The following is a 121,896-nucleotide window of genomic DNA, read 5'->3' as shown; positions in this document are numbered from 1 at the left end:
GATGCGCTTGACAATACTCAGATGGAGAATAATAGGTGCATGCATGAATTGGCTAACAAGGCTAACTGCGTAGGCTATATCAGGTCGCGTAATGGTAAGGTAAATGAGCTTACCTACAAGATGCTGGTAGTGATTAATGGATTGAAGGGGCTCACTGTTTTTGGCAAGCTGCAATTTACTGCCCAATGGAGTAGGGGCAGGCTTGACATCCATCGTCTCAGCATCTTTGAGTAAATCAAGAACATACTTGCGTTGATTAAGAAATAATCATTTATGAGAAGCTGCCATTTCTATTCTAAGAAAATACTTTAATCTGCCAAGATCTATAATTGGAAAGTGATGTTGTAAGGTGGCTTTGAGACGTGATATAGCCTCACTGTTATTTCCTGAAATAATAAGATCATCAACGTAGATAAGAACCACTAATGTTTCCTTAGGTCCAAGATGAACAAATAAAGATGAATCCGCATTACTTCTTTTGAAATCAAGCTCTTCAAGAACAACACTTAATTGAGCATGCCAAGCACGTGAAGACTGCTTCAAACCATAAAGTGATTTGTGAAGTCGGCACGCTAAGGTAGGATTTGAAGCTTGAGGATGACCAGGAGGCAATTTCATATAGACTTCTTCCTCAAGGTTCCCATGCAAGAAGGCATTTTTTACGTCCATCTAACACATTAACCATCCTTTGTTTACGACAACTGATAATAAAACACGAACAATGTTCATCTTTGCACCAGGAGTAAAGGTTTCCTTGTAATCCACTCCAAAGGTTTGAGTAAATCCCTGAGCTACAAGACGTGCCTTATGTCTGTCAATGGTGCCATCAGATTTAAACTTTGTTTTATACACCCACCGGCTGCCAACAACATGTTTTCCTTTGGGAAGTTTGACAATACTCCAGGTTTGATTCTGAGCAAGAGCTATGAGTTCATCATTCATGGCACGTTTCCATTCATCTTGAGTATTAGTTTCCTGAAAATTTTGTGGCTCTCGAACATTAGATATATCAGAAAGATATGTTGTATGATCAGGGGAGAGTTGTTCGTATGTAAGGGAATTTGAAATAGGATATCTTGCTGTAAATGTGACAAAATCTTGCATTTTAATTGAAGGAGCATGATTACAAACTGGATTTTTGCGAGTCTGTGGCAAAGGAATAACATGAGTCTCCAATTCAGATTGCTTATTTAGGGAATCACCCTCAGGATTAGCCATAATAGGATTAGCAACCCTTGTGCTAGAAGGAGGTCCTGCAGTAGACACAGGGATACTGCTACCAGGATTTGCATTGGGTTCAGAGTGTTCATGATCTTTTTCAGATTCTGAAATAATTTGACCGAAGCTCTCTGTACCTGAGGGCTCATCAGTGGTTGATGATGGGGTGTTGCTAGTCGTGGGAGGTAAGACTGAGGGAGATACCGTGTCTGCAGGAGCTGGATAGGGAAGAGAAAAAATATCTTTTAAAGATGTCTGCTGATTTATCTCACAATAGTATGGAATAATTTCTTCAAATTGAACATCTCTTGATATGAATAGTTTCTGGGAATGGGGGTGATAGCATTTATATCCCTTCTTGGTTAAAGAATATCCCAAGAAAATACACTTAGCAGCCCTTGCGTCAAGTTTATCACGATTTGAAGCCTGAATATGCACAAAACATATGCAACCGAACACCCTTAAATGTGATACATCAGGTGATTGTTTCTGCAAAACTTCAAGTGGTGATTTAAAAAACAACACTCGGCTAGGTAGCCGATTAATAATATATGCAGCAGATAATACTCCTTGAGACCAAAAAGTTTTGGGAAAATGCATTTGTATCATCAAGGCTCGAGTTTTTTCTAGCAGATCTCTATTTTTGCTTTCAGCTACCCCATTCTGTTGGGGTGTACCAACACAGCTAGACTGATGTAAAATGCCATGAGAAGCTAGATACTGTATCATTTTTTGAGACATGTATTCGGTGTCATTATCAGATCTAAGAATTTTAAGTTTCGTAGAAAATTGATTTATGACTAGCGTATGAAAATCCTTAAAAACATCAACAACCTCACTTTTGAATTTTAAAAGATATATCCATGTTACACGAGAAAAATCATTAACGAAAGTAACAAAATACTTGTAGCCATCAAAGGATTCAATAGTTGGTCCCCAAACATCAGAGTGTACAAGTTCAAACATCTCATTGGCTCTGGACATATAGAGTGAAAAGGGCAGTCTGGTGGATTTTGATAGATGACATGTATCACAAGTGATGTTTCTGGCATCTAGACTGGGCATTAATTTTGTAAGAACATTCTCGGAAGGATGGGCTAAACATTGATGCCATAAAACTTGATCCTGACTAAGGGAAGAAAGAGCAGAAATTTGAGGACGCTTAGAATCATTTGAAAAATAATAAAGCCCTTGAAAAAAGAAACCTTCACCAATCATCCTCTCGGTGGCGCGGTCCTGAAAAAGAATTCGGTGAGAATCAATATAACACGACAATTTAGTGTTTTGGTGACCTTGCCAATGGAAAGCAATTGGAATGGAAAAGATGGAACATATAAAACCAAAGACTTAATATTTTCAGAGAGCAACTTAATTTTCCCTTTACCTTCGACAGGGACATGTTTTCCATTTGCAACAGAAATATGGGTTGGAGTAGTGATTTTTTCGAAATGATGTAAGCTAGTCATTTTATTTGTTATATGATCAAAGGCACCCGAATCAATGACCCAAAAATTATGCACAGTACTAGCAACTAAAGTAGTTTTAAAAGCAGTCAAAATACCTTCTAAATTCTATTGGGATAGATGATCAGAGTTTGCCAGGAAACCAGCAAACTTACCAAGAATAGATGTAGAATCAGAATTGCTTGAGGCTGTCAAGCTAGCATCACCCTTTTCCTTAAGATAATTGGCAAAATCATTAAGAAGAGCAGACGGGTTGGTAGAAAAGTTCACTACATTACTTGGAGAAGAATCATCAGTAGAGCGAGCAGCAATGTGAGCTTTATATCCATAACCCTTTTGAAGTCCCTTTTCATTTTCAAAGTTAGGCTTTAATTCTGGATGAAGGATCCAACACCGCCCGATTGTGTGTCCAAGATTATGACAATGAGTGCACTTCAAATCTGGTCGTTTTCCTTTGTAAGATTTATTACTTTTCATCTGTCTGGTAACAGCGTATACACGAGTTTCTGGCAAGGTGATTCTTGGCTCTGGATTCATGATTTTTCTGCGAGCTTCCTCTCACTGTATTATAGCACATACATTCGCAAGGGATGGAAGATCAGAGTTCATTAGAATTCGACTTTGAAAGTCTTCATAATCTGGACCAGGACTAGATAGTAATTGGAATATCTTGTCTTCCTCATCTCGTTTTTTCAATACTGTAACATCAACAATATGAGGTCGATATAATGCAAGTTCACTCCACATACCTTTTAGAATTCCAAGTAGTTGCACATAAGTCTTGCCATCTTGCTGCAGATTAGCAAGATCTCTTTTGATTTGAAAAACACGAGCTGCTTTGTTTTGATTTCCATACATCTCCTTCACAGCCTCCCAGAGGTCCATTGAAGATTCTGAATAACTAAATATTTCAGCAATATTGTTCTCCATAGAATTAAGTAACCAAGACATGACAAGTTGATCCTTGCATTGCCATGCTTCATAATTCTGCGAGAAAGGGTCAGGGGCCTTGATATGGCCATTAACATAGCCAAGTTTGGACCTTCCACCAAGAGCAATTGTTACAGCTCTTGACCAAGGAAGATAGTTGAGTTCATTCAACAAAACTGAACATAGACGTTGGTTTGGATTACTTTGTTCTCCTTCTGATGTGTTAGAAAATTTGTTGATGTCATCAGCACCAACATATTTAGAAGAGTCTTCCATAGAAAACTTTAAGTAAAATGCAGGTCAATCGAAAGCTGCTCTGATACCATGTAGAAAAAGAAGGAACAAAGAATATGATAACAGAGTTGCTGCTTTGGAATTGCAGTGTAATCTTTATTATGTAATGTGCCATATATATATACAACGCAGCAGAGGCGTAAGTAGAAGTGGAATAGAAGTCCATGATTACAAAGGAAACTAACAATCTAATTGTCAATCTTTATCTTATAAGGACTGTATATCTTTTTCCTAAAAGCATTGGTATAATTAATCCTTTACGTATCAGATAACTGTTGCTAAAGAATCGGCTAATATTCAGCCTTCTTCCAATAAGAATATCAAAATATTCAAACTTTGTAATCAGGAAGTATAAGATATCAATTCTTCAAACCTTGTAATCAGGAAGTATAAGATATCAATTCTGCAATCAAAATATTGTGGATTCAATCAAGATATCTTTAATAATTTTAATTTAAGAGAATCATCAAATTGAGATCTCAGATCAACTGAGCTGAAAATATAAGTCATTCAGAAAATAAAATGATGCCAAAAAAAAATTGTATAAAAGAATAGCTGTGAGAATATAATTCTTCTAGAAGACAAATATTTTGATTCTGATAAAAAAGGATCATCAGATTGAGATCTCAGGTTGGTCGAGCTGAAGACAAATATTTTGGTTATAATTAAAGAGTACTATTAGATTGAGTTATCATGTTAGCTGAGTTAATAATAAATAATTTTAAATTCTGATAAAAAAAATCATTATATTAAAATTTTAGATTAACCAAAACTAAAAATAAGCATTCTGCCATATATATTTTATATCATGACGAATGCAAGGCATCCAAATAGCATCTTCCCATCACCAGATAAGCAGTTGGGAAGGAATCTGATGGGGCTTGAATACAAAAGAATGCAACTCAACTGAGCCCTAATTTTAAAATGAATTAGCCAGCCAATCACACGATATTGAAATTAAGTCGGCCAATACAAATTAATTAGTGACTTTATTCTTTAATTATTATTTTTCCTTGATAATAAATAGGGGACTTTTCTCTAAACAGCTAATTACCTCATCATACGTAAGCCAGAGATATTAGTTAAGCAAAATTAATTATGGGTTTTTTTTTTTTAATGCACACCGTTGAATTATGGTTGCAAGTAGAAAAATTTACTGTTATATTAAAAAATTTAACTTGTGGCGTAGCCAATATGTTTTCTTGTTCTTGTTCTTATTCTATTTTCTATTATATTAAAAAAGAGTTACTCTCTGGTCTATGGAGTAGGCAAAATTCTTGTATATTACTCTATAATCTACGTATTTCTTTATCAAATCATATTAAAAGATCTAAAGTCAAATATATGCAATTAAATTATAATAATATTGTGACAGCCCTGCTAAGCATTTTTAAAGCCCATCGAAATTATTAGGAGCGGTGGTTAAAACACTGTTATATCGTTACAAGGATAAAAACAAAAATTCGATTTCTAGAAACCATATTTTACAATAATTATTTTAAAAAATAATAATAGAACTGATCATACAAAAGATATTAAACTCCCATTTGAATGATATGGAAGTTTCATAATTAAGCTTTTAATGCTGTTAAAAAATAATATTATTTGCTCTCTGAAATATCTTTATTCATATTTATTTATTATAAAGTGTTTTGTCAAGCTTTTTTCATTTAACAAGCTATAATTCTTGTTTAAGTTTCTGGTACGAAGATAATTAATGATATATTTATCTTTTGAAATATTGGATTAATAATAACTCAATCATAATATATAGTTTTAAATAAAAAAGTAATAGATAATATCTCTTCCAAGAATATATCATCACACAGGAGCCAAAGATAGGCCACCCACCTTTAATTCAATTATGTATTTGCCATTGAACAATGTTAAAATATTCAAATTTCATGATCGGAAAGTATTAAATATCAATTTTGTAATTAAAATATTTTAAATTTAATAAATGTATTTTTGAAAAGTTTTAATTAAAGAGAATCATTAAATTAAAATTTCAGGTTAGCCGAACTAAAAATAAAAAATTAAATTCTAATTAAAATAATTAAAAAAATGTAAAATTAAGATTTTAGATTTAGGTTAATAAATGCAAGTCATCCAAATAGCATCTTCCCATCACCAGAAAAGCAGCAGGGAGGGAATCTGATGGGGCTTGAATAAAAAAAGAATGCAACTCAACCTGAGCCCTAATTTTAAAATGAATTAGCCAGCCAATCACACGATGTTGAAATTAAGTCGGCCAATACAAATTAATTAGTGACTTTATTCTTTAATTATTTTTTTTCCTTGATAATAAATAGGGACTTTTCTTTTAAGAGCTAATTACCTCATCATACGTAAGCCAAAGATTTTAGTTATCATAACTTCAACCGTCATCCTGAGTGCATAACCTGAAATTCAGGAAATCACATCCTGAATTTTTATTTTATTTTTTTATAATATTTTTTTTATTTTTATCCAGAAATCTTCGTATTTTTTTAAAAAATAAGACTATTTCTATTCGAAATTCGTAACTGTCTTTCTCAATAAGTACACTTTCTAGAGATCAAATTTGTGTTCTTATCTTTGCAGGATATAACAATGTCTTAACCGTTAGATCAATACTTCATTGATATTTATTTAATTTTATTTTTTTGTGATATCTGAGTTCGCCGAGAGTCAATATTTTAGTTTTTTTTATTATATTAATAAAGAATTACTCTCTAGTCTTGCTCTATGTAGTAAGTATAGTTTTATCGATCTATTTTAAATCTTGTATATTAATTCTATGTTGATCTTCATATTTCTTTATTGAATCAAATTAAAAGATCTAAAGTCAAATATATGCAATTAAATTATAATAATATTGTGACAGCCCTTCTAGACATTTTAAAAGCGCATCGAAATTTGTTTCTAGGAAAAATTAACTAACCACCCTAGCTACACAAGTTACTAGAATTAAAGTACTCCCTAGCTACACAAGTTACGAGAATTGAAGTACGGCTGCCCGATTTGACATGATTTTCTTTGCTAGCACACTAGAGAAACGTGCTCCGCAAAATTAAAAATAATCAGGAATTATTTAGAAATATATATACTAGTATATTTATTTAAAAAAAAATTAAAGTTAGAAAAAGAAAACTTGAACTTTATATTCAAATACAATATTTATCTATCCAGAATTATAAAATACTGCTTTTCAGTTTTTCAAATTTGTATAAGTTTCAAAAATATATATTTTATAGATTTTTCAGTTTTATTTTTTACAATTTTTTTTTATTTTTTCAAATGAACAAAAATATGAACAACATAATTTTTTTTCTTTTCTAGGGTCAAATTAAAAGTATTATTTTAAAATAATTAAAATTTCAGTTATTTTACTATTAAAATTATAAATATCGACAAGGGAGGTACTGGAAAAAACATTTCCTTGCAGGGGCTGGGGTCCTTGCCAGCCCCCTACCTCCGCCACTAATATAAGAATGTTTTAGCAATATGAAAAATTAAAATTATTATTTTTATTTAGTGTTATAAATTTAGTTTTTATTAAAAATCTAGTATAAGGATTTTGTTTTTAGCTAAAAATATAACCTTTTCATGATAATTTTTAATTTGAATGGGATAAAATCAATATTTTATTATTAAATTGTCATAATTATTACAAAATATTAATAGGAATATGATAAATTATAAATTATAGTTGTAATATTAATGTATTTTTGTTATTGGTAAAAAAATTGTCTATATTCTCAACAAATGAAATCGTTTTTCAATTTCCAATAAAAAAGAAAAATTAAAAAAAATCTAAAATGAAAAAGAAAGACAATTTATGCTAGTGACCGCTTAAGAAATATTTGGAGGAGGGTTGTTGAGGTCTCTACATATTTGATCTACACGTGAACGCTTGCTCCTCAAGGTTCTGAGCAGACGTAACGTTCAAATGGCAGCTCCTGTCACACGTAACGACCATAAAACAGATTCCCTGAGGATGGAGTTGGAAGAGTCGACAGAGAAAAGCATCATGACATCATTTCATAACCATGCACCAAGCTTCATTGGTAGTGCTGCAACTAATTGTGATGCAACATCCTTATCCAGCTTGGAAGAAAACGAAGATGAAATTGAGCTACAGTGGGCAGCCATTGAAAGACTACCCACTTTTAGACGGCTTAGGCTGTCATTGTTTGACAAAAAGGAAGATGGCGAAGGAGAGGAAGGCAAGAGGGTGGTTGATGTTACCAAGCTTGAAGCTCTTGAACGCCATGTTTTCGTCGACAAACTTATAAAGAAGATCGAGGAAGATAATTGCAGGCTGTTAAGCAAGTTTAAAGAAAGAATGGACAAGTAAGAACCTTGCCTGCCCTGCTATTCTATTCTTGATTTCTTATACGTATGAACATCGATTATGTGCATTAGCGTATGAAACAAAGAAACGGAATCATTTCATTAGAAAGCATACTATTCCTTCTCTTTCTCCTTTTCTTTTTATCTTTACATGCAACTCGCAATGAACTATCTGTTTTTTTTCTTATGTTTCCTTTCGAGGTTTAAATTGGATTTCATGAATGAAAATTAAGCATTAAATAGCGTCTAGAAAAGACAATCTCTTGGTTCCCTGAAGCATGTAAGCTGGATAATGAGCTAATTTGTCAGTCTGTTGCTGAACGAAGCTGAAAGTTGGGTCCTGAAAGGGTAATATGATCATATCTCTCATATCTACAATAGTAAAAAAACAATCATTTCAATCCATGGCGTAAGTTTTTTAGGGAGATTACTTAAGAACAAAATGAGAGGGTACTCTATTCTGAAAAAATCATCTCAACCCAATAACTTAAGTTTTAATTTAGGTGAGATCCCATGATATGATTTATATTATTCTCTAACACATTCCCTCAAGTGAAAACTCTTTGAACTTGAAACTTACACATGCCCATGTTACCTTATGCTTTATTTTTATCAAATAAATAGAAGTGGTGAGATTTGAATTCGTGACCACTTGGTCATCAAGGCTCTGATACCATGTCAAAAAACCATCTCAACCTAATAGCACCCACTTTACGTTGTGTTTAATTTTTATCAAATAAATGAGGATGTTGAAATTTGAACTCATGATCGCTTGGTTATCAAGGCTCTAATACTATATCAAATAACCGTCTCAATCAAATAGTTTAAATTTTTAAATGATATTTAAGGATATAATTTATATTATTTTCTAATAATTATGCTTATGCTGTCATTTCGTATTCTGATTGTGACTTGCAGTGTCCCTTAATTCCAGCATAAGTCTAAATAAAATTATTTTTAGCTTCCACAAATTGCATGCACTGATGTGTTACAAGTCACTGTGGATGTGTCTTGGAGTTACATGATTGGTTAAAAAGACTTAAACTCGTCAAGTGTCCTTTTCGTGGGACAAAACCATGAGGCCATGTGTTTGTGTGTGTACATTATATAAGAGGTGAGCTCGTCACACCTGACGTTGTAAGTTCATAAACTCTCCACAGATCACCGAAGACAACATAAGGGTTCTTTTCTATCACCCAGGTTTCATAAACCTCTCAAGATTCCTTAATCCAACCTTTGAAATCTCACTATCCACTCTTTAACCCCAGTAAGACACCCAGCAATTTCTGATAGCATGTAACTTACCATCGATCGATCTTCTATAGCCCCACATCTTTATATAAAGTTCCTCTTTCGCATACGACATGAAGAAAGGAGATATATTGAGAAAATAAAATTTAAAATAGTGAATAAATATGCTCAAAGGAAAAATAGGAATTTGTGTCAAATAATCAATTCAACCCAAAAACTTAAACTATTAGGTAAGGTCTTAAGATATAATTTATATTATTCTCTAACATACTCTCTCAAGTAAAAGCTCTTTGGACTTGAAACTGCACAGGCTCACATTACATTGTGCTTGATTTTTATCAAATAAATAAAGATGGTGAGATTCGAACTCGTGACTGCTTGGTCATCAAGGTTCTGATACCGTATCAAATAACCAATTCAACCCAAAAATTTAAGCTGTTAAGTGAGGTTCTAAGATATAGTTTATATTATTCTCAACCATATTGTTCCTGCGCGCAGGAGGCGGAAACATAAGTGATAGCATTCACTGAATAGCACTGCAGTGCTTCTTCAAGATTTACAACCTTATAGCTTGAGAGAGCTACTGATTATTTATTTGGAAACGATACATCCATGGATGTTTATGTGCATGTATCTTTGTCAGTACTGATGGATGTTTATTTACTCTTGATCAGGGTGGGTCTGGAATTGCCAACTGTGGAAGTGAGATATCGGAATTTGTCTGTGGAGGTGGAATATGAAGTGGTTCATGGAAAGCCCCTTCCTACTCTTTGGAACACCCTCAAGACTGCATTTGGGGCAAGTATCTTTCCTTGTTTTTCTCTGTTTAGCATCAGCTAATCTTTCAGCATTAGAAAGTCACTGCTCAAACACTTCGTTTTTAAGGAGAAATATAACTTGACTGCGTTTACCATAAGAAGACAGGAGCGGCAAGAGTGCTGTGAATGAAAAATTAAAATTGGAACTTCGAGTCCACCATGCACTGTACATTAATTTATTGGGTTGACTTGTTTTTATTATTTTTCTCTCACTTGCATGTTCTGATAATGAAAGAAATATTTTCTATCGACAGGGTATTGCAAATATTACGGGATGCAAGTCGGTACGAAACAAGATTAAAATTCTCAAAAACGTCAACGGCATCATCAAGCCCTCAAGGTTCACACATAATAATGCATCTGTTCATGACGTTTCCCAACGGTTTTAATCAGTACTAATTTCTGCAACGAGGAGCAACCAACTTATGATTAATATTTATGGGAGTTCATACATAAACTCACTTTCCATGCAGGATGACTCTCTTGCTTGGTCCTCCAGGTTGTGGGAAGACCACTTTATTACAGGCACTTACAGCGAAGCTTGACCAGTCCTTGAAGGTCTCTTACTTGTGCATAAAAATCCATGCCATAAAACATCAATATGAACCATCTCTGTAAAACTGTCACCTACTATGAGAATGAACTGGGAAATTATGAACGAAAATAATGATGAAATCAAAAATTGTTAAACATATGATATAGAACAATAACTGATTTTCATGTATAGGTCGAGGGGGAAATTTCATATAATGGTTACAAACTCAATGAGTTTGTTCCTCAGAAGACATCAGTTTACATAAGCCAATATGACCAGCACATTTCTGAAATGACTGTGAGGGAAACCCTCGACTTTTCTGCTCGTTGTCAAGGCATTGGGGGCAGAGAAGGTAGGTTTGCTCCACATCTTGTAATGGTAAACATTTCTTAGAGACTTAAACTGATACAGCAGCTGTTTACTGCTGAAGATATCATGAAAGAAATCAGTAGAAGGGAGAAGGAAGCTGGTATTGTCCCAGAACCGGATGTAGATACCTACATGAAGGTAAAGCTAACATAAGAAACAAACTAACTCTTTATCATGATCTCATATTTGAGGAAGCTTGGTTCCTACTTTCTGGTAGCAATATCAGCTGACAATCTCTACGAACAGGCAACTTCAGTTGAAGGATTGAAAAGGACTCTCCAGACGGACTATATCTTGAAGGTGATTCTCTATATAACAAAGGAAGTATCAATGCGAAAGCTCCTATCCTCTCCATTGACTACAGATTCTATTCTTTGTGGCATTACAGATCCTTGGACTGGACATATGTGCTGATACAATGGTGGGAGATGCAATGAGGAGAGGAATTTCAGGTGGTCAAAAGAAAAGGCTAACAACAGGTTGTGTGAATTGCAAAGTTTAAATAATTAATACTTGTTGAGAAACCTTTCAGCTAATTGTGTTTAAGAACATTGACGATCCTATATTTATAGAAATAGCAAAAAGAAAAAAAAAGAAAAAAAGCCTCTGCTGGAGATTTGTAGAGCACTAGAGCTAGGTGTTACAGGAAATCCATTTCTTCGGATATTAAAATCTCTGTTACTCTCTTCTGCCAGGGGAAATGATAATTGGTCCAACAAAAGCGCTCTTTATGGACGAAATATCCAATGGCTTAGACAGCTCAACCACCTTCCAGATTGTTAGCTGCATGCAACAATTGGCACACATAACAAAATCAACCATGTTGGTTTCACTTCTTCAGCCAGCTCCTGAGATCTTTGATCTCTTCGACGACATTATTTTGATGGCAGAGGGAAAGATAGTATACCATGGGCCTCGAGACAACGTTCTGGAGTTCTTTGAACATTGTGGTTTTAGGTGCCCACCACGAAAGGGCATTGCTGACTTCCTCCAAGAAGTACGTAACCTTGCTTAATTCATTTCACATTACAAGAACATTTGCCCCAAAATACTTTTTCAGCGGGACATTTTTTTACTTATCCGCAGGTAGTTTCTGAAAGGGATCAAGGACAGTACTGGTATCATAAACAGCAACCTCATAGTTATGTTTCTATCGATATGCTTGTAAAGAATTTCCAGGAATTTCATGTGGGACAGAAGCTAGAAGGGGAGCTCTCCAGGCCTTTACAGAAATCTGAAAGTCATAAAAATGCTCTGTCATTCAGCATCTACTCCTTAAGAAAATGGGAACTATTCAAAGTTTGTATGGATAGAGAATGGCTGCTTATGAAGCGAAACTTGTCTCTTCATGTATTCAAATCAGTACAGGTAAAGACTAATTGTGACTGGATTATCAACATATTTTTACCTGACACTCTTAACTAATCAGCAAGTTGTTATTGGGTTTTCTTCATGCAGCTCGTGGTCACTGCATTAATTACAATGACAGTGTTCATACGTAGTCGAATGGATATTGACATGGTCGACGGCAACCTATACATGGGTTCCTTGTTTTATGCTCTAATTAGATTAATGTGCAATGGGATTACCGAATTGTCATTGACTATACAAAGAATAGCAGTTTTCTACAAGCAAAGGGATTTCTACTTTTATCCTGCGTGGGCTTATTCTGTTCCAGCTGCCATTTTAAAGATTCCGTTTTCATTGCTAGATGCATTTCTTTGGACAGCTCTTACCTATTACGTTATTGGTTTCAGTCCTGAACCAGAAAGGTGTTTTGTTGCGGACATATGTCATTTCTATTATGAAAACTATATTCTTTTCTAACTCTTGTTGTTTTCAATGACTGTCAGGTTTTTCTACCACTTCTTTCTTCTGTTCCTTGTTCATCAAGTGTCTGTATCAATGTTCCGTCTGATTGCTTCCATAGTTCGGAATCCATCTATTGCATCAACATTCGCTCTTTTCATTATATTAATCACATTTCTATTTGGTGGATTTGTAATTCGACAACGTAAGCCCTTTGGTGACTTTTAGCACAAGGTTTGCATAAATTAGCTGCCATTTAAATCAAACGCTTTCTTTGCTGCAGCTTCGTTACCTTCTTGGTTGAGGTGGGGCTTTTGGCTCTCTCCACTGGCATATGCGGAAATCGGTGCATCTTTAAACGAATTCCTTGCTCCGAGGTGGCAAAAGGTGAAACCCGACTTCTACTTTGGTTAAATTCTCAATAAATACTTGTTGCTGTGGTTGTTCACTGCTAATTGTCTCTTGCAGGTTTCATCTTCCAATATTACATTAGGTCAGAAAATTCTCGAAAGCCGGGGACTATACTTCAATGAATACTTCTATTGGATACCTTTAGGAGCATTAATTGGATTCTGGATAATTTTCAACATTGGATTCACCTGCGCCCTCAGTTATTCAAAAGGTAAGTTTCATATTATCATGCGGATGGATAACAAATTGACTCCTCATGCTCATCTATATAAACTTGAAATTTGCAGCCCCTCGGAGATCTCGGACCATAATTTCTCAAGAAAGGCTCTCCAATATTCTAAAGAGAAAACAAGATTTGAGCGACTTTCCTCGCGCTGAAACACCAAAACCTGCCGCAGAAATGGAGAAAATCAGTAATAATTATTTGTTGTTGCCATTTATTTGATATTCCTTGAAAATGATGGATATTAATCAACAAACAAAACAGATGAACTCTTTTTTTTTCTATTTTACTGCAACATCCATAGTGATTTCATCTGTTTTGCAGAAATGATTTTGCCTTTCGAGCCCATAACAATATCCTTTCAGAATGTGCAATATTTTGTCGACACTCCTAAGGTAAGTACAACTCATCAACACAGGACTTCCTTGGCTGGTAGTTATAGTTGATGCCTATTGATTTCCATGCATGTGTCACTCAGATATTAAGAAAGCAAGGTCTTCCACAAAAAAGGCTGCAGCTTCTTCATGATATCACTGGTGCCTTCAGACCTGGGATTCTTACGGCATTGATGGGTGTTAGTGGAGCTGGGAAAACAACACTAATGGATGTTCTTTCTGGAAGAAAAACTGGTGGCATTATTGAAGGCGAGATAAGAATTGGAGGGTACCCTAAAGCCCAAAAGACGTATGCTAGAATATCTGGTTATTGTGAACAAACAGATATTCATTCTCCACAGATTACAGTAGAAGAGTCAGTAATGTACTCAGCTTGGTTGCGGTTGCCAGCTCAGATTGACAATAGGACAAGATCTGTAAGATGCCTAATTTGAACTACTAGTGTTGTTCGATTGTTAAATAATGACATTTTCTGTAGCTGAACACAAGATTCCAGCCTGAGAAAACCAGCTAAAGTCTTAAGCTCAAATTGAAAAATATATAGAATAAACAGTGACAAGATCAGTGTTCTCATTAACGGAAAATAATTGATCTTTAGATATGAAGTGTTTTGTTGTGAGAGCATCTCTAGGGCGTATTCAGGGGTTCTTCTCACGTTAGCATTTGGTAGTAGCATATACACATAAATACGCATTATCATCATTTCTTTCTGCAGGAATTTGTAGCAGAAGTTATTGAGATGATTGAGCTTGGTGAAATCAGAGATGAATTAGTTGGCATCCCTGGTGTTAGTGGTATATCGACCGAGCAGCGAAAACGGCTAACTATTGCCGTAGAACTTGTTTCCAATCCATCTGTAATATTCATGGATGAGCCCACCTCTGGTCTGGATGCCAGAGCAGCTGCAATCGTCATGCGAGTTGCAAAGAACATTGTTAATACAAACAGGACAGTTGTGTGCACAATTCACCAGCCAAGTATTGATGTTTTTGAGGCATTTGATGAGGTAATTGGCTATGTACACATGAAAATATGCAGTATGCAATATCAAAAACGAAATCTTAGCAATCTGAAAACTTTAGTGAGCTGCCTGATTTCTTGCAGGGTGAGAAAAGCCATTGATTATGGGTCACATGTAAACGATTAAGCATAAAATGTGTGATCAATCAAAAGTAAAATTTATTAGCACTCTAAGTGGTTAATTAGGAACTGTCAGTGCAAGACTAATTAAATTTCTTGATATTACTTATGGTCCTTCTATTTATCAAAAATAATAATTCTTGCAGCTCATTTTGATGAAACGAGGAGGACAAATAATATATTCTGGAGAGCTGGGTCAGAATTCAAGTAAGCTTATTGAGTATTTTGAGGTAAGCATCCATGAACATGCAATGATTGACTTCCAGGTTCATTGTCTGTTATGTGTTTCCCCTGGCATTCTAGTTCTTTCAATTCTTCGTTAAAGATCAAATTAACAGAAATAGAGTTGAAGAACTGATATTCATGTCTATATAAGTGTAGTTCTGTAGGTAAATATGTTTCTATGTATGAGCAATATCTGTCAGAATTTTGGAGACCAACCTACTTTGCCTATCTTATTCGTTTATTATTTACTCATTTACGTACATATTTGCATGAAGGGCATTCATGGAGTTCCCAAAATCAAAGAAAATCACAACCCTGCAACATGGATGTTAGAGGTTACCGGTTCTTCTATGGAAGCTCGACTTGGTTTAGATTTTGCAAATCTCTACAGGGACTCCCATCTCTTCCAGTAAGCTTAACTATATATATATGAACGGGTGGAGCACTTTCTAGATTGCAAGTGTTGCGTGTTTGACAAAAGTTTCGTTGTCATTTGAAACAGAAACAAAAGAATTATCGGGAAGTCATATGTTTTTGCTTGATGTAGGAAAAATGAAGAGCTAGTTGCTAGACTGGGCCTTCCAGAACAGGGTTCGAAGGAATTGCATTTCTCCACCCGATTTCCACAAAATGCATGGGAACAATTTAAGGCGTGCCTTTGGAAACAAGAATTGTCCTACTGGAGAAGTCCAAAATATAACTTGGTTCGGTTGATATTTATCATCGTGTCTTCTTTGATATTCGGAGCACTTCTTTGGCAAAAAGGACAGAAAATGTAAGCTCTCTACAGTCGAATTTATCAGCAATGTTAATGCTTGAATATCCCATAGAAAATGCTAACTAGTGATTACGCTCCTTGTTCCGAAGAAATGGTGAACAGGACTTCTTCAACATACTGGGATCTATTTTCATCTTTATTCAGTTCGCCGGAATAGCCAACTGCTCATCTGTTATGCCATTTGTAGCTACTGAACGCACCATTGTATACCGGGAAAGGTTTGCTGGAATGTACTCTTCGTGGGCGTACTCGTCTGCACAGGTCCGAAGATAGTACCAGAAAGATTTAGCATTAATGTCCATGAAATCAGTCAATATAAGATTTTAGAACTTGCAGACTTTAACATAAACTTGTTGTTACGAAAGTGCAGGTGATTGTAGAAATTCCATATATATTGCTCCAAGCTGTGCTGTTTCTGATGATTACATATCCAGCAATAAATTTCTACTGGTCAGCTTACAAAGTATTTTGGTACTTCTACTCAATGTTCTGCACATTGCTCTATTTCAATTACCTGGGATTGCTGCTTGTCTCATTGACCCCAAATTTCCAAATGGCTGCAATATGGGCTAGTTTCTTCTATACCCTCACGAATTTGTTCTCGGGCTACCTTGTACCGGAACCGGTAAGCCAGCTACATATTTGCTCATGACCCGCATTAACTAGTGTTGCGTCTTGGATAAGTTCAACTAGCACCATCTTCAAGCTGCACAATAACCATTCTGAGTATATATACTAATTCTAATGCTTCACTTTCTTTGTCAAGACAGTTGTTGTCTTAATGTGTAAACCAAGAACTCCCCAGCCTTCTGTTTTTTTTTTTTTTTTTTTCCTTCACAACACTAGCGAAACAAAGTTTTGGTAACTATAAATTTGTATTTGTTGCAGCAGATGTTTCTTTTTTTATCCTGAAAGTAATGTTCAATATTTCTCACCCAAATACATGTATCTTGCAGAAAATGCCTAGATGGTGGGCTTGGGGCTATTGGATTTGTCCAATTTCATGGTCCTTGAAAGGCCTTCTGGCATCACAGTACGGTGATATAGAAGCGGAAATCACAGCATATGGAGAGCGAAAATCAATCAGTTCCTTCTTACGAAGTTATTTTGGGTATAAACAAGATGATTTAGGTGTAGTGGCAATTGTTCTTCTTGCTTTTCCAGTTTTCTTTGCACTCGCTTTCGCAATTACCATAGCAAAACTGAACTTCCAAAAAAGGTAAAGATGGCTGTACATGAACTTATTCCTCGTGTATTCTTCGGATGAGATACAATAATTTGGGTTGAGTATACGTGATTCTACCAAGGTTCATCGAGTAAGAGTGATGTCTTTTAGATTCATTTTGAAACTAACCATGATAAATGGGCCAAAATTCAATAATATGTTAACCATCCCTATAAATTCAAAACTCATTTCAGAAACAATTAATTTTAAACATATTCTAATTGTAGAAATTGATGTAGACTCAATGCGCTTTTAAAATAATTTTAATAACAAGACAATAAATTTAATCATGACATTGTCAAATTTAAGTTTAAATTTATTTTACGTGTCTCTTAATTTATGGACTGACGTAAGCTTAATAATTCAAAATTATGTTTACTAGTTTTCGTCATGATTTTGCTAAATTATCAATGTTTTGGCTAAGACTTGTTTTTCTAAAAGATAGATGGACAAGTCTCCTATTTATTTTTAGGGTTCATATCAAAAAAAAAATTATAAAGATAAACTAAATAATAATTAGAATAATTCATGACAATTAAAAGTGATAGATTTAAGAGAGAAATACATAGTAAAGGTGATTTTTTATATGAAAAGAAGTAGCAAGGGTAATGTTGATCTTCTCTTGGATATAACTAATCTTTTACCCAAATCTATGAAATCAATACTAGTTTTTAGAATTCCTAGTGCTTTTTATTTACCAGTGACGACTTCATGTCTTAAATATATTCTATTTAATTTTGAAGAGTCCCACCATTGTCATTGTGTGACAGCATAGCGAATCAACTAAGAACCTTACGGTTGAGTCTGATTGTTTGTATTTATTCTTTTATAATTTATTTATTTTTTGTTGCTATATTTTGTCTGTGTAGTTTTACTTGTAATTATTTCTTTTTGACTCCTAATTATTTTTGGAATAGTTATTTGTATTGTTTATTTATGTTTATGCTATTAAATTGTCGTATTTATTTTCACCTGATGAATTGTATGTGTGGGTGGGTGGGTGGGTGGGTGGGTGCGCGTGTTATTTGATTTAAATTCTTCACACACTTAAGTGAAAACCAATAAAAAAAAACTATGGATTCAAGCTCGTCCCATTTAGGATTAGAAAAGGAGATTCGTGTGGCGAGTTTAATTTATGTCTAGTGATACTCACTTGGAATTTTTCTTAGCTTGGGACTCACCCTATAAATAGGGTATCATGGAATTATTCTCATACTCGGATTGTATAAGGTTAAGAGGTCAAGTTATCTCGCTGGTAATTGCTTGCTAATAGGATTTGAGTCCAAGCTACCGTACCATATGAAGCTTGAAGAAAGAATGTCTTATGTCATCCGGTTGCTGGATTGTTAGGAGATGTTTTCCTCACAAGATCATATTGAATTCCAAAAACAATATGGAGACATTGCTCAATTGTTTAAGATTTGGGTGTAACACTCGTGTTTCCAAGTTTTGATAGGGTTTTGGATACCGGAATACAGGTATTTCACCTTTAACATTGTAAACATGACTCCCACCCTTGAAGAATATGATTCTCTCTTAGACTATCTAAAATCAAACCCAGTGTGCTTCAATGGGCCAAAAAACCAAGCTTCATAATTATGCTTCGTTGACTAAAATTGATCGAAGAATGGTAGATGAAAAGATAACCAAGTGGGGTTTCAGTGAAGGCTGGTTGTGGAACACATTGTAACCTATATTCAAGAAGAGATTGCATGATTAAAAGAATGAGATTTGTTTGAGAATTTTAGCTTTGGGAATCTATAGTCTAATTCTTTTCCTATTGGTAAAAAGTATGATCAACCTTGAAGTTGTTGATGTGTTTAAGAGTATAGTTACTTTTAAAGTTAATCCAACAACATCAGTTTTATATAAGACCTTTCAGCCAACCAGAAGCATAATTTGATCATGGTGTAGAAAACAAAAGGATGGTTATTTCATCCCAGTTACAGTAGCAACAAAAAGCCTTCCAGGAATTACAAGCCAAGTTCAACCATTTACATAAGCAGAAGAAATGACAAAAATGTAGAATGATAAAGAAATGGTAGAAAGCTCAGGATGAAATAGGGGAGCTGAAACAAACAAATGAAATGCTCTAAAAGCAATGCCAACAATAGGTCAAGCTAATCACACATCTTGATTGCTTGGCTAATGGGTTCTCCTCTGTTAAACAAGCTTTGATTGAAGAAAAATATGTTGTAATAAAGGAACCATAACATTGGGGCTTATAAACTATGCACTACCACATACAAGCTGAAGATGCCAAATTTCTTGCAATGAAAATGAGAGGAATAGTGGAATATTTGGTTGAAGACTTACAGTGCCAAAAGACACACTTGTGAAATTCTTCACGCAACTCCTTGACTATATTAATAAAGTACCAAAATATCATGGACTGAGAACATGAAAGACTTAAATGGTTTAATTTTTCAAAGAATCATATATTGAATAAATTAAAATTTTATTGAGTAATAAAAGGCATTATCTTGATTAATGGTTGTTTAGTGTTTAATGTTTCTTTATGCAAATCCCTATCAATGGTTAATTTTTAAAGAATCATGTATTTCAAGAACACTAGTTTTTTAACATAAAAGGTTTTTGAAAGTCCACTGAGAAGCCTAGAATGCCATGGCTAAGCAAGCTTCATGTTATCATTAGGGTGAGTTGTAAAGCAAAAGATAATTTGCAAGAATGACGTTTTATATTTCAAAACCAGGTAAAGATGCATGCATAAAATTTAAAAGCGTTATACAAATTTTTACACAGGAATTGCATAAGAAAGAATCTCCAGTGAAGTCTAGCAAGACTTCAATAAACATGAACCCAGTAGGGTTCTGAGCCTAACAAGGTTCAATTTGATTTTTAAAGCCCAGCAAAGTTTCTGCAAAGAAGGAATACGACAAAGTTCTAAAGCCTAGCAAGGCTCAAGATAATCCTAAACCCAACAAGGTTTAGCAAGAAAAAGTCTTCGATAAAAAAGACCCAGCAAGATTATGAGCCCAACAAGGCTCCTAACGATTAAAAACCCAACAAGGTTTTGACAAAGAAAAAATCGAGTAAAATGAACCCAACAAGGTTTGGAGCCCTAAAAGGCTCTAATGATTACAAACCTAGCAAGGTTTTGATAAAAAAAAAAAAAAAAAAAGGTCTGGCAATACTCTAGCAAAAAAGACCCAGCAAAGCTCCGGTGATTAAAAATCCAACAAAGTTTTGACAAAGAAATGGTCTAACAAGACTTCAGCAAAAAGGACCCAGCAAGGTTTTGAGCCTAACAAAGCTCTTAACGAGATATTGCACCTTTGAGCACTCACTTGCCAGATAATGTGATTTCTAGCCTTATTTTTTTTTTTTTCTAAATGAGCTTTCTAGCCCTCACGTACTAGATAGTGCACTTTCTAACCCTATCTATTTTCTTCTGAGTGCCCTTTCTAGCCTTCACATACCAAATAGTGCCCTCACATATCAGATAGTGCACTTTTTAGCCTTATCTGTTTTTCTTTTTAGTGCACTTTCTAGCCCTCACCTACCAGATAGTGCACTTCCTAGCCTTATCTCTTTTCTTCTGGGTGCGCTTTCTAGTCCTTACCTACCAGATAGTGAATTTTCTAACCCCATCTATTTTCTTTTGAGTGCGTTTTTTAACCCTCATGTTTTAGATAATACGATTTCTAGCCTTATCTTTTTTCTTTTTGGTGTACTTTTTAACTCTTACTTTTTAGATAATGCATTTTTAAGTTCTATCCCTTTTCTTTGATGTGCATTTTCCAACCCTCACTTACCAAATAATGTGCTTTCTACCCCTATCATTTTTCTTGTTGAGTGTGTTTTCTAGCTCTATGTCTTTTACACAATGCTTTTTACACTATTTTCTTTTATGTGCGCTTTCAAGCCCTCAGTTATGACACTTTCAAAAGGATTGATCATTTCTTGATCTAGTAAATCCATAATTTCTCATATTTTCTTCTTTATAAGCTTACTATCTAAAGTCTCTTACGAGACTTTCTGTCGTAAACATTGTAAAGAGGAGGACAATTGTCATAACCCAATTTTAGGTTTCCCTCAATATTGTCTTTTCCTTAAAAAAAACAACAAAAAAATAAGTAAAAAGACTGGTAGCTTGGCTAGAACATGCTGAGAAGGGTTTTAAACATATAGGGGAACCAAATTAAGACTTTAGATGAAATTGAGAATCTAATTGTACCTAAGATTAAAAGACAATGCAGATTCAAAATTAAATTAAAGGATTATCATATGAATTTGCATAAAAATTAAGTCTGAGGACTTAATTAGACTTTTAATATGTCAATTTGATTTAATCATTGGCCCACTTAAAGGTTTAATTAAGTTTAAAAATTAATTTTGGTCAAATTAAAATAATTAATTAAGTGCAAGGACTTAATTAGACTTTTAATGGGTCAAATTAATTTTATTAAAAACTTAATTGATGAAAAATCAAGTTTGGAAACCTAGTTTAGACTTCATTGAAAAAATTAGAATTTTAGAGAATCAAATTTAGTTAGATATTGCTTCGGAAAGTAAATAACACTACTAAAAAAGAGGGTCATTAGCATCGGATGTTAGCATCAGAATAATTTAGATGTAACTTTAGCAACAGATTAGTAACGGATTATATATATATTAATTTTTTAATATTAGCAATAGATTCAGCAACGCAAAATCAGATACTAAAAAATAAATTATTATATTAAGAATCAGCAACGGATTTGTCGTTGTTAATATGGTTGCTGATAAAAAAAAGATTAAATTTTGACTTTTATAAAAAAAACAATAAATAATGATTACATGTTAATAATTTATTGGTCCATCTATACCGTGAAAACAAAAGAGAACCTCACACATGTCAAATTTATTCATTCTCCGGAAGAACCCATATGTCCTTTTCTGTACCTTCTCCATAAACCTAATTAACCCATATCTCCCTTTCTATTCCTTCTCCAGAAACCAAACCCATCTGTCCCTTTCAATTCCTTCTCCAGAAACCTATCTCTGTCACGCGTCATTTTTTAAAAACATAATTTGTCATTTTCTTAACTTCTTCTCCAGTTAATCTACGCTTCCAAGAATTCCATCTTGTAGGGAACAAACATGGTGTGAAAAATTAAGATAGCAGGTATAATCAAAAACCTATATTTTAGAGATTATGTTTGTAATTCAGAGAGAATATATATTGTTTTATTAACTAATTTTATAAAATAATTTTGTAGATCTATTGCAAATTATTTGTCAAATATGGTCGTCATCACATGCTAATGTTTCTAATTTTTAATGTAGTGTTCTTGATCTTTATGGTTCTGTGATGATTTCATTGTTGCTTGGTTAAATAATGAGACTTTTTCCAGGGTTTTGGTTTTTTTTTGTTTTGTTGGGTGTATGTGTGATGTTTTTCGGAGGAGAAATATGGGTAATGTGTCGTAGGCCTGTAAATAAAAAGTAAAATCAGATACTAAAAAATAAATTAATATATTAAGAATCAGCAACGGATTTGCCGTTGCTAATATGGTTGCTGATAAAAAAAAGATTAAATTTTGACTTTTATAAAAAAAAAAACAATAAATAATGATTACATGTTGATAATTTATTGGTCCATCTATACCTTGAAAACAAAAGAGAACCTCACGCAGGCCAAATTCCTTCATTCTCCGGAAGAACCCATATGTCCCTTTATATACCTTCTCTAGAAACCTAATTAACCCATATTTCTCTTTCTATTCCTTCTCTAGAAACCAAACCCATCTGTCCCTTTCAATTCCTTCTCTAGAAACCTATCTCTGTCACGCGTCATTTTCCAAAAACATAATTTGTCATTTTCTTAACTTCTTCTCCAGTTAATCTACGCTTCCAAGAATTCCATCTTGTAGGAAACAAACATGGTGTGAAAAATTAAGATAACAGGTATAATCAAAAACTTATATTTGAGAGATTATGTTTGTAATTTACAGAGAATATATATTGTTTTATTAACTAATTTTATAGAATAATTTTGTAGATCTATTGCAAATTATTTGTTAAATATGTCTGTCATCACATGCTAATGTTTCTAATTCTTAATGTAGTGTTCTTGATCTTCATAGTTCTGTGATGATTCAACTGTTGCTTGGTTAAGTAATGAGACATTTTCATTAAAAAATGTAAGAGATTGTTTGATGAATGAGATATGATCCAGGATGATTGGATCAAGATGGAAATTGTAATGACATATAATAGAAGTGTTGTCGATAACTTGGTACCAACAAAAATAGGGGAAACTCTGCCGAAATTTTCAAAAAAAAAATCATAATCTTAGATATATTATTAAATACTTGACATTAGTAATGAAATGTTTGAGATTTCATGACATTATATTTGAGGATGTTACATTCTTTTTTTCTATGCACACCATATCTTAGATGCAAGGAGTATTAATGTAGTAAAAATAGTTTTTTATGGAAGTGAAGACCAAAATGAAGAACAAACCTCTTAGATACAATTAATGTAAAGAATAGTTTTTGAGGGAAGTGAAGATTGAAAAGAAGGAATTAAAGAAATTTCCAGCGAAGGCATTAAGTTTGTTTGACCCTTTCATTGATTGAAAATATAAATTAATATATAATTGTTTTTGCATCTCTAACGACATCAATTAGGTTAGAACATGTAAATTAATTCTATTTTAGGAAAATATTAAGAAATGGTAAGGTATATACCAAAACAATATTATAATAATTAGAATATAAGACATTAAATTCCATTTTATGATGTAGTTAAGAAGTTTTTTTTTTTTTTTTTGTTCATCTTTTTTACTACTGATTGTGTGATTGTAATTATATAGGCTAGTTAATAACTATGTTGAGCTTTGTTTTTGTTTTTTTATAGAAAAAATATATATATTCTGAGGATGATGAACCAATTGTTCATAAGATTTGGGAAGATAAGACAAGAATTGCTTTGAACCAGCAGTTGACACGAGCTCGTATGAGAGCTATGTCAGACAGAAATACCACAAATATTATGGATTGCATTAATAAAGGTCCAGTTTGGATAAACAATGACGATTGAAATCAAATGATTAAAGAAATTTAGTCCACCCCTGAATTTCAAAAGAGATCAAAATCTGCAAGAAATAATCGGCTAACTGAAACATATGGTAAATTAAGCACTCATTCTGGAGGTACAGTGTTATTTGCATCATATCGAGCTAGCATGGTGAGGATTGTTTATATTATCTAATATTTTTTGTTTGTTGATAGCAAGAAAAAGCAGGTGGAAAAGAACCTCTATGGGATGATGTGTTTTCGGTGTTGCATCAGAGTGCCAAGAAGCCTGAAACCTTCATAGATAACAAGTCTAAAAAAGTTGTTGTAAGTATTATTTTTTTATGTAATTTAATTATTATTTAAAATTAAAATGAGTTTATTATTATATTAATTTTATTGTAGGAGACTTACAAAAAAGAGATGATTTCAAGATATGAAACTGATCGGGAAAATCATCCTTCATTTGATGGAGCAGCTTGGTGTGTGGCTATAGAAGGAGTTACAAAAGGTAGAATATATGGTGCACCTGGTATGCCGAAATTCATGGTTAGTATGAGTGCTTCATCACAATCTTATACGATAGAGTCAACACCTTCTAGTTCATCAATTCAAGCATTGAAAGAGCAAATAAAGGAAAGAGATGATCATATTTTATCATTACAACAGGAGATGACTTCAATCAAAAAATTTCTTAGTAATATGGGATATCAAGCTTGGGCATCAAATATGGACCAAGATATGTTGACACCTATAGCTTCATCTATGCCGTCACATGTGGCTTCACAGATGACGACACCTATGTATCCCCTGTCTAATCCAGTATATCGACCTAGGCCTCGACTACCATATACCGGCCCCATCTTATGATGGTCAGCATTGTTTTGGTTCGTTTCCACCACCACCCCCCACCACCACCTTTATGATAAAAACATATTTATTAAATTGTGACTTATTTATTTTGATGTAAGTTTGACGAGATTTAGAAATTTATTGTGAAATTTATTTTTATTTGACTTATTATTTTTTATAAAATAATTTCTAGTATTAATTTATGTTCTTATATATTTATCTATAATTTTTGAAATAGCCATAAATAATTAAAAAAAAAATCAACATATGGGAAATATACTTTAAAAAAATCATGTTTTAAAAAATAGTCATTGGATAAATTAGCAACGGATTAGCAACAAAGTTTCTATTGCTAATCAGCAACGCGATATCCGTTGCTGATCAGCAATGGTGATTAGCAATAGAATATTCATTGCTGATTTACACATTCAGCAACCAAATTTCAGCAATGGATAATTTGTTACTAAACAAATCAGCAATTGATAATCCGTTACTAAAAAATTAGCATCTATTATTTATATCTGAAATTATCTTTTGCTAATTTCGTTGTTGAGTTTTATCAACAACAAATTTTAATATTATCTGCAACGGATTAGTTAGTTGCTAATAGGCTCCTTTTTTTTTTAGTAATGTAAGAATACATGTATGTTCAATAACGCATCAAATTATTAAAGAAATGCTCAAAAATAATAATAATGCTTAATTTGTATACATGCATCAGATTGCATATATATATATATATATATATATATATATATATATATATATATATATATATAAGGAAATAATGCTTGATTTGAATAAATGCATCGGATTTTATCAACTTCCCTGCTAGCCATAACACTAATTATTCCCGATCTTAATTTAAAATCTCCTCCTTTCCTTAAATATCTGTGATATCTGCATGATTTTGTTCGGTACTAGCATATATTTGTACGTCCCAACCTACCTTGAATCCGTCGCACAATCATCTTCATCTATATAAGCTGTCTATTCCTCATGGAAGCCCCTCTCTCTTTTGCATTATCAACTGCACTACTGTGTGTTGCTAGCTTTGCCTGCGTCTATGCCAACAACGCTGGCTTCACTTTGGAACCTATCCACCGTGATTCATCAGAGTCCCCCTTTCACAACCCTCAAGAGACTCATCTCCAGCGTGTCAACAATCCTTTGCGTCGATCCATCAATCGGGTCCACCACTTTGACCCAACTGCTGCTGCTTCAGTCTCACCTAAAGCTGCTGAATCTGAGATTACATCCGCTAGTGGTGAATACCTCTTGAGTTTATCCTTCGGGACACCACCTCTTAAGGTTATGGGTATAGCAGATACAGGCAGTGATCTAATATGGACACAGTGCAAGCCATGCAAGCATTGTTACAAGCAAGTTGCTCCTCTTTTTGATCCAAAGTCTTCCAAAACATATAGACAGTACTTCTCTTGTGACGCAACGGAATGCACCTCGCAACAGCAAACTTCTTGCCCTGGTGGCGAAATTTGCAATTACGAATATGCTTATATGGTGATAGATCGTACACCCTTGGAATTCTTTCTGCTGATACAATCACTTTGGATTCCACATCAGGCCGTCCAGTGCGTTTCCCTTCATTGGTTGTGGACACAAAAATAATGGACCCTTCAATGGCCAAGCTTCGGGTATCGTTGGCTTTGGAGGCGGTTCACTGTCTCTTATTTCTCAAATGGATTCTTCAGTCGGTAGAAAATTCTCCTACTGTCTGACGCCTTTTTTCTCCCAAGCTGGAAGATCGAGCAAACTAAACTTTGGCAGCCACGCTGTTGTTTCAGGTCATGGAGTTAAATCTACCCCATTATTATCTGAGGATACCTTCTACTATCTAACTCTTGAAGCCGTGGGTATTGGAAAAGAGAGAATACAATTCGGTGATTCTTCTTCAGGAACTGGTAGTGGAACTGGAAACATCATCACTGATTCAGGTACAACTTTGACAATAGTACCAGAAGATGTCTTGAATGATATGTCAAAAGCAGCAGACAATCAAGTTGAGGGACAGCGTGCTGAAGACCCAAGTGGATTCCTGAGCCTTTGCTACAGTCATCTCAAGGTTCCTGTAATCACTGCACATTTCACTGGTGCAGATGTGAATCGTTCAAATTTCAGATGATCTTGTGTGCTTGGCCTTTGCCTCTACTAAATCAGATGTATCAATCTACGGAAACCTTGCGCAAATGAACTTCTTGGTAGAATATGACCTTCAAGGGAAGTCTCTGAATTTCAAGCCAACAGATTGCACCAAATTATAATTCGATAGCCACAGAATTTAACTCTAGTTGCCTTGCGCATGTAAGTCGAAAACATCTCTACTTTCGTATACTGTTGGCTTCCGTCCTGAAAAACTTTATTAATAACAAGTTCAGGTTTCACTTCTTTTCCCCTTGTTTCTTTCACGTAGCATCAAGAGATCCTTTCAAGTAGTTTTCCTGTAGACTGAAGACGTCGGTAGATGCAAGAACAGGTTTTCAGATTTGACGGTTCAGATTTGATTTTGGGACACGCTGAAATTAGAGATACATATATTATATAAAATAATAACCGTCAAAATATCATCTGAACTCTTTAATAATTTAAGTTATTAAATAATATTTTAAAATATAATTTATATTATTCTCTTATACCCACAATCACGCTGGTTATAACGCTGGTTATAAATGTTACCGCTGAAAGATGCAGTGGATGTCGAATAATTATGTCAATTAACATTACTGAATCCGAAGCGTGTCCCAGTAGATTGATTGATTGTTATGCGGGAAACCTCAACTTTACAGTCTATAAATAAATGCATACAAAATAATAAACACGTCCTATCACATGTCAATATTGCAATGGGCAACGATGGATCACCTCAGCTTGTTCCGTAGTCCAACATTTCCCACCTGAAGGGTCGGAACACGTACAGAACCTCAGGACAACTCTTGAACAGAAGAGCCACACAGACACAAACTGCAGCAATTGCCACCATTGAGAGCATTGCAGGCCTGTACAGCTGAGACCTGCTGGCTATTCCATAAACCACCTTCTGACTGCAAAGCTTGCAGTTGCCCTGAGTGGGTCTTAATGCCGTTTGTCCGATCTCAAAGCTACTGGACAATCCTTCATTTTGTTTCTCATTAATGTTACTGTTTGAGAGATTGCTAGGGATGTCAAGCACAACATGGCCCCCAACAGCTTGTCTCTTGTTAATTTTCCTTTGTACAAGATGGATGTATGTGTAGTGGCCACGCAAGCGAGCATAATCTTCAGGTGTGAAGCCTGTGCTGTCAACAGCATTCTTCCATGCTTCAATGCCCACCTGAAATGTATCACACAACAAATCTTTACACAAAATGAAGGCAAATAATAAATCCCTGCCAGAACGTAACAATGATTGAAAAGCAGTCTTGGATTCAATTTTCCAAGATGTTATTATTGACTGCTGATTTAAAAAAAAAAAAATTGCTTCCTGTCCAGACATTAAATAAAAGAATAGAAACAACAAATTAACGCATTATGGGAAATGGAAAACCATCCACTAGCTACAAAAAATGAAAAATGAAAAGTAATATAAAGCTTGAGATGTGGAATGATAACGAAAAGAGGCAGCTAAATTAAAGGCCTGCTTTACACTGCTATTAGTAGCTATGAGATCAGAGATGATCATGTAGCCGCAGCGCAACAAAAGCAACCCCCTCAGTAAATTTCTGTTCTTTTTAGAATCAAGGTTTTTCAACTTACGTTTCAACTATTTTTTGAGAGAAAGCATAGTTGTGACTAAGAGCAGTAAATTTACCACACTGGTTCACACAAAAAGGTAGTATAAAACAATCAAATGAAGCAAGATTTAACTTCAATACATTGGCTATTATCACTCTACAACACATCATCACTAAATTGAATTAAAAAGGAAACTCTGGGAACTAAATAAAATGTGGGAGAAAATATAGCTAAACTAACACCTCCTGATTATCTTCTCCATCTAACGAGATCCTACACATCACATTAGGTTTGCAAAATCATGCAATCAAAAAAATTTTGATCATATTCCAATTCCTAGAACTGATTATTGTTGTCACGACATAAGTATGAACAGTGATCCAGATTGAAGAGACACAGAGAGTGAAACTGGTGGTGGTGAATATTTATTCCATCAAGTATAAATGCAATATTAAGAAAATTCTCTCCTCAGAGTATCCAGAAATTAATTTAATTAGAAAAGGGGTTACCATTCCAGGATCTTCAGTTAATGTGTCAAGTACATCTTCAGAACCATCTTTACCCGCTGCAATGTGAAGAGGTGTCAAACCAGCTGGGCCTGTGACATCTGGCCTAAACAAAATGCTCTCATGGCTTCCACCAACTAGTGCCGTGTCTTTGGACCCAAATTTCTCAGGAACATATCTTAATAGGAGCTCCACAAGAGACCTAGAATTCCTCCTCACAGCTCTGTGAAGAAGGCCCATTTCTGATAATGCTACATTCAAAGATGAGTGCTCTTCAGTGCCAACAATTCCGTTGTGCAGAATGTTCAAGAGTTTCCCCACAACAGCACACCATTCATGGTCCATGGAGAATTCCATGAGCCACTTGAATCTTCTTAGTGGGAAGAGATTCATACTAGGATCCGAGCAGCCCAATCTAGACTTCAACTGGCTTCTGTGAAGAAGCCAGCTCATTTCATGAACAAAGTTCATCGCTTGATTTTTGGCTTCCATTTTTTCAGTTTCCTCAAAATCTGCATCTGTTTCAGTCTCCAACACACCCTCAAGCATGCGGATCTCAGAACATACATCTTCCTCTGCAACTAAGAAAGGAAAGAAACTGCTGCTAAAACCGTGATCTTCAATCTGGATAGAGAAAAGATTGAACTCAGCATACAGAAGCATACTCAAAAAAGTATCAGTATTCTATGAAAGCACATTAGCAACTGCATACAAACGCTTGAAAAACTAAAGAATTGTGTTGACTCAACATAAGGGTTAATTTAAGAACAGTTTCAAGAAAGAATTTTCCTTGAGATAGGAATGAAGTTCGCTCCAAACAAGCCCAGATATATCTAATTCACAATCTCTTTGAGATAGTAATGAAGTTGGCCCTAAATCAATCCAGATGTATCTTATTCACAAAGAAAGATGCAAAGCACTTTAATAACCTATCTGTTCACATATTAAGGTCACACTTTAATAAACACACTCATAGTTAATGAGAAAAAAAATTCACAGATTCAAATTAAACTAGCATGTATCCAACAAATCCTCAACGAATTATAGATTCAAAACTAGAATTTATCAAAGATAAGGATAAGAAAAGAACAGGATTGAGATGAGACACAGAAGGCAACAACACCTCAATGAATCCTCTTCCAGTCACCATGGGGATAGAGCAAGAAAAGTTGACACATTGGACCTCATCATGACCTTTGAAGCTATCAACACCATCCATCACCTCCTGTCTATTTTCTTGAACCATATAATTCCCTTCTACTGCACAGAGTAATCTGAAAAACAGAAGTGGAGAGCACAAAGTGTAGCTTATTAGCACATAATACCAGCACAATGAAAGAGAGACTACAAAAAATACATTAAATCAAGACTTTAACAATTCTATATCAGGTGAAAACCAACAATCATTACCTTGTGGCAGGCCGAGACAAGTTGACCCCCTTAATTAAAAATTCAGCTCTCTCAGATGCAGTTATAGCAATTGGCTTGACACTTAAAATTTTGCTATAATTGTTGCTTGTGAGAGGCAAAGATGTATCAACAACCACCTGACCTGCAACACAAAATTCACAATATTTCATTCATAAGTCTTGTTACTACTAGACAAAATTCAAAATACTTCATTCATACAAGTCTTTTTACTGCTAATCTATTCTTCCAAGTTTCTGAATTACTTAGACAATCAAGGGCAACAGACCATTATAAACAAATGCTATTTGATGTTGCACCCTAATATAGATCCATCCAGTTCTCCAGAAAGTGTCTTCTGATACAGCTAGAAGCCTGCTCAAACTGGAGCCAAGGCCGCAGCAAAGCTATACAAAGGAAAATTCAACTATAAGGCCACAAAAGTTGTCTGGAGAAGTTTAGATCAATAACAATGGTCAGGGTTTATGAAGCTTACTTCTTCCCATGCAGCCTCGGCCTGATGAAGATAAATGGTCAGAATGATACAACCAGGCCTGATGTAGCTTTCAATATCAGTGGGACTATGAGATAACCAATCCAGAATCTGAAAACCAAAACATTTCACATACTCATAATTTGTAAGTAAAAAAACATCAAACAGCAGCACAAAACAAAAATTAAATTGAGTACCTGGGCTCGCAGGACAAGAGGAAAATCATTTGGTTCTTTCCCAAATAATTTAAAAACAATTCGATCTGTGCGGCTCTGAAATGGTAGAAAAGGATAAGGTAACTGATGAATATTATACAGATACAACTCGTAAGTCAAAAGACAGAACAGATGATCCATCCACAGATTGAAAAGTAAATCAAGGGGAAAATATAAGAAATCAACATTTCACCTAGTCTCGGATGAAAGGTGATATTTTCCTCTAAAAAAGAAATGCCTTGTTATTTTGGGACAATCGTGCTACTCAGAACAATATGAACACATGAATAAATATAAGCATCCAAAGGGACTCTAGGAATCAACCAAGAAATTCTTCTTGGTACTATACAAATTGAGTTTAGATGGGAAATGATAAACAACATGCAAGTACAGTATACCTGAGCTTCTCCACTGGAACTAGAAGGTGACTGTGCGGAAGCTGAATCTGAATTTCTGCTGGTCTGAGGAGGACTTGACTGATGGGAGTCTTGTTGTACCCATGAAGGGCAATCAAGGGAGCTAGTCCTTGCATTCACAGGAGCAGGTGATCTCTCTATATCTTCAGTGCCATCATCTGAGTCAACACAAATGTCATTCAAATCAAAATTGTTCATCTTGACCTGCCCCGCTGTACTCTCTCGAACTTCTGAATACACTGCAAAGTTGTTTGGAATGCTAGGTTTCAAGGAAGATGTGGTCTGTATATTTGCACCATATGCATCATGCACAGGCATAACTTGCTGAGGCATTCCAGACACAGGTACTGTCAGATGCTGTTTTAAATTTGAAGGGCCTTCACCATTTGAAAGTAAAGTTGAGACTACCTCTGAATTTCCAAATGATGTGCTCAAATCTCGAGGTTCCTGCAATGGTCCAAACATGTTTCTTCCTCCATGTTCAACACTATGGCTTGCAAGGCTCCTTAAAAGATGAGTTAACAGATCCTGATCAGTTGTTTCGTCTGATCTATTGGCTGCAATTCAAAAATGACAGAATCATTATCTAACAAATACAGGTCACTCATACAACAAGAAGATATAAGGTGCCCAAGTTTTCCAGGAAGAAAATGAAGCCCACAGCACAAAACAGAAAATCAAGGTAATATCAATGGGCAAACAGGAAATCCTCAATGAATTAATTCTGAAAAGTTCAAATAGGAAAACCATGGAGTTCCTTACAATGCATGTTTGACAGTATCCTCAAGAGACTTATCAACAGATAGCCACTGTTCTGATCATCATTCATCGAACTTCCATTACCAACAGTATCAGGATTAGTCTTCCTTCTCCTTTTATTGTGGCCAGCCAGACGTCTACGACAACTTCTCTTCCCTTCATCAAACTCTTGAAGGACATGAAACCTGCAAAAAAAGTTGACAAGGCATCAGTTAAGTACTTTTGGCAGAATATAAGGAGCTGCAAACCAAGAAATTTTTCCCGAAATATATGAGTAATAATCGAATTTTTTTGAAAACTGGAGTTGGTAAAAGAAAATTGGGACTTTCTGTTCAAATGCATTAATCTCCATCCAAAAAATTGGAAAACTAGTTTTCCAATTTTCCAAATTTATATTGAGTTTGGAAACACATTTTAGAAGCTCTCCATAGTTTTTTCTTACTAGTTTTTTTTTCATTGTTTTTCAAAAGAAGAAGATACATGAACAATACAATATTTTTATTTTATATACAAGCACTTTTTAAAAATATAAAAGATTAAAATTATTTTTTTACATTACATATTAGATATTGTCAAATTTTTATTATAAATCTAATATAACGATTTTTTTTTAGTTAACAATATAACTTTAAATTGATAATTTTTAATTTGAATGAAATAAAATAAAATTCTACAATTCAATTATCAAGAACACAAAATATTAAGATGTTTATTATAAATTATGGTTTTGATTTTTTATGAGAAATAGATGTAATGGCAATGTATTTCTTATTTTTCCAGTGAAAAAATTCGTCTTCGTTCTCAATAAATGAGCTTATACACACATACCTACTGCACTGCTGACAGAAACGCTGCATAACGTTTCCAACGAGAGCTTTGCTAGCCTTGGAATGCATCTCACAAACCTTATGCCGCCTGTGATAGTCCTTGGCATTACTCAGATCAACACCGCAATCCTCCACCTGACAAACCGCCCGGCTCAAGCCACCCCCAACCAATTTAGTCTTCTTCCCGCTGCTTCCTTCCCAATTCCCCACATCCCTTTGACCACCAAGCTTTAAACTAAGACCACCAGTTTCCTGATCATTCAAATTGTCGTCGTCAATGACAACCACCCTTCTCCTTTTCTCCAATTCCCTTTTTCCTTTCTCAACTCCCAGATTCACTTCATCGGAGCATGAAGATGAACTGTTGGACGAATTCCCAGTGGCCGGAACTCCTGTCCCAACCCCAAGAGGGAAAAATGGCCTACTGACGCTGGTTGATGGTACCGGATTCAAAGGACTAGCAATAAAAAGATCACCATCCCATTTCCAATCATTCAAATCCCATTCTAAACCTCTCTTCCCTACTGCCCGCATATCAGTTGGGCCCATAGCATAGAAATGATGAGGTTCCCCTCCAAATCTAGCCTCCATACCAAATACCCAAAAGGATCCAAGAATTTCACTAATTGAACCAGCACTGATAACCAAAAAGAAAAAACAGCAAAACCCCAGATGAACTAAACCAGAAAAGATGAAAGCTTTAAATGAAAACTACTCCTAATCAGCTTCACTTCTTCCCCAAAAGTACAAAAAAACCACACCCACACACCCATGATTCCAATTAACCGCAACCCACATACCAGATAACCCTTTAATCAGCTACCTCTCCCTCCAAGAATCCTTTTAACAAAAAACCATCAACCCCACTTCAAGCTCTATGATTTCCTCAATTGAATCAATCATATACAGGAAAGTAAGAAAAAAATAAAAATAAAAACTTTACTTGCCCGGAAGAAACTTAACAATCCTGTCCGAAGAGAAGGAAAACAGATCGCACTTATTGCCGGAAAGTGAAGACAAGTGAGCGAGAAGTTAGGGTGGTGATGATGATGATCCAGAAGAGGAGTGGAAATGGTAAGGTGTGGTTTGGTACATAGGAAGATAAAAGTAAACAACTATCTTTGCTACTTTTACTTACCAATACCTGAATGAAGAAAAAATGTGATATAGAGGGAGGAAGAGAGAGAAAGATGACATCTACGACGACGACGACAACAACAACAGTACCATCCCACAACAACAAATGGTGGGTCCCCCTCTCACACTCACCATAACCAAAATTCACAAAAAGAAAAGGATGCCTTTCTCCTTCTCTTTTTACTTTTTCTTCTTCATTTTCATTTCACCTCATGCTGCCATCGTTTTTGTTGTACGTACTGTTACTGACGCCCAGTTTGTATAATTTCATAACATTCTGAATTTTTTAAGAAAAAAATTATTTTGACAGCTTTAAAATTAAAAGAAAAACTCTCCTACCAAACAAAAATGTGCAAGAGTCATGACTAACAGTTAAAAGCCAGAGCAGTGTCAGTGAGTGACCAATGCATTGATGTTTTACGAGGTGACAGTGCTTTGTCGTGAGGTAATTTCCAGCTTAGGACACGTCAATGTCGTTGAATGAGAAAGGATTCACTGCACTTTAGATGTAGGATAATACAGTAAGATCGACTGTTTGTGTCAGTCAGTCAGTCAGTCACTGCTTTGTTATGCTCAGATGATAGAAGATAAGATAACCCTCCGTTTCGTGTCTTGTTTTGAAGTACCGTCCGTGAGCGCTCAAAGTCTCGCGATTATAACGAGTATTTGTGAGGGATGTTGCTATTGCTTTTTCTGGATTCGAAAAGTATTTTTTATTTAAAAATAGTATTAAATTAATATTATTTTAGTATTTTTTTATAATTTTGAATTACTAATATTAAAAATAAAAATATTTTTAAAAAGCATTTTGTATCGTAATATCAAACACATAAAAACAATAATAATTTAATTTTTTAATTTTATCTCAAATATTAGACAACTTACCTATTATTAGTTCATATCACTATGTGCATGATATTTGTAAAATTAGAAAAAATTTTATTTTCTTTCATGTTAAATTGTTACTTTACACAACTATTTGGAGGGTGAACTTTCATTTTTTTCCTTTTTTACCCTGTGCATATAAAATAGGTTTTAAATAAAAAAAAAAGGTTAATTTGTTCTCATTTGCTTGACATGTAGCCCAAATGGCTACAATTGTTATTGTCATTTGGGTCATGCTTAAACCGCAACATCCATGCCATTTGACTCCATTCTAAATAGTGACACCAATACATGAAAAATTACAAGCTTGGCCTAAATGTATCCATTTTTTTTTCTTTTTTTTTAGTAAGCTCTAATGTGCTTTTTTAAGTTTCGAGAAGTTAGAATATGGCACCGCCCGTCCATACACATATTATTTTCTATAATTAACTAATATATTTTCTAGCAGATTTTTTGCAATTATAGACTTTTATACATGCACCATACTTTTTAGTCAATGGTCGACAATGAAAACACAAATTATTTTCTACGCAACTCAAGTGCCTCTTTCTCAACCAATGGCAATTTCTTGTCAATATGTCATTGACTTCCACCAATCATCTCACTAATAACAATGTCAAACACTACAATGGACGATGTTCACCAACATTTCTAGAAATTAATTGCAACACCACTCCCCAAGTTCGAGATACGAAGTCGACATAATTAAAATCTATAAATATCTTGAGTTACCAGATAACACAAAAGATAAGCCTCCTAGGTCATAAGACTTACTCTCACTTTTCTCTTACATTAAGAGACCATGTCTTACCTTCAACATTTTATCCTACATCACGAGACTTTGTTTTATGTTGCAATACACAATTTTCTTTTACATTATTTTTCTCTTGTCATTACTGACTTAAGTATTAGAAAGTCCTTCGTTCCACGATGGACTTATTTTTTATGTATACTAAAGTTCAACCTGGAAGCGCAACTCATAATTCTTGGCCCAGCTTCTCAAATTGTGAAAGATAACTTCATTAATGGCATCGTTTGTGGGGAATTGAACAAAAAACTAGTTCATTAAATTGTTTCATAGCTTGGAGTTTCATTTCACTAAAAACACTTTTCATAGCTGATGAAACTCCAAGCTAAAAGAGAATAACTTATCTCCAAATTACAAGGACTTCAACTCCCCCAAGTCTCCAACAATTCTCTCGTTAAGTGCATATGATTAATGATGTTATCGCAGTGATGCAACTACATCTTCATACTCTTCCTCCTACACAAAAACAAGCACCACTAAATGTGCAACAATGACTTCAATTCCTTGAAGAGACATGGTAGAATGACATACAAGCGAGTAACACCCACACTCCTCCATTTAGAAGAAACTACACGTATAGTTCTCACATTATACTCTCTAGAAAATTTAGTCACTATTAATCTCCATTCGAGTCCTTCTCGCGCACCAAAAAAAACCTAGCTATGAGACGAGCTTCAAGAGTTCATGAGCAAGAACACAACCTTCACCAAATAAGAAAATCCCTACTTTGTCAGAAAATATTACACACTCAACTCTTCAAAGACCTTGTCTCTTCAAAGGTCAGCTTAAAAAATTATGAAGGACTCACAAACCTCCATGAGCACATACAAAATATAAAAAGCATTCTAAAGCTTATCACACAAGACAATGATGTCGTGTGCAAAGTTCTTCTAGCAACGCTTTATGGATCTACACGAGCATGGTACCATAGTCTAGAGTTTGTCTTTATTCTTCACTTTCGTGATTTCAACTCCAAACTCATCTCTTACTTCAACATAAGTATTCTAGCAAAAAAAAAAAAACATCATAAATCTCTTCCTTGTCACAAAAAAGGAAGATGGGAGCACCAAAGTTTATCTCTAAAGGGTCAACGTGGAAATGCTCAACGTGGAACGAATCCTTGAGCCTATTACTATATAAGCCTTGATTAATGATGTTTATAATTGTTCTTCATAGGAAATATTATATATTATACATGACTAAAATCTTTTTAGTGTCAAACATACAATATGAAATATCAACAAGGTGGAAGAAGTCAGCGTGACAAGATAAGGCCACCCATGTTTTCACTCACTAGCAAGTCTTCGCAACAGTATTAGTCCCCTACAAGAACATCCAACAAGAGCATTAAAAGGCATATCCATGATCGATTCACATTCTCAGAGCTCATGACTACACCTCTAACCACCACATGAACTAAGGTGTTAGTCACTATCAGATAACAAAATATGTGCAATATTCACCTCCTATGCAAAAAAGCACGAATACAAGAAACTCTAACAAATTTTACCTTTTTCATTATGATCACGGGCATGACAGCAAGGAATGTCATGCCTTGAAAATGGAGATAAAAAGATTGATTACAAAAAGTCACCTCCAACAGTTCATGAAAAAAAAACAGAGACAACCAAAGTAAGAAAGAAAAGAAGTATGCACACTTGGTGAACTACCTAAAATTAGATTATCCTCGGGTTATCCCATATAGTGTGTCTCTATCTTTTGGATTTTTAATAAAAAGTAGTATTTTTTGTTCATATCTTCATATCTCCAAACTTTCTCTATATGAAAAATCTTCATATCTTCATTGAATCTCCCATATATATCTCTGACATCTCTAAAAGGATGAGGGATCATTCTCAAGTCTTTGTGATCGTTTGTCTCTAGATCCCTATAATCATTTGTCTCTCGATCCCCATGATCATTTATCATGACTGCTTCTTTTCTGGTCCCCGTGACCGCTCTTCAAGTCCTTGTAATAAGTTATCGCTAAAAAGATCAGGGAACATTCTCCAAAAACATTGATAAAATTACGAGAAGGGTAGGTTCACAACATAAAGAAAATGGCAAACATTCAAAGCTATAAAGGTAATATTTTTTTACAAGCATGGTCATACAAGTAAACATTGACACTCTAAGTACCCCCCCCCCCCATTTTTGCTATTAAAGTCTTCCAAATATATTTTTAAAAAAAAACTTAAAGGAGCAACTGATGGTGCATGTAAAATACGTTTCAAACCCAAAAGAATATTATGTTAATTTGTTGCATTTGGGCTATTTGCCCAAATAAAAACAATTGTTGTTATTGTTTGGGTCACGTAGCCCAAACGACAATAATTGTTATTAATATTTAGGTTGTGCCCAAATGACAACACCCACCCTACTTGGGTCTCACCCAAACAGCTACACTAGTATACCAACAATTCCTGGCCTAGCCTAAATACACCTGTATTTTTTTCTTTAACTTTTTTGAGTTTCGAGGAGTTAGAATGCCCATGCACGTAATATTTTTTTTATTATTAACTGAAATATCTTTTGACATATTCTTTGTAAGTACAAGCTTTTATGCAGTACCATATTTTTTAGTCAATGGTCGATAGTGCAAACATGAACTATTTTTTATGTAACTCAAACACCTTTTTTCTCTACCAATGATAATTTCTCGCCAAATTATCATTGACTTTAATCAATCATCTTACTAATAACAATGACAAACACAATAACCAATTTTATTCACCAACATTTCCACTAATTAATTGCAACACTACTCTCCATGTTTCAGGTAAAAAAAATCGATGTGAACAAGGTCCATAAATACCTTAGGTCACTAGATAAATAAGAGATAAACCTCTTGAACCATATAACTCACTCCCACTTTTCTCATTCATTACAAGATTACGTCTTACCTTCGATATTTTTCCTACATCATAGGACTTTGTCTTATATTGTAAGACATAATTTTTTGTACATTATTTTTCTCCTGTCATTACTGACTTAAGCATCAAAAAGACCTTTATTCCACAAGAAACTTATTTTTTCAAGAATATTCAAGTCCAAACCTGAAGCCTAGCTCATAAGTCTTGGCCTAGCTTTACAGATCATGAAAAGACTAATTTATGTGTGAAGTTTTTCCTGACTTCATCACCAACTCTTTTTTAAACTATCTTATTCTCTATCCTCATCTTATTTCTTATTTTTATTTCTAAAAAAATAATCATAAAGTGTTGAATCAACACATCCATTATCTAAAAAAAAACCCATAAAAACTCGAATCAACCTGAAACAAAAAAGCTTTCCGAGCTTAGAATTTTTATAGGCAATTTAAGGGTGAAGAAACATATAGGTGAAATTTCCCTTGTAAAATGAAACTTTTTTGACACCAAGATTGACCGTTTTGGTGTATGAAATTGATATAAACAATGATTTTCTTTCTCAATCATTAAAATCTAGTGACCTTTTCTATATTCTTTCAAGTCAGGAACTAAAAAATAAAAAAAAATAAAGTTTTAAATCAAATTTTATTTTTTGCATCTTCATAATTAGATCTTTAAAGGGAAAAAAAAAAGAAAAAAAAACAAAAAGAATGGAAAAAAACTTATGAGCATAGTGAATTTACAGTGATCATACATATATAATGCGTCGAAGAATAATATTTCCTAGAGTTTCTGTTAATTTTAATATATGAAATAAACTCAAATACATGATATATATGCTCTCTTTTCTTGTTGAGGCTAAATAACCGATAAAAAAAGAGAATTACAAGTGGACTCATGAACATGAAATGAAATTACAAGCATCCTAGTGTGAAAAAACAACTCATTGAGTATTCTTTTTAGAAGTATGAATTGACCTTTTGGAAGGAGCTGCAAACGGAGATGATTTCACGAGACGATGTTCCTCATTTCCATCCCATGATAGATGAGGCTATTTGTCTCCTTGGCATTGTTTTTTTTATTATAATATAATTGAAATCATTGAAGCATGATTAAGGGGTATTTGTCTGCGAGTTTCAACGTGTTTTTAATTAAAAAAATATTATTTTAATATAAAAAATATTTTAAAAAATAATCAGTCCTTTAAAAAAAGTATTGCATTGCAAACCTTAATATTCTCTTTTTATCTTTATTTTTATTCCATATCAGTTTATTCTTGAATGTAAACGCACCGCATGGACAAACAAACAAAATTCTTTTCACTTTTGTTGATTTTGACTCATTTCTTGGTCACCCAGGAGTCCACATGAGCTAGCATTTTGGGCATTGGATCACATCCTAACTTGCCCTGCCCTGCTTTCTATTGCCACGTGTCAGCTTAGGATAACCTGGGGAAATTATTGCAATGGCCTGTTTAGAGTATCGTGACTAGTTTTTTTAAAGTGTTTTTTATTCATAAATATATTAAAAAATGTTTTTTTATTTTTTAAAAATTATTTTTGATATCAGCACATCAAAATAATTTAAAAACATTAAAAAAATATTAATTTGAAGCAAAAAAAAAATAAAAAAATTTTAAATTTTTTTAAAAGCGTTTTTTAAATACAAAAATAAACATGACTATCTAACTTGTTAATCCGAACCTGTCTGGTAACGCGGTTAGCCATGTTTTTTTTTAATTTAAATTTTTTATATATTTTTATATATTGATGTTAGGAATTAATTTCTTTTTAAAAAATAATTATTTATACGCTACCAAACATGCTAGGGGCGCTCCGTGGTCCACAACATTTTCTTTTGTTGCCGACATTGACGGTCAGGAAGACGTAGGGCGAACGAAGCATTAGATTAAAATTGAAAAAACCTCAGTAAATATTTTATGGGTGTTGACGACGAGCCTGTCTGACAAATACTTGTATTAAATGAAAATCATTTTCTATATTTATAATAGCAGTAAAGTTTTAATTAATTTATAACAGAACAAACTAAGGCGGTATTTGTTTTCTGAAAACTGATTTTTAGGAAGTTATTTTTCAAATTTTCATGTGTTTGTTTGTTATTAGAAAAGTTGGTCAACGGAAAACATTTTCCAGTCAACGAAAAACACTTTCCGGTCAAATAAAAATTTAGCTTGATTTCCAGAAAAGTGTTTTTCTTTTATTTTGGGCGGAAAACACTTTTCAGAAGTTGTGAAAAATTTAGAAATATCATATTATTTGCTGATTATATCAAATTTGATCCTCAAACTTTTGATTACTATATATATTTTGTTTTGAATATTTATTTTTCAATTTCATCCCTTAGAATTTAATTTTTATATTAATTTTTGTTCTTATTTTTATAATTGTTATTTGCTTTTCCCTTATCATTTTTTAATTGAAATTTTTTATCTATCAAATTTGGTCCTTATTCTTTTGATTGTTACTTATTTTATTTGAAATCATTTATGAAATGTTAATTATTATTATTATAATTTCTTTATCTTTTAATTTTTTTATTTTTTAGATTTAATCTCTATTATTTTGATTATTATTTATTTATTTGAGATAATTTATGAAATTATATTTTTATTCAATTTCATTATCATTCAACTTTTTAATTTGTAAGATTTGTTACTTATTAATAAAAAAAATAAAAAATTAATAAGTTATTTTCCAGCTCATTTTCTATGACATGACCAAACACTGAAAAGTGTTTTCCAACTTATTTTATATTACATTACCCAACATTAAAAAATAATTTATTTTTTCAAAAAAAAAAATTCTGAAATTTACTTAGTAAAAGGAAATTAGTTTTTGAGCAAATAAACAGGGCTAAATGGAGCTCTGAGCAATTGAACATGGTTTGACTTTTGTGAACAGAGAGCACCTAATATCTGTCATGTCCTACGATTTGCCATAGTTTTGTATTCATTCGATCGTTTTAAATTGATTCCTGCCTCCGGCAAACTCTGTATAGTTTGTTTCGTGTTGGCTTCCATAATTTATCTCTCTTTTCATTTCACGTGAGCTCTTCGTTGAGTGATCCTCACTGCAATAGGAATTTGAACAAGTGCACGTTTCGATAAAATTCAACACTATTATTATACAAAAACCGCCGCATCCACACCCTCCTGGTAGGGTGGATGATAGTGGCGGAAGATTGCTTTGATGTCGGTGTTGTTTTTTTCCTCTTTTTATTTTTAAATAATACATGTTACTTTTTATTTTTATATATATATTTCAATTTAAGTTCATATTTTTTTAGTTCTTATGAAAGTTTTTTTTATTTTTAATTTAGTTCTTCAATTATAATTTTTATATATTATTTTTTTAATTTGATCCTTAGTATTTTAATTTCTGATTTTTTTTACCATTTTGTTAAAGTTTTATTGGTTTTCAATTTTATTATTTAATTAAAGGTTATGGTGTATTGTTTTTTTTTTTTATCTTCAATCTTTTGATTTTTTCCCTTATGTTAAAGTTATTTTTCTTTTCGGTTTATCTCTCCAATCAAATTTTTTTTGTTGGCCTCTAATTTATTTTTTATTTTGATTTCGCCTTTATTCTTTTAATTATAATTTTTTGTTTTAGATTCTTTTATGTAATTTATTTTTTTCTTGATTTTATTCTTCAGTGTTTGATATGTTGGGGGTTAAGCTTCATGATTTTTTCATTTATAGTACTTCCAATTTAACGACCGAAGTCACGAGTAAGCCAAGTCATTTGTTTTTCTTATTTCTTTTAAATGTGTTTGCGGCACCTGTATTATTGTTTTATTCTAATTTTAATTTATAATTTTTTAATGTCTTTCTTAAAGTCATTTTTAAATTTATGTTTCAATTAATATCCCTCCTCTATGATTGTTTTTATTTTGATTGTGTATCCTTTTTTTTAATAGAAGTTTTTTAAAATTATTTTGTATGTGTTTAGTTTTTGAAGATATTTTTCTAATTCATAGATAATTTTTTAATGTTATATATAGACTAAATTTATTTTTAACAATAAAAAACATATATTTGTAGATAATATTTCTAATATATACAGCTTTGTATAATAGTTTTTTTCCTTTTAATTTATTCAATTGGTTTCATACGTGTATCTATTTCTATTATCATTTTATTTAACAAAAAAATTGATTTTAACAAACAAATTTATTAAACACAATGGGGTAAACATCTCGCATTGCGAATTAAATATCTTGATTTACATATAGCTCTCGATCTTTTCAGTTTCCCTTTTAATTATCGTCAATATTTTTTTATTATTATTTATTTACGAATATGATTACGATTTATTTAATTAGATACTTGTAATTTTTTTATATAAAAACCCATGTCGAAAAAAAAAACTAATCTAATTTTTTTAATTTAAAAAATAGCTAGTAGCATTGTAATTTTGCATCCACTTTCTTCTGCCTTAAAATCTGAATGATCTTGGATTTTCTATGCTTGGGCTATGGGGTGGTGGTGGGCACATGAGCCACGAATCCACCTACGCGGTGTAGATATCTTTCACCAATTCTGCACAACCTGTCTATTGTTCTCATGCATGGCGTCTTTAACCACTCACATGTCATGAACCCACACACCCAACCGACGCATATTCTCTCTACCACTACTCTATAATTTGGTTTCCCCTCTTTCCCGTCTTCGGTTTTCGTTTGTTTTCTCAGAAAAATAATAAAAACCCAGCACCCATGACATGTGAAAGAAGTAGCATGTGTCAACATCGTCTAGTTAAGAGGTATTGTTGTTGTTCGCAGCAGGAGCGAAAGTAAGAGTATGTTTGTTTTTACACTTTTGAAATTTTTTTGATTTTTTTTATATTTATATTTGGATCTTTTTGATGTGCTGATGTCAAAAATAAATTTTAAAAAATAAAATAAAAAACTATTTAGATGCATTCTCAAACAAAAAAATATTTTTAAAAATAACTACTGTTACAATTCCAAACTTTAACAGGATAGGAAATTTGAATCACTACTAGATTGGCAAAGATGTTCATATAATGGTAACCTAGGCCAACCTGAATAACCTTGATTAACACGCGACCTGAGATTTAAGATCAAGATAACTTCACAAGGAAAAAAAAAAGTGAAAAAAATCAAGTCCTAAAAACCTAATATCAAGGATGAAACTGGAAAAAAAAATTAATTTTAAAAAAAGTAACGTCGAAAAAAAAGAGTAAACACGAGTTAACTTGACGAACTTGCAACTCATGATATGAGATCGGGATAAAAAAATTAGATTTAAAATTACAAAGCTCAAGAGTTAATAATTTAATGTCAAATGATGGAATTAAAAAAAAATTAATTTCATAAAAAAAACATTGATAAAAAAGCCCGAGTAAATCCGGGTTAACTCAACTAATCCACCATCCATGATATGAGATCGGGATAAACTCATAAAAAATCAAGTGGAACAAATAACAAAGTTCAAGGGCTAATAATAGTGTAATATTGAATGATCAAAATTTTTTAAAAATATAATTTTTAATAAAGGATCTAAAAAAGAAAACTTTAACTGGGCTAATATTCTAAGCTAGTGACTCGAGTCATGATACCGAGATTACCCTATAGAAAGGAAAACACAAAAAAACCGCGAACTAAAATCTCCAATCATAAAAAAATTATAAAACAAAATAAATAGCAATTAAAACAATGATGACCGAATCTTATATAAAAACTAAATGAAAAAAAATAATTAGGGACAAAATAAAAAAATAAATCAAGAAAATGATAAGAAAATACAAATAAAAAGAATGACCAAAATTGTATAAAAGAATTAAATGAAATAAAATGTCAAGGGTTAAAATTAAAAAAATAATAAGAAAATAGCAATAAAAAATATAAGGACTAAAATTGGATTAAAAAAATAAATGAAATAAAATGTTGAGGGAAAAAATAAAAATAAAATCAAGGAAAGAATAAGAAAATAAGAATTAAAAGAACAAGAACCAAAATTGGATAAACAATTAAATAAAATAAAATGATAAGGGACAAAATTAAAACAAAATCAATAAAAGGATAAACAACACAAAAAAACAAGTAATCAAAAGAATGAATATTGAATTGGATGAGAGTAAATAAATGAAATAAAATGTCTAGGGATAAAATTGAAAAAAAACTTCAAAATGCATTAAAAGCAAAAGAAATAGTAATCAAAAAAATAAAGTCTAAAATTGATAGAAATAGAAACTTGATAGAAATAGAAACTGGAGGACACAATCACTTTTTGGAAAGGCTAGTGTGAATTTCTAAGCTAGAAGAGAGAAAAGTGAGAGAAAATTAAAAAAAAGTTCATCTGAACTAAATCGCACATTCTTCGTTTACACGACCCCACTTATGCCAAATGTTGTTGCTAATGTCTGATTTTGGTAACCGGACAATCCAGTACACGCTGCTTGAAAGGCGCGAGGATATTCACCTGTGTTACATGCGTGAGCATCTTTTTTTTAATAATATTTAATTATTTCAAATTACCAAACAACCCCTTGGTTAATAAAAAAATAACAAATAATAAAATAATAAACAAAAAATACCTCTAAAACCATGTATATAATTTCTTGATTTTAAAGGTAATCCAGTAAGTTCATTGTTAAAAAATTAAAAATACGTAAAAGCCTCCTCATGCAAACTTAATGGTTTTTCTCTCTTAAGGGTATTATTGTATTTTTATTATACAAATAATAGTAAAAAAACAAAAACAAAAACAAAAAGCCCATGACCAAATTATCCATTTTTATTTTTATTTTTAATGCTAACAAAGTTATTTAACTATGAAAAAATATGTGTGAATTAATTTATATTCAATCAATTTTGTAATGCAAATAAATCTTATGGAAAAGATAATGTCAAAGAACCATCTCAACCCAGAAGCTTAAACTATTAGGTGAGGTTCCAGGATATGATTCCAGGATATGATTTATATTATTCTCTAACATATCTCCTCAAGTGAAAATCCTTTAGGCTTGAAACTTATATAGACCCACTTTACCTTGTATTTAATTTTTATCAAATAAATGGGGATTGTGAGATTCGAACTCGTAATCGCTTGGTTATCAAGGCTCTGATACTATGTTAAAAAACTATCTCAATCTAATAGTTTAAAACTGTTAGGTGAAGTTTCATAATATAATTTTAGAATATGATATATATTATTCTTTGAAAATAATTTTACAGCTAATTGCAAGCTTTGTAATTTTAATGAAATTGACAAAAACACTAATGACTTTTTTTCAAGCTGTCCAATGCGATTCCAATAAACGTATTGTCCACAATGACGATAAAAGCAGCTACTTTTCTCGGTCCCTAACATTTTATTCGTAAGAAAATAGAAGAAAAAAACAATTGATGATCAGACTTCCAGGTCTGTCGCCGGAGAATTATTAGCTAGGAAAAAAGTTCCCTGTCGTCTTCGTAAATTATTCTACCTTCCAAATGATATGCAATTCCATACATATATTTTTATATATTTTTTTTATTTAGATAGAATATACAAATTAGCTTGCGTACACCTCGACTAATCCCTACGGGTCCTAAAGTTAACGACCGGATAAGTCTCTAATGACTATCAATATTAGCAACCACATGGCATCTTATCCGGAAACTTGATAACAAAATCTTCATGATTGGATGATAATTTTTATGTACAAAATATTTTTAAACAGTTTTATTAGATTTAAAAATATTTGTTTTTTTTTATAAATGGCATGCTTAAAAATCATGGTTTTTTTTTTAATTTTTACCATCAAACTTGATTCAATCCAAGGAAGTCTTTCGGCCATGTTACATTTTCTTCCTTCTCCTGCTATTATTGAGTACATAATAAAATATCTATTTAAGAATAAAATATAGAATAATATAAAGTTTCTACAAAGTTAACTTTTAGACGATTCTCTTTTTATCTACATTGACTTGACTTCCTTGAATAATACATGGAATAACACTCGGAATTTTTATTTTTATTTTTATTTTTTGCCAGCAAAAGATTCTCTAGGAGCTGACGAGAGCAAGCAAGAGTGGCCCAATTGTCTCCTCATGGGCTGGTAGCCCTGGTGCGGAGCCCATTTGTGAGGTGATTCTTTTCACAAAAAGCCTGCGCTTTATAATTTTACATTGGCCTCAAAAGGATTAATTAGCTAAATCAATCTAATTAATTATAAAGAATTTTCTCATTGTTGACAAATTTATGGTTTGAGATTTATTTTTTTTGGGAGAAGGATTTGTTTTTTATTTTGTTAGTTTTAAAGGGAGAAAAATAGAATTTATATTTACTCCTTACAGATTTTGAGTCTTCTTATAAAAAATTCTGGGATTTTTGGAATAGAGACAAGATTTGCAGCCGGATAATGGGATTTCCTGCTTGGATCTCTTTTATGCTTTGCAGTATAGTTTTAAAACTCGGTCCGGCAGGTCGATCCAGGATCCGGCCGATTCGGAGCTGGAACTGAGCTAGTTGAAGAAAAAACAGGGAAAGGAAAAACCCAGTATGACCCGACTGACCTGGCGACCCGGCAAGACTCGGTCAAAAACCAGGTTGCAACCCGTTGACTTTTTTTTTTTTACTAAAACGATGTCGTTTTGATTTTTTAAAAAAATAAAGAATTGATTCAGGCGACCCAGTGATCCGGTCAAAACCCAGAACCCGGATCTTAGACCGGGCCGGGTCTAAAAACTATGATTTGGTGGGGTTAATTCCATTTGGAGGGATTATTTTGGTGATTTGTCTTCTTTTCTGTGGAATATCTCTCGAGTAATGGCATGTGCAACATGTTCTGTGGTCCCATACATGGTAGGTTGATAATGATCCAGCATGTTCTTGTAACCTTTTATGATTGTCAATGATTTATTTTAAATATCTTATAATTTAAAACAAATCTTGTGATGATCAGAAAATCGGTGATTTAAATTGGTGAACAAAAAGATTCACTCTAGGATGTTATTTTGCAGGTTGGCATTGAAACTGTTATAATCTTTCTTTCTTTTTCCAGTTTTATGGGTTGATTTGGATCAAATTTACTAATTTTTTATTTAACTATTATAGTGGATTGATTTCCAAATCGGATTTAGTAATTACAAACAAAATTACAACACATATTCTTAATTATACTAACTTTTCCAGATAAACAAATTCCACTTGTTTTTTCTTTTTAAGACGTTTATTTGATTTAACAAAAACTAAAGGAAGAGATGGATTCGTTGTCCACCACTTTATAAATGCACTTTTTACTCTAATAGTGCTTTTTTTAAAAGTTTTTTATTTTTAATTATTTTTTAAATTTTATCCTTAAATATTTGGATTTATTGGATATTGAATTTCATAATTTATTTTGATTTACTTTCTATAGAATTATCTCACTCTTATAACATGGGCCACAGGTTTGACGAAAACTCGCATTGGCTCATTTTTGTGTTCTTTTTAATTGATTTTATTTTTTAATTTCATATTTCAATATTGAATTCATTAAGAAATGAGTTTCATAATTTTTTTTATTTGTTTTTTATAGGATCATCTCAGTCTCATGACTCAGGTAAGCTGGTTTAGTATATTGACTCAGGGTATTTTTTTAGGTTATTGTTTTTTAAATTGATTTTTTTTTCTTCAATTCCATACTTCAACATTTGATTAATTGAGATTTGGGCTTCATAATCTATTTCAAGAGTTTATTACAGTTTCTTTGATCCAGGTCGTGAATTTGACAGGTTAACCCAAATTGATCTGGGTAATGGATTTGACAACTTAACATGGGTTGAACCGCGTTAATCTAATATGTTTTCGTCTTCGTATTAAAATAAAAGATGTTGTCTTGAATTTGTTTTTAGTCAAACTATATTTTTAAGAGTCATTTTAATTGTTTTTAGACCGGTCAAATTGATCAAGTTATATCATATCAACCCTTATAAAATTAATTCTTTTTATTAGAAAATATGTTATTAATGTTTGAATATTGTTTATACATTTAAAAAAGTTTGATCTAATCCACCACGCAACACAATAATCTAGATTTGGAGATTAAAATATCTAAAGCAGCTATAATCTCGAATTTTGGAAAGAATTTTGATATAGATATAAAATTATGAGGAAAACCACATATTTGGTAAGCATATTTTATATAAATATAACTGGAGTTGTTAAAATAGATTGGACAAATAAATCAACTACCCATGATACATCGTCATAAATAATTACAAAAACTAAATGGTGTGACAAAAATATTATACATTAGTCTTGATTTACCGTGAATTATAATAGTGAATTGATAAAAATACTCTTAAAAAACTACATAGAAATTATCTTTTAAAGGTATAATAGTCTTTTTACTTAACTCACTTGTCATTATAGATTTGTTTTGGGGCATCTTGGTTTTTTACTTTTTTAGTACAACATAATTATTTGATTGCCCTTAAAACCAGAAAAACATTAAGCTATGGTCTAGAGTCTCATTTCATATTTCAGAATCTAAGCTTCAATTTAAGTTTTCAATAGCTTGGTTTCAGGGGCTAATTGGTAATTGCAAAGTGGTTTTTCATGATAATGCTTTGTTTCTAGAGGAAATGTTGTATTTTTAGTAGAAAAAAAAGTTGTTGATGCGTTCAACGCCTTCGAGCAACGCATGTGACTAACTACAGTGACAAAAAAATACTTATGTCATGTCATCTACTTTGATTGGACCCTCTATTTCTTTCTATGTAGTGCGTGTACTTATTTGAGGTCCAGTGAGTCATCGACAACTTTTTTTCCCTTTTTTTTTCTCTTTTCCCCGAAAAAAAACTACTCTCGACTCTCAAATTTCCATATTAGCCCTTCAAGTTTATTTGTTTTCGCTTTCATTCCTCTTTTTCAGATTCTTATTTTTTTTATTTTAATTAATTCTTAAAATTGGATTTTATTTTCAATCTCACCCTCCTTTAAATTTTGACCATGTCAGATTAAGTCCTCATTCTTTTAATTATTTTTCTTTCAAATTATTTTGATTTTTTTTCAATTTCATCCTTCTTCGTTTTTTTCTTCTTTCAAATTTGATTCTAGTTCTTTTTTGTTTTGGTAAGTTTTTTACTATGGGATTTATTTTTTAATTTTATCATTCAACATTAAATTTGTTGAGAATTAAACTTTTTAATTGAATTAGTGTCTATGATTTCACGAGTTGTTGATTAGAAAAATTTACACAGGTTTTAAAGTTTCATATATAGACTGCTTTGTTCAAAAAAAAAAAAAAGCAGCCACCCACCTTCGATTATTGTGGATTATTGCTACTGTTTCTTTGCAACTTATTTAGAAGGTTAAATTATTTTAATACCCTTAAAGAAAAAACAACACTTAACCTTGGCATAGGTTTTTTTCTTAAAAAAATAAACAATTCAATTAATCTATTGCCCTTAAAAGTATATATTTTAACGTTCGGCTTCAGGATCTTATTTGTAGTCTCATATTAGTTTTTTTGGTCTAATCATTTGGTCTCGGAGGCAATTTGAATGTTTATTTAATATTATTATTAATTAAAAAAAATATTTTTTTCAGTTTTATCTTTTAATATTAGATTGGTTATAAAACTTAGATTGGTTATAAAATTGACATCATTAATGAATTTTTCTTTATTTTATCTAGATTTATCATTGTTTTAAACAAAATAAATTATTAATTATAAACCCCAATGAACATGCTTAAATTAGAAATAAAAATAATTAATTATAATTCAAACGCCTAAATTGAATAGGAAAACATCTAGCATACGTTTTGAAAGAACTTAATTGCATCTTTGAAAATTTCTATGAATATAAATAAATCAATTCATGACATCAATTTATAAAAATTATAACAATAAAATCCAAATAGAAGTCCACAATTTGAATGGGTCTTCTAATTCAAAGGAATGGAAGAGGAATCCCATGGCAATAACTAAACTTAAATCTTCATTTGTTATAAAAATGGTGATGTTATTTGCTAGTCTATATAATATTTTTCAGAGGTGTGTTTCGTATGCAAACTCTAAGATTCTCTTTAAACACCGAATATCATGAATTTAATATTTATATTCGATTGAACATAAAAAAATAAAAAACTTTCGTATTGTTTTTCTTTCGTATAGATGGTTGATGAGAAATTTAATCAAACTTATTATTTAATTTTGTTGACCTTGCCGTTTTACCTTTAAAATATAAATGATTCAATTAAATAATAATATATCTGTTTTAAATAAGTATATCCACAGGCACATGCATATTACATTAATAACACTACCAAATAAAAATTGAATTTATGGGTTAGTAATGGACATAAATACCAAATATGAGAAATTTTCCGGGAAAAAAAAACAGAGAAGAAAACGTCCAAACAGGTTGAACGAATGAATCCACCTAAGACGACCAGTCAGCTTTGACCCAACTGCCAATCAGTAATAAGAAACTATGTAGACAGAATCCAATCAGTTTCAGACACGTAATATCATTCCTGGTACTTAAGACTTCGCGACCTGAGAGAAATCGGAAGCTTTAGACGGTAAAGTCAATTCTGTCAAGCTTAGCGCGTATCTGCCAATCTCATAAAAAAAAAAAAAATTGTATTTAAATTTGCAATTTTCCTGCGTTAACTTCAAAACTCAGTCTAAACAAGTCGTAAAAGAAACCCCTCCTTCTCTCCTTCTGTCAATCTATCCCTCCCTATCCTGCGCACACTTGGCCGCCTTCCACGTCTCAGATCCTCCTGCTCTCTCCCACACACTGACTGGTCAAGCATAGTGATTGTCAGCTCTTTGTACGGATCCATCTCTTCTGCCTCTCTCTTTTTTTTTTCATTTCTTTTCGTCGTGCTTAATTGCTAAAGGTTGCAGCTTGCGTTTAATTTACAGGTCTTTTTTTTTTGTTTGTAAATTTTAGTAATTTTAATGAGATATACCGAGTCGTTGTCTTAAATATTCTTCTAATTTTGTCTTAATTATTATTATTGCCTTTTTGTTGGTACTATTTAGTAAATATCAGTATTATGCATTTCTGGAGTGAGAGTCAGTTACCTCTGCTTTATATGTCAGTTTCTGTGACGATAATTTTTTCTGGGATTCTTTTATAAGAAAGTTGGAGGAACTGGGAATTGTGGGATTCTACTGATTTCATGGCCTTGCTTTTAAATCCAAATTGATTTCTTTCATGGGGAATACTTGGCCAATTTCTGTGGAGTGTGGAAGACAATCCTTTGCTTGTGTTTATTCGTGCCTTTGGTATCTAAACTGGGTGTTATTTGAATAAATCCATTTCTGATGGCATGTTGAAAAAACGTGTGGGATTTTCTTGTTTTGGGCATGTTATTTTGTGCTGATAACCATGTGCATGTTAACTCTTCTGATCTCTTTAGTGTTTTTTTTTTATGTTTTTTAATGGCCGTGTTAAATATTTTGCGTTGCAGAGTGGGATTTATAAAGATTTTGAATCATGAGTTGCTTCGGCTGTTGTGAAGAAGATGACATCCATAAAGCTGCTGACTATGGAGGCCAGTATACAGTTAAAAGCTCAGCTGGTAATATCTCTTGGCTAGAAGCGTTGTAGCAAGAGTGATATATTTATGTTTTCCAGTAAATGTGTACCTATATTCTTATGGTGCACTCTATCTCTTTTTTTCTAAAATGTTTTAGTGAAAAGTTCACTCCCTTCTATTTTTCTTTTTTTCTGAATTCAGGTTTAGTTATTCATTCTATTTGCTGATTTGCATTTGACCAAACAGGCAATTTAGGAAATTATCATGCATCAGAAACAGCTCCCAAGGGCGCTCAGGCTTTTAAAATCCAGCCTATTGAAGTCCCTGAAATATCGGGGGATGAACTTAAGGAAGTTACAGATAACTTTGGGACAAGTTCATTGATAGGGGAAGGATCATATGGAAGAGTATATTATGGTGCTCTTAAAAGTGGGCAGGATGCGTCAATAAAAAAATTAGATGCCAGCAAACAACCTGATGATGAATTCTTATCCCAGGTTTCTTTGAAATCCTATATTGTTGCGTATTCCATTTCATTTGTAATTTTTTGCGTGGCATATCAAATGTTTGGATGGCTTCAACAGGTCTCCATGGTATCAAGGTTGAAGCATGAAAATTTTGTACAGTTGCTTGGGTATTGTGTAGATGGGGGTTCCCGTGTACTCATCTATGAATTTGCTTCTAATGGATCGCTTCATGATATTCTTCATGGTAAGCCTTGTTGTGTCAATTGTCCTGTTATGAAATCTTAATAAATTCATTCCATTTTTCTAGGTACTTTATCTTGTTTCTGATACTGACTAGTTTTATATGCTTGGAGCTAGAGTCTTTTATTCCTTTCAAACACCATAATTGATCACAGTTCTTATCCTTTTCCGAGTGCTGTCCTATGTAGTCAGAGAAAAGAGCTTCCACCATTAAAATTATACGATGTGGCATCTTTATTTGATTTCGATGAACATTTTATTCATGAGAACTTGTTTTCTCAGCATTCATTTGATTTTACATGCCTAACAAACCTTGTGGTGGTAGGCACATATTACATAGCAAATGTTCCTGGTTTCAAACCCATCAATAAAAACCTTGCTATTCAAAAAAGGATACAGTGGAAATTCATCAGCATTTGCTTGTATGAAATTTTAATAGATGTCAAAACACCAGCACTAAAAGATTTTTAATGAAATTAGGTAACATTGAGAGTTTACAATGTTTCTATAAAGTTGCAAATACTCTCGTGTTCTTTGGATCTTACAATGAAATGTTGGTTCTTATTATCTGCATGATTGATGCCCTAGTTGTCAATGTCTTGTTAATTTAGGGAGGAAAGGTGTTAAAGGAGCACAGCCTGGTCCTGTCCTTACATGGCCTCAGCGTGTAAAAATTGCTGTTGGTGCTGCAAAAGGGCTTGAATACTTGCATGAAAAGGCTGATCCTCACATCGTTCATCGTGACATTAAGTCCAGCAATGTTCTTATTTTTGATGATGATGTTGCAAAAATTGCCGACTTCGATTTGTCAAATCAAGCTCCTGATATGGCAGCACGTCTTCATTCCACTCGAGTTTTGGGAACATTTGGTTATCATGCTCCTGAGTAAGCTATTGGTCGATTGTTTATACACTTCTTTCACATCTACGTTTCACTGTGTCAAAATCTGTTTTTGGTTTTCTAATATGTGGTTATGAGGAAGCTAAAGGACAGAGCTGCTTATTGGATCCACTATCTGAGATTTTTACTTGATAATTTAGTTTCCCTTTCAGAACTTAAAATCCACCAATGCTTTATTGCTTGCTAGAAAATGTTCAGAGAAGAAAAGGAAACTTGTATGTTTCTGATAATTATTCTTAGTTGAAAGCTTGTAAATTGTAGTTATAATTTGATTTTCTTGTGTTCCTCCCTGCTATCAACCTATGCTTAAGTTTAATTGCTAAGACACCCTGCTTTCAAAACTTGTTGTGATAGTGTGTGCCTTGATTGCTGTGCGTTGACCATCTTTGTGATTGGCAGATATGCAATGACTGGACAATTGAATGCAAAGAGTGACGTGTACAGTTTTGGTGTTGTCCTGCTTGAGCTTCTGACTGGGAGGAAACCTGTTGATCACACTTTACCACGTGGACAGCAGAGTCTAGTGACATGGGTACTAATCACTATTTGTTGTCTCATGCCTAGCACTTGTTCTCTCTTTCTAAGCTTTCGAAACCTGTGTGTTCCTTTTTCTTTCTGTCCTTGCTGACTATTGAGTGTTTGTATGTGTCAGGCTACACCAAAACTTAGCGAGGACAAGGTTAAGCAGTGTGTTGATGCAAGATTACAAGGAGAGTACCCACCCAAGGCAGTTGCAAAGGTATTTGCACCGCACTACTAAAATTTATCTGTAAAAGGAAACTTGTATTATTGAAAAATTGACTCGTCAATTTGTTCGGATGTCTCCAAAACTGCCATGAGTGATCCATTGCATCCAATTTGAATGAGGCTTTGCATTGCTAGATGATTTATGTGGCCTTCATGAGGTGGAAATCTTAACAAACAGCATGTATAAGATACTGGATTGCAAATGTCTAAAGCCTCGCCGTTGAACTCATCTTGTCTTCATTACAGATGGCTGCCGTTGCTGCCTTGTGTGTGCAATATGAGGCTGATTTCCGGCCAAACATGAGCATCGTGGTCAAAGCCCTCCAGCCCCTGTTAAATGCCCGGCCGGGACCTGCTGGAGAAGCACCAAGCATATAATTCTTTCTCCCGGCTCAGTGTATGTTTGTGCAGGTGAAAGTGGGCATCCCTTAGCAAGAATAATATATCAAGGTTTTGTTACCGACGTATGTAGCAAAACATTTGGGCATCGTTCCCTGAGCTCCCATTATTTGATGCGCATTTGATTTTTTCATAATGTGTGAAGCGGTCCATGTTGTCATATGATTTTTTTGTATGCCATCTCTCCCAGATGTGAATAAAAGATGATATATTCTGTGAATGAGATTTATTCATTAATTACGTGGAACATCTCCTTTTCTTTCCCACTTTTTTTCCTCCTGAACGATAGAGAAATTGCTTCCCATTTTGTGATGGGTCTGTCCCGTTGGTAGAACCGTAGAAAGGAGTAGGATAGGCCGAAATACACGGAGTTGATTATTATTGACTAAAAACCTAAAACGTATGGGGGATTTACTGACATGGTATTGTTGATGGACTGTTAACAGTGACATTTTTTTTTTAATTTGGACCTTATTAGATCAAATTAAAAACTAATTTATTGAGAGAGGGTGAGATTCAAAGATGAGGACTAAATTGAAAAACATGTAAGGAATTTAAAAAATTTGGACAAAATATTTATTATAGCTATTCCTATACTTTATAAATTATATTTATCGAGTCCTTTTACTTTTCAAAATTAAAAGAAAAAATTAATTGTGATCCCAAACTTTATTTTTCTTACTTTTTGGCCCCTGGTATGAGAGAGGTGAGAGTCGTTGGAATCTGATGCTAAAAAGAGAATTTTTGTTTGAATCGATTTCAACCACCAAAATAATTAAAATTTGGATCAAATTGTTTGTTTTAATGAGGGAAACTCACATTAGAATTTTTTATTTTTACTTTGAAATTGCGAAGAAAAACATATATAATCTAAGTAAGATTTTTAGTTTATGAATGATTTCAGGGTTTGGGATGATTTTTGGGTTTTTTAAGGTCAAGAATGAGTTTATCAAGTTGCCTAGACGTTTTGGGTATAAATGGGTTGAAAATTGAGTTTTTGGTTTGAAAAAACTATCAGCTCTGTTTTTCCAGCCCCCATAGCGTCTAGAAACTGGGGCAATACAGACGATATGTCGTCTCTGAATTTTTTTTTTCAAAAAAACCATAAAAACAAAACCAAAACATAGTCATGCGAGCCCTAATGAAATGGGTCAAGTGAGCTGGTGTGGCTTGTCAAGCTCAGTAGTGCCTAGCCTTCTCTTTTCTTTTTTTGTAAATCATTATTTTCTATTTTTTAAAATTAATGCTTTTTATAAGTATTTTTTCAGAATTATTTTTTATTTATATTTATCTTAATACCCCTTCTCTTTTTTATTTTATTTACAAAGCCTCTTTTAAATGATGATTATTTTTTGGTTATTTTGCATGCATTTAATTTTTGAAGGGGTTTTTCTAATTTATCTATAATTTCTTTTATCTTTTGTATAGATTAACTTTATTTTTAAAATAACAAATATTTATTTTCAGATGATATTTCTAATTTGTGCAGCCTTGCATAATATTTTTTTTCTTTTCTTTTATTCAATCAATTTAATGTGTATTATTTTAATAAATAAATTTAGCAAACATAACCAGGTAAATGTTTTGTCCTACGAGATTAAATATTTTAATATGCACATGTCTTTAGATTTTTCCGGTTTTATTTTTAATTATAGTTTATTTTTTACTTATTTATTAACACACATACTTCTCGATTTATTTGATTACATATATGCGCAAACGTTTTGATTTTTGCATAGAATTGTTTTAACTATGAAAATGAGTTGAAAAACCCTGTGTATACAATTTTTTAGAAAAAAAATATTTAACTCGCGGTGAAGCGCGGGTCAAATATCTAGTGAATATATATACAACGTAGAGACAAAATGGATATTATAGAATATAAGAAAATGATTAGGTAAAACATTGTAATGCCAACATTATTTTATAATTTGATCCAATTTTTTTTAAATTACACCTTTCCATACCTAAATTATAGCAAATTTAAAAAGTTTTGTTAACTATAAAAAGATTACAAAGGGGCAAAGTGTAAACAAGGAAATCATTCATGGAAAATATAAAATGACAAAAAGTGCTTTTTAATCCTCATACTTTCTTTCTTTGTTTATAGTTCCTATAGTTTTTAGAATTTTTATTTTGATATAAAAGTTAATTAAACTATTAATCTATTTTATGAATAAATAGATATTATTAAAGATTCAAATTTCATTTTCATCTTATGTGAATTTAGAAATTTAAAAAAGATTTAGAAAGAAATATATAAAAATCTATTAGATTTAAAATTTATTCTTTGGTAAATTATTTGTAAAATGCTTTTCTATTTTTAGAATGCCAAATATATGTTTTATATTTTTTATATAAAAATATTTAATTTTCTTAAGGTCTTCTTGATTAGTTTTTTATAAGGTCCCACAAAGAATGTATGTATATTAGACTTTTTAGGCAAGTATAAATCTTAAAAACCAATTATAATTGCTCAATAAAAATATATTTCAATGCTATTTCTTTTTTTTTTCTTAGTTTAGCTAATCTATCATGAAAAGCAAAACGAGGTAAAGTAATCTTGGATTGATTTGTTTTTTAACATTTCAATCCTTAAAATAAGAGAAGAGAGAAAAAGTTATTAAATTCTAGTTGAAAAAAAAAATTGTCACTTGATATCAATTTTGACCATAAAAAATTAATTTTGGTGTTGATGAATTTTATTTGATGAGAGGAGTTCAATGGTGATGAGTTTTTTATGTAAACATCCATGAGTAGGTAGATCTGGGCTTTGAAAGTTTTTTCAATTCGAATTGATTTTTTTGTTTTATAACCCATTTTGGGTTAATTGATGCCACAAATATATTTATTTAGATTTCTAGGGTGTTTTATTAGTTTTTTTTAGTAAAAAAACTGTTTGAAAAATAATTTTTTGGGTAAAAAAAATTAAACCCCAAAGTCGCCTTTGTAGCAGTCAAAACCTAGGTAGCTAGATGAGGTGATGTCTAGGGTTTTTTTTTAAAAAAAAAGAGTAAAGAGAGCAGATTTATCCCTATTAAAAAAATAAAAATAAAATAAAAGGTCAAGGCAAGTAGGTCTGGGCTAGAAATCTCACACGGCTACGCCTTTTTTTACAAGTTTGGGTGTGCTTACCCACAAGGTCGGGTTGGCGTGCCTAACTTATTTTTTAGTTTTTACTGTATTTTTTTTATTAAATTAGTCTTTTAATATGGTCTGCAAGTATCTTAAATTTTGTTTTTGTTTTAAAAAATTAATTTCTTATTTCTTATTTGAGGGACATTAAAAATATATATATAAGAGAAAATATAAATGTACAAAGACGTTGAAGTTTAAAAAAAGAATTTAAAACTTTTATTTCATAAGATATTTGAATTGTTTATCAATATTTATTTTTTACTTTCATTAAAAAAACCTAATTATTTGTGCAAAGATTATTAATTAAAGATACATTCAAATAGTTAAAATATAATTAATTTTTAAAAAATAATATTAAATATAATAATAAATATATTCACCATATGATATGCATGAGCAAAAGAATGATTAAAGCATTATTTAATTAATTTTTAATAATTAATGAAATAGTTTCAAGGATTACAAGAATGAAATTACAAAAAGCTTTTTAAGTCTATTTTAATTGAAAAAACAAAATTTTGCATAATTACTATTTGTATAATATATTTTGATATTTAATAAATAATTAATTTTATGCCCACTTAACTTAGTGTGACTCTTTGTTTTTTTTCCTCAATGTATGTTTTTAATATTTTTTTTAATATTGGAGTTTTAATGAATTTTTTTATTTTTTTAAATCTATTTAATTTTAAATTGGTATTTATATTTTATTTATTATAAAACAAAATAAAAAAAATAGAACATGAAATCTATATCAAAATCATAATTCAATTTTTTTTTATATTAATTTATAACAATTTAATATGTTATAATTTTAATATTAATTTAAAAAAAAAACCATCTTACAATATTTTTACCTTTAAATTTTTTTGATCCAATTAGCAGCAAAAACTAAAAACAACTTTTTAAAAATTTCAATCTCCATTATCACTTAACAATCCAAAATTCAGTCCCAACCAAGACTAAGGGCTTCAGGAAATACACCTGTAAAAATGGAATATGACATGAAATTATTCGCCTCAAAACAACATGTACTGCACAGTGCCTTGCAAGAGGAAAAACATCGGGCTGCCTACATCGACTAGTTACAATATTATTATTAGCTTTGCAAGCTTCGAATTATTATTAGCAGCTTTGGAAGCTTCGAATTATTAAACTACTATTGGAAGGGTGCGCCATGCCGATGCAACAGTGCAAAGCATAGGCGACGCACGAGGACCTCAGTAGCAAGCTACTTGAATAGGCCTTCCCCATTGAAAAATAAATTTAATATCATGTAGACCGTTGGCCCACGTATCAGATATTAAACTGATAAGAACAGATACTACACTTGATCTTAGCCAAAAGGCCGAGAAAGGTATGATTTGTATAGTTTCACGCTTCTCTTTTTATAGACTACGTTGACACGCGTATTTTCAGTTCTTTTCGATGTGGGATATAAAAACCCTGGAAACGCAGCACAAGCACTAGACAGCAGCAGCAACCTGCCAGCCTCTCATCAAGATGCGAGAGAGAGCTCGCACCGGCTTCTCAGATGAAAAGCAAGGTGGTGTGTACTTTGCCTTAGCTCAGATCCTGTGGCTCAGTGAATTTCAAGCTGCTCCTCCTGCTTAGCTCTTTCTGTAAGCTGTGGATTTTGTCCTTCGTATCCTTCTTCCACTGACCAAAAGTAAGAGAAGAAGCAAAAGCTACTAAAGGAGAAAGCGCAGATATTCACTAAACTTTTCATAAGAAAACAACGCATGATGAAGAATAATGCACCTTCCCATTGTTTCCTGGAATTAAAGATTAATGAGGGTGATGTGATAAGGGTTAATTATTTACAAGAACAGGCCAGCCACCACATGGATTAATCAAGTCTTTGCCTCGTCATAGACTTTCTGTTATAGCGAGTTTATGTTACCCACCTTGCTTTTACTTTTCAAGTATTTGATGCGATACTCATCGTTGCCCACCAGCCATACGGATAATTTTCTGAGTGTCAAAAAAATAGTATATAGGTATTTCCACCCTTTTTTTTTTTTGGACACAAAAAGATTTTCAATCATAAATTATGTTTAATTGAATAAATTGATATTTAATTAAAAAATAACTAAGATAAAAATATTTAATCTTGCAACATGTAATTAATTGTGTTTAATAACTTTATTTTTTAGAATAAAATTTTTATTTAATCAAATAATTATTTGTGCCAATAAAAAATTAAATTAAATCGTTAATAAAAACAAATTGAATAAAATTATAAAACTTAATTATCAAACAATCTAAATGTTGAATGGTGAAACTAGAAAAAAAAAATATAAGTCAACCCAGGTTAACCCGCTACCCCACAACCATGAGCATAAGATTGGAATAACTCCATAAAAAAAAAGTAAAAAAAAACCACGAATATCAATTCCAAAAAAAATATTGAAGGATGAAATTAAAAAAAAATAAAAAAAACTTAAAAAATACTCAAGTCAACCCGTGTTATCCTTCAAAACTCGTGACCATGGTCATGAAGCCAAGATTGACCGCATAGAAGACAAACCCCTCAAAAAAAGCAAAAATCTCAAAAAAAAAATTAAAATTGAGTGATAAAACTAAAAATAATAATAATAAAAAAAATAATGAAAGAAAGATCTAGGTAACTTGAGTTAACCCGCCAACCTCATATCTATGAATATATAATTGAAATAACCCCATAGAAAAAAAATTTTAAAAAAAACATGAATATCAATTAAAAAAATCGAATGTTGAAGGATGAATAAATTAAATTTATAAAAAGATTTAATAAAAATCCAAAAATTAACCCTTAAAACTTGTAATCATTGTCATGAGTCTAGAATTGATCCTATAAAAAGAAAAAAAAAATCTCAATTAAAAATAAGAAGAAAAAGCTAAGGGATGAAATTAGAAAGCAAAAGGCAAAAGTTTAGACAAACCGAGCCACAGAATTATCCGTGTGGCGGGGGGGAATATACAAATAATTTTGAATCAAATAAAAAGTATTAGTGTATGTACAATAATAATAATAATAATTAGAGAAGGTGGTGTTTTTCGTTCAACTAAAAAAAAAAATCAAGATTGTCAAATAACTTTTAACATTAAAATCATATTTCTTAAAAAAGAATCATTTTTGTTTTGTTCTGGCGTTGAAATCATATTTCTCCAAAATCAAAACTTTGGATTTATTAACAACATTTTAACCTAGGGCCTGTCGGTAAACAGGTGGTTCATATGTTCTTTGCGGATTTTTTATCCGAAACTTTAATTGCGATGCCCTGATGTCCAGACAGGTCTTTATAGAAAAATTGGAAACCAAGTCGCAATCCTCCATCAACACTCCAGTGAGGGTCCTAACAAGGCATCCAAATGACAGGCTTCAGATATCATATCAATACATTCTATTAGCTGCACTTTAACTCAAAAGTTCAAGCCATGGAAATTATCTCACTACTGCAGTTCTCTCATTTCCTAGTAACTGCCCACAAAGGCTATAAAATTATGGAGACGGCGAAACCTCAGATGTAGTAATAATGATTATGATAATTAATTTATATCTGCAGTCAACATGATGATGATAATGATGATGATGAGCATGAACACACCCATGAGCAGCATGCCATACAGCCAAACCACATTGATGCGATGCATCATAATCACAACCACATCCTGATGCTGAGGTTAAATAATAACCTCTACATAAATCCAAATGGATTCTGCTGCGGATATCACATCACGGAAGAAAAGGGTTGTGAGAAGGATGCGCCTCTTTCTGCTTTTTGTAAGCCCTGAGAAGCAAAACAATCAAAGATAGATGTGACCACATACTCTAAACAAAAGCTTCTGGCTAAAATTTGACAATCCTTTGGGTTGACACTGCTAATCACCTGGTGGCATTTAACCCCCCCAGTCCAACAGTTCCCAGAATAATAAAAAGGAAAGGGATCTGAATCAGAGCACGATTGCTTCTTCCACCATGCGCTCTTGGCACTCCAGTCCTCACAACTCGAGCATATGTGGCTAAACAAGACAGCTCATGTTTGATCGAGTGATGACAGCCAGTAAAAGAAAAGAGAAAACAAAATTGCAATTAAAAAAGCAATGTTACCTGAAGCTGAATCTTCTCCTTTTGCACCTGCGGTTGCCATACATGAAACTTTTAATAACTCATTCTCATTGGTAGTAAATAGCAGTTCAGCTAAGTAACGGCTTCATAATCTTCTGAACAGGGTGATTAACACATAAATCGTGGTTTGCAAACTCATCCAAATGACATATTCCAATTAGACACTGCAACTGAATGATCTCATGCAAAAAACTCAAGATTGCATTCATTTAATATTTAAAGCAAATGGAATTGCATCTACAATGTTTGGGTAATTGTTTATCTAATTTTTTAAGGGAATTTTGACCTCCAACAATCAATATGAATCCATACTTTTAAAGACAAGAGGCATTCATTCATATAAATAAACAGATAACTTCATGAACATGGATATTAATAAATACTAACTCATCTAAACTTCAGTCTCAGAATAGTGTGCTAAACATGTAAGACTATATGAGATGTAAGATTATCTGTTACAAAAGCAGCAAACATATATGCATATCAAATTAGAATGGGCAAAAGGACATCATTAACAAGTAGACCTGTAGTGCCAACACCATCAAAATACCAAATCAAGAACATACTTACAAAACACAGAGTCCAGAAATAATAAATCAAATGAACCAATTTGATTGAAGAACAAAGACAGAAAATAAAGGTTAGATAGGCTACTTAGTGGGGATCAACTATTATGATTAAGAAATAAAAAAAAAAATAGAAATCAGAATAAGGAAAGACAACCTGGAAATGTGACAGAATCAATTAGGACTGTACGAAGACCTTAACAATCACATACTGCATAACAAAATACAAGATGATAATCGGTCTATGATATTACCGATTCACTTTGCTATCAAAATATTAAACGTGTATCTCACTGCTTACTCCAGGTTTGATGAGCCACATACATATTAACTAATCTGTCAAATCATCATCAAGAAAATCAAGACCATCATCATCAGTGGTAACTCCTCCGGCAGCAGGAATAACATCCAAAGGCTCAAGTACCCCTGCCAATGTCACCATATCTGCAGGTCTCTTTTCTTGATGGTCATTCTCATCCATTTCATCTCCATCAAATTGTTCCATCTCATTATAAAGGATCTCCTAAAACAGGACCAGAGGTTTCACCAAGTTCTCAATCACTCCCTGAAGAATTGAGGCATTGTGCAGGATAAAAGAATATTTTTGAGAAAAAGTACATATAATTGGAGGTACCTCATCTTCTTGCATGGTTTGTTTCTCTGACTCTACAAGCCAGTCATCCAGTATGTTTTCAGTAATTAAGTTGTCAAATGAGACCACATCACCAGGCTTTCTTCCTAGTTGGCGTTCTCTTAGACGCAAATTATAGTGGACAAAGGTAAGCTCGTTCCATCTCTTCCGGGATGCAGTACTATGCCTTTTACTATGAACTTGATCATATATACTCCAAGTGTGTTCACATATGAGAGATGAGCATGTCTGGCTTAGTATACGAATGGCAATTCGTTGAAGCTCTAAGCAACTTATCCCATGTTGTTGCCACCATGCAGCTAATAAGATATTGATAAGTGTACACATTTAGATCACCTCTTGATTTTGCATAATAATATAAGCAATCAGACTCCATAATTTGATTTATGCTTAATCAAAGATGCATGACATCTTGGACAAATTACCTGGATCAAGCTCCATTCTAGTACTAATAGCCAAATCAGTTCCAAAATCAGCTTTCGCTGACACAAAATCAGGGATCTGCTGGGGTCGCACATTTAAAGATCAACAAAATTAAGAATACATAACAAAACATCAAATCATGAGCATGAAAATAGTTCTTTTGGCTGCATTTTGTGGCATCATTTAGTGCAGCACAAATTAATGGTAGCCTAACCTTCAGACAACTAACTACACAAAAATATCTCTAATGTTAGTCCTGTCCTTAAAAATGATACAACAGCAACCAAAACAAAACACAACAAAAAGCACATTACCTGCATGGATGCAGAAATTCTTTTGCCATTGTCAACTTCCAGTCGAACAATACATTCATTTAGACCACGAACAACCTCAGGATTCTATGACAAAGATACATTCATTTAGACCACGAATAACCTCAGGATTCTATGACAAAGAAATGACATAAGGACAGAATGGCAGGACATTAAGCTTAAAACCAAAAGAGGTGTAGTTGACATAGCTCATACCAATAGGAAATCAGGTCGATAGCGGTAAGATGGATTTAGAAAGTAAGCAGCCACGTAAAGTGGGTGGTGAAACAGAGAGCTCCATTGGTTTTCTATCACAGTCCAGAAAGGTCCATATTTCCGTGCATCATCCCCATGAATAATTTTAATTGCATGTTTAGCTCTGCACATGTCATTATATATATATGCTATTGATCGGGTTTCATCACCATCTATCTTCTGAAGAACAAGCGCAACCGGTTCTAAGGATTTTTTCACGTGCTGCACCTTCTTCCAGAATGTGGCATTTAAGACAATTTTTTCAACTTCTCTACCATCATCTGATTTGGGAAATCGGGAAGATATCCATTTGTTTGATTGGAACATTCTCTTAAGACCAACCCTTTGGTCCAACAAACTTTGTAAAGTGAAGAATGCAGTGCCAAACTTAGTAACAGCTGGCCTGAGAAGTTCTTGTCCCTTTGTGAATTCTTTTTTCATATAATTCAACAACCAAGTATTGTTGTAAATAAACCTTGTAACTTTTTTAGCCTTATCTACGCACTCTCCTACCCATTTTATATTCAAAAAGTCCTCTACCATTTGATCAATGCAATGGATAGCACATGGTGTCCAAAATAAATTTCTCCTTTTCTCTTCAAGCATCTTCCCAGCAGTCTTAAAACTGGCAGTGTTTTTAGTGATTACCTGTGTCGGAAACCAGAAGAAAACAGCTTATTAGGCACCCGTTTACGAGTGCATTTGAGTAACGTGAGAAATGTCAGAAATAAATATTTAACTACCTGAACAACATTTTCCTCACCAATCTCTTCCACCACCTTGTCCAACAACTTGAAAAGGCTTGCGGCATCTTCGATCATATCAGTGGCATCAATAGAAGAAACAAAGTATGCACCTCGGGGACAACAGGCCAAAAGGTTAATTGATGTCCTACCCTGGAGATCGTTCCAACTATCAGCAACAATAGAACAGCCAGTAATTGTCCAAGATGCCTTAAACTCTTCAAGATATTCTTTTATTGTAATGATCTCATCCTGAAGAAACCGACCAGATAGTAGTTGGCTTGAAGGTCCCTGCAGACCAGGCCCATATTGGCCAACCAACTCCAGCATTTTGAGGAAATATGGGGAATTTGCTGCATTTGAAGGGATTCCTGCATGATAAAAGAATTTGCAGATGGAAGAGATCACTTCCTTTAGAGCTTTCTTCTCAAAACCCATCCTTGCTTTTGTTTGCCTGTAGTGCGATGATGTTTGGTTTTTAAGAGACTTCAAAAACACTGAATCCAATCTTGATCTTTTCATTGGTGGTTCAGCACCGTTGCTGCTACTACCAGGGGACCTCCCCTTGATATTATTTCTGATGTCATTGTCTGAAATTTTATCATCAATGGCCAGCAAATCCTTACTTGAATATTGCAACAACCCTCCCTCTTGCTCCTCCTCTTCATCCTCGTTATCTGAGTTGGTATAGAAAGTGGATATCTCTTTAGATTCAGGTTTCCGATTCCTTCTTCCAGTACGGTGCCATTTCATGTTCTCCTTGATTCTAAGGTACACCTCCTCAGGTGCCTTGTCACAATAGGCAACTTCCCCAGGGATCCTAGCCAGATGTTGTTTAAAGCGATTGATGCCTCCACTAATAATTCTCTCACAATAATTGCACTTCACTCTTTTCTTCTTTTCATCTTGAGCAATACAATGTTCCCAGCCCGGGTCCACATATCCTAAGGATCGAAGAGAAGCAAACCTTATAACCAAGTTCTTGTCACCCACCACCTTTTTGCCTTTTTGTTTGTAACTGCAGGAAGCTTCCTCCATGTCATTATACTCACTAGAGTGGAAAGCTAAAGATGCCTGTTCAAATTCAGCTTGCCTTCGCTTTCGACCTGAACGGCATCCTTCCAGGTTTTTTCTCATATTGAAGCATACTTCCTCAGGAACCTTACCACAATGAGTAACTTCACCAGACATTCTAGCTAAATGTTGTTTCAATCTGAATATTCCACCACTAACTATTTTCCCGCAGTAGTTGCATTTGACCTTCTTTTTTCTTTCATCTTGAGCAATGCCATGTTCCCATCCAGGATCAATATATCCTGAGGATCGAAGTGGGGCCATTTCTTCAAACATTCGTGTATTAGCACAGCAGCAGCAGCTTATATCCTTGGCTGTTACATTCAAAGAAGCATTAAAATAAGCAAACAGCTATAAGAAATGAAAACATGCAGGGATTTAAATTTTAGAGCAACCAAAAGACTACTATCTAAGGGGGTAATAAAAGCACCAGACAAAGGAGCCTTCCTAAATCAGAAACAATATTATTGCAACAAAAGCGATGTACATTATGATAAAATCATCTCTTGAGATTGGTCATGGTTTTGGTGCTTGTAGTTTACTGGCAGATGTCCTTAATATAACAGGACTTTGAGCAAAATCGAAAAGAACGAAGAAAAAAAGATCCAGCTAAGATATAAATATATAAAATGATTAAGGTTGAACAAATTATGATCCAAAAGACAAGCAATGATACTGGGTTAACTAAATGGATGATGAATGTGGCGGTGGAGCACAAATTAAGGACTTCAATTTGACATGAATTTCAGTCTAAAAAAAACTAAAACAAAATCCTTGATACCAACAACGAAAATTTCACATGCCCCGCCAGATTTCCATATATTCCAAATGAAGGACAAAGTCATCCCACTGACAAAGAAAATAGGACACCCACAACAACACAACACCAGCAACATCCACAACAAAATAAAGAAAAAGAAAATAACATGGGCAATTCTGAGTTTCATCAATACCATGCAGCAAGAAAATAGGAAACAAATTCAGTAATAGAATCAATTTACCATGTTATCACCCTGGAAATCCTTTCTCAAGTGCAAGGCTCCTGTTGCATGTACCTCTAAACCTAGTCGACTTGTGTTTCTTCCTCAAAGTCAAAACCGTAAAATGGGTCTTCCAAATAAACCTGTGTTAGTTACAAAAGCTACAGTAACAAGTGAGTTGAGAACCCAAAGAGCAAGCAATTAACATGCAAAGGAGGGAACAGCAAAAAAATACACCCACGAAGAAAAAAAAAGCAAATAGCAGATTTACTACAACAAAGTCATCTCAGCAGACAGACAGGAGATGCAACAGTATGAAATTGACACACAATGTTTCTAGAAGTTTCTATTCAAAGTCAATCAATAACTCAAATACATGTATGCAAAACCATGAGAATATTAATGCAGAATCACAGCTTCGGCCACTTCCAATAAGTTTTCTAATCCATTTTTCAGAGCTTGCAAACCACGATTTAAGTTTTTCAATATATCTCGTGATACAAAAAGAAGTGAAGAATTACCGGTCTGCAAATAAGTGTAAGCTTCTGAAATCTGCAGCAAACGCAAAAACAGCAGTTAGAACCATGAAAACAATTATAAAAAAAAAATTACCTGGCACAATACACAACCTAAAGACTCGCAACATTTAGTTTGACATTATTTAAAAAAAGAGGGAAAAAAATTACAAATCGAATTACTACAGCAAAATGCACATTGATGCTATAATGACCGTTCATCCGCCTAGGCCCTAATCATAATACAGATGCAAGCAAGCATTATAGCCACACAAGGTGTGTCAGTTTTACCGAAGTAACCAACCATAAGTTGAGAAGATCACAAAACTCTTGAAACACTGAAAAAGAAAAGGAGATAACAAAAAAAAAGGTTCGTGAATGCTTAATCACCAACTTAAACTTGGACTCGGCACCGGGCTTTTCATGAAGAGGAAAGAGGTCAGGATGAGATTCCCATACTTTCTTTCTGTATGCAGCTTTAACCTAATACATAAGATGGAGACGCAAATAAATAAATAATTCATTTGACAACAAGAAGCAAGGAAACAAAGAGAAGAGCTTAGCTTAGCTTGAGAATCAATGATCGATTACTAAAGAAAGTGATGTATTCAAACCCTAGAATTAGAAATTAATTTTATTTATTTACTGGAGCTCATAAAATATAGATTCGAAAGAGAAACGACTAACGGATCAGGCCCTGTGTTAAGATCAAGATTGCAGAAGAAATTGAAGAAGGGGAGAGAGAGAGAGAGAGAGAGAGAGTTGACCTGAGAGAGAGTGGGGCGGGAATTGGGAGGGAAGCCTAGCAAGACCTTGGCCTCATCACCCTGCATTTCTTTCTGTAATAATCTCCTTTTTGAGGGGTTGTTGTTGTTGGTCTTTGCTGCTTCTTTTCCTCTCTTCGAACCGAATAATAAGAAGGAAAAAAAAAAAAAACGTATTGGACTACAGTACGTTGTTGAGTTTTCTTTGGATAAACCACTGTAATTCTAATGAAGTTTCACTTTCACTTTTAGGATTTGTTTGTTTACTGAAAAGTTTTTTTTTTTTTTAATAATTGTTTTAGAAAATGAATTCCTGAAAATTTACTGTTTATATTGAAATATGGGTTGGAGATGTTTTTAAAAATATTTTTTATTTTTTAAAATTTATTTTCATATCAGTATTTTAAAATTATCTAGATATATAAAAAAATAAAAATTTTAAAAATAAAAATTTAACCACAAAATAAACATACTTTTATCCTTCAAATAATTTCAATATTACCCCTCCTTGCAGTAACATCAAATGGATTGATGTTGAGTCCATTTGATATTATGTAGTAGTAATATTTATTTTTTAAAATATTTTTTATTTGAAATATATTGAAATAATTTTTTTATTTTTTAAATTTATTTTTAACATTAATTTAAAACTAAAAAAATGAATTTTTTTTAAAATACAAAATCAAAAAAATAAAAATTTAATAACATTACAAGAAGAAGCACCCACTTTTAGAGGTTGATTCGATATTTTCATTAACGAACTGCCCTCCATTCTACTCTTGTTTTTATTGGAAGTTAACTATATGTAATCGTTTGGAATTTATTTTTTTTAATCTTCGTGAGTGGATAATGTAAATTAACTGACGGTTATTTTCATGTTATAATTATTTAAAATTGAATACCTGCCATCTGTTATAATAAGGTTTTTTTTTTGTTAGCTTAATTAAATTACTATTACAAGATTTCTTTTCATAGATTAATTTTATATATATATATATGAACTTATATATTGCAGTTCGTGTTAGGCTGAATTTTGACGCATTTAAGTTTTTATTAATTTTAAGAAAGCTAAAATTTTTATTTGTGTTCATAATGATAGGTGAGCGTGATATATTTTAAATAAGATGCAGTTTAAACTCGACTTGAGTTTGACTTGGTTATTTGATAAATAACCCGAGCATTCTAAGTTTAGTTATTTTATTAAATTTAATTAACATTATGAAAATTAGAAAATAAATAAAATATATTGAATGTGACTGTGACTTTTTTTTTTTGTTGGATTATTACTTATGAGAATAAAAGCCAAAGTCCAATCAAACAGTAAAAAAAACGAATTACATTGAGTTGATGGAGTTGAATAAAGGTCTAGCTAAGCCTAGTTTCTTATATTAGTGTAATTATACTGAAAGCTAAAAGAACTTAGGAATTTATAGTGTATATACTCATTTTTTAATATGGATTTATATAGTAAAATTACTATTTTTTTTCTTATAGATCAAACTCATTTGGCTTGGTATAAGGGGTAGAAAGGTTTTTTTTATAGGATCCATTAATTATTACAAGAATAGACAAGGTTAAATAATCTTTTTATATTTTTATTGCAGTGTAATTACCATTAAAAGCAATAAATATTAAAATTAGGTAAGGGTTTTTTTTTTATCTTTGACTTAATTTTAAAAAAGTTAAGTCACTTCATTGCTATTAGAATTTAAAAAAAAAATGCATTTGATTTAGGGTTTCTTTTAACTTTTATATTTGGTTATTTAATAGTTATTGAGTGTCATTAGAGGCAGTATGGTAATTTAATAAATAAATTATTTAAAAAAAAACAAAAGTAGATACGCGTGAGTGGTACTTGTTGGAATTGGACGGCGCGTGCAGCTCAGTGCAATGGGCAGAAACTTGCTTCCAAGGCAGCCAACGAAGTGTCTCGGCATCCCCTCCATGTACAAGCAGCGTGTGTGGCATAATTTTTACCGATTTAGCACGTTTGACCTTTTCTTATTTTTCCTTTTCTTTCTCTCCTACTTGATTTTCTTGTTGGCCTTCCAAAAATCAAATCAGCCTCTAAGGTTTATTATCCTTAACATTTGGTCTATATTCTCTAAATTACGATTTTTTTATTTAGAATAATTTATGAAATTAAAGATTTTTTTAATTTCATCGCCTATAGATTTTTTTTATCTATCATACTTGGTTCTCATTTTTTTTTTACAATTTGTTTTACTTGAGTGGTTTTTTAAATTGGTTTTTTTTTTTACAATTTCATTATTCTTGAGTTTTTTTCCTATCAAATCTAATCCTTTTTTTTTTTGCTATTTTTTACCTTGAATTTTTTTTAAATTGATTTTTTTATTGTTTCATCCTATATCATTTAATTGGCTAGGTTTTTAGCTTTTTAGTTGAGTCCAGATCTAGAATATAACAGATTGTGGCTTTAAGAGATTACTCGGGTTTACGAATTTCACTCGAGCTTCTGTGGTTTTTTTCTCTTTTTTTAAGTTTTTTTTCATCCTTTAGCATTTTGTTATTTTGTTATTCACTTTCTATGACATTTTTTAGTTGTTTTCAAATAAAATTAATTGCCTAGGTTTTTTTTTGTCTTTGTTAAATTTAGCTTTTTAAAAAAGAAAATTTGTTTTTTTATTAAATTAAATTAGTTGATTTAATCCTCCTTAACATTTAATTGGTCGGCTGTTTAGCTTATTGGTTAAGCTTGGGGTCTAGAATTTAACAAAGTGTGGACTTGAGAGATTAACCCGGGTTTATAAGATTCACCCGGACTTACTTGGTTTTTTTATCTTCGCTTTTTTTTTTGTTTTATCCTATAATATTTTGTTTTTTTTCTCTCGCTTTCTACAATATTTTTCAATCGTTTTAAAAATAACATGGCCTGCCTTGATTTTTTTTTTGTCTTTGTTAAGTTTATCTTTTTAAAAAAAGAAATTTTGTTTTTAAATAAAATTAAATTAATTGATTTCATCCTCCAACATTTCATTAGTCTAGGTTGAGTCTGAATCGAGAATTTAACGGATTGCAGATTTGAGAGTTTAATACGGGCTTACAAGGTTCATTCAAGCTTATTTGGTTTTTTTTAAGCTTATTTTTTTTTCTGATTCCATCGTCAAACATTCTTTTTATTCAATTTATGTGGGATTTTTTTGTCTTTGTTAAATTTAGCTTTTTTTAAAGGAATTTTGTTTTTTAATCAAATTAAATTTATTGATTCCATCCTCTAGCATTTAATTGGGTGGGTGTTGAGCCTAGGTCTATAATTTGACGGGTTACGAGTTTGAGAGATTAACTCAGGTTTACAAGCTTAACTCGGGTTTGTTTGGCTTTTTTCTCCTCCTTTTAAGCTCTTTTTTTTTATGTTATTTCATCCACCAACATGTTTTTTTTTTTTGCTTTATATGAGATTTTTTTGTTGTTTTGAAAGTAACAAGGGTTAACTCGAATTTTTTTCAGCCTTTATTGAATCTAGCTTTTTTAAAATGAATATTATTTTTAAATTAAATTAAACTAATTATGTGAGTGTAAGCATGGGATTCTCGTTTAATGGTGTTTTGTTTTGCTTATTTTCCGGGTCATTGCTCTGATTGCACAGACAACCTCTTTCAACTACCAAATTCTTAGATTTTTCTTACTCCTTTTAAAATGTTGATTTCACATTAACATCCTTTTTTACATTGGTAAAAAGCTAACCTGACCCATAACATAGCATAACATATATCATCTATCTAGTTATAAATAAACTAAAAGAGAATGGTAATTTATTATTATTTTTTTCTACTATTTTTAATAATTAATATATATATATATATATATATTAATTATTAAAAATAGTAGAGGAGTGAGTTTTTCACTGTAGTACTAGAAATAGATTATTGTAGATCACTATAGTGAAGTTATTATTTTGCTCTTCAGTTGAAAAAAATGAAAGCCTTAGTGTTGGGGGCAATTTAATCTTTTTCAATGGCACATTAGTCATTAAAAGATTGTTAAAGGGTAATTGTATTTTTAATTTTTTTACCTGCTTGTTTCAACTAAATTTGTTTATTAAAATCAATAAAAGATATTATATATATATATATAAAACTGAGTGAATAAAATAAAAGGAAATATTATGCAAGACCATACATATTAGAAATATTATTTCAAAATAACAATTTTTTTATAAAATAAAGCTTATCTGTGTAAAATAATAAAAAAAACTCTTCAAAAATTGAATAAAAAAACAATTTTTTTTTAAAAAAACCTTTATCCAAAAAAAGCTTGCAAAACTCGTGGCTTAGGTCATAAGACCGAAATAAACCGATAAAAAATAAATTAAAGATAACCACAAAACTATTTTTTAAAAAATAATAATGTGAAATGATAAAACTGTAAAAGAAAATGAGGGGAAAAAGGATCCTTAACCATATTACTTGTATACCAAGACGCATGAGATTTTCACTGTACATTTGTCACAATGCGAATTTTTTTTTCCAGTTTGGTCCTCAAACTTTGTTTTTAGATGATCAAGTCCTATTTAAAGAGCAATTGATTACAAATTCTTATGAAAGGGTGGGATTAGAAGAGGGGGGATCAAAATGAAAAATGCGGCAAACATAAGTGACATACCATAAGTTTTGAAAACATTCACTTTGGTCCTCCAACTTAAACAATCACGCAAATTATATAATTGTGGTCCCTCAAAATTGTTCCAATTCCATTTTGGTATAGATGTTTATTTTTGTTATTTTTTTGTTCTTGATTGAGAGAGGGGAGAGAGGGGTTGCTAGATTTCGGTGATAGAGAGAAAAACTTGTCGTTGGCACCGATTTAGATCACCAAAATAAGGGATTTTTGTGTCAAATTGTTCCATTTGATGCAGGGAGTTCATAGTGTTTTTGTACCTTAAAAGTTCGTGAAAAAACAGATATGAGCCCGAATTGATTTTTGGTTTCTAGTTGAGTCCGGTTTTTGGAGGCGGTTTTTTGAGGGCATGACTGGGTTTGTCATGGCTTATGGGATGTTTTATAGGTGTTTTTTGTCAAAAATAGGTTGCAAAACAGGTTTTTGGGTCAAAAGAGCATAAGCCCTAATTTTTTAACAACCACAGTGGCTGAAATATAGGCAAAACAAGCGACACGTCGGTTGTTGGTTGCTTGGGTCTGGCATGGCTACCCCAAGGCGCTTGGGTTCGACATGGTTGCCATACCCAAAGCGCTTGAAGTTGGCATGGTTATCATGAAAATATAACTTTGAAGAATGCAATTGAAAAGAAATAAAGTGACGTGACCAGTTAAAAAAATAAAAACAAAAAAATAGACAAAACCTTCTTTCTTTTATTTTGTTCAGAGGGCATCTTTTAAATAATATTGATTTTTTGTCATGTGTTTAATTTTCGGAGAGGTTTTTTTGGTTCATCTATAGTTTTGTTTTTATCTTTTATATAGATAAACTATGTTTTTAAAAATAAAAAAATATTTATTCTTGGATGATGTTTTTAATATGTCCTTACATGTTATTCCTTTATTCTTTTTCTTTTATTTAATCAATTTAATATCCTATTTTCAACATTAAATATCTTGACATACATCTGTCTCTCGGTTTTTCAATTTTTGTTTTTAGATGTCATTAATGATTATTTATTTATTTATTTATTTGCGCACATAATTCTTAGTTCATTTGATTATATGTGTGCATAAACTTTTTGATTTGTTACATTTTTTGAACTACAAAAATGCTTTGAAAAAACCTGCATATATATTGTTTTATGAAAAATAAAAATATTTGACCCGCAGTGGAGTGCGAGTCACGTAGCTATTTAACTATTAAAACTCGTGACCCATGTTATTAGATCGGAAACATGATAAATGAAAAAACCATGAAGCCTAATTCCGAATAAATCAAACGCCAAAGGATAAAACCGAGAAAAAAATCACATAAAAAACTGTAATTAAAAGAATGAGGGTAAAAATTGAAATAAAAATTAAATTAGAGGGCATAAAAAAATTTTAATTTGGAGGGTTAAATTGAAAAGAAAAAAACTTTAACAAAAAGAAAAAGAAATAAAAAGAACGAGGGCTAAATTGGAAAAAAATAAAACAACATAAACTTTGATTGAAGGATGAAATTAAAAACCAATAAAAATTTAACAAAAAAACCAAGGAAAAAAAATCAAAAATCAAAAGAATAAGGAGCGAATTGAAAAAAAAAATATACGACAAATTATAATTTAAGGACTAAATTGAAAACATAATTTTTTTTAAAAGGGTTAAGGACCAAAGTAAGCAATAAAAAACACAAGGACTGAACTTGAAAAAAAAAAAAAGAGAATGGACGTGCACTTTTTTCTGGAAGATAGAGAAAAAAAGATAGAAAAAAAACAACCACCGGCAACAAACCATTCATCATCCGCTGCCACTCTCCACACCAGGAGGAAGAGGACGCAATGACACTTTCACGAACAAGGCGGAAGGCTAGGTTTGACCATTAGGTGGCATCGCATATGCCAACAACTTTTCAATAAAAAAACTAAAAAGTCAACATAAAAAATACCAAAACACTCTTCATAACATTGAAAATTAAAAATGAACCAGTGTGAAAGGAAAAAAATCACCCCTAAATGCAGACCTTATGTTTTGTCATTTCCAAGGGTAAAGAATATTTTTACTATAGCCTAAGAAGAGAAAAAACAAGAAAACCTTTGATCAACAACTCTAGTTTTTTTTTACCTTGAGGGCAAATAAATATTTTTTATTGTTTTAAAGTTTGTGAAAAGAGAAAAAAAAATATTGGTCAACAATTTTAAAATTTACTGACTAAGGCCGGTAGAAACATAATTTTATTGTGCAAAAAATTTGAAAAAAACTTGGATATTCCTGAACAATCTTTTAATGACCAACGAGTCACTAAAAAGACCAAATTACCCTCATAATCAAGGCCACAATTTTCCACTCAAAGACAAAATAGTAATTTCACTGTAGTAATTCACAGTAAACCGTATCTAGTACTATAGTGAAAAGCCCACACGCTATATATTTTGTTCAATATAAGAATATTTTTGTCATTAAATGAAATATAACAGTTATTATGTAAATAATAATATGTTTTTTGTTGACTTTTTTTAGCTAGGGTATTAAATGTTGGCACACGTATAAAATTTAAGATGTAAATTATAAGTTTTCAAAATTTGATAAGCAAGTGCAACTTCGATAAAATTATATGATGCTAGGGGTAATTTTTCCTTTAATATTTTGTTTTCAATTTTATTTTTCAGCACCAAATTAATTAAGATTTGCTTAGGTTATCATAGTTTTATGATTCAGATAGTATATTTAACAGTTTAACCTAGATCGATTCAATAAATTGTTGTCGTAATATAAAAAATCAGCATATAATATGTTACCATATTAACATTTTCTTTAAAAATATCTTCAAATTATATTATTTTTAAGTTAATGATTAATTTTTTAATTAAAAAAAAATATTAACATTTTTTAAATATTTTTTTAATATTAAAAAAAGTAATCCGAATCATAATTATTAAGAACATGTTTGTTTTTACTTTTAAAAAATATTTTTAAAGAAATTTAAATTTAAATTTTATTTTAAATTAATATTATTTTATGTTTTTAAATTTTTTTAAAGTATTGATATTAAAAATAAGTTTTAAAAATTTAAAAATTATTATTTTAATATATTTTTATAAAAAAAATATATATTTTAGAAAAACAAGATGTTGAACGGGTTGGTTGTGGTCTTGCTCGCAAAAAGAATGGAGGGTGCAATTCTCCCGAAGGAAACGGTGAAAAATAAAAGCCGTGAAAAGTAAAAATCAAGGGTAGTGTGGTGTTTCTGCACAGCAGCGAGCGGCGAGGGTGCAGTGGATCATCGTCGAGCGGCGAGGGTTCAGTGGATCATCGTTTCCTTTCCTTTGCGACTTATGAAGAAGGCATAGGAGGCGAGACAGACTGCATCACTCACTCACCCCATTTCACCTCCTCTTGCCATAGAAAGAAAGACCCATCAATCACAACTAGTACAAAATGAGAAGAATACACGGAGGAGGAGGAGGTTTAAGTGGTGTCCGAATCTGCAGCAGCTCATTCAATCTGGGCGGCGGAACCGACCATCCTTTCTTCTCCAATCTGAAGTTGCCCAACCTTCTCTCCCCTTTTCTCGCCCTTACTCTACTGGTCCGTCTCTTCTCTTCTCTCTTTTTTTTTTATTTCATTTTTTACGATTGTTTTTTTTTTTTGGTTCAATGGCAGCAAAAATCGCACCAAAGTTATCTTCGAACCTAATTAGAATAATGGAACAAAGACTATCACGAAGGAGTGCTTGTCTTGTGAATTTCATTAACCAGATAATTTAATTTATGTTTTTTTTTGTACAGAAGAAAATCGTGTTTTGTTATTCTCGAATGATGTCTCCTCTCCGATCTCTTTGTATTTTGATTGAAGACAGCCAGAAGCCTCACCGACTGAATTTTCGAGGGCGAATAAAGAGCTCCGGAAACTCAGGGGCTCCATGGACCTTATAACATACCCCAGGACCAAACAGAAGGTACTGTTTTTGTTAGGACCACATTTAAGAGGAAATGTCGGCTTTCGGCTTTCATCAGTAACTAGAGGAAGCAAACATGCCATACTCTAATAATATTGTCTTGTGTTTCAAGGAACACCATTTTAATTTTCGCCGAGGGTGGCGGTTGAAGTTTCAGCCATTAGAGTGCCAAGTTCCAAAATGGCATGCTTTTGCAATGTTTCTCAATTAAGTAAACTCTTTAACCAAACTACTCAATAAAAGATGCCAGTCATTGCATATGCCTTTATATCTCGACTAAACTTCAGGGGAAGGAAAAAAACAAAGGGTATGCTAATTAGTAGCAATTAATTTAACAACAGCAAATACTTGCTTCGAACGCGATTTACTGGTTACTTTGAGGGAAGGGGCAGTGTATGGGGTTTGCTTTTTTCACTTTCTAGGAGATTGATGGTCTGAGATCGATGATGGCTGAATGCCCAGAAGATAAAGACGTGCTTGATATGGCAAACGAGGAATTGATTCGAGCCATGGAAGAAGAGAAAAGACTGCAGAATTTGTTGCTGAAGTCATTACTTCCCAAGGATGATGCTGATGAGAGGGACTACATTTTGGAGGTGGGAGCAGGTAATAATACGTCTATACATTGCATCAGAAATGAAATTTCATTTTGCACCTATGGTTTTGTTTTCAGAACGCAGAACCATGAAGCTTTTTTAATGGATTCCGCCCTCTATAATGTTTATATTCTCTTCAATTTGACCAAAAAAAGTTTTGATTAGGAACTGGAGGGGAAGAGGCTTCTTTATTTGCGATGGATATATTCAAGATGTAATTTGTTGAAACATGTTATTATTACACTATTTACAATTCTGCCCCCAAGTCTGCTTTTGAGAATAGAGACCTTTTTAAACTACAACAGGCGTGAGAGATTCTCGCAGAAGAATGATTGGAAATTTGAAGCGGTTGATATAATGGAGTCTGATTTGAAAGGATACAAGGCATGCTTCCATCTTTTGTTGAATGATTTTAATTAATCTTCCGTCTGCTCCATCTTAAACCAGTGTTCTCTAATTCTTTGTCTATGGAGGAGTTTGGTCTCAGCTTTGCATTCTAAGTCCAGACATTGTATGGGGAGTTCATCTTGTGATTGTGTGACAGATACCAAACTTCCAGTTCTCTTTGACAGGAAGCTAGTGCGGCAATCTCAGGAGCTGATGTTTTTGGGAAACTCAAATTTGAGAGTGGAATTCACAGAGTTCAGGTCTCATCACTATCATGTCCAATAAAAACCATTCACGACTTTTAACAGAAATGACTGACGATTTGCTTTTGGCAGCGTGTTCCAGTGACAGAGAAATCGGGGTGTGTTCACATGAGTGCTGTGTCTTTTGCTATCCTTCCTCAAGCTGATGAGATGCTAAACTCTGTAAATGATATCCAGAAATATGTTATCAGGAAGATTCTGAAAATTCATCACTTGAGGGTTTTGTGTTAGTCTCTAAGCATTTATAATGAAGAGCATGGTGCATCATCACGCTGTCCTCTATAACTGGCAATTATGCTCTTTGGTCATTATAGTATTTGGAAGTATCAATACATCTCATTTCTGTTCTCGGATGACCCCTTTTGATGTTTCAGTTCCAATATGATTGGATTTTGGGACTTGTTTTGATTTGCTGTATTCGGGGCTTCTGCTGCTAGACGTTCAATTAAGGAATGAAGAATTGAGAATTGGCGCTTACAGGTCTGGTGGTTCTGGTGGCCAGCATGCAAATACCACCAACAGTGCTGTTAGAATAACTCATCTTCTGACCAGGAAAACTGTTTCCGTACAAGATGAACGATCCCAGCATCTGGTAAAGGACTCTCGTCAATTACACTTTCGGCTTCTGAGTGTTTGGGATCTTTGGTCGCTACTGGCCTCTCTTTTCATTTATTTGAGATAATCTTTTCTTACGATTGCAGACATATTTCCCTAGTTTAAAAGTAGATTCTTATTGAAACTAATGGTAATTGATTAAATAGCAGAGTAGAAGATCTCGTGATTGAACCGCAAATAACATTCGAATGGATTAAAAACATTAATAGCCATGTAGCATTTTCAAACACACTCTAATGTCAATTTCTGCCTTTGAAATTTTGTTATCCAGGTCCCATTGGAGGGATGAATTCTGGGTTGTATGTATTTCAAATCACACACTAAATTGCTAATAGTAGCAGTGCCTTTAATTATGATTTGTTTATTTCTGCTTCTTTTCCATGTTATGTAGTCGAGCCACGAGCATATGAATTCCATCTCCTCAATGGTTTGCTTATGCAATTTTTCTCTTTATGATTCTTGGTAGAATAAATCAAAAGCCCTTTAAGGTGCTATGTGCAAAGCTGTATGAAATGGAACGGTCAAGTATTCAAATGAGTCGATCAAGACTTCGTTCAGAGCGAGCGAGCATTATTTGTCTGTCCTTTTTCCCAAAATGATTTGGAGCTCTTATGTGTTCTTGAACAGATTGGCAGCAGAGACAGATCTGAAGGCATCTGAATATAGTTTTCAGATCTGACTCGGTCTAAGGCTCGGGTTCTAGGTTTTGACCAGGTCATCGGCTTTTGACTGGGTTGGCCGGGTTAATTTTTTTTTTAAAAAAATCAAACGATGTCGTTTTAATAAAAAACAAAAGTCAACGGGTTACAACTAGGTTTTTGACCGGGTCTTGTCGGGTCGCCAGGTTAACCAGGTTATATAAGGTTTTTTCTTACTTTATTTTTTTTCAATCCGGCTTGATTCCAGTCCCGGATCAGCTGGATTTTGGATCGATCCACTAAACCGGATTGAATTTCAAAACTATGAATGATATCATCAACTTTCCTCAACGGGTGTCACTGATCATCGTTTAGGCATAACTCATCATGCAATTAATGATGTTGATGCAGGGCGAGAGTCTGGATGTCTTCATCGATGCTTTTCTTCTACAGCAGGAAATGGATCTCTTCATAGGCCGTTATATATAGCTAGAAACTCGTAATATCTTTCAGAGTAGACATCGCCCATTGCACAACCACGTCATGTACCATGATTTATTTTTTTAATAAAAAAAACAGGTCATTACAGTTTCTGTCTGAATTACGGACAGTAAATCCTGCCGCCATGCTTGTGGACTTTGTCCTACCTAGTCCATAACTAATTTCTGCATCATTATCTCCTTCTAGGTTTTTCGATTTCTGAAGAGTTCTTGTGGGGTTTCATTGTCAGCATTGAAATGGATGAAAGATTGTCTGTAACGTGATGGGAGCGCAGTTGTTGACAGAAATTAAATTTTTTCTTCCTTGCAACCCTTGAAATCAACGAGTCCAATCAATGCCGCTAATCATGTGAGCAGAATTCATGATCTCCAGACGATAATCTTTACCCCACCAGCCTACTTGTTTTAAGGAGAGAGACAACGCTAATGGTCATCCTCTCCTCTCATCCAGGAGAAGGAATGTAAGAAGAGCGCAACCCCACAAGCAAGTGGATGATAAAATCGATGAATCTTATCCACCCATCGACTCCAAGACATTAGCGGGTTAAAAATCATGATTAGTTATGGTTTTGCCTCGAAGGAAGAAAACCGAAGGCTAAGACCTTTGAGAGAGCTAAACCCATGGGGATGAAATTGCCAAACAAGTGGGGGCACGGGGGACACATTTTCTCGAACCTTTTTTGGTCGATTTCAACACTTCTCGCAAAGTTAGCCAATCCAGACCTAGATAAGTAGGAAAATCAATAAAGGGATTCTTAGTCATAGTTGTGATATTTCAATTGTCTTATCCATATAATTCTTTTGATTAAGAAACACAACTATGTGCCTCCTACAGGAAAGATGATAGGATATTATATCACTAGATATATGACCGTGCTAGATAATTTTTTTAAAAAAATAATGTTAAACTAACATGAGAGTATTTTAAAAAAAAAAACAAAAAAAGCAATATTAAATGATAAAAATAAAAAAAATAAACAAAAAAAAAATCTCGACCCTTGTTAACCTATTAAACTCGTGCTCGAGTAATTTGACCAAAAACAACTAAATTGAAAAAATTTGGAAGTTCAATCCTCAACAAACCATATGTTGAAGAATGGAGTTAAAAAAATAAAAATAAAACCTAACATACAAAAGGATAAAAAATAGCAAATAGCAATTTAAGCAAAAAAAAAACCCGAGTCTGCTTGGGTCAAACTGCCAAAACCACAGGTCATGTTATAAGATCAGGATAACTCAGCAGAAAGAAAAATCAAGAAAATCATGAAATCCAATTTAGAAAAAAAACCAATGTCAAAATATGAGATGAGCAAAAAAAAGTCCAAAAAAAAAAACTCGATCCCAACACTTGTTAGCTTATGAAACCTGTGCAAAAGCCATTTGATTAGAAGCACCAAATAAAGAAAAATCATGAAGGCCAGTTCTTAAAAAATCAAATATTAAAGAATGAAATAAAAAAAAATCAATAATACAACAAGATTCCAAAGAAAAAAATAACTAAAAGGAAAAAAAGGGGGGCCTTTCTAGATTAACCCACTAAATCCATATGTCATGTAATCAGATCAGGACAATCTTATAAAAAGGTAAACAAAGAAAACCATAAAGACTATTTTTTTCTAAAAAAATCTAAGGCTGAGCATTTTCGGTTCGGTCTGGTTTTGGACCAAAATAGATAACCAAACTGAATTTTTTTAAGTTTCTGAACCGAACCGAACCGAAAACCAGTTCAAACCGATTAATTTTGGTTTGGTTTGGTTTTTTTCCCTTCCAAACCAGTTCAAACCGAATTATGATGCTCGAGCTAATTTCAGATTCAATCCACTCCTTCTCCAGGGAATGTTACAAGGCCTACTAGTTGCAAACAAATAGAAAGCAATTCCCAACATCATGCATGCACCCAAATCTCATCCTATTAAGGTCACCAAAGATCTGATCAAGTGCATGATTACTGGATTCAACCAGAAGCATTTCCAAAAGCAATTACCAAAGATCATCGCAGGGAAAGAATTAAACAAAAGCGTAAGTAGATCTTGGCCAACAGATGAACCTACTAAAATTATCAAGCACCACAAAGCCACAACATTTGGGCCAAGAACATGCAAATCTGAGAGATGAGAGACAGAGATAAAAAGTATAGAAGAGAAGAAGACAGATTTGAGAGATGAGAGACAGAGAATAGGAAGAGGGGGCGGCTGATAATGCATTTAGGTTTAGGTATACTAAAACCTCTTCAAACTTGGGAGCCGAAGAAGCATGGAGCAGGAGCTTAACAACTAACAAGTTATAATCGAGGAGCTGAGCATGAAGAAAAATCAAAGAGAAGAGATGCAGGGAGAGAAAAGGAAAAGGGAGATGCAGAAAGGAGGGGGGAGATGCAGAGAGCAAAGAGAGGGGGGTGGCGGCTGAAAGTTACTTTAGGTTTAGGGTTAGAAAACATTCTATTTATACTTGTTTTTTTGTTTTAAGTGTTGACCTGGTTGAATCGGTTTGGTTTGGTTCAATTGGTTTCAGACTTTGGAAACCAAAACCGAACTAAACCAGAACTTTTTTGTGATTTTTTAATCGGTTAATTCGGTTTTTTTTGGTTCGGTATTTTCAGTTATTTTTTTCTGGTTTTTTCAATTTAATCAGTTTATCAGTTTTTTTACTCACCCTTAAAAAAATCAATGTTCAATAATGAGATCGAAAAATAAAATAAGTCCATAAAAAGAGACAGGAACCTATGTTAGCTCATAAAACTTGTGATATGAGCCATTTAATTAGAAGCATCAAACCTAGAAAACCAAGAACCCCAAACCTTAAAAAACCAAATCTCAAAGGATAAAATTAAAAAAAAAAACATTCAATCACAAAAAAATTCAAAATATAAAATAGCATTCAAAAGAATGAGGATCAAATTTGAAAAAAATTAAAAATAAATGAGAGGGTGGATAATTTTGAATTGTAGGGCTAAATTGAAAAGAAAAATTAATTTTACAAAAGAATTAAAAAAGAAACCACCAAAAAATAAGGACCAAATTTAAAAAAAAAACAACAAACTAAATATTTTGATTAAAGGATGGAATTGGAAACAATTGAAAGTTTATAAAAGAGATAAGAAAAAAATTAAAAAAACAAAACCAGGACCAAATCTGAAAAAATTAAAAATGAAAAATCTAGAAGGATAAAATTAAAAAATAAAAAAAAAACTTATAAAAGTGCTAAGGAAAAAAATAAAAAATCAAAAGAATGAGGATTGATATTAAATATCCCCAACTAAGAGGACTATCCTGTAATTTTAATTGCCAAATGTGAATTTCAAGGAAGGAGAGGGAAAAAAAAAGCAAAAAAAAAAAACATCTCTGACAACAATTCATCGAGAAAAACTAAACACGAGTCACTATTAGAGGAAGAGGATGTTGCAAGAAATCTAATGACATGATGAAAGATAATTTTTCACCGCCGTAGGAAGCCGCCCACACCATCTAAGCATGACAGGACCTTCTGCATCACTGGCATGTGCCAAATAGATTTTAAAATTTAATAATTCTTAACTAATGCAAAATACCAATTTACCTCTTTACTAATTTGCTTATAATGCAAAAACCAACATGAAAATCCAAAAATGCCCCCAAAACAATCATATTTTTTTAATTCCAAGGATAAGTTAGTAATTAAACTGTACAAAAAAAATTAAAATCTCAAAAAAACCCCTAACAACCAATTATTTGATTTTTATCTTTAAGGGCGGTGAAGGTATTTTACTATTCTAAAAAACATGAGAAGACCTTTGTACCTCCAATTACAACATTAATGACAAATGGATCATATGAGAAAGTCCATTTTACCTCTAAGCTTAGCCTTTTAGGTTGATTTGATGAAGGGTAAAATTGTCAAATCATTGTTACAATCAATAGTGTTTTGTGTCTATAGCTACAATATTTCTTCCATACCTTATATGTTTTTGTTAAATACTATAAACTAAAAGAGATGGTGATTTTACTGTTCAACATCTTACAAATCACTATTCATTTCAATAATGTGTTTTTTGTTTTGGGTTTTTTTTAATCTATATTTCTTTCTTTAATTTTATACTTCAACATTTAGTTTATTGGAGATTAAGATTCAAGATTTATAGTGGTTTTCTTTATACGTGGTTAGCTTAGTCTCATAACCCGTGTCATGAGTTTGCCGGGTTAACTCAGTTGATTCAAGTTTTTGTTTTAATCTTTTTTTAATTGATTTTTTTTTAATTTTATCCTTCAACATTGAGTGGATTGAGAATTAGACTTCATAATTTATTTTGGTTTGCTTTTTATGAAGTTATCTTAGTCTCATGGCTCGAGTAGTATATTTTTTTTAATCTTTTTTTTAATTGATATTTTTTTCAATTTCATTTTTCAGCATCGAACTGATTATGAATTAGGCTTCATGATTTATTTTGGTTTACTTTTTATGAGGTTATTTCGATCTTATGACTTGTATCACATGTTTTGTGGGTTAACCCGTGTAAACTGAGATCGTTTTATTGTGTCTTGTTTTTATATTGAATTTTTTTTTCAATTTTAACCTTTAGCAGTGAGTTTATTGAAAATTGAGTTTCATAATTTATTTTGATTTACTTTCTATAGGTTATGACAGTCTCATGACCTTGGTCACAAGTTTGACAGGTTAACCGGGGTTGACTTAGATTATTTTTTTGTTTACTTTCTATGAGGTTATCCTGATCTCATGATTTGGATCACGGGTTTGACATGTTAACTCATGCCAATTTTTTTATTGTTATTTTTAAATTTATTTTTTCAATTTCATCCTTCAATATCTGGTTGATTTAGAACTAGGCTTCATATTTTATTTTATTTTTGCTTTTTATAAAGGGTCATTTGCTTGACTTGGGTCACGGGTTTGACGAGTTAACCCGGGTTGACTTGGGTCATTGTTTTATTTCATCCTTCAACATTGGGATTGCTTATCCTGATTCATGAGTTAAATCAGGTTATTTTATTCTTTTTTATTTTAATTTTTTTCTCAATTCCATCTTTCAACATTTGATTAATTTGGAATTAAGCTTCGTATTTTTTTTTGCTTCTTATGAAATCATTCTGGTCTCATTACCTGGATCACAAGTTTGACTGGTTAACCCGTATTGATTCGAGTTTTTTATTTTGTTTTTTTAATTGATATTGTTTTTTAAACAATTTGTCCTTCAATATTTGATTGATTGAGAATTGAGTTTCATAATTTATTTTCATTTGCTTTCTATAGAGTTTATCCCAATCATATGGCCCGGTTTGTAGATTTGACAGGTTAACTAAAGTTGTTTGTTTTTTTGGTCTCTTTTTTTAATTGAATTTATTTTTTCAATTTCAACCTTCAACATTGGCTTAATTGGGAATTGAGTTTCATATTTTGTTTTGATTTGTTAACTATAAGGTTATCTCAGTCTCATAATATGGGTAGTGTATTTGATAGGTTAAGCCGGGTCGATCTAGTATTTTTTCATCTCAATATGTTTTTAAAAACATGTTGTCTTAAATTATTTTTAATTAAATTATATTTTTAATAATTTTTCAAATTATTTTTAGATTAATCAAATTAACCAAATTATTTCAAATCAACTACCATACAATTTATATTTAATTCTACCAGAGAATATGTTAGTAGCATATAGATATCTTTTTATATTAAAAAAAAAAATTGAGCGCAGAGTAATACAATAGAAACTTAGAAGCAAAGACCACGGATATGGTGCAATCCCTTGGGTCCAAAACTGTTAGGACTGAAGGAGACAAGTGAACATACCTATCATAAAAAGGCTTCCTAATTCTAGGAACCTTAATGAGAGAGAGAGAGAGAGATAGAGAGAGAGAGAGAAGGAGTAGAAGACGTCTGGATTGGTTTTCTACTCACCGCCGGTTCCATTCAAAGAATAAATAAAGATATCATTTCCTTTTTACTCGTTGATTCAATTCTTTAACAACCAGCTACCATTTCTTTCTTCCCACATAAAAAAGTCCATGAAAATGACCAATTGTGAATGCTTGGAGATGTAGAAAAAACCCCAGCTAATATGCAATCCAAGCCACAAAAGTCTCTTTCTTTACTTGCAAGGTAGAGATTTGGATCATGTGAACATGTTCTGATTGGCTTAAGATGAAATCTGCCTGTCCATTTCCACTATTGGTTTAGTGAATTTGATATCAAATTGATTAACAGAGAGAGAGAGAGAGAGAGAGTTTCTTGTGATGCCTGTAGTTCCGGATCTAACAACAATCGGATTCCAATGCTAAAAATAAAAGTAATTAATCAGATTCTATTTCTGAGAATGGTTGATGATGTGTCACGCTTTGTCCCTTCTGATTATTGGTTTCCTGATTTGGACCGGAAGGATTGATATTATTTTCTTGGAATCCATGTTGAGTTTATCGCTCTTTGTTTTAAATATTGCTGACGCATGGACCTTGACTTCGCAGGGCCATTTGTCTCTGACACAAATACAGATCCCTTCCTAAAAGAAAACAAAGGGAGAAGCTGTTGCGGTTCATAACAAGCAATAACTGACACAACCCTAAGAACTGAGGGGGAGTTGGAATCTGAAACAGAATCAAACAAACTACCAGACATGATTCTGTCAAGCTTCTTTCGATGAATACTATAATGTGAATGACCAACTGGGTCTTCCTTGTTTTCTGGAAAAATCTAAGCAGGTGTCAGAAGTGATCAGAACTGAAAGGGTGATTGTTTTGTTTTTGTTCGGCCACTTGTGTTCGAGTGACATGGATGATTTACCAAAAGTTTTGTATGGGTGGAGCTGGGAAGAAAACAAGCTGTTTGAGATGGCTTTGGCTGTGGTTGATGAAGAAGACCCAGATAGATGGAAGGTGGTTGCAGCCATGGTTGGAGGGAGGAAGAGTGAAGAGGATGTGCAAAAACATTATGTGATCCTTTTAGAGGATTTGCAGGGTATAGAGTCTGGTAAATTGGATCACACACTTGTTGGAGAAGCCCAGCCTTGTGTTCAAGTTGACTGCTCTCAATCTGTATGTTGGACAGATGAAGATCACAAGTATGTATTAAGCTTTAATTGATGAATTGGATTTGCTTTAGCTTGCTTTTAAAAATTTTCTTTTCCTGTTCTGGTTCTTCCTCCTCCTTCTTTTTGTCCGTGTTGAAGTGTTTTCATTAACATATTCTGGCTCTCATCTGATGATGCTCCATGCCTGCTGTAGATAATCAGAACAGCTTCATTTAATTCTTCTAAAAATATGTATCTTCATATCCATTCCAGGTTCTCAGGTCACTAAAACGCATTCAATTCACAGGACGAGTAATCCTCTGGCTGACATTTGATAAAAAAAAAAACCTTCTCGCTTTTAAAAGGCACCTATTTATTATCTTGAAAATTCCTTTTCATTTCCGTTCAGAATTTCAGACACTCATTTTAATCGTTTGGTCAACCATGTGAATCCAATATTGCCAGTCTGATCAATCAAGGGCCAGATAACATAGAAAATCTTTTGGTCTTTCCACTTTTTTCTACTAGGATTTTTCTGGTCTGCCTGTCATCCTTGTTTTGGTTTCTTTGACAAAATCTTTCTCAGGTCATTGAGAAAACAGTGTCCCAATAGGGCCAGCCAATTCCTCCCGAAAAATGCATCAGGTTTATACCTTTCCGCTGTCTAATTATGCAGTGATTTCTGGCTGATGCATTTTTATTTCCAGTCTAACGAAAACGATCAATACAGCATATCTTGGTCGCGAGTAGCAATCCACTATTCCTCAGTCAACATACACTCAACATACGGCAAGCCTTGAGTAAACTAGGTGTAAAATCACTTGTAATAAAAAAAAATTAAACGTGGAGAGCACAAAGTAAATTAACGTCTTTGTCTCAATAGATTTACCATTTTAGCTTGAATAGGCTGCATGTAATGTACCAGTGATTGGAGCCAGCCTGGTATCATGATTTATTTTATTTCAGACAGGTTAAAAATTCTCCTTGCCAGTAGCTTTTTGAGTTCCAACCAGAAAGAGATTTTTACTCCTTTGGCAGTTAGATTTCAGTTTGCTCAAATGTCTTTTTTCTTTTGTTGTTCCTGAACTTTGCTATATCTTCGTATCCAGGTTGCTGATACGACTGGACATAGATTGATTGGTAGGGTTGGCAAACAATTCATCAGAGCAGAACTATTCCTGTTGAGCTACTGCTCAGGAAGATTGCAAGTCAGGAACATAATTGATGGTGGTAGGAGTATCAATTCTTAAGCTTTGTTCATAGTTTGTAAGGTACAATAAATATCTGTCCTTTGTGGATCAGAAGTTGCCAATGAAATGTGGATCAGAAGTGTTAATCTTCCAATCTTTGCCTTCCATTTTCTTTCCTTTTCCTTTTTTGAATTCCAAGTCTTAGCCCGACAGTCAACCATCCCACTTGTTCTTTTGCTGTTTATTACCAATGGTTTAAGTGCTTAGGATTTCACAACTGACCAGAACCATCTTGGACTTGTCTCATGTTGACCACCTGAGGCTCCTTTACCAGCACAATGTGATCAAGATGTCTGACTAAAGAAATGTTCTTAGGATTCCATACACCACACCGATTTTTGTTTATCACCAAGTCTAGTTTATGAAGAAAGCGAAGGGCTTGTGAAATAAATATTCAGAAAAGTACAATGTGCTCTGCACATTAAACAGCCATGTGCAAGGGGAACGAACTAGGTTCAAAAAAGCGAACGGTTGACATCCCTGCATTTGTCGCAGCACAATGTTATGTTGAAGCAAAAGTACACTGTGAGAGCATGAAAATTGTTCTGTAACAATGCCATTGAGGCCCCCGATAGTCATGGTAAAACTTGAAATTACAATCCTTTTGAGGAAATAAAAAGTAAAATATTGATGCTTTGTCAAGTTGATGTTCTTCAAGGAGGGGAGCCGATATATCAGACGATACCAACATCACGATCATCATATTATCAGGAGGTTACAAGGAATTCTCGCCTGTACTGAGAAGTTGATTCTAAGCTTTTTAGTGTCCAAACAAAGATCTCCATTGCTATTGATCAATGCCTTGGTTTTTCCTGGCAGCTCATATGGCAACGTTTTGATCTATAATGTTACAAGGGCCGGCAGAAAATGGGAATAAACAATTCAACCCATTTTTTTTTTTTTATCTCGAGCTTCATGCTTAGAGGAGCTGTCCTCAAAGGACGTTTGTCCCTGGAAAATTGTTCTGACTGCAGCAAGTGACCATATTCATATCCTCATGGGCGAATTTACCATCGGCCAAAGATAACAACAAGCTTTACATTACCTCAGTGATTCAAATACATAAAAGGAACCACATGATACTCTATTCTTATGATATATAAACTCGTCAAAATGTAGCAGTTTCATCTGCTTGGAAACTAAAAATTTGATATCACCATTGATTTGTTGTTTGGACGTAAACAAAGAAGGAATAGTTGTACAAATCTGTCCCTAGCAATGAAGTCTCTGATCGATGGTGCTGAACTCACTACGGTGGAAGCGAAAAACGCTTCCTACATACATTTGTTATTTCGATCATATGGATTATTTTCTCTGCAGAAAGATTAGGGCTAAAAAGAGAAACAAATAAATAGCATTTAATACAATGATGTCATAAATCACTAATGGTCAGTGCTAGGACGATTTTTTTTCTTCTTGTTGAATAAAGTGCAGCTGCTGCTACTATATATCGCTTATCACAGTTCTAAATTAAGTGACAAAAAAAAAAGTTAATGGAAACAAAAGAAGGGAGGAGAAAAGGAAGAGCCACAAGCCAGGGAAGAGGCAGTGCATGGGTAGAGCCAAAACAAGTACTTCTGTTAGTAGCTCCATCCATGCTCTGCCTGTTCCCCGTCTTCATCTGTCTCTGCTCCCTCTCCCCACGATCCCTGTTTACGTACCTTCACCTTTCATTGTGCTTCCATACCATGCCAGCTACTGCCACCAAAATTAACCTCTCAAAGCCTCAGCCTTCTCCTTGAAAAAAAAGCTTACAACAAAGTTTTGGAACACGCTTCCCCTTGGGTGATTTGGGATCATGCTGTCCACGGGGCTTTTATAAGTCAACAAGGCAAAGCATTATAGTACAGACATGTACTACCAGTTCTACTTGGACTAGCTAACCCTGTACTGCCTCCTTTCAGTACTAATCAGATTAGGATTTCCAGGGCATTTTTTAAAGTGTAATGCGTACTGCACTCTTTTTTGTACTTGTGAAACTCAAGTCATTAACAAAAGTAATTAAACCATTCTTCTTTTCTTTTTTTTTATACTGATTGTCATATGCAATTATTTAAAAAAAAAATTTAACTCTTTACAATCTTCTTTATACAAATTCCGCAATCATATTCATAAACAATTATTTTATAGGGGACTTGATTGGAAATATTAATAGAGTTACTTCTAACAACCGAAATCTCCAAGATCCTTCACTGGTGAACAGATATTTGATTTTATAAAACTGAAATTAGGTCCGCGAAGATAACCATGTAATGTGCAGGTTGCAGACTTGTCGTCCTGCCAATGGAGTAAAATGTAGATTCTGATTTGCTCCCACGGAAACCAGAAGGCAGAAAAAACATGGATTTACCATCGAAATCAAGAGAGCAGAACAAATGCCACACTAAAATTAAAGCATTGCATAATCCGATACAAACCCTTAAAAGTCACACTTGCATCAGAGTTCAACCTCCTTTCCCGTCTAACCTATCCCTAAAACTAAACAGGCAGCCTGATATCGATCTATCTGACATGTGCTTAATGAATTTAAGGTACAGCTCTAGAAATATGCATCTAATAGGCCACAGTGCATGATACTTTATTGTGGCCTTCTCCTTTGCACCTGCTGCAATGCAGTGGCCTTTTAACCACTCCTCTTGACCGAATTCTTCTCTTTTTGGGAGAGCCAGAGATTCGACGAAGAGGGGAAGGAAGTACCTGAACCTCTGACAATTCTTGAGGTGCAGGCTTATCCACTGTTGGAACAGGCTTTATTGATTCAGAATATGTTAAGCGATAAGCTTCAGTTGTATAAAATTTGGAGCAGTAATCATATACATCCCTACCAATGTGTTGAAGCACTGCCACAGCATGCGAACACGGGAAACCATTAAGTTGCCATTCCCTGCAACTGCAGTCCCAGGCATCTATGTTAACAACATTAACTGCACCCAAAAAATCTTGCACCTCAAAAGTGTTACTGGGTGAAAACATAACTTGAAGCGACTGTGCCTTGAGAATCTCTTTCTGCAATTTATCCTCCACAGATGGAGTTAATCTTGTAATCCACTGATCTGAATCCACCTTTCGAGTGTAAATTAGCTCCATCAATTTATGGCGAATCGTATCAATAATCTTCGTTACTGGTAATGCCGTGAGCTCAGTTAACCAACTATAAAATGACTCAGCAATGCCTGATGTTATATGGTTGTACCTTGCACCTTCGAAAAAGGAGTTTGCCCAGTGCACGGGCTCACTTTGCAAAATCCATTCATAAGCTTCAGGTGAAATACTCTTGATGCTTTCGATGCACTTTCTAAATGCATCAAGTGTAGGAGCATATGCAGCATCGTAAAGATGTCCAACGATGACACCAATAATTTCATGAATGCATGGACCCTTAAGATCCCTCTTCAACTCTTCTGCCAGATAGCGAAGGCAATAAGCATGGTAAGAATTCTCAAAAACCACAGAAATTGACTGTCCTAGTGCCATCTGTCTATCTGCCACAAATGTTATTGGCTGAAGTGTCGGAAGTGCAGATTTCAACTGTACCAAAAACCAATGCCAGTTATCACCATTCACCACATCCACAATAGCAAAAGCAACAGGGAAAATACCATAATTTCCATCCACTGCTGCTGCAGTCAGCAATTCTGACTGATATTTTGATTGCAGGCTCATAGTATCAAGGAAAAGCAACGGGCGACAACCACTCTGAAAACCATGTAGTGAAGCATGAAAGGCAACAAATAGACGATGAAAACCCAGGTCCTCCCTGGTGTTAAGAGAGACAGCAGTACCCGGATTTGTCTCTACAATCTTCTCGCACAACCATGGTAATTGATTGTAGGCCTCTCTGTATGAACCCTGAATCTCCTCTGTGGCAGCCTCCATCCAACGTCGAACCTGTGAATATCTCAATTCAATTCCAAATTCCTGCTGAATTTGATTAGCAATTTCCTTGGGTTTGACATTAGGACTATCATGCAACTTTTCTTTGACAATACCTTCCACTACTTTCTTTGAGGCTCGAGGATGACTATCTGTACCAGTACCAGCTCCACATGTATGTATTTCATTCAGCCTCTTAATTCGGAATAAGTGTGTGGTAGACAACCTTGATGCAAAAATCCTCCAAGGGCAGCCATCAACACTACACTTGACACTTACACGCATACTATCATTTTTCTTAAACTTGACTGTGAATCCCTGAGCAATGGAATACTTGCGTAAAGCATCACGGACTTCACGGACATTATTAAACTGCTGGTGAAGACCAGTTATGCAATTCTCCCATAACTTAACACGTTTCAGCTGTCCAACACTCTCAATTTCACCAGCAGCTGCAGCCAAGGTGTTGAATCGCCCAGCATTCTCAGAAGCAGGAGCAGAAGCAAGAAAAGCAGGAGCGGGAGCGGGAGCGGCAGCAACAGGCGTAACATTGAGAGGGGTCTCTTGTTGGACCAATCTCTTCTTGCTGGCCCTGCAAGACCAATCATACATTAACATGAAATAAAACACAAGTATGACAATTACATCAGTTCGGAAACAATTAGATCCACATGGTCAGCAGCATCTCATTACAGTTCAAATCAAAGATCAGACCCTCGCCAACATTTTAAGAATACCATCAGAAGCCAGGCGATCCATTCAACAGAGGAAAGCAACATAAACCTTCCTCTTCCACATTTTAAGAAGATATGCAAATTACCTTTTACGTGGAGTTGTAATCAGGGCTCCAGTTGTACTAGGCATAACTGAGGCTAAAGCTGTTGAGTTCTCATTCTTAATGACAAAAACATCCACAGTCACCGAGTTTCCATGAAAATCAAGGAATCGTTGAAGGTCTTTGTCACTTGAAATCGTGATCAGAGTCCGCATGTTATTGGGCAGAAAGTACTTGACGGTCATTGAATCAGCTCCATACTTCCACATATCAGCCATCTCCGACCTCAAATCATCAAATTTAGTCTCACGACTTACACTAATAGCATGGGCATCTCCACCAACATATGACAAGGAACCATCACTAGCAGTGGTAAACTTCCCACCAGATTGACATATCACAATAGGGTTACTCATCACTTTTTTCCAATTCTTTGCCGGAATTCAACAAGACCAAAACAAATAATCTGTCCAGAAAAGAATTAAAAAATAAATAAATTAATCAATGGAAATCCAGTTCTAAACAAGACATAGCTAGCTGTAACAAATTATAAAATTTGAAATACACAAATCTTGACAATTGATATCCTTTGTACGCAGTCACGGGACTATTCAGCAGGTTCAAACAGTGAGCATGCTAAGCAATTGTTAATTAAAAAAAAAAAAAAAGCTTTCTTTCTTGCAAATTATGAAATATAAAAAATTGAACGCAGGAGCAAACCTAAATTCAACATATGACAACAATGTAGTACGAAAATAGAATAACTTTGATAGAAAAACAATCAAAAGAAAAGAGAGGGAAACAAACTGACCCAGGTGCTGAAATTGCAAGACAAGGCCAAAAACCCTAGCTTTTACTCCATTGAAGAAGAAAAAAGAAACCCTAGATTTAAGATTTGGGGGGGAGGGGGGTTTAGGGTTTGAATTAAGGTGGGTTTTGGGTTTTGATGGTGAAGGAGGTGAATTGAAATAAAATTGTGGTTTTGGATTGATTGGAAATTTCGAGGTTAGGTTTTGGACTTTTAGGGATCTCTCTCCTCTCTCTCTCTCTCTGTCAAAATTCTCAAAAGTACCGAGAGTTGGATGAAAACGCAAATTACCATAAAAAAGAGTGGCTGACCTATATAAAAAAAGACAAATTCACTCCTCGTTTTCATTGTTTTTGGGCTTTAAATGTGGGCCTATTGTCGGTTTACTAGGCTGGAGAGTGCAATCTCAGAGTTGGGCCGTGTATTCTAATTGTGGGCCTGGTTGAATGCAGATCAGTCAGGACTTCTTGTTCCACTCCCACTCCAGATGCAATAATTTGGGCCATGCCATTCTCAATTCGGCAAAAATAATTCCTTAATGTGTCAGCCCATACTCTAATTATGCAGCCATACATGAAATTTACAATCTACTGCAAAGGTAATCAGCAGTCAGCAGACTCAGCACCATGCCGCGGCCGGATTTTTTTTTTTTTAATATAGAAAACATTCAATATTAAATAACATGATTAAAAAATAAAAACTCAAATCATTGAATTGAATAAGTTTAATATGCTAAGTTAATTTAATAACATGATTAAAAAATATATATTAACAATAAATAAAAAATATTTTTTTTTTTACAATAACTAATTATAAAAAATGAGCTATCAATATCAAACTTGAGAGGAGAAGAAAGAAAAGCATGTTGGAGACTCATTATCGTTTCGTTGTGGACACCACTCCATCATTAGAAAGAACTCACCGAGATGATTTTAACACCAATGCAAAAAATTGCATGACGACATCAAGAGAAGCTACACGTGTTGTCACAGCAACGACCCCAGAAACGAACTAAATAAAATATCCTAAAATGAGTATTTCATACTTATATTTAATAATTAATTTTATTTTATTCAAAAACAAAACTTCTTAAAAAAACTAAATTTAACAAAGAACAACAAATAAAAAGAGCCGAGATAAACTAATGTCATTTTCAAACTTAATAAAAAAATCTTATAGAAAGTAAATAAAAAATTTAATAAATTTCATTCTCCAATTAAATAAATGCCAAATGATAAAACTAAAAAAAAAACAAGCTTAAGAAAAAGAGAAAAAGAACACAGAGCAAAACCGGAAATTTTTTCTAAACTTTGGTTAATTTTTCAAACTTGTAACTCGTGAAATCCTAAATTCAATCAAGAAGCTCAATTCCCAATCAATTTAATATTGAGGGATGAAACTTGAAAAAAAAAATCAATTTAAAAAAATTACCAAAGTAAAAAAAAATAACAATTAAAATAATAGGGATCAAATCTGATAGGAAATTTAAAAATTATCTCAAATGAAACAAATAATAATCAAAAGAATGAAGACCAAATATGACATGAAAAATTGGTGGATGAAATTGAAAAAAAAATTCTAATTTTATAAATTATTTCAAATAAAACTAATAGTAATTAAAAGAACTTGACCAAATATAAAGAAAAAAACAAACTGAAGGGCTGCAGTGAAAATTTGAATGGTCAAAAATGAAAATCGAGAAAGAAAAAGAAAAGAAAGAAAAAATAGAAAAGATCATTAGCGCCAAACTAGAGGTTCATTGACAACATGCGCCTCCCATGGATGAAGAGTCCGTGGAGATGATTCTAACGTTGGTCCGGAAGCCAACTTTTGACCATTAAGAGATGTCGAACACGTCGCTCGAAGAGCGTGACCACAACCCACGTGCTGACACTTGCAACACACACATTAACTAATTTTTATAATATTTATATTTATTAAAATATTAAATTACCTCTAATTAACTTGATTATAACAAATAAAAACCAAGATAAAAATACAAAAAAAACTCTTGAATGTCAATTAATTTTTTTTTAATTTTTGAGAGTAATTTAGTAATTTTATTGTGATTTGAAAAGGTGAAAAATATTAAAACATTCCTAAACTTCAATTAATTAAATCTTGTTTTTAGTGGTAATTTAATCATATTATAGTATTAAAACAGTTAAAAAGATCCATGTGCCCCTAATAATCCGACAATAATCAATGAAGCTCGTGAAAAGAACTTTTCCAACTCCCGGTAGCTAGTCCAACGGTTTTTTGTTGGAAGGGCAAGATTGAAATTTTATTGTAGCAAAATAAAGTGTCTGTGTATACAATCAAACACTGAGTCTCTTTATTTATTATTATTTTATTTTTTTTATGTTTTTGTTTTACACTAAACTTATCCCAATGTTCCTCCATTGTTAGTTTTACTTTAACCGACACCACATGAATCGTGTATTTAACTATTTGTCATACGTGTTTGTTCAGGCTGCAAAACACATTTCGACAGCTTGGTGTGTACAAAGCATATATAACAAGGTTGTAATTGGTTAATATCTTGAAAAACAAATACAAAAATATATTTAATTGAAAAAATATGAACTGTGATATAAAATAAGTATATTTTTATGATAATTTTAAAATAAATTTATATATTTTTAAAACAAAAAAATATCATCTCTGTTTTTTATATTCCGACAAATTAATTAAAAGTTAACTAAGTGAAGGCATACATTTAACCTTATGTTTGAAATTTGATAATAGTTGTTTTTTAAAGTATTTTTTACTTGAAAATACATTAAAATAATTTTTTTTATTTTTAAAAAATTATTTTTGACAACAACACATCAAAATGGTTAAAAAATACTAAAAATAATAATTTAAAGTAAATAAATAAAATTTATATATTTTTAAAATATTTTTAAAATACAAAAATGAACTGAGAAAGAAAAAAAAAGGTGCAGCCATTAATTATTATTATTATTTTATTATGCTAGCTGTAAAGAATTAATGCAGTCCAAGCCATGTAAGAATATAGCACTCGAACTTGGCTTGAGCTCCCGTGAAATTTCTCTGTGGTGTTGTTGTGACCAGTTTGGTACCAAGTTAGGTTAAACCACACGGGAGGACCAATCCACCTAGGTCCGAATTAAAATGACACGTGTCCAAAAATTAAAATGACCACATGGTAAGAACAGTTTCGCCCTCTAGGAAATTATTGTCCGAGCAGTCTAGGAAATCAGCATAGTTGCTTTTCTTTCCTGGTGGGTAGATCCGTAGATCACGCATCATTGCATGAGAAGAAGATGTCTTCTATACTTGAAACAAAATACTGGAGAGATGCAGTAAAATTGACACAGTTCATATTTCTTTCACATTAATTGATGTTTCGGGATACAATTGGATGCGCTGATGTGCCTCACAGCACAAGAATGCCAGGCCCTTACGGGTTTTTTTTGGCTACTCGATCCAATCCCAGCTTTCTAAATTATCATTGTAGCAGATGATGCCTTTACCCCTTTCCCCTCTTAATCTCGAAAGGGATTTTTCTGAAAGAAAAAAGAATTTTGAACACCAAATTATGTGAAAGTAACATCAAAATCACTAATAGTCCACTCCGCTACTTCATCTTTGTCGCTAACAAAAATCTCAGTACCCATGTCGATGGATCTCCATATTCTTCTAGCAGGAGGGGTACCTGGATCCTGCAGTGAAAGAACTAAAATGGTGACTATCTGGTTGTTCATCACTTTTATAGCATTTACACCTAAAAGGGGTTGTTTGACTACTGACCTGATAGAAGTAAAGTCTACTTGCAAGCCCACCCACATCAAGCTCCCAAGTTCTGGCATCCCCAACCCAACCATCCCCTTGTTTTGTTGGATAGCCATAGTCAGCCCATATAGGATGAGGCAGCAACTGAACTAGCTCTTGTGCCTGAGGATTGCTGTAGGGATCACAAGTGCTGACAGGTTTCTCTAAAAATTGAGCATTCTCTGGAGCACAGTAGTAGTGATACGCCCCATACGGGAAGTTAGCTGTATCATTTCTGTAAATTTTTGTGTTGTTTGGAGTAACGTGGTATGGTGGGCAGTTTCCTAGATTTGTGGGACTGCACCAAGCTGGAGTTTCAGGATTGATAATCATCTCACTGTATCTGGTTATGTCGGTAAGCACATCTCCATCGCATGGAGCACCATTGTTCTTCCAACAGCTCCCAATATCTATCAAATAGAACTGGCTCTTGGGTCCTCCCCCTTGTTTCACATCCAAAGTCACTTTGACCTTGAAATTAGGTGACTCTGGAAGCTGCAAGACAGCTAACTTGTTACCATTTTCAGGAGGACAATTATACAAAAAACAGGACTGGTGTCATTTTTACTCTACTGTGGTTCATACTGATCTGACTCCAGGCAAACTGATTTAGTATTTTTATCATGTAGTTTCATTTTACATGAATTAGTATCAGAGCAAACACAAAACACACAATCAATATCTTCATGAGTAAGTATGTGCTCTTTTGTATACTGACACGTATATTTAAGAGCTTACCGAACAAGGATAGGAACAAGTCTCCAAATTTACTACGTATCAGTTCCTTTTGTCTGCCTAATCAAACCTCAACCTCAAGACCGGTGGTGCCATCCATCACAAGACTTGTTAAGTAAAGGAAGTGTGCACTTGCAACCATGTCCAAATGGCTGAAGCTTCTCGTGTCCTATGATTATAAAAAGATTACGAGGCCCGTGACCTCCACCAAATCTTTCAAGGCCTATAGAAACAGTACTAGTTGGACAAATCCCAGTAGAAGTTTACAATATGGATTAAGAATCAACTGGATTTTGACCATTTTGTTAGATATGAGCTTGAAAATAGTAAAATATCAGATGAATAACTGAGTTCCAAAATGGCTGTAAAGGACAGAGACAGCTAACCAAAATCATTTTGATACCCTGATTTAATATTCCGGGTAGGTAATTAACCTGTCCAATCATTGATTGTTTCCTATGACACAGTGATCAATTTTAATAAACAAGAAATAAAACAAATACCAATTTTCATTAACAAGAAACAAAACAAATCTCTATCTGCCAAGTCACAAGAATACACCTTCATCATCAAGACACACCAGAGTACCTTCTCCCGTTTTCTTTTCCTTTACTAAGTAATGAATAACTGAATATAGAAAGGCGAACTCATACGTATTTGCTAGTGCAGCTTAGTTTTAATCTGTCAAGATGACTGGGATTTGCTTTGAAATTGAGGAGGAAAAAAATATTTCAAACAGTTTCTACTTACAATTTTGAGCATTCCTCTTGTGTCATAGTGATACCCTCCAGAAAATCCTGTAGTTGCATCAGCTCTGAGGTACAGCATCAGCCATGGGTACTTCTTTGAAGTCTTGAGCTTGTGGCTAAAGACCCAGCTTCCATTACTAACTGTTTTTTCCCAAACCACTTCATAAAAAGAGATTCCATCAAGTCCACTTCCAATGTCAGAACCCAAATCATATGTCCCATTGAAACTTCCTCTCATTATACCACCATCCGAAAGCTTAGTCTGCTGATGATACAACATGGGTTGATTCATACAACCCTTTCCAAAACAAGGAAACCTTCCTGGACTAAAAGGAGGGGCCTTTTTCCCATTCCTTGGACACAAACCGGAAGTTGTGTCATAGTTTCCATTTTTAAGCATGACCATCCAAAACTGCCATGGATTCGGGGTATCCTCAACTTGACATAATGAACCCAGGTATAGCTCCTTCTGCATTGCATAAAGGTCGGTATTGTTTATGGCTCCTGGGGCCAAACCTGGGAAAGGCTGTCCTACCCCGAGTTTGTTATCAGCTTCACTTACCTGGTGTTTCAGAAAAGAACCTGCCTCATTTTTAACAAAGAATTAGCATGCATATAACAGAAACAGTGGAGACAGTTGAGTGCAACAGATAAAGAGTCAAATACAGCATGAAAAAAAACTGATTTTTTTGTGTGGTTATGTATAAAAGCTAGAATAAAGAAAATTAAAAGAAAAACCATGATAGTAATGAACATTTCCTTCAAATGAATAGAAGCTACGAGTAAACACGCCCATTTGAGCAGCGACAAAGATTTAGATGTTGATTTTGGCAATAAAAAACTCAATAATTGAAAAGGAATAGTAATAAAGAAAGACCCACTCTTCAATACTGCGTGTTTCCTTCTACGGTGCTTGTTCTTACTTGAGAGGTCAAAGCAATCAGCTGCTCTGGGGCTACCCATGCCAGGAGCTTCTTGGCCAACTTCATTGCAGAAATTCCAAGCTTCAAAGGCCACTCTCAAACCATCCCTTCTCATTCCCGGGTCTCCAACAGCTGTTTCTCCTCCTGCGCCAGAAACACCCAGCACAACCACATTTACCAAGAAAAACACAACACGCAAATGGGTTTCCATGGCCATTGCCAGATGGGTGCTCTCTGCCTTAGAAACAGAGCTAACTGTCGTTATTTATACACTAGTATTAGATGGGGTCTGAGCCAGCAGGTCATGGTGGTCATTTCCTATATGATTCTAGTGCGAAAGAAGTGACTGGAGATAACGAAGTTCATGTTGTCGCAAAACCATTCTAGCCATTCATGCGGTCAAATAAAAAAACATAATAGTTGTTTAATTATTAGTAAAGCCATGGAAACAGAGTCATCGTATTAGAAAATCTTACTGTTAACGCCGATAACATTTAGCGCCATGATTGTATAAATCACTTGTGTATTATACCATACCCCAGTTAGTGTGATTTGTCATCTTTAACTTATTTTAACACAATTTCTTCTTTTTTTTAATATGTTAGAGTAGATTCTGCCCAGTTTTAGATTTTTGCTAAAATTTAAATTTTTTTTTATATTATCATATCATTTTGATATACCAACATTAAAAAAAACTTTTAAAAAATAAATAAATAATATTATTTTAATATATTTATAAGTAAAAATCATTTTGAAAAACAACCGCGACTACATTTCTAAACACTTCCAGTCATGATTAGAATATATTGCCATAATTCTATTGGCTAGATTTTTAGTCATATTTAATTCAGAGCCCGGTTGTTTTTGTGTTTTAAAAAATAATAATTTTTTTATTTTAAATTAATTTTTTTATAATTTTATATTTTTTTAATGTATTAATATTTAAAATAAATTTTAAAAAATAAAAAATATTTTTTTAATATATTTTTTTTAAAAAAAAAACTTTAAAACACAACTCAACTGGTGACATAGCAGAGTACAAAACAGGCGGTTGGGAGTCGGTCACCAGTTGCTTTTCTCTTTTCTGTTGACAGCATGCACAGCCCCCAAGTATGTCTTTTTTCTAGAATAACTGTAGAGGGTAGGGAATTTTCATTTTTCTCATCCTTTTTAAAAAGTAGTTTTGTCGTTTGGTTGGCTTATGTTAGAAGCTAGTACTTATGGATTAGTTGGGTGTAGGGCCCACCACACACTAGCTGGTTACCAGTGGGGGTTTTAAGATTAATACAGGGACTGGACACGGCCTGAAAAGGAGGAGAAGTTAAACAGCCGCGCTGTTCTTTTTGTGGAAAATAGGGCAAACAAACAAAGGATAAAAAAGAAAGGGTAAAGGAGATTCTAAGAAATTTTGGATCGTTTAATAAATTTCAAGGAATAAAGAAATATTATTTTAATATTTTTTTTAAAAAAAACCACTTTCACCGTCACGGACACCCTAACAAAGCCTTCGAAAGGAATAAAAGTTGGGTGGATGCTTTGAAAAATGGCGGAGCTGGTGGTGGTTTTATTTGCAAGCAAAACAACTGCCGAGTGCGTCCAAGACTAGCAGTAGCGTTAGAATTGGCCGCCCCTTTCCTGTCCGCGTACACATGGGGTTGGCCTTTATCATCATTTTTCCTGTCACGTAAATAATTAGCACGACTTATTTCGCCCAGAAAGGAAAATAAATCAGCCACTGAAAATGTCATCCATTGGCTTATGCTTCCACTGGCATTAGTTTCCTTTACCCTGCCGACGGTGGATGGGGCTGGATTTCCAAGGAGATAGTGATAGCCGTTCGTAATAGACAGAGTACGTTTTCAAAGTGTTTGTTTTTTAAAAAAATATTAAAAAATATAATTTTTAATATTAGTATATTATAAAAATTTAAAAATATTAAATAATAATAATAATTTTAAATAAAAAAAAACTCACTTTCAACCATGTACGTCTATAATGCAAGTAGATGCAAGTAGACGGTGATGATTACTTGTTGGTGTACATCTGAAGGCATCAACGAAACAATTCCTGAACGCTGACAAGAAGACAGGTTTGTTTACTTGCTATTGAATCATTCAAGCTTTTTGAATGCCTGGATTTCATGAGTGTAATCATTTTCGTTGAGAAAATTAATTCATTTTCGCAATACATGCTGGAACAGGTACAGGTTTAGCCGGCCATGACTGCAACAGAGGCAAACGATACGTAACCTACCACATGAAGGGCCTGTCTCGAGCACATTAATGATTAATCTATTAACAAGCCTTGTCAGGTTACAGGAAAGACAGGACGAGGGAAACTCTTGCTAGCTAGTATAACTTGGGTAGGCTCGTGCTGAACTGTCAACGCTTTTTTTTTTCTATTTTTTTTTTTTATTGTTTTGATGTAATAATATTAAAAATAATATTTTAAAAAATAAAAAAAATTATTTTAATACATTTTAAAATAAAAATTTAAAAATAACCACTACGATCTTAAACATTAAAATATACTTTGGATTGGATATAGAAATTAAAACGAGATTACATGCTAGCGCGCTGCCGCGGGCTTGTAAAACAAATGCACTTGATAGTATTATAATTGTGAACCAGCGCTAGATAAGTAATAGAAATTAAAGGTATGATGAAGCAAATATTTCATGACGGGAAAAAAAGTTGTGTTGGTGATCAAAAACTTAGAGACTGAACACAATGATTTGTAGCAATCTACAGTGTTTTATGAGGAAAGATACAGTGCTTTCGCCACATGATTTAGCTTTTCAGTTAATAAAAAGAAAAAAAATTATAAAGCTAAATTCTCTACCAACTTAATATTAAAAAAAACAAAACCAACAAAGATAATTTTGGAAGGAGAAAACCCATGAGAAAAAACGTTGTAGCAATTGATAATGTTCTATGAGAAAAACTATAGTGTTTTTCCCAATAAAATAAAATAAAAAACCATTTAGAGAAATATTGTAGCAATCCACAGTGTTTTGTGAGAAAAACTACAACGCTTTCCTCATATGATTTAGCTTTATTGTAATTGTAATTCTTAACCAACTCAATATTAAAAAAAAATCGATAAAGATAACTTTGGAAAAAATCATAAAAAAATCACATGGGAAAACACTGCAACAATTCACAGTGTTTTAAAGAAAAAAAATTACAAAGCCAAATTCTTAACCAGCTCAATATTTTTTTTTAAAAATCGACAGAGACAATCTTAGAAAAAAAATAACAAAACAAACACCAAAAAAAGGAAAAAAAAAATCATGTTGGAAACACTGTAGCAATTCACAGTGTTTTGTGATGAAAGCTACAGTGCTTCCCCACATGATTTAGCCTTATTTGTAATGACTTGTAATTGTAATTCACAAATAACTCAATATTAAAAAAATAAAATTGAAAAAGATATTTTGAAAAAAAATTATAACAAAAAATAAACCTTGCGGAGAGACACTGTAGCAATCCACAATGTTTTATGAGCAAAGTTACAATGCTTTCCCTACATGATTAAGCTTTATTACAAAGTTAAATTCTAACCAACTCAATATTAAAAAAAATTAAAATCGACGAAGATAATTTTGGAAAAAAATATTACAAAAAAAGAAAACACAAAAGAAACTGGAAAAAAACCATGTGAGGAAAAACTGTATCAATCCATAGTGTTTTGTAAGGAAAAACTTGTATTTACTTGTAATTGCAATTCTTAACCAGCTTAATATTTAAAAAATAAAATTGACAAAGATAATTTTAGGGAAAAACATAACAAAAACAGGAAAAAACCATGAGGGAAAAAACACTGTATCAATCAACGGTAATTTTCGAGGAAAGTTACAGTGCTTTCCTCACATATTGTAACTGTAATTTTTAACCAGCTACATATTAAAAAATAAAATAAAAAAAAGATAATTTCGGAGAAAATCATAAAAAAAAACCATGCGGAGAAACATTGTAGCAATCAACAATGTTTTAAAGAAAAAAAATTACAAAAAAAAATTCTCAATCAGCACAATATTAAAAAAAATCGACAAATATAATTTTGAAAAATAAAGAAATAAAATAAAAAAAACTATGTGGAAAAGCATCGCAGCAATCCACAGTATTTTAAAGAAAAAAATTACAAAGCAAAAATTTTAATCAGGTCAATATTTAAAAAGTAAAATCAACAAAAATAATTTTGGAAAAAAAATAAATGAAAAAAAATAAAAAATAGGAAAGTTGAAAAAAAAATAATTTTGAAAAAAAAATAATTTTTTTAAAAAAGAAAAAAAACGAAAAAAAAGGGGAAAAGTTAGCAAAAAAAAAAAAGAGGGAAAAGTTAGCCAAAAAAAAAAAAAAAGCACTGTGGATTACTGTTGTAATCCATAGTGCTTTGTGTGTTGGGAACAATGATTCCCCAAACCATTTAGATAGTTTTATAATATAATATACTTTGGATAGGATATAGAAATTGAGAAGATTTTTTAATCTTCAATGTGAGAAGGCTGAAGACGCATAATACACATAAACCTTTTAATCTTTAATTAAAAAAAATTTATAAATAAATTCTTAATTTTTTATTGAAAAAGATTTTTAGATCATCTCATCAGAACCAGCAACACGAAGAATATAAGATAATGTTGGAGATGCTAGATAAATTCACACAGACTAAACAAGAATCATTTCGTCTCTAAAATAGGTATTAAGAAATATATGATTATTTTGTTTTATTTATTAATGATAGAATAATATTTTTATTTTCTTTTCAGTTTAGCCTATATATAATTTTTTTTATATTTATGTTAAATCTATTCCTTTAGATTATAGTGATCACATCATGCAGTATCAATAAAACCCTATAATGTAGTATCAATAAAATCCTAGACGTCTCCTCTTTTATTCTTGGATTTCTCTTTATTTTTTTGAAGTGTTTAACATAGTATCGGAGCATGATTTCATAACAAAGATTTAATTTCAAATGCTTAATCTCAAACACGGTTTTCATGGATCTAACTTAGAATTATTCATTGATTGTTTGTTTATAAATGATCTTTAAAAGGAGTTTCAGAATCCAGTGCGATTGCCTGGATTTTAAACAAGACATGCAAGATACCGTTTGTAAACGATGCTTCAATTACAAGGGCGATGTGTTGTTCATGTAAATATGTCAATGCAGGCAGGTACATATTCGGGCATAGATGCACTCCGACAAAAAGCTCAACCGAAACATTTTACCTTAATTTTATTTTGTAATAAGAATACTGTATAAAATAGCCAAATGTAATTCTCCCCATCAATCTTAAATGAACTATAAAATAAATTTTTATTAAAACAAGCTATAATTAATTTCATATATTCTTGATAATTTATATCAGTAAAAAGAATTAGGACAGGAAAAACAATAAAACATAGTGAATTCAAAAAGAAGTCTCCAAACCCTTAAAACAAGGAGCACCTTTTGTCTTCTCAAGTCTTTCTTTACCCGGTGGATCGAAAGTTAGAAACGGTTCTTGTTTGGGCTCAAGTGTTCCTGGAGATTTAGTTCACTGACGCTACCAGTACCGTCCAAGATAAAAGTTTCTGCATTCCGAGCCGCTAATTGTTGGAGCCTTTTCTTTTTTCCTTCTTGGAATCTTATATTGAAAAAAATATATGATAATAAAAAATAGAAAAAAGAAATTTTATTAAAGGATAAAATAAAATAAAATAAAAATAATAAATTTTTTTATGATATTTAAAAAACAATACCAACACAACGACATATTAAATGACCTAGAGTAATACAGATTAACCTGTTAATTCTAAGATCCAAATCATAAGATCATAATAACATTGTAAAAAACAAATCAGAATAAAGATCAATTTAAAAAAAATTATGTTTAAAACTTTTATTAATACATCTTTTATGAAAAAAATATTGATACAAAAATATATTGGATGAACCCAATTTATATGGTTTTACCTATTAAGCTCATAATCTGGAACATGAACTACACTAGGTTTTATAACTTCGTTTTTTTAAATTTATTTTTTTACCTAAATTTATCATAACAATTTTTTTAAAAAAAATAAAGAATAAATTAAAATAAAAAAATTAAAAGCTAATAAAAGTGATAAAAAAAAGAAAAAAAAGGCCAGACATACAAATCTAAACCTTTTAAAAAAGAGACCAAGATCGTGCCGTCATGCGTTCAAGTCCTTAATTTTTTTTTTATTTTGTAAAGGGAATTAATTCTTTTTTGTAAGGGTTCACGCATGTCTTAAACCTTTATTTTGGTTTTTTTTTTTAAAAAAAAACAATTACTCATAACTCAACCATCATTGTAGTGGCTAGAAAATCAGTACACATTTGTTTTTACGCTAAAAACCCAGTTTTCAATTCATTTTCATTTAAAAACACCATAAACACCCTTAGAATATAAAAAACAAATGGATTAACTTGAAAACAAAACAAATAAAAAAAATCTAAAAACACAAAATTAAACAGGGTGAAAATATTTTATCTCGACTTTAATTTATTTTTTTAGATAATATCAAGGTTCAAAACAATCATCACTAAACTCTTATCAAACATGATCCATTAACACCAAGATTAATATTAGTGACACCCAACAACTTTCTTTCTTCTCACCAAAACCCAAAAACTTTTTTTTTTCTCTTCCAGACTGAGGGGTTGAAAATAAAATTGAATCAAAATTGAATTCATAAAAATTACATGAGCTTTAAAGGAACGAAGAGATTAAAATTTTCCCAAATTTTAAATTGAGAATGATATTTCTCCGTGTTTTATACTTTAGTTCTCTTTATTTTAATTATTCTGATCATGAACAAATTGGTTATAAATCTGTTCATAGATGGATGCATATAGAAAAAAAATATTAAGGTAGGAAAAAAAAAGGTGGACGATGAAGCTACAGTAAAACACTTGTATATTTAGTAATTAGTAATGGTAATAAGTAATAACTACGGAGTGATATTTCTTCCCAGCAGTTTGTGACATCTTCTCATTCCACTTCTTGTTTATTTCAAGGTTGGTTCATGCCTCATCCATAAGCCCAAAGGGACGACCCCTTAATCAGAAATTGTACACGATGCGGCCACTTATTGCCATGATTTATTGATTTTTTTCTCTAATTATTTTCAATTCTGAGATCATTACAGTTTCAAGAATCAAAGTACCAGGATATCTACACTCTCGATGACTGGACACAGTTCCTTGTTTAACAGCTTCATGCAAGCAATGCATTTTCTGCCACAACTAATGAAGATTTATGTACACATATACCAGTGAACTTCGATTACCAGACATCTACCTTCCCTGTGTTTCCCGGAATAACAAGGCAGATCCAACGGCTCCTGTGGAACAAAAAATACAGACTGACCTGTGTAATTGTCACAAGCGATGCCCCAGGAGATCAGGCAAGGTTATCTTTCCCAAGTTGTTTGGGTCAAGCTTGCTGAATTGATTGCAGATCTGTAATACATCTTTCTCGCCTATCTTTCCCATCTCTTTGAGCTTGTAAATTACATATTCTGATTTACTGTAAAAAAAGTCACAAAAATAAATGAATTAAGGCTCTACCTAGGTTGATAGATCGCATTATCTCATTTGCTGGGAAAATAAGAAGAAAGAATTGAGTTCTATCTGGAATGCTAGATTACATGTTCTTATTCACAGACCCCCTAAAAAAAAAAGATCAAATACATCTCCTGTGAGGATATAAGTCAAGAGCAACAAAAGGAAAAGAAAAAAAAAAGTTTATAAGAGTTATCTCAATGTACGGACGTTCCAGATAATATGATGGCCTGGAGCAGCTATGAAGAGCCTTGATACTTTAACTTACAACTATTTGGATATAACTTACCATTTGAGAAAAAACTAGCGAATGAGTGACCCGACGTGTTTAAATCCATAAACTTTAAATACTAATGGAGTCATTATTTTCTCTATATGTTGGTTTTACAGTTCGGTAGGAAACCTATTGGACCTTTCATGTCTCCTGAGATTATGCAATCTATGACGGATGATTGTCTTTCAACACTTCATCTTTAGCTGAAGTTGCAAAACACTTCTTTCGCAAAGAAGCAAGAAAAAGTTATAGAATGCGCTAAACCAGATTGTCTCTCTTTAATGGCCTCCAAATCCAAGAGAGCAGTTATTTCATCAAATAAGTACAGCCCATCACATACTGTCCTCAACTCAAGAGCCAATCACTCACTATTACAAGGTTAGAACCAGGCTAACTTCACTCCGAAACAAGAAGACTTTAAGATCTTAAGAGCTTTTGATCCGTGTTTCAAGGTCTTGGAATGTAACGCACCGGCATTTTCACTAGAATCTGCTTCTATAAAATTAGCATCAATACAATAGGAGAGTACGAACCAAGGATGGTCAGCACAGAAATGGAAAGAAGAGTTTAATTAACTTTTGATATCCATCTTCTAGAGCAGCATTTGATCTTATCACACATTAACATAGCCTAGTTAAGGTTTTGAGGATTTTTTTAACCCAAATTATCATATCATTAATTCAACAAATTTTCCCAACTAGAAGAGCTAAACATATCCAATAAAACAAGTTAGCAAGAGATAAAAATAGAGCCGCACCTAATGAAACCATTATTGTTCATATCCGCAGCAAGCAAATCCTCCACGGTAATATCTCTATGCAACACCCAATTGGAAATCCTCCTGTGCCTCTTATCAATCCTAGCCTCTGCCAAATAAAGAAATGCTCTTGCTACCGCCAATGTCGAAACCAAAAGCCAAATTGCTGCAAACAACCTTCCTGGCAAGCTCTTAAACGCCCTATCACCGTACCCAACAGTTGTAACTGACATGACCGCCAAATAAACCGAATCAATCCAATCAAGATCCTCCAGAAAGTATAGCACCAAGGTCCCTATTCCAATGCACAGAATCACCACACCAAGTGCCAATCCAACCTTCAATCTTATCCTCATCCTTCCCTTTTTAACATCAATAATATAATCAGCAGCTGAAAATCCTTCTCGATTTCGATTTTTACTCATTTCAATACCAGTCAAGATCATGCTTTCTTGCAAATCAAGAACGTAATTCACAAGCCCACTGAGCAAGATGTCTATAAACCCAAACCCAACTAACACAAACACGCACGCAAAGACCTTTGTCACTGGTGTTAATGGAGCTATATCACCATAACCAATGGTACACATAGTGACTATACAGAAATATAAAGCATCAACGACCGGATGAGTCTCCGTGCCCGAGAAGTGATCAGTGTTAAAAGAGTAGATAACAACTCCAAGGAGTAGATACAAAGATAGCAAGAAAATGGCTTGCCTGATTATGGAGTTAGACTCTGATTGTGGTTTAGGAATTTGGGGCTTCGTTGGTTGAAATTCTCGCATGACAACCATAGCAGGCGCGGTCTTGCTCCTGTGAAGAGTACCGGGTTTCTTGAAACGGGTATTTGAAGGTCCGGGAGGAGGAGAAGGAGTTGTGGGTTCATCTTGGATTTCATGGAAGAGTAGTGGGGTTGAAAGAGACTGGGTGAGAGTGATGAAGGGCTGGGGTTCGTGGGTTTTTTGGTTACCGAGAAAAAGCTCATTTTCCATCTCAACAAAAGAAAAAACACTTCATTAGTTTGTTTGTTTTAGGTAACGAGAGAGGCAGATTGTGGCGGGGGGCGAGTCTGAGATTTTTAATGGCTTTGATTTTGAGGCAGATTGTGGTGGGGGAGGAGTCTGAGATTTTTAATATTTTTAATGTCTCTGAGTTTTGGGTGTTGATGGAGACGTGTATTGTTTGTTTTTTAAAATATTTTTTTATTTAAAAATTTATTAAAATAATATATTTTTAATTTTTAATTTTATTATATTAAAATGATGTAAAAAATAAAAAAATAATTTAAAAAAACACCGAGAAGATTTAAGCCATGCGTCGGTTTTGCGTCAGATTTTACGTTGACCGGCGCATTTTCTCCTACATATCCACTCAGATGGGCAAAGAGTGACGTGCCATTTAGATAAAGTTGGACTTGAGTGATGTGATATTTTCTGTTTTTAAAAATATTTTTTTTAAAATATATTAAATTAATATTTTTTTATTTTTAATATCACAACATTAAAATAATTAAAAAATTAATTTATTTTAAAAATATAGCTATACTACAATAACAAATACCCTGATATCTGTTTCTTTTGATGGGTTGAATTAGAATTTGTTTGGTATTGCGGTAGCTATTGTGGTTGTGGTTTGAAAAAAGTTGTTTTTATAAAAAGTACTTTTAGTTGAAGTTAGTTTGAAAAAATAGGTGTTTGGTTAAAATTGTGGTTGAAATTGAGTTTGAACAAAAAATAATTTAATGTGTTTGGTTAATAATGCTTTTGAAATTAAGGTTATAAAATAATTTTAAAAAATATATATTAATATTGATGGTTTTTAATTTAAATATTATAGATTTAACTATTATTATTACATCATGAAATAAATAATATTTTTTATAAAATATTTTTTATTGTTCCATTAAACTATCTACAATTCCATCACGTATGAAATACATATGACAATAGGTCATTGAATAATGTTAAATACTAGTTTTTTGAATAAAACACAATTAAAAAATAAAAAATTATTTTTATTTTTTATTTTACCGGGTCAGACCTGGTTCAATGCATTTAAAGTTTTGAACCGGAATCGGTCGGACCGGAACAGTGTATACTACACTGTGTGAACAGTGTATGCTACAGTGTTCATGCTAATTAATTGGCATGAACAGTGCGGAAGAAGCAGCTTTTTGCTGCTTCTTCTTTTCCTGCGTCTTGAAAGTAAATTTACGTAGGACCCATACACAGTAAACTGTGTTTTATTGTTAACCAAACAGGTTGCATCTGCGTTTTAAATAAAACGCAAACACAACCTCATTAACAAATAGATTCTAGTCTACAAATTAATTATACACACGCATTGAATTTGATGCTTAATTATTAAAATGCAATAAATTTAAATACCATTAATTCTAGCTCAAACCATAATATTTTAGATGATACTTTTTATTATTATTATTAATGTGGGTGTCCGGGCTAGCTTGCGTGTACCTCGACTAATTCCACGGACCTTGAAATTAATGACCATATAAGTCTCCAGTGATTATTATATTAACAATTACAGGGCTCGAACCTGAAATTATAAGGAAAGCAAACCCCTTAATTTAAAGGATACTTAACTTGAAGAAAGGATATGGAATTGTGACAAGGAAGGATGACTCTTTACAAAGTGTTGGTACAAAATCTCTTCTCTCATTTTTATCACCTTTAATATGATTTTGTTCCAAAATATACTATTCTTAGGAGTAGGAAGAGAATCTTGAGTATTTGGATAAAAAATTATCATACATGTTCATTTTCATTTTTCCTCCTCCAAGTTTATAAAATTATTGCTAATAAAAGACTTGACACTTGTAAAATAATTATTTTTCATAGGATTTAGAAACCTTAAGTCAGTAAATTTCTATAAAGAATCACAATAAAAAAAAAACTTTAAATTTAAAAAGAAAAATGTTTGTTCTTATTTATTTATGTATAATAAATAATTATGCATTATAAATTTTTTTAAAAAAGGAAGAAATGCTAGTGATATTTCCCCCCTTTTAAGATATAATTTGGCATTAATTAAATCAGAGAATGCTGAATGTTCAACATAATTGTTGAGTTAATAGACGGTGTGTTGAGCTACTACATGAGAGAGATTCCTTTGATCATACTCAAGCTTCTCATATATTTCTAGCATGCGTGACTAAGGCCAAAGGATGGGCTACTTTATATATATATATATATATATATATATATATATATATATATATATATTCGTTGAGCATTTCAATGAGTTATCTTTCAAACACGATACCTATCTTCTCTCGGTACCAAAGCAAAACTATACCTTTCTTCTCTTTACTACATCATTACTTTACTTGATAGATTTGTCAAATCAATTTATTTTTTAAATATAAAAAAATACTAAAAATATATAAAAAATGTTTTAAGTTTTTGAATATGGTTGACATGGCGGACCCAACCAGGAATTAAATTATTTAGAATTATTTATAAATAAATAAATTTTAATCTTTACCAGATTAACCTTTTGTTTTATCATATAATAATTGATTTATTTAATTTTTGAAACACATAATATAATTTATAATTGCTCTTAATTAAAAATTAGGGACAAATTGAATTATATGCTACATGATTATAAATTAATAATAATAATAAATAAATAAATTAGTTTCTAATTCGTGGAAAGAATTGAAGTAGACACTACTATCATGCTATAAACAACAACCAAGAAAGACTTTGATATTATCAATTTTTGTTTAAAATAGTAAAAACAATGCAATACAGTAGCAAAAAATAACCTATAAGAAAATTAATAAAGAGTTTAATTTATTCTGATGAATTTTGAAGTAGAATAATTATTTTTAAATTTTAATGTTTATATTTTTTGTTGCTTTTTAAAAGCTTTTTAGAGTTTTGATAATCAAAATAAAGTATAACGATAATATTATATAGTTTAGTTGTCAAGTAGCTTATTTATTTTATTTAGAGTTTTGCATGGTGCATAAATTAAAAATAAAAGTAACCTATATTTTATGTTGTATTTTATAAAATAGTCAATTTTTATGAATTAAGAATTTTCTTTTCAAATATTTTACTAATTTGATCTCTTTATTAATTAGATGATGAGTTGAATTTACTTACTTACTTTTGGCTGCGCATATAGTGATAAGGCGGTTGAACAAATTTAGCCACTGGGAAGTGTATCGCGCGCGCCTTTTTAATGGTACGAGCGTCGCCCACTCGTTGGGGCGCGTGGAACACGCTTTAGCAGTTTTTTTATTAACAAATACAAAATATAACATGAAAAATATTAAGACGCCCCTCATGGTCCTCTTAATTACACAAAATATCCGTGTAAAAATATCAAAATACCCCCAAAGAAAGAACTTCTTTTTTGTCTTTCTTGAGACTAAAATGTATTTGAAAATTAGAAAAACCTGGTTGCTCTTCTGGAAGAAAGTCAAAGAAACATTTATCCACTTGAAAAAAATAAAAAATAAAAAATAAAACTAATATTACAAACCACTATAAAATATTTTAATTTTCTCTGATCATTTAATTTTTGCTATAATATACCATGGCTTTCTCCATGATGAAATCAAGATTGGGCCTAATTAGGCCACTTGAGCAGACACCGTCCGACATTCTTGATCTTCTGGTCATTAATAGATTACTTATTCTAATACGCAATGCTTGAATGTTGCATGTGTTTAGAAAAACATACTTCACATAGAAACAAACGTTTCCTGAAGAGTTCTGGACTTGAGTTGTTTTTGTTCATAAGAGATACTTCAATAGAACATATAAAAAATCAAGAGAATAAAAAATAAAATTTGATTGTATATAAAAAAAAATGTTTCCAAGACAAAAAAAACTCTTTCAAGGAAGCTTTAAATTTTTTTGATACCGACGACAGTTAAATAATTTTATTGTGCATAAAAAATAGAAATCTCCATGAAACCCCTTCACCAATTTTATTATATTAAAAACAATATTGCAAAAATACCAAAGTTCCCATTACCACTAGGTAATGAGATTTTATTTTTTAAAAGTAATTTGATTATTTTATTATCCATAAAATTAAAAATACAAAAAAACTCATGAGCATCTGCTTTTTAAAAAGATCGATTTCAAGGATAATGAAATCATTTTATCATGCATAAAATACGTGAAAAAACCGATTTATCCCCACCAATACCAATATAGTAAGTAATGAGCAACGGATCCCGTAAAAGATCAAAAACAAAATGGGCAAAACATTATGGATTTTGCTAGATTGCTTTGCCCCATGCTTTAGATTTTCTTATAATTATAATTATAATTATAATGGGGCAGATTAGGATTCAATCAGTTGGATTATGGATGGGGTCCTCCAGCTCACATTGTTCCAATTCAAGGGCCTAGCATCATTCCTGTTGGCATTGCCTAAGAAACATGGTGTGTCGAAGACGTCCATCGCCAACCAATCAAATGATGAAAGTTATTTGAATTCCTGCAAGCGCAAAGGTGACAAAATAAAACACTAAAAATCGTTTTACGAACTCTGAACAGAAACAAGCATGAAACGCCATGCCTTGTTGCATCTGTGATCGAGGGGTGAAAATGAATGGATCATGTCGCTATTTCAGAGCTTCTTTCTTGGGAATCATGGAGTATGTTTACTGTACCAATGAAATAGAGGAGGGTCGATGAAAATGAGGCATCTTTCTTAGAAATTAGAATGATGCTGGCAAAAATCCCACAGGCCACGAGCTTTTGCTATCAGCTCCAAGCCTTGAATAAGTGTGGTTCTTACGTGGGCTTGGGGCATAGCTTTATATAAGACACGGATCAGCCCAAACTTTACCGGTGGACTGGAGTCAAAACATTTTTGCAATAGTTGAACAATGAACAGCCTCTGAAACGACATTATTTCTTTCAATAGTATAAGATTCAACAGCGAAGGAGTGTTAAAAGTAAAGGGTAGTTATTGTTTTTTAAAGTATTTTTTATTTAAAAATATATTAAAATAATATTAAAAAAAAATAAAAAAATTATGAAATACGAGTTGTAAGGCAACCCAAACAAGTACAGAATGATTTAATGCCACATAGCTGAAGAAATATATGTGCTTTTTGTAGGGAAAATAGAGTGTTAAATGTTAGCTCAGCTCAGGACACAGAAAGAAAACAATAACAGTCATATTAGATCTGACCAGTGATATCATCCTTTTCAGCATTTATTGACATTGAAGGCTCCCTCTTACCAGCCCCCATCCATTCACGTCGGGCAAAACAGCAAAAAGTCAGAGTACAGTGAGCCCGTGATCGTGCAACAGAGCCGAGCCGCCTTATCTTCTCAATTAAAGCTCAACTAAAAAATTAGGACCTCAAGGTATACGTGTATGCATTAGACACCTCTTTGGGAAACCGCGTTACATGAAATTTTAAAATAATTTTTTAATAATTTTTTTTTGATACTTTTAAATTATTTTATTATATTGATATAAAAAATAATTTTAAAAAATAAAAAATATTATTTTAATATACTTTTAAATAAAAAACTTTAAAAAATAACTATTACTACATTCTCAAATATTCTTTAAATCTCGTAATTTGTTTTTTTGGATAAAGATGACTTATCTTTGATTTAATTGAAAAAAAAATGAAGTATTTATACGTATAATATGATCCATTATTCAAATACCAACTGAAAAGTTTCTCATAATAAAAACAATTTAATTACTTTTTACTATACCCGTCGTCTAAAACTGTATATGGTGTAAAATGAAATGACTTAAGAACTGGCCAGTAGAGATCAGGAAAAAGACTTGCCCGTTGTGATTAGGAGAGAAGAAACCTTAAAGATATCTGTCACTTGTGATTAGGACATAAAGTAATCCTCTTTTATCTCATGACATCAATAAAGTTTTGCTAAATATATTCCAATTATATATTTCGTTGAGATGTGATAAATGTATTTTTTATTTATATATTTATGATATGTGATACGAATTAAGATCTTAACTAGTTTTTTTCTTCTTGTTTCGCTGGTATTTTTTTTTAATTTTAAAAAAATATTAATAGCATGTATTTTTTTTTCTGACAATATCATTAAATTCAATTAAATCATTCAATTTTAAAATCTGACAATATGATTGTTTGACTAACTTGAGTTTTAAATTAAACAACGTGAAAACTTATCTAAAATGAATTATTCAATTTAATATGTTCATAGACAACTTGAATGACCGGTAAAAATATGATATAGCTTTAAAATAAACTTTAACACAACAATTTTTTATATATTGAGACGATGTCAGATTGGATCGACTTTGGTTACTCTGCGACCTCGGTTATGGATTTTAATAGGTTTAAGAACTTTGTTGTTTTTGTAAATTATTTTTGTTTAATTTTATGATAACATTAGATGCTTTCAAAATCGAGCATTAACCCTAAAAAAATATTTATTTGAGATCATGATAACCCAATAAAAAATAAAAAAAAATAAACCATGAATTCCATTTCTCAACCAATCCAATAATGAATAAGAGTGAAATAAAAAAAATAATTAGAAAAATTAAAGGAACAGAAACTAAAAAAAAACATATTAGGTTTGATGGGTAAACCCACTAAACCTGTGAATTAGATAACTCGAGTCAACACATCAAACCCGCAAACAGGGTAATGGATTCAATTGGGATTAATAACTTGTTTTTTTTCTTCTAAACTATTGTTTATTAATTTAACTATATGATAACAAAAATAGACGATCGCAAAATCGAGCGTCAAACCAATATTGAGACCTTTTTTTAAAAACTACGATAACCTCATAGAAAGTAAAACGACACAAACTATGAAACTCAATTCTGAATTAGTTCAATATCAAAGGATAAAACTGAAAAAAAATTTATAAAAAAAGAGAAGTTAAATCGCCATACCCGTCAACAAGCCCGTGGGCTTTCTAAAATTTAATAACATGTTTTTTTTTCTGAAACTATTTTTTTAACTATATGATAAAAAGAAAAATAGACAATAACATAATCAAGTTCAATTAGAAGAAAAAAAAAAGTATCTCGCTAAACTCGCAAATCAGGGCAACCAGGGTTACCTTGCCAAACTCGCAAACCGGGTCATTGACTCCACAAAGTTTATTAATCTAGTTTTTTTTAAAATCATTTTTTATTTAACTAAACTTTTTTAAAAATATACTATACCGCGATGCTGAGATGTTTTTCTGATGCCAACCCTATGTTGGAATATTGTTTTGATACTGCAATAACCATATAAAAAACAAATTAAAATAAATTATCAACTCTGAAACCCCATAAACATATCATATAAGGACTAAATAAAAAAAATCAATAACCAAAGAATAAAAAAAGGTTCAAAATGCAAAAAAATAAAAAAACTCCGTGAATTACTATTATAATCTTTAGTGCTAATAGGTATGGAAAAACAATGTTTTTCTCATATTTTTTAGCTTTATTTATAATACGGTATATTGAAAAAAGAAATCTTATGGACCCAGGATTGCTATATATATAAAAAAAAAGGATTTTATATGATTAGAATTATGATCAACCTTTTATCCATTAATCAATACTAAGATATAATTATTTTATAGGTGTTTTGATCTAAATTTTTTTTATATGATCTTCGATATTCTTATAAACTATCATATTGTTATGACCGTATGTATTTGAGATTTATGTATGAATTTTTTTCAAGATTTTATTTTAATTTTGATTATAATAAAATTTCTTCCTTTATCTTTCGTTTATGAGTACAGCTAGAATCGAATTATTGTATCATGTGATGGTTTCTTCTTCTTCTTCTTCTTATACACACACGCAGAGAAGTGTAGGCATGACCTCATGTAAAATGAAACAACAATAATAGAACAAATTGTCAAAAAGAAAATGATTAGGAAAGAAACGCGTCCCTTGCAAGATCTCTGTAGCTTAAGATCATGGAAAAGAATCTACCAAACCCTTTAAAAAAGCCAATGTCGCAAATTCAGCCATCAATTGAGCGAAGTGTAGGCATGGCCTAAAATTACATGAAATATCTTCTTGTTTTCTAGTTGGTTGGGCGCAATTGCAAGCTATTTTTGTTTTTTTTTTTTATTAATGTTGGTGTTTGGACCAGTTTGGACGTAAGTCGACTAATCTTACGATCCTAAAATTAATAATCATGTTAGTCTTTTCAGTGATCTTTAAGTCTGTGAGACTCGAACTAGTAATTTTTATAAAATAAATCTATAATGTGATTAGTTAAATTAAAACCTTCAAAATTAACAAATGATTTGTATTTTGCTTTAGGACAAAAGGTGCAAAATCCTGGGGCCTCCTGTTGATGACTATTTGGCTTAAAGTCAAAAAGAGGAAAATCCACTCAAACGAAAATAAAGATGCTTTAATCGTATTTCCTCCACTGTGATGGAGGCTTCACGGTGCATGTGGACCAAGGCGTTGCTTCTGCTTGCCTTTTTTTTTTAAAAAAAATAATAAATTCTTCCTTTTTGCCACTTCCACTCTTGTAGTAATTTATGCTATCAATAATGATGTTCCCTTTTGGAATAGCTCATGTGAGTTTTAATTATTGGTAAAAACGCACGTAGAAAAATTCGACGTGAAAAATGCCCTCATAATCTCAGTGGTACAAATGTATATCCCCTGGAAAACAGGAAGCGTGGAGAGTAATAATGAAGGGAAACGTCTTGACGTCTTGTCCAGAAAAACTCCGACGCAACAGCAAATCAAAGCAACTTCCTCGCGGCAGTAGCAGCACAAAACAACAGCAGAGCAGCTTCATTCTTCTTCTTTTTTGGCAGCGAATTTCTCAGCAACGATCCAGCAGCAGTATAATTTATTTTATTTTTTTGCGAAATTAGTAGGAGTCCTCCCAGAAGCAGCACCTAACAGCCTTGGCATCAGCGCAATCCATATCACAATTTATTGCAGAGACAATGTCTTAACAAAGAATTCAGCAAAAATGTTAACCAAAAAAAATAAATAAATTATGGTTTCAGGTAACTTTGTTCACCTGACCATTCCATGCTTTGATGGTCATACCAAGTTAATGCATAATTTTTTAATATTAAAGGAATATTTGCAAATCATTTCTCAATGAATAATTGAATCACCATCAGCATCAATATTAATGAATATGCAAATGTTAGAGATAGAAGCACAATGATTGAAAGGTTTCAAGGTAGAGAATTATCTTTTCTAATCGATTAACAAATCAATCTTGAAAACTATAAGATGCGAGTCCATGAGATAAACTGATATCATCATCATTGAGAAAATCTTTGATCCCTGACACTCTGAAATCCAATTTTAATGTGAGTTCAATAGATAAATCTAAGGATATTGATAAGTTTTCTATTGATGAATTGCAAAATTCCATACTAATTCATGAGCAAAAGTTGAATCAATAAGATACTACAGGAAACTAGAGTGGACAAAGACCAACGATAGATCATCTTATAATTTTTAGGTGCATTGCCTATACTAATATTTCAAATCAAAAGAGAAAAAGCTTGATAATAAAGGAGAAAAATGGATTTTTATTGGTATTAGTGATTATTCAAAAGCTTAAAAACCATATAATCCTAGTACCAAGAAAATTATTATTAGTAGAAATGTTATTTTTAATGAAGTTAAATTTTGGACATGAAGCAATGATGATCTTAAACAAAATATTACAGTTGATTCAGATGGCAATAATGACGAAAGAAGGAAAAATTTATGGAGGAAGCGCTACAATTAATAAATGATTAAAACACACCCAATAATTAAAGATCATAGTGTCTTACCTCAATGGATGAATTATTGTGAGATGCTAAAATTGATTAATTTTATGATCCACTAACTTATTTTACTCTATTTTTATATTGTGATTTTATAACTTTCAAGATATCATTAAAGAAACAAAATGACAAAAAGGTATGGATGATGAAATTGATGTCATCAAGAAAAACAACACTTGAGAGCTTCTAGAAGGACAAAAGACCATTGTTGTAAAATGGATATATAAGATATAAGAAAAACAATTAAGGAGAATAGTGAAATTAACAAGTATAAAACACGCTTGGTAACTAAATGTTATTAAAAAAAATATGGTATAAATTTTTGTTCCGGTTACAAGGCATGATACAATAAGATTTACTATTTCTTTTGCAACTCAAAATTCACGTTTTATTTTCCCCAGTTACTATCTAAATTTTATAAATGTTATTTATATAATAAAAATATATATTTCAAGTTAAATTTGGATTGAGTTTGATAATATAAATATCTGATATTACATATTGATTAAGATAACTATTAAAAAAACTCATTCATTTAAATCAAGTCGTATTTTACCCCAATTACTATCTAAATTTTATAAATGTTATTTATATAATAAAAATATATATTTCGACTCATTCATTTAAATCAAGTTGAGTCGGTTTCTATTTGGTTCGGATTAAAATGCTATTTTTACAAAGAAATCATAAAAAACACCAAAGTGAATGATATATATATATATAATCTAATTTATTATAATTATTATTTGAATAATAAATATTCATAAAGACATTCAAAAGGATATAGATACTTAAATTCTTTCTCAATAAGTCAATAATGTAAAAAAATTGATCTTTGAGCACGTATTATTAGGGGTGAATAAAAAAATTAAAAAACCGATTAAATCGAGAAAACTGAAAAAAAAAACTAAAAAAACCAAACCGTGAAAAAAAACCGATTAAACCGATTAAAATTTTGAAAAAACCGATCGGTTTGGTTCGGTTTCGGTTTTATAAGCCTGAAATTGAAAAAACCAAACCGAACCGAACCCAGAAAAAACCCGAGCCAAACCAGAAAAAACCCGAGCCAAACCAGAAAAAAACCGATCCAAACCGGAAAAAAAGAGCCAAAAACAAAAAAACCGAGCCAAACCGGAAAAACCGAGCCAACTGGTTTGAACAGGTTTTTGTCAAAAAAACCGAACCGAACCGAACCGAAACCTGTCGGTTTGAACCGGTTTCAATTATTTTTTTCAAAAACAAATTTCGGTTTGGTAATTTTTTTTTGATAAAAACCGAACCGAACCGAAAATAATCACTCCTATGCATCACCATCCCCGTTTCAGCCACTTCTCCCTTCAACGCTTAACCGCCAAGAGAGAAAGATTTCTTGCTGGAATATTTAGCTTCTTGAATCTTGTTGTATCAGTGGGCTATTGACTTGTGTGTGTTCTTCATAATTATTAGCAAATCTATGGGTGCCGCTGGCTCTTCATGGCTGCCAGCCATAAAGCAAACACAAAACTAGAGAAATACACACACCTTGTGAAATCATTGACGAACAAGTTTTTTGTTTTTTGTTAAAATATATAATCTTGAGAGAATATTTGAACATGCGAGAGATCGATCCGCCATTGGATCGACGAATAGTTCTGTTCCCAAAAGAAGTAATAATTGTAAAGTAGTTGCATATTAATTTAATTAGAAAAGAAAATAAATGTCGAGAAGCCACTTTCAATTGAAACCTCTGAATTTCTTAATTATGATGGTCGACAAGCATCTCGGTGTATCCATTGAATTATAGCAATAGTGGAAGCCAACGCTCCTCCATTATTAATTTGAATTTACAACTTGCTAGGAAATCCCAAATCTAAATATTCCACACATTCTAGATATTACTGTGCTAAAACAGAAAAAA

General features: G+C 32.7%; 9 protein-coding genes, 1 non-coding gene and 1 pseudogene across 24 annotated transcripts; 5 read left to right on the top strand and 6 right to left on the bottom strand.

Annotated features, from left to right (window-relative positions):
• The first annotated feature begins 7,758 nt into the window (after positions 1-7,758).
• LOC7481434 (pleiotropic drug resistance protein 3) lies at positions 7,759-17,514 on the top strand. Its single transcript, XM_024595066.2, has 24 exons — positions 7,759-8,240; positions 10,166-10,289; positions 10,564-10,649; positions 10,783-10,867; positions 11,037-11,196; positions 11,275-11,351; positions 11,460-11,513; positions 11,602-11,692; positions 11,909-12,210; positions 12,300-12,581; positions 12,672-12,985; positions 13,067-13,227; positions 13,306-13,409; positions 13,491-13,644; positions 13,721-13,846; positions 13,981-14,051; positions 14,135-14,467; positions 14,767-15,057; positions 15,338-15,421; positions 15,692-15,825; positions 15,964-16,191; positions 16,284-16,455; positions 16,565-16,819; positions 17,151-17,514. The coding sequence occupies exons 1-24, from the start codon at positions 7,837-7,839 to the stop codon at positions 17,415-17,417; spliced, it is 4,359 nt and encodes a 1,452-aa protein (XP_024450834.2). The 5' UTR covers positions 7,759-7,836; the 3' UTR covers positions 17,418-17,514.
• An 8,781-nt stretch (positions 17,515-26,295) lies between these two features.
• Positions 26,296-27,582, top strand: LOC18096419 (aspartic proteinase CDR1-like; annotated as a pseudogene).
• A 427-nt stretch (positions 27,583-28,009) lies between these two features.
• On the bottom strand, positions 28,010-34,804 carry LOC7481436 (squamosa promoter-binding-like protein 1). 2 transcript variants are annotated; one of them, XM_024594312.2, is made up of 11 exons: positions 33,650-34,803; positions 32,825-33,006; positions 32,471-32,619; positions 32,045-32,386; positions 31,629-31,703; positions 31,435-31,542; positions 31,228-31,345; positions 30,942-31,083; positions 30,655-30,805; positions 29,535-30,155; positions 28,010-28,624 (listed from the first exon to the last, which is right to left on the bottom strand). In XM_024594312.2, exons 1-11 carry the CDS (start codon positions 34,237-34,239, stop codon positions 28,178-28,180), a joined length of 2,925 nt encoding a protein of 974 aa, XP_024450080.1. In that variant the 5' UTR covers positions 34,240-34,803; the 3' UTR covers positions 28,010-28,177. The 2 variants fall into 2 exon arrangements, with proteins under 2 accessions (XP_024450080.1, XP_024450078.1); XM_024594310.2 differs by having other exon boundaries at positions 32,045-32,619; positions 33,650-34,804.
• Positions 34,805-51,891: 17,087 nt separating this feature from the next.
• Positions 51,892-55,851, top strand: LOC7460494 (pto-interacting protein 1). Of its 3 annotated transcripts, none has more exons than XM_024596218.2 (8): positions 51,892-52,127; positions 52,790-52,900; positions 53,105-53,355; positions 53,443-53,569; positions 54,177-54,450; positions 54,865-54,997; positions 55,118-55,204; positions 55,459-55,851. In XM_024596218.2, the coding sequence occupies exons 2-8, from the start codon at positions 52,816-52,818 to the stop codon at positions 55,588-55,590; spliced, it is 1,089 nt and encodes a 362-aa protein (XP_024451986.1). In that variant the 5' UTR covers positions 51,892-52,127; positions 52,790-52,815; the 3' UTR covers positions 55,591-55,851. The 3 variants fall into 3 exon arrangements, with proteins under 3 accessions (XP_024451986.1, XP_024451985.1, XP_002301545.2); XM_024596217.2 differs by having other exon boundaries at positions 51,892-52,133; XM_002301509.4 differs by having other exon boundaries at positions 51,892-52,144.
• Positions 55,852-59,914: 4,063 nt separating this feature from the next.
• LOC112326710 (U2 spliceosomal RNA) lies at positions 59,915-60,110 on the bottom strand. Its single transcript, XR_002980640.2, has one exon. It is a non-coding gene; the product is annotated as a U2 spliceosomal RNA (small nuclear RNA).
• Positions 60,111-61,815: 1,705 nt separating this feature from the next.
• On the bottom strand, positions 61,816-69,305 carry LOC7481437 (uncharacterized). 8 transcript variants are annotated; one of them, XR_002980275.2, is made up of 8 exons: positions 65,811-67,193; positions 65,029-65,715; positions 64,816-64,899; positions 64,504-64,579; positions 64,061-64,377; positions 63,728-63,949; positions 62,843-62,869; positions 62,636-62,754 (listed from the first exon to the last, which is right to left on the bottom strand). XR_002980275.2 is itself a non-coding variant. In XM_024595045.2 (8 exons), exons 1-6 carry the CDS (start codon positions 67,158-67,160, stop codon positions 63,758-63,760), a joined length of 2,706 nt encoding a protein of 901 aa, XP_024450813.1. In that variant the 5' UTR covers positions 67,161-67,193; the 3' UTR covers positions 62,636-62,754; positions 62,843-62,869; positions 63,751-63,757. The 8 variants fall into 8 exon arrangements, 5 of the variants coding, with proteins under 5 accessions (XP_024450817.1, XP_024450816.1, XP_024450813.1 ...); XM_024595045.2 differs by having other exon boundaries at positions 63,751-63,949; XM_024595049.1 differs by lacking the exons at positions 63,728-63,949; positions 64,061-64,377; positions 64,504-64,579; ... (1 more) ...; positions 65,029-65,715; positions 65,811-67,193 and adding exons at positions 61,816-62,087; positions 62,428-62,522; positions 68,386-68,416; positions 68,770-68,862; positions 69,147-69,305 and having other exon boundaries at positions 62,622-62,754.
• A 7,581-nt stretch (positions 69,306-76,886) lies between these two features.
• On the top strand, positions 76,887-79,913 carry LOC18096418 (peptide chain release factor 1, mitochondrial). Of its 2 annotated transcripts, none has more exons than XM_024594403.2 (6): positions 76,887-77,329; positions 77,530-78,305; positions 78,461-78,509; positions 78,601-78,679; positions 78,868-78,942; positions 79,018-79,913. In XM_024594403.2, the coding sequence occupies exons 2-6, from the start codon at positions 78,143-78,145 to the stop codon at positions 79,174-79,176; spliced, it is 525 nt and encodes a 174-aa protein (XP_024450171.1). In that variant the 5' UTR covers positions 76,887-77,329; positions 77,530-78,142; the 3' UTR covers positions 79,177-79,913. The 2 variants fall into 2 exon arrangements, with proteins under 2 accessions (XP_024450171.1, XP_024450172.1); XM_024594404.2 differs by having other exon boundaries at positions 79,028-79,176.
• A 6,616-nt stretch (positions 79,914-86,529) lies between these two features.
• On the top strand, positions 86,530-89,036 carry LOC7481438 (protein RADIALIS-like 4). Of its 3 annotated transcripts, none has more exons than XM_024594433.2 (4): positions 86,530-86,788; positions 87,151-87,743; positions 88,279-88,337; positions 88,802-89,036. In XM_024594433.2, exons 2-4 carry the CDS (start codon positions 87,454-87,456, stop codon positions 88,807-88,809), a joined length of 357 nt encoding a protein of 118 aa, XP_024450201.1. In that variant the 5' UTR covers positions 86,530-86,788; positions 87,151-87,453; the 3' UTR covers positions 88,810-89,036. The 3 variants fall into 3 exon arrangements, with proteins under 3 accessions (XP_024450201.1, XP_002301546.2, XP_024450200.1); XM_024594432.2 differs by lacking the exon at positions 86,530-86,788 and adding an exon at positions 86,957-86,975; XM_002301510.4 differs by lacking the exon at positions 88,279-88,337 and having other exon boundaries at positions 86,540-87,743.
• Positions 89,037-89,482: 446 nt separating this feature from the next.
• On the bottom strand, positions 89,483-94,686 carry LOC7481439 (uncharacterized). Its single transcript, XM_002302767.4, has 3 exons — positions 94,402-94,686; positions 93,636-94,056; positions 89,483-93,407 (listed from the first exon to the last, which is right to left on the bottom strand). Exons 2-3 carry the CDS (start codon positions 94,004-94,006, stop codon positions 91,496-91,498), a joined length of 2,283 nt encoding a protein of 760 aa, XP_002302803.2. The 5' UTR covers positions 94,007-94,056; positions 94,402-94,686; the 3' UTR covers positions 89,483-91,495.
• A 3,037-nt stretch (positions 94,687-97,723) lies between these two features.
• LOC7460497 (uncharacterized) lies at positions 97,724-100,996 on the bottom strand. Of its 2 annotated transcripts, none has more exons than XM_002302768.4 (4): positions 100,604-100,996; positions 99,682-100,262; positions 98,176-98,691; positions 97,724-98,087 (listed from the first exon to the last, which is right to left on the bottom strand). In XM_002302768.4, exons 1-4 carry the CDS (start codon positions 100,818-100,820, stop codon positions 97,962-97,964), a joined length of 1,440 nt encoding a protein of 479 aa, XP_002302804.2. In that variant the 5' UTR covers positions 100,821-100,996; the 3' UTR covers positions 97,724-97,961. The 2 variants fall into 2 exon arrangements, with proteins under 2 accessions (XP_002302804.2, XP_006386687.1); XM_006386625.3 differs by having other exon boundaries at positions 100,562-100,995.
• A 6,691-nt stretch (positions 100,997-107,687) lies between these two features.
• LOC7460498 (two-pore potassium channel 5) lies at positions 107,688-110,324 on the bottom strand. Its single transcript, XM_002302769.3, has 2 exons — positions 109,213-110,324; positions 107,688-108,146 (listed from the first exon to the last, which is right to left on the bottom strand). Exons 1-2 carry the CDS (start codon positions 110,202-110,204, stop codon positions 107,999-108,001), a joined length of 1,140 nt encoding a protein of 379 aa, XP_002302805.1. The 5' UTR covers positions 110,205-110,324; the 3' UTR covers positions 107,688-107,998.
• Positions 110,325-121,896: the final 11,572 nt, after the last annotated feature.

Source organism: Populus trichocarpa, chromosome 2 (genome assembly GCF_000002775.5).
Source record: "Populus trichocarpa isolate Nisqually-1 chromosome 2, P.trichocarpa_v4.1, whole genome shotgun sequence".
Lineage (NCBI taxonomy): Eukaryota > Viridiplantae > Streptophyta > Magnoliopsida > Malpighiales > Salicaceae > Populus > Populus trichocarpa.
Note: the sequence above shows the minus strand (reverse complement) of the source record. Positions and strands in the feature narration are given on the sequence as shown.

Excerpts from the sequence above, each read along its gene's own strand:
- LOC7481436 (XM_024594310.2), bottom strand. The coding sequence starts at position 34,239 with ATGGAGGCTAGATTTGGAGGGGAACCTCATCATTTCTATGCTATGGGC. Across the intron at positions 31,543-31,628 it reads CTCTTGTCCTGCGAGCCCAG|ATTCTGGATTGGTTATCTCA; the intron begins GTACTCAATTTA and ends TTTGGTTTTCAG. Across the intron at positions 28,625-29,534 it reads TAACTGAAGATCCTGGAATG|GTGGGCATTGAAGCATGGAA; the intron begins GTAACCCCTTTT and ends GATACATTTCAG.
- LOC7481438 (XM_024594433.2), top strand. The coding sequence starts at position 87,454 with ATGGATGATTTACCAAAAGTTTTGTATGGGTGGAGCTGGGAAGAAAAC. Across the intron at positions 87,744-88,278 it reads TGGACAGATGAAGATCACAA|GTCATTGAGAAAACAGTGTC; the intron begins GTATGTATTAAG and ends AATCTTTCTCAG.
- LOC7481434 (XM_024595066.2), top strand. The coding sequence starts at position 7,837 with ATGGCAGCTCCTGTCACACGTAACGACCATAAAACAGATTCCCTGAGG. Across the intron at positions 11,693-11,908 it reads AAAGAAAAGGCTAACAACAG|GGGAAATGATAATTGGTCCA; the intron begins GTTGTGTGAATT and ends CTCTTCTGCCAG. Across the intron at positions 16,456-16,564 it reads GGGCGTACTCGTCTGCACAG|GTGATTGTAGAAATTCCATA; the intron begins GTCCGAAGATAG and ends ACGAAAGTGCAG.
- LOC7460494 (XM_024596218.2), top strand. The coding sequence starts at position 52,816 with ATGAGTTGCTTCGGCTGTTGTGAAGAAGATGACATCCATAAAGCTGCT. Across the intron at positions 54,451-54,864 it reads TTTGGTTATCATGCTCCTGA|ATATGCAATGACTGGACAAT; the intron begins GTAAGCTATTGG and ends TGTGATTGGCAG. Across the intron at positions 54,998-55,117 it reads AGCAGAGTCTAGTGACATGG|GCTACACCAAAACTTAGCGA; the intron begins GTACTAATCACT and ends TGTATGTGTCAG.
- LOC18096418 (XM_024594403.2), top strand. The coding sequence starts at position 78,143 with ATGATGGCTGAATGCCCAGAAGATAAAGACGTGCTTGATATGGCAAAC. Across the intron at positions 78,680-78,867 it reads CTGATTTGAAAGGATACAAG|GAAGCTAGTGCGGCAATCTC; the intron begins GCATGCTTCCAT and ends TCTCTTTGACAG. Across the intron at positions 78,943-79,017 it reads GTGGAATTCACAGAGTTCAG|CGTGTTCCAGTGACAGAGAA; the intron begins GTCTCATCACTA and ends TGCTTTTGGCAG.
- LOC7460498 (XM_002302769.3), bottom strand. The coding sequence starts at position 110,204 with ATGGAAAATGAGCTTTTTCTCGGTAACCAAAAAACCCACGAACCCCAG. Across the intron at positions 108,147-109,212 it reads AACAATAATGGTTTCATTAG|TAAATCAGAATATGTAATTT; the intron begins GTGCGGCTCTAT and ends CTTTTTTTACAG.
- LOC7460497 (XM_006386625.3), bottom strand. The coding sequence starts at position 100,820 with ATGGCCATGGAAACCCATTTGCGTGTTGTGTTTTTCTTGGTAAATGTG. Across the intron at positions 98,692-99,681 it reads CAAGAGGAATGCTCAAAATT|CTTCCAGAGTCACCTAATTT; the intron begins GTAAGTAGAAAC and ends GCTGTCTTGCAG. Across the intron at positions 98,088-98,175 it reads GTAGACTTTACTTCTATCAG|GATCCAGGTACCCCTCCTGC; the intron begins GTCAGTAGTCAA and ends CTTTCACTGCAG.
- LOC7481439 (XM_002302767.4), bottom strand. The coding sequence starts at position 94,006 with ATGAGTAACCCTATTGTGATATGTCAATCTGGTGGGAAGTTTACCACT. Across the intron at positions 93,408-93,635 it reads ATTACAACTCCACGTAAAAG|GGCCAGCAAGAAGAGATTGG; the intron begins GTAATTTGCATA and ends TTGGTCTTGCAG.
- LOC7481437 (XM_024595045.2), bottom strand. The coding sequence starts at position 67,160 with ATGTTTGAAGAAATGGCCCCACTTCGATCCTCAGGATATATTGATCCT. Across the intron at positions 64,580-64,815 it reads GAATTTCTGCATCCATGCAG|ATCCCTGATTTTGTGTCAGC; the intron begins GTAATGTGCTTT and ends CGACCCCAGCAG. Across the intron at positions 64,378-64,503 it reads TAGAATGGAGCTTGATCCAG|CTGCATGGTGGCAACAACAT; the intron begins GTAATTTGTCCA and ends ATATCTTATTAG.